The sequence below is a fragment of the Gallinula chloropus genome (genome assembly GCF_964237585.1).
Source record: "Gallinula chloropus genome assembly, chromosome: Z".
Taxonomy (NCBI): Eukaryota; Metazoa; Chordata; class Aves; order Gruiformes; family Rallidae; genus Gallinula; species Gallinula chloropus.
Window position 1 is genome coordinate 60,885,282 of NC_140089.1, and position 144,179 is coordinate 61,029,460.

The 144,179-nt window shown below is 41.6% G+C and overlaps 2 protein-coding genes across 2 annotated transcripts; one reads left to right on the forward strand and one right to left on the reverse strand.

Annotated features, from left to right (window-relative positions):
- Positions 1-9,591: 9,591 nt before the first annotated feature.
- Positions 9,592-91,727, forward strand: PGM5 (phosphoglucomutase 5; the record flags this gene model as incomplete). The annotated part of the gene is made up of 11 exons (XM_084278059.1): positions 9,592-9,852; positions 17,614-17,776; positions 21,242-21,388; positions 26,721-26,846; positions 30,581-30,771; positions 31,636-31,790; positions 58,736-58,851; positions 67,117-67,252; positions 68,215-68,398; positions 74,118-74,252; positions 90,191-91,727. The coding sequence occupies 11 exons, from the start codon at positions 9,592-9,594 to the stop codon at positions 90,278-90,280; spliced, it is 1,704 nt and encodes a 567-aa protein (XP_084134185.1). The 3' UTR covers positions 90,281-91,727.
- A 7,044-nt stretch (positions 91,728-98,771) lies between these two features.
- Positions 98,772-100,566, reverse strand: TMEM252 (transmembrane protein 252; the record flags this gene model as incomplete). The annotated part of the gene is made up of 2 exons (XM_084278491.1): positions 100,222-100,566; positions 98,772-99,141 (listed from the first exon to the last, which is right to left on the reverse strand). The coding sequence occupies exons 1-2, from the start codon at positions 100,497-100,499 to the stop codon at positions 98,772-98,774; spliced, it is 648 nt and encodes a 215-aa protein (XP_084134617.1). The 5' UTR covers positions 100,500-100,566.
- Positions 100,567-144,179: the final 43,613 nt, after the last annotated feature.

Genomic DNA, 144,179 nt, shown 5'->3' on the forward strand with positions numbered 1-144,179 from the left:
GAACAATATGTCTTATAAAGGAGAAAGTTTATTTGTCATGTTTTCAAGTATCCTTCCAGCCCTTTCCACTTGAATGTGATCTTAGGAAGGCTGAAAGACAAGCTTGTGAAGTTTGAACCAAGATCACCCAGAAGAATTATTTTGCTTTAACGTTGGGATAGTGTCAAGACTGGAGAAAAACTAAAAATAAAGGTCCAGAAACCCCAGGAAACAAGCACTTTGGCTGGTTATTCATGTGGCCATGGGAGAAGCTGGAAGGGAAGTGGCATCATTGGCATAATCTGATTCAAAGTACAACCTGGCAGGCAAAGACCAGCAAGGCCAACTCAAAGCCACAGTGTTGGTAAAAGTGCTAGGAATAGATATCTCTTCACTTCCACTCAAGGGAAGCCTCCTGGGAAAAAGAACTTTTAATTCCAGAGTAAAGAAATAAAGTAATATGTTACTTCTCCCAAATAATTGCATTCTAAATTTGAAGCCAGTTCCTTAACAGATTGATTTCTTCAGCTGTAGGCTCCAAAGACCTCAATCCAGATGTAGGCTGCAGGTATAAATATATAACATTAACTCAGCATCTCTGGCAATTTTCAGGGGATACCCTACTTAACACCTGCAATCAACACTTTATCTAACTTGCTACTGCAACGACCAAGTACAGTTACACTAATTTTCATAGAATTTAAATAAGAAAATTTGAAGATACCCTGGACTTACCTGAAGCCAGATGAAAGCTCAGGAGAGACCAGGAGCAGAAGACACACCAAAACTGAAAGGCTAGTTTATCTGAGTACAAGTGCCCAAAGACACACATCCAAATGGATGTCCCTAATTACAGAGTCAGAATCACAGAATGACTAAGTTGGAGTCCAACCATACCTGTCCTCTACTAAACCATATCTCTAAGTACCTTATCTATGCATCTTTTAGGTCAGGACTCAATTACCTCCCTGGGCAGCCTGTTCCACATTCCAACAACTCTTTCAGTGAAGATTTTTTTCCTAACATGTAATCTGAACCTGCCCTGGCACAGCTTAATGCCATTTCCCCGTGTCCTGTCATTTGGCTGAAGAGACCTTTTCTCACCTCTCTACAACCTCATTTCAGATAATTACAGCCTTCTCTTCTCCAGACTAAACAAACCCAGCTCCCTCAGCCACTCCTTATAAGGTTTGCCCTCCAGCCCCTTCACAAGCCTGGTTGCCCTTCTCTAAACATGCTCCAGGACTTCGATGTCCTTGCAGTGAGGGGCTCAGAACTGGAACTATGCACTCTTCCCGGCCTGCAGGTTGTGAGAACCGAGAGTGAGCTTCTCCAGGGTATAGTAGGTTACAGAGGGGAAAAAGTAAATCAGACTTTCCATGTGGACAACCTTCGAAAAGCAGACTCTGACAGACCAGACGTGCCTACAGAAGGAGGCGCTGCTCCACCACTTTCCACATTGCTGTTGGTACCTGCAGTTGGGCAGGGTTCTCAGTCGCAGACCAGGACTTGGATGCAGCTGTCTTGAAATACAACAACAAAATCCTGAAATTATACCTTTGACTCATTTTGTCTGGCCTTCTTCTGGATTATTTGTATCAATTTTTCAGCTAGAATTTAGAGTATATATGCTGAAAGTCTAGTTGACCCTTGACACGAGAGAAAGCAGTACTTTTAAAATTAGAAAAATTCCAAGTGCTTTGTCCAACAATGTGGCAGGGCTAGAAACAGCAGGCAAGGAAGAGTGAAGTTAACTGTGTTTTTCAGTGGTGACAAAACCTAAGAAAATCTCTAAACATCTATGCAAAGTGATCAAAACCATGAAATTAACACTAAGGTATCACCGGGATTCTATCTGGGACCTTTATTAAACCCAGGGCTTTTTAATCCCTAGATCTCAAAGAGCTTTTGAAAAAGCCAGTGAACTTGGTTGGTGAACTGAGGGACTTCCCCAAAAACTCAGAAAGAAAAGGTAGGTTTTATTTGTTTGTTGTTGAGTTGGGTTTTGTTGTTGTTGTTGTTGTTATTTTGTCCCTCCACATTCCATGGATTTGTTTTCCATGCTGCTTTCTTGTTTCATTTTTGTTGCATTCCAGAACAGTTCTGGTTTTGAGTCCTTGTCAGAAGCCCTGTAACTCAGAGCAGGGGTGATGATGGTTTGCTTTTCCTACCTTGATATATTGTTGTAGAAGCCAGTATATGTAACACAGGGAATCCTTGTGGCAAACAAACTTTAGGTCAAGATATGTTTCTTACTAGAGAGGGTGTTGGGGCAACATTTCCTGCTCTGTATTTTAAACTTTGTATATGCTCTGACCTAATGTTAAAAATCCCAGGCTTTTAAAATGGACGGATAGTAGATCTGTACTGTAAATTAAGTCTCTGCTTTGTGTACCAGTCTGTTAGTACAACAAGAAAATCAGCATTTTCTTTGTTACCTTTACTACCTAAGATCCCTGGGGCTGGTAGACAGATAGCCAGGATATATTTGAGAATATACGTTTCACTTCTGTATTATTACTGCCCAGCTCCCAGTATCGAACTGTTGTGCCTCAGCTGAGATTTGCATTTTACTCAGTAATTCCACCACTCACAAGGATAAACGTTGATAGAGAACGTGATAGCTTCTAAGGAATGGACTTCAGACCATCAAGCAGTTTGTCTGCCAGGATTCTATGGGAGTGCACAAGTGCGAAATCATGTGGAAGAGGCCACTCAGTCAGCAATATCTGTGAAGGCATATTTTGTCATGGTTATAGAACATGATGTCATCTGAGCACTGCAGCCTGGAGGGCATGGTCTTATGTCACTATCACTGGGTGCAGTGGTAGCACCTATTTCTCACACCTCTGAAAATCAGATGTGGAATCTGCAGGTCTGTGGCAGCGGGACTGGTTTGTGGATGTTGTTTTGTTCTTTGTATATCATAGGCCAGAATGCCAATCACACAGATAAAGTTTCTACTCTTAACTCATGACATAATTAGTAAACAGCCATTAATGGAAGTGTCAGGCTTCCACAGAGTGTATGGAGAAAGCTCCTGCTAAATCAGGGCTTGACAACACACTGCTTACTTGGCAATACAAACAACTTCTTAAAGAGGATATAGCTACCTCCATCAAATAGTCTAGCAAGACTGTGGTGACTGCGCACTTCATTGTACATACATTAAGATTGGCTTACTTATTTGCAGTTAGAAAAAGCATAGGAATCTCTTGATGGTAGGCAAAACTGTGTGAAGCATCCCTCAGTATTCAGCACTTCTACACAGAGCTTGTGCTGGAGAATCTGTCACTTCCTGAGCAGGAATTTAGTTAGTTAGTTACAAAATGTCAGTATTTGGGAATGTTAGTATTTTAGAAAGCTGAAATGCATTTCCAGATCTTGTGAAGAACTCACTTTGGATCCTTGTCAGACATCGTTGGTTGTTTTTGGATTGCATCTCTGCTACTTTCACTCTGGGCACTAACTGCATTGAAACACAGGCTAGCAGGAGGGAATTGTACTGCGGAATATCCCCTCCAACTGGCTTTCCTCCCATGAGAGAGGAGACTGTGGAGCTCTTTCCTGTCCCTAGCCATTCCCTTCTATAACCCCATTATAGTTTTTTCCACCCCTGAGTCATGTTTCTTCCCAGTTTGTACTTAATTAAATGACAGCACCATATATTGCATGTGTTCAAGGTTCATCATTCTATGCTGAACTTTCTGATATTAATTTTTAGTTCCCACACAGAACACCCCCCCCCCCCCAAACCTCACATCTGTGTTTAAATCCCAAAATGAACTCAAGTGAAAAATACAGACTTTCTTCTGAGAAGATGTTCTTTGCAGATGTCCCAACTCCTAATACTAGGGGCTAGGATGTGCCCAAAGAATTTTACAAGTTTTACAGCTTACTTGAATGACTGAATCTAGCAGCTGTTAGACAAGGGTCACAGAACAATACTGGGAAAAACTTGAATCATATATTACTTACAGCCTTTTTATCAAATCAGCATTTATTCCAACCTATGTTCCCCCCGTGCCAAATCCAGGCAGGCTGCCTAATAAGAAGCTGCAGTTTGTGCAGAAGCATATGCACTATATCCTGTTTTTCGGACATCCAGCAAAAGCTGTTGCACAGTGGTGCCTGCGTTGGTCTGCACAGCAAACCCAGTGTGTGGAGCAAGACTTTAGCACGTACGTTTTTATTTCCCTCAGTCTACAAGGAGTGGGTAACAGGTGACAGACCTAAGCAAGCTGTGTAAATAAGTAGAATGGTGCTCTCACTAGTAAGACGACACACTTGGAGGAGAAGCATTGCGTATCCCCTTGTAGGATCAGAAAAAGGCCTTACTTCGACTCTCAGGAATTACATGTTGTTTCCTGTCCCGTGCTGGTGAGTCACATTCCAAGCTGCTGTTAAGGCGATAGGAGAATTACAGTGTCAACTGCTTCGCTGGCTTGTTCCAGTCCTGGCAGCAGAGGCTAGAACAGCAATGGAGCTCCTGAACTAACTATGGCAGCACTAGAGTAGGAACACAGACAGTTGCTCGGGTCCATGTTCAGATTCCACTTCTCCCCTACAACTGGCAAGAATCATCAAGTAGCGGATCTGTTGCTTGTAGCCTTGTTTGTGCAGCATCTCCTGGCCTAGCAGTCAACGCGCTGGCCTGGGTATTTTTATGGAATTACTTACTGATGAGACTGGCCACTCAGTAACACTGGGAAACAAAACATTTCTAGTGACACTAGGATACGCAAAGCACTAGTTTGGGTGGGCATATCATTAGGGTCTTGAAATAGTTATTTGTCTTGATTTTCTCTGCTATGCACAAAACTACCTGAAAAAATTTTCTGCAGCTGAGTCTTTGGGCATTTTGGGGGATTCTCTTTTTCCAAAGTTACTTTTCCTGTTAGGTAATGATTGGCGATCTTTCCTCCCTTCCTGAGTCCCTTCCTTGTTTGTTTGTTTCTCCTAATTTGATGGATAACAACAGGCAATTTTGTCAGACCTGACTGACACAACACCACGAGTTGCTGACATAGGAGTAAATCAGTTGTCGATTGAGAGAATTGTTTTCTGGGAATTTTTCCTGTTTGGGCTTTCTAAATCAATTTGTGTGTAAGCTTGCATGAAAATGTTCCTTAGAACAATCACCCTGTTTTGCAGTAATTAGAAACTTGCAGCTGTAGTGAAATACAGCCTTTTCTGGTGATTAAGTATAATTTCCAGAAAACAACCTCACTCAGTTGTGGTATCTACCAGATCATAAATACTACTTCTCCTCTGTAAGGGTCTGCTACAAGGGAACTAATTTTCCTGTAAGGATATAAAGTACACTTTCTCTGCCTTTTCTAAACACTATAGCAAAGCTTACATAGAGAAGCTTTCGTTTCTGAACAGATGACAGACAAAGTCAGTCGAAATATCTAAACGTTTTTCCATTTTCTTTTTTTGGTTTTTACATATTTTTAACTTCTAATTAATTTACATTTTGAAACACCGTCATTGAAAGTGAAAAAAAGCAAACAAGTAGGGAACACTTCAGTTGGAAGCGCTGGGTTTTAAAACTATTTTTGCTTTTATTAGCAAAACAATATACTCGTTGAAATGAACAATTTTCTTTGAGTGGTTTTGGTAAGACAATATTTTCCTTTTTTTTGGAACTATTCTGCAAAATGCTTTCTTCAAGAGCTCAGGTTAACAATCTTCATCTTAGAAGAAATGACTACTGTATGTCATTCTTCGAATGATAACAGCACTATAAGAGTAATTGGAAAATCCAGTTGAGGGGCACAATGAGAATTTGAACTGCAAAATATGGCTGAATTAATTTAGAGTATCCACATTTCTATCACAAAAGCATGCTGTATTAAACAACTGTAAAGATACATTTCCATCTAAAACTTGGGTATTGTAGTAGCACTGAACTGTCAGTGCAACAACAGAAGGAGAAAAAACTTGCTTAGTTGCTGGTAAGAGTCCAGTTCTGCCACAACGTTTGCAAGTTGATACAAAAGAATTTTTCTTAAGAGAATGCAAGCTTCAGGTTCACAGCAATTTCTTGAATATTAGCATCAAATCAGATCTGGGCTGGGCTTCCGTCTTGCAGAGGGAACACTTCTGGTCACTGGGTCAGGTGAATTAGAAGTAACTGTGACTATACAGGGCTTCTCTTGCTGTGGGACACATTTCTTTCCTTTGAGACCACAAAGGCAACAACCCAATGCCCAGCTCAGTGCATGAAAAAAATGGACAAATGGACTCAAAGGGACAAAGGCACCATTACAATGCTTGTGAAAAAAAAAAAGACCTGAAGAAACACAAAAATCATTGTTATTAGAGTAATTAACATTGACCCAGTCAATTGCACAAGACCAATGAGTTGTGATAAACATCAGGAATTAAAAAGCTTTAAGACTTAAAGTAAGGGTTGAAAATGTTCCTGAACTAGACAGCATATGTGAAACTAAGCTTGCAAAATTGGCAGTCAGAAAGCTAATTGTTTTACTTGGAAATGGATCAAATCTAGCATGTAACCTATCACTCCACTAAGTTGTTAACAACCTTTTAAAAACTAACTCACAACATAGCATGGTAATGTTAAGAATATATTTAGCTGCTGTTTACCAAGATGGCATTCCAGACTTTTAATATTATCCCATATTGATCACTTAATGGACTGCAATACTGGCCGTTTAAAGTGGCCTCCACTTTTCAGTGAAATCTTCTGAGAGCAGAACTGATTGTGGGACTTGTGTTACTGTAAAAAAAAATAAAATTAAAAATTAAGCCCATCCCCATGTATAATTGCAACAACACAATGGTCATCCTGGTACTTGAAAATTGAAGCATTTATTTAAAAAGTAAAAAAAAATTTCCTTTTCTTCACCTTCTGTACTAAAACATTCAAGTTTTGACAGTGTTTATTCATGTTCTGCACTGCTACAGTGAAGGTGGGTAAATATTTTTTTAAAAGAAAACCGTCTCATAAAATAGTATGACTTTGGGAACCTAAGTTTCGCAAATTATTATAGGAATCACAGTAGAAGAAGGGTCACATAAACTATTGCTTGGACTTAGCTCAAGCAGGGCCCGAGTTTGAACTAAGAAATTCACGGAGCTCTATATAACCCTTTATAGCCACTGTCAAGGTGATGCTTGAAAAGACTGCAAAACACACTTTGTCTTTATTCTTCATCATTGTTTATGTAATGATATGGGTAAAGACAAACACTTCAGAGAAACGGCCCCTCTCAAATGTACACCTTGGGAATGCCCATGTTTGCGGAGTTTTTAAAATGGATTCAAACCGATAAATTTTCTTCCAAATGCTGAACACATTTTCCCCATACATATGAAAAATGCAGTCAGTTGTCTATTTCAAAGACTATTAGTTTGAATCTTACTTTTGTCCTGTGTTTTCCTTTGGCACTTAGGCCTTATTATCTGTTGTCCCTAATGCTTTCAACATTTGCTGCTGTTTCCTTGTTGGATACTGGCTGTGGTAGACACTAGTTATCTGATTCCATGTCAGCTTTCACTAATGCACACTGTACTTCGTGGCTTCATTACTGGTAGTGCCCAAAATTATTTAAGGTGTAAGAACCTAATCTGTAGCTGTGCCTTGTTTATACTAGGATTGTAATAGCCAGCATTTCCATGCTGCAGAATTTTTCCTTTTGCTTTTTAATTCTAAAGTACAGGAAACTAGAAATGTGACTACAGAGTAGGCAATCTAACAGAGGAGAAAGAGATTACTGCTTCTGTCTATCTGCTGTGGACCTCTGCTGGACTATATGGCTCAGTATATGTGTTCTTTTGGCAGAGCTAGAATTCCTGCAAGTGCTTAAGAGGATTAGTTTATTTTAAAAACTAAACTGTTGGGCCTTACCTTCTGCAGCATGTATAGTGTTCTACTGTGGAGGTAGTTGGTTACTGCCAAAGGGATGGATAAGTAGCAGGCAATTGTATCTTAAACTGTCATACTCTGTGTGGTATGAAGCATTAGAGCCTGCAGAGATAGGGCTCAAAACCACCAAGTTACCATTCACCAGGTGACTCTCACTGAGTCTTAATGAGCCCTTAGTCACTTAACAGAACAAAGCATTTTAACTCACTCCTGTCATCCAGGTAACCAGCATGCTCTTGTTGAGCAGCATCTTGCCACCATGTTTCCAAGAAGTTTATGAGCAGAATCCCTTGTAGAGACCTAAAGGTTACCTTGCAAAATTATTTTTGTCTGCTAGGGTGCAGATCTACACCAGAGATTTCTTAAGCACAAGGATGACATCTATGTTACATGACTAATTTTTCCAACTCTCCAGCCAACAGAGTTGTCCTGGCAAAATACCATTGTGTGGGCCCAGCACGAAAGATGCATTTGGATGGAAAATTTCAGCTGGTTTGACAGTCATAGGCATCTGTAAACACAGCCTTTACACTGGGAAATGTCAGGCATGTTCACAATTGCCAGTGCCACCACCTCTGCAGAGTGAACTTGAGCACAATGAACATTCTTGCAATTAACTCATTGGCATCGCCACATCTGTATGAAATACCTTACAATACCTCGAAGGGAAAGACACCTTCAGAGCACTGCTCAGCCTCCCAGGGACTAAGCCGGGGCAGAAACCAGCATGGTCAGCTACCCTACAATCAGATCAGACTCGTCCTGTAGAACTCAGCTCCTCCTGTGAAAAAAGAAACCAAAACCCAAACCCCTTCTGTAAGCTTGCTTACTACACTAAAAAACCTGGCTTTTGAGCAATACACTAAAAAAATATATAAATCCTCACACTAAAAATACCCCAGCACAAATAAAACCAACCCCACAATCCAAAACCAACATCGATTCCCCTCGTATGGAGTTTAATAGTGAAAGAACTTGTTGGTTCTTTAATTGCTGGTCCTCCTGGTTTCTGCTTGCAACACGACAGAGCGAGTACCCCCGGCTGGTCTCACTCCGGCCCGGGGCTGACTCTCGGCTATGGGTGGGCGCTGCTCCTACCTCCAGGCGGGAGGTGCTGCGGCCGGGTAAAGACCGCCGGCTTGTTTCTCATGCCGCCCAGAGAGCGACGCGACTCCCGAGGCGCGGCGGTCGCTTTTCTGCGGGCCGGGAGGCAGCCGCCCGGGGTCGGAGGGGACGGCTGCAGCGCTGACAGAGCGTGATCCCCCCGAGCAAGTGTGTTGTGCTGGCTCTCCCTCTCCCCCCTGCCTCCAGTGACATCTCTGGCAGGAGACCGCGATTCTGGGCTCCGCTTTCCAGGGTTATTTTTGGCCGAGGCCGCCGCATGCTGATGGCAGAGGACTGGCAAGCCCCGGGCGTCCTTGTGGGCGGCAGGCACCAGCGGGGCCCCCGACGGGCGGGGAAGGGGCGGCGCACCCCTCGCCCGCCCCGGCTCCCCCGCGGCGCCGGGCTCCCGCCGGCGGGCCGCCGAAGTCTGAGCGAGCCCGCCTCCGGCTCCGCGGGGGCCGGCCGTGAGGGAGCTCGACCCCGCGCCAGCTGGCTGTAGGGAAACGCCTCTCTGCTCCCCGCCGGCGGTGAGGCAGGCTTCGCGAGGGGCTGCCGCTCCCCAGCGGAGCCATAGTCGGGCGGGAGGCAGCGGGTCGCCCCGAGCCGCCGCCATGGAGCGGACCCCCATCCCGGTGCTGACGGTGCAGACGACGCCGTACGAGGACCAGCGGCCGACGGGCGGTGGAGGGCTGCGGCGGCCCACTGGGCTCTTCGAGAGCCAGCGCAATTACCTGCCTAACTTCGTGCAGAGCCTCCTCTCCTCCGTCGACCTCCGCGACCGCCAGGGCTGCACCATGGTGGTCGGCAGCGACGGCAGGTACTTCAGCAAGACGGCCATCGAGATCGTCGTCCAGATGGCTGCGGCCAACGGGGTAAGCGGGCTTCCCTCACCCTCCCCTCCGCCCTCACGCCGTCCCCTCGGGGCGGCGTTCCCGCCAACGGCCGCTAGTCGGGTCCCCTCGGCCGTCTCAGGCGGGCGTCCCGCTTCACCTCCGCGCCCTGCCCGCACCCGCTCTCCCGCCGGTGAGGAAGCGCGGAGCAGTGCCCTAGGAACGGGGGGAGGACTTTTTAATGTCAGAACCGGCATCAATAAAAACGACGGCGAACTTCGCGCCGGCCGCCCCGGTCAGGGCGGTGACGGCTCGCACGTCCTTCAGGCTGCACCGCCGGGCGTTGCCGTGGCTGGTTGTGTCTCTGTGTAGGGGAGGTGATCGCGATAACCTCAGGAGACCGCTGGCCGTGCCGTTGTGTTTCACACCTTATTTTAGATTGAGGCAGGGATGGGGGCTGGAAAAAACGCGGTTGACTCTGCAGGAGAGAATAAAAATATTCAAGGAAAATTATATTACTAAAGCAGGAGTAATCCAGCAGCTTGTGTACATCCTAAGGAAATGATCCTTCTCTGCCGTTGACTTGCAAACGAATTTCAAAATGCATGAAGAAAACGGGAGGGAGTGAATGCCTCTAATCATAGGGGTTACGGCTTTTCTGAAGTTGGGAAGAAAACTGATGTTTTCTGATAGTATATACACATTCATGTGTTGGTGCATATGTACAGAAAGCTGGAAATACTAGCACATGTAAGCTTGAGGGTCCTGCTTCAAAGCAGAGTTGAAGCTTCTGTCTCTCATTATGATGGCTAAATTGATTATCCCGATCTGGCAAAAGAGGTGACATAATTTTGTAGAGGATTTTATTATAACACGGGCACCTTGAAACTTTGAAACCGATCTCTGTATGTGCCTGAATTTTCCCTGCTGATTTATCATCACAGACAAGCTATATGGATTAGCCAGTCTGATAATAATAAATATTATAAATTTATATCTAAAACTCATGCTGTCATAGTGATACCTGCGATTACAGAGACACTGGCTAGCTTTTGCAGACTTGCTGTTCATGCAGGGACTTGGACGTCAGGTTTAAGTGGCCCATTGTGTGAGGTGGGCTATTGGGGGAACACTGGCAAGTGTGTCCCAGTGGCTTCAGGGAGTGAGCGCAGAGCAGCAGGGCAGGATTGGGCTGGTGCATGTGGTGTTGTGAGGAAGGTAGGATGAGATCTGAGGGAATGCTACTCCCAAGCCTGCTCTGCCATGTAGCTTGGTGGTGAAAGCCTTGCTGCTGGAGTCGTACTTACTGACCAGGCGGGATGAAGCACAGCAGCAGCTAAAGCAAGAGCCCAGCGGCAAGAGCTGCCCTGTGGAGGCTGGGTCCCTGGATTGCCCATGTACACTGGTAGGAGATACAGAGTAAGTTACAGCCATAAGGTGACCATGAGGTCTGGGGTACTGAGGAAGACAAGAAGTTTAGGGGTTAGAAGAGGAGGAAGTTGCCAGCCAGGTTATACTGTATTCAGGACTCCTTCCAGACTATTTTTTGCTGGCAGCTAGCCTTCTCCCTGCTGCTTCTGTCACGTTCCCCACTTTGCTGTATTTCCCCTGGGGATCATTTCTTTTTGACCTCAGAAGATGTCCAGATTGATGAGTTTCTGGTGTCTTGCTGTAGTAGTCCTTCCTCTTTAAGTTACTGCAAGTTTCTTGGATACAGTTTCTCCCTTGTGTTTTGTGCAGCCAAAAACCAAGCTTTTCTGCTCACAGTTCCCACAAATAACCTGAATTCAAGCCTGATACTCTTACTAATGATACAGTCCTCACAAATTCAGCAGGCCAGTTGGTGGGGTGCTACTGATACTGAAAAGGCTTCCCATTTCCATGTGTTAATGCTCCATCACCTCTTTACCATTCTCACCCTGCTCACCCTTACCCCTGTTTCTCTCAAGTACACTGTAAATACATAAGCCTTCCATCCCCTGGTGAACACAGTCTGGATGTTTTATTCTTTGGCTGTTAAAATACATCAGCTGGAAAAATGTCTACGTTTCCCTGAAGGCATTGATTAGTGCTGTTCTATGTAAGTATGGGGAGAGGAACACTCCTGAGGGCGAAGATCTCTCCCTTTGGATGAGGTTAATGCCATCAGAAGGCATGTAGTTAGTGTCACAAGGAAAGAAGTGAGCTGGTTTAGTAAAGATCAGATAAAACGCATGGAAGCCTTGAAGCTGCCTTCAAAACTTTTAGCCACCCCAGAGTGCCAGGAGAGGGATAGCCACCTAGTGCTGATGAACTGAGTTCGAATATCCTTCCTGGAAGACACATACCAAGTCTTACGGTTAATTGTGTCTGCTGAATACAAAAATAAAAGGGCTTTTCTTTTATCAACTGTAAATGTATTGCCCTTTAGAGTGGCTAGGTTCCCCTTGTTCTAATGTGGTGACTCATCCCGCATTCCCCCTGCCTTAACAGCCTAGCACAGTTGGCAGAGGCCCCAGCAATGAGAAGAGGCCCCTGCCCAGTCAGCTGCCAGTGCTTGCCCTGCCACCTTCTCATCTTCAGCCCTTCTGGCTCATGCCCTCCAGCTTGGGATGGCAGGTACACACTCCACAGCTATAGCCTGTGTAGGCTTCCACTGGTGGCAACAGTGGCAGGCTGGTCCATGTTGTGCACCTCTAATCAGCATTTGCTCCACCAGATCCTTCTGTTCAGAGCTGAAGGTAGCTAGCCAAGGTCACCCTTTGATGGGTAAAGCAGCTGGGGCTGTGTGTAAGGGACAGCATATCATGGAACTGCGGAGAAGTGTGAGGAAAGCCAGACAGAGGTCCTGTATCATTCTAGGTTGCAAAAAGCAGTTTTGCCAAGTGGGGAGGTAGGAGAGGCTCTATTTCTTTCACTTGTGTCCTGTCAGTAGTTCTGTCCTTCCACCTTAATATCTGGAAGAACTGAAGTAAAAGGCTCCATTGTTCATAATACAGTTCCACTGCAAATTAAATGCAGCTATTCCATTAGACCCATCAACTGTATGTTGTGTCTCATTTTTGATGCAAAGAGGATACATTTAAATGAGAAGCTGCTGTATGTGGGTCTCAGTGGCAGATCAGAAGCTGACGATCATATTCTGAGTATGGAAAGTCCCAGCAACATCCTAGAGATCATAGATTATTGCTAGTAATGCTGTGGAAGTTTGAGATAGCAATAAGTTTTCCAGTTGTTTGGGTTTTTTTTTTTTTTTAAATAATATGATGTTACTTTTATTTTCCATGGTCTTCCAGGAAAATCTTGCCCTCCCTCCCTCAAGCTGTATGATTGATCTATTTGCTTTTGTATTGAACGCTCATTAGGACACTATAGTAAAAGACAGGCAGACACAGCCCCATGCTGCCCAGGATGTAATCTGCTTGCTTCATATTCTTTCCAGTTTAATTGACTGAGGCATGTGAGACATTACTGGGAAAAATAATGAAACAAAGCATTAACTGACTCCATGGTAATTAACTGAATTGTCTGAGAAAGCACAGCTGCGAGTGGCAATATTGCATAAAACTGTCCTTGCAGAGGACTTGCTCTGGTGAGGAGTCTGTGAGCTGTGAGGTTTTGCTGGGGATCACGGTCTTTGTTTCTGCCGTTGTTACTAAAAGCAGAGTGACAAGATAGAATGTGGCGTAGGGGCACAGTATTAGAAGAGACATTACATGCCTGTGATCTCGTAGCCATGCAAGGTTTTGAATTCCAAATATAATCTTTCCGTGCCATGAAACTGTCCAAGATTTTCAGAATGATATTACTGGAACTTTAATTGTGAGTCAATATGTAGACATTATTTGGTTACTGCTTTAGCCCAGTGTGCCACAAGTCTGTAAACCTAAGGGTTCTTTAGTGGAAATTAAAATGTCGGTTTAGTATTTGGTTCAGAGATAAAACAAATAGCTTCTGGGCCACGAGAAGATAAGGTTATGCGATCTTGCCACCAAAATGAAGAGAGCAGAGGAAGGTGGGTAGCATGTATACACTTCTAAGGTCTGCACTGGCCTTCAGCGCTTTCACTGAAGACCTTCACGTAGGGTGAAGCTCTTTACAGTAGTCACAACAAATAAAATATTGGTGTGTCATTCATGTAATTTCACTTTCAATATATTTAATTTAGAATATTAAACGTTGTAGTATAGAAATTAGTATAATAAGTAATATTTTTAAGTAGTATAGAAATGGTAGCCTTGTGACAAATGTTGAGGGCAAATTGCTCCTGTTTGTATTAATATTCAGCATGCATAAAAATGAGAAAACTGGATTGTGCAACATCTATTAAACAGGAAAAAAATGAAGATATGGTGAAGTGATAGTGCCAGGTAATTTGTGCGTTCTGAGTTATTTACGTGTTCTACTTACTTTAAAAAAACCCCCAGTTTTGCTGTGCATGCAGGCAGAAATGTAAACCTCACGAGTTCAGATTTCAAAGTGCAGAGAACATGTGCTCACGATAACCCTGTCTGCAAGAATAAATGTATTTATACTTGAGTACTACAAGATAGATTTGGTGTTATGTTGTTTTCAAGCATTTTGCAACAATGTAATTCCTGTCATCTTCCTTGTGCTTCCCATACACAATTCTGTTTTAAGAGCTGGCATCCATTTCTGACAGCTGTATTTGGAAGATTGAGTCATTGCCCTAGCTTTCTACATGCTTCATAGTTTAAAAAAGGGAGAGACAATATTCAAAACAAATGTTTTCAGTATTTATTTTTATCATGCTTTTTGTGCCATAATAAAGGTACATGGGCAGACTGCTGTAGAAGGAAGTTTGTTGAAGTCTGTTTCCCAGTGTGCTGTGGGGTTTTTTAATGTTTTAGTACAACTGGTAATAGTGATTAAATGACAAAATTAATACAAGAGTCTTGCAAGATGTGATATTTTGTCAAAAAGCTGCTTCATGGACTGAAAATAAGCTGTAATAGGCCATGCATTCAGAACAATTTGAAAGAAAACCTCTATTTCTCTTTCAAATTACTTACATGGCTAATGAAAAGCTTTCTTGAACTTGACTCTGAAAGTGTGTCAAGGCATGTGCTAGAACTCCTTGTGATTTCAGCGCCTCTCCCGATGGATTGAGTTTTACTTTGCCTGTTCTCTAAGGTAAAAGTGAATCTGTCAGTTGTCAGCCCACAACAACTCTAAATGCTTCTGCTTAAAAAAAAAATCTTCCTTATTCCACAATGTAGGAATTGCATATCTGTGATTAACAAGTGGGGTATCAAAAGTATTTTTGAAGTAGTTTAGTATTAAAAACAGCTGAATAAGTTAAATGAAACATTTGGAGATTTAAGAGTTTTAAAAGGTTGTAAGAACATGACATAAATGTGAGGAAGTCTGATCAGTAATAGTGATACCAACTTTCTTCTGTAATCAGTGAAATAACATGTAATCAGCTTCTTCACTTGGCTCGGATCTAGGAGTGGAGGAAATACACTTTCTTGTCTGTAAATTATTAGGAACATAGATATTTACAAACACACATGCTGTAACACTGCTGCTTGGTATCACCTGTAGGGAGAAGCAAGAGTGGGAAGGCAGGAGAGGCATGGGGCCAGAAAGTGAGACAGTCTCTCAAGTAAGGGCAGGCACAGTGTGCAGACATAACGTTTAGTTTGTTATTTGTGGAAAACTGTATTCACTGGTATGTTTTGTTCCACAAATAAATAAATGATGTATTTATGTTATAGTCACCTTCAGGTTTTATAATAAGGAAGATGGTATTGCTCTAAATTGTTAAATCATAAATTAATGAAGCTGTATTGTTAGGCTTAAATAGGAAATAAAATTGTTCAGTACCATTGGATGGAGCAGAAATGAGCTTCAGCTGTGTGCTGTGGCTGTGTGTGTTAGCTGTATATATACTCCACACTCATCAACTGACTTTATCAGTAGAACCACTCCTTTAAAGGAATCTGAAGTAGAAAATGTTGTGCTGGTTTGCAATTTTTTATCCTGGAAAGGACACTTGATTTCTCTGGGAAAAAAAAAAAGGAATTATAGTAGATAAATAAGAACCCAAAATTTCTTATTTCTTAACTTACTCTTTTTTCATTTCCTTCAGAATTGTTTCAACCTGTGAGAAAAAATAGAGTGAAAGAAAACATTTTCACAGCAGTAGCAAGAGCAAGTCAAATGAACCTTGAAGATATTCCGTATACTGTACTTATAATTTTGATAGCTTCCCTGTTTTCTAGCAGCAACCCATAGGCTTCCAAATTATCTGCAAAAACTATGAAAAGAGAACCAGGTGGACAAAAAATCATTCTGTCATCAGATATTGAGGTAGAAATCTCAGTTAATAAAAACAAACGTGTTCTTCTATACTTTTTTAAAACCTGAAAGCAGATCTTGTAATTTTCAGTGCAAGAGAATTGCCTACCCATAGTTACTGCTTTGTGAGGGTTGGCAAAAAAGTAGTTCGTGCTTAGTATCAATGTAGAAATGTGGGCTTTTAAAAATTTTGATGATAGTATTCACAAAAACAGGCTACATAAATAATGTATGAATCCTTTCTTTTTCTGAAATTATTTGGAACCCCAATTCTAAATAACCATAAAGGGCCTCACACAAGTGCTAAAGCCAGAAGGTCATCCGTTTCTGAGGGAGTGACAGCTATGCTCTTTATAGAAAGGAGGCAGGTAGTGACACCTCCTGGGCTGTTGCTTTGCACCCTCAAATTGGAGAAGGAAACCTGAAGTTGAACTCACAGTCTACTTTTAGCTGAGGAATGGGAAGGATTCACCTGGCCTATGTCTCCTCTCTCTGTCCCTCTCCTTCCAAAACTACTACTCAGTAGTGGTGGTGGAGTTTGTTTTTAGGTGAGAGTATTAAAAAAGAATAATCAACTTTGGCAATATCCTTTTAAACTCTGTATGCAGCTGTCTCAGCTCTCCTGTGTGACACTAACCTCCCTTTCTCCCCTCCTTCTTTTGTATCTGCCTGTTACCCAGGAACTGGAACTCTTTTATTTCTTTGTAAATACATTTCTAGTTGGCTCCTAGATTATTTATGTTGAGCTGAAACTGTAGTATCTGTGTAGGGGATGAAGGCAAGGTTTTGAAATTGGAACCTTGCAGTGGAACTGCACATAATACCAAACACATTGAGTCACTGTTTAATAACACCACCTGAAAGCTTTTTATACTTTTAAGAATGGTGGGAACTTCCCCTGCTCAGCTGTGCCCTGGGAGACATACCCTCTTCATCTGGAATAGCCAAGGAGTCACTGATGGGTGGAGGAGAAGTGTTACTTTCTATAGAGCAGGGTATCTTGGTAATAGAGATATGGCTCAAGAGACTACAGTGCGTAGTGATGTTTGTGCTTGCACTAAAAGGCTGCTCTATGAAAAGCAATTTGCTTGTGGTTCTCTCTCACCAAGCTAAAGCCCCAACCCTGCAAACTGCATCTACACAGTCATCCCTAAACTGTACTGATCTTTGAGGGGATTTGCTGGTTTTTTTTGGATACTTGGAACTGTTTGTTAGCAGGATCATAGCCCAGTGCTATGCTTGGGAACTTTGCAAATCGCAGCCATGTCTGTACGCTTGCTTTACTGTCAGTACACACACCTCTGGGGTTAAACCTGCCAGGACGCAATTCTTTTGTGTTAGCATGCAGCCAACTCGTACACGTGTATTTCTCTGCAAACAAATAGGTTCCATACTAGGACTTTACAGTTTCTATCCTATACATGCATACCTATATGTGTGTTTATTAATTTCCAGAAGTTTAGTACCATTCAGAGTACTTTGGCTTCCTTTTCCACCTAGATCGGCAGATTGGTTATTGGACAGAATGGTATCTTATCCACACCTGCTGTTTCATGTATCATCCGAAAGATCAAAGCAGCTGGTGGCATTATTCTAACAGCTAGCCACAGTCCCGGGGGACCTGGAGGAGAGTTTGGAGTCAAGTTTGAGGTTGCCAATGGAGGTAGGTGTTTTTAATGACACATTATGACATTGCATCTCAGTATGATGAAAATATGCTGACGGGGATGACTACCTGACTTGGTGTGTTTTATTCTCTTAAAATTATGAGAACATATGTATTTTTTTCCCCAGTAATAGGTGTGTATTTGTTTACATGTGTCTGCAAAGTAAGAATTAAATGTTCACTGAAGTCCTTATGGTAGCTATAAGATCTCTATAAACAACAGGTTTGCCTTCCCGTTTTATGTAATCTGCCAGTTCACTGTAACAGTTCTGATTTTTATAAAGATCCCTTTGAGGGAGTCCTGTCTTGCTCATATTTCTGTGTTGCTTGTCTTGGCATTTACTTTAAAGCATGTAATTTCAGAAGTGCTGTAAGCAGTGTAACTCATTGTCTTGTACAGAAGAAAGCATGTCTCATGTTTACCCAGGAAATAACTGCCCTTATCCAGGGAGAGGGTTGTACCATTTTAACTATTGCAAATCCACCGTTTAATAAAGGAATTTGTGTATAGAGCATTTGTCTTGTTTTCCAAAATCAGCAAGCTAACACATGTAGGTATGTTACACATTATGTGTGGTTTCTACAGATCTGTGTTCACTTATAAAACAGTATGGTGGCAATTGCTGACACTCTGTATACCTCACACATGTAGAATGCTTTCCATCAGGAAAGAACTGAAAGTACTTGTAAAACGATGTTTCCTTCCTCATTTTGAAGGTGGGAGAACTTGAGGAGGGGATGCTTGGTTGAACAATGTGCATGGTTAAACCTGCGTGATTTTATAAACAGCATAGGCTTGAATCCCAGAGAGATTAAAGGAACAGTGTAAGGTCAGAGAGTGAGAAAACCAAGGTCACAACACAAACATACCAAAGCCAAACCATTAGATGCATTAGCACTCTATAAACTTTAAACCAGCACATAGATTTAAAATCTGTTTGATGAATGGGTAACGGTTGGTGGGGCATTCTTTTTTAGTGTGCTTTGCCTTTTAAAATAAAATTCAAACAGGCTGTTAAACTTTAAATATGAAGCATTCCTCAGGCAGAGGTCACAAAGTTCAATTATTTATGATAATCAGGAGGACATAATGAAAAGTAATTGCTTTAACTTGCTGCTGAGAATATGTGGGTTAAGGCAACACTTTTGAACTATGAGAATGGATAGGCACTGGGACAAGGTCCTAGGGAAGACTGTTGTTGCACTGCATTCTGGCTCTGTCTATTTTGCAGCTCCAGATCCAGCAGAAGCAGTTTGTTTCTATAGTAGTAGGACAGAATGCAGAGTGACACCATGGGATCTCCTTAGCTGAAAGTATCTTCCATCAAGGATGATCTGCAGCTAATGAAACCTGTCCTTACCTCTTGGATGGGTTTGGATTAGAAATTAGAAGTCATTTTCTAAGACAAATGAAGGGTTCAGTGACTGTTACTAATGGTGTTACCTTGAACCATCTGATACACTGCATCTGAGTTGGAACACACTAATATGCATGGCAAAGTTGCACTAAATATATCAGCAATACTAGAGGAGTAGGAAATTAGCACTGAAAAGACAGAGGCTTTGAATTAGGAGAGAGGGCATTTAGAATAAAGGAAGTAATTTTTCAGAGTGGAAATGTGGCTTTAATATAAGCAGCGAAGAGGCAGATAAGCAGGAAGGAATTTTGTTGTCCCTCAGACTTAACTCTTGCAGCATATATGGCATAGCTCATTTGGTAATTTTGCATCAAGCCTGCAATTTTTACCTGATTGACAGTAAATCTTTAAAAATTAAGCCAATCTTCAGGATTTGGCAATGAAAGTAATGTACGAATAATGTAAGATTTCTGTTTCTCAGTGATATAACTATCTGTGGTATATTGACCCTGGTTGGAGGCTAGGTGCCCACCAAAGCCACTCTGTCACTGCCCTCCTCAGCGGGGCATGGGAGAGAAATTATAATGAAAGGCTTGTGGGTTGAGAGAGATCATTCAGCAATTGTTGTCATGGGCAAAACAGACTCAATTTAGAAAAAATATATATTTCATTTATTACCCAATCAAAACACAATATGATAATGAAATGCCCCAGCTTCTTCCTGGGCTGAACTTTATTCTTGAATTCTCTACTTCCTCCCCGAGTGGCACAGGAGGACGGAGAGTGGTGGTTGTGGTCAGTACATCACACATCTCTGCCTCTCCTTCCTCCTCAGAGCGGAGACTTTTCCCACTCCTCCCCTGCTCCAACAAGGGGTTTCTGTCATTTGAGACATGAACTTCTCCAAATCGAGTCTTTCCCACAGGTTGCCCTCTCTCCTAATTCGAAGCTTCTGTCTTTTCAGTGCTAATTTCCCACTCCTCTAGTATTATTGATATATTTAGTGCACAAATATTGGGTCCCTTCCATGGGGTGCAGGCCTTCAGACCTGGACTGCTCCAGTGTGGGTCCCCTACAGGGTCACAAGTCTTGCCAGGAAACCTGATCCAGCATGGGCCCCTCTCTCCACACATCCACAGGTCCTGCCAGGAACCTACTCTAGTGTGGGGCTCCCATGCAGTCACAGCCTCCTTTGGGCATCCAGCGTGGGGTCCTCCATGGGCTGCAGGTGGGATCTCTACTCTCCATCCACTTCCATGGGCTGCAGGGGGACAACCTGCTTCACCGTGGTCTTCTCCAAAGGCTACAGGGGAATCTCTGCTCTAGTGCCTGGAGTGCCACCTCCTCCTCCCCCCTCTTCTTCACTGACCTGAAAAAATTCTGCAAAATTTCTCACATCTTCTCACTCCCTTCTCTAGTGGCAAAAAGCATCTAATTGCATTTTTTTTGCCTTAAATGTTATCCCAGAGGTGCCACTACTGTTGCTAATGGACTCAGCGTTGGCCAGTGATATGTTTATCTTGGAGCCAGCTGGAATTGGTGCTGTCAGACCTAGGGGAAGCTTCTAGCAGCTTCTTGGAGAAGTTATCCCTGTAGCCTCCCTGCTACTAAAACCTTGCCATGCAAACCCAAAACATTGTTCCAGGTCTTAATTTTTTGTTAAGCAATTAAGGTATTTTGAATTCTAGCAAAGATACAATTCATTAAGCCACTGGAGAAAAAGTACAAGACAACACCACTTCCAGACTGGTAAGACTTAAAAATTTTATCTAATGAAATATTGTCAAGCACAAAGCCACCTTGCTTTCACAAGTGTGCATTTGCAGAAAGCTCTATGAAAGCAGAAACTGCTGCTGAAGGATTTAATATATATGTTGAGATTCCATCTGTTCCGCTTACCCTGGATAACAATTGATTTAAATACTCTATATGAATCAAAATGTTACAAGTACCACTGAATTTCCATGTTATATTTTTCCAATAATGTTTTAAACACGTGTTACAGTGAAAGAAAAGACCTTATTTACTGTAATTCTTTGTTTGGGTTTATTCCTTAACAACTTCAATACATTCAGAAAACCACACTCTTTTTTTTTTCTTATAGGACCTGCTCCAGATATAGTTTCAGAGAAAATCTATCAAATCAGCAAAACCTTGGAGGAATATACCATTTGTCCCGATCTCAGAGTTGATTTATCACGCATAGGAAGACAAGAATTCGATCTGGAGAACAAATTCAAACCTTTCCGAGGTTTGCTTCTATGCACTCTACATCCTTCTATGCATGCTAAATGCATAAATATTACAGTATCTGCACAATGAGAATGGTAGTTATTTAAAGAGAATGTTAATTCTTCAAAATACCTTACTATAAGTTTGCATGTCCAAAGAAGAGCCACGAAACTGGTGCAAGGTCTAGTGCATAAATCTTGCTAGTGGCTGAGGGAATTGGGGTTGTTTAGCCTGGAGAAAAGGAAGCTAAGGAGACATGTTATTGCTCTCTACAGCTAACTGAAAGGAGGTCGTAAATGAAGTAGGTATCAGTCTTTTCTCTGCCTGGAGCTGAGCACTGCGGGCCGGGCACCGCGGCGGCCGCTTCGGGACGTGGTGGGTTTTTTTGGTTTGTTTTTTTTTTTTAAAAAACGAAGCTTTGGAAGAAGGGGCAGGTGTCTTGGGCCGACTATAGGAATTTAGTAAGATCATGTAGGGAGAAAGTCAGAAGGGCTAAAGCTGAACTGGAACTCAGACTGGCCGGTTCTGTAAAAGATAATAAAAAGTCCTTCTATAGGTACATTAACAGTAAGAGGAGGATCAAGGAGAATCTCCAGCCCTTATTGGATACTGAGAGAACATTAGAGACAAGGGATAAGGACAAGGCTGAGGTCCTTAATTCCTTCTTTACCTCAGTCTGTAATAGTAAAGATGGATATTCCCTGAGCACTCATCCTCAGGAACTGTCTGACAGAGAGGGGAAGAATAGCAAAATTCCCATGGTTCAGGAGGAAATGATTAGTGACCTACTTGGCCAGTTAGATACTAACAAGTCAATGGGGCCAGATGGGATTCACCCAAGGGTGCTGAGAGAGCCGGCAGATGTGCTTGCCAAACCCCTTTCCATCATCTACCAGAAATCCTGGCAGACTGTGGAAGTTCCACTCGACTGGAGGCTGGCAGATGTGACACCCATATATAAGAATGGCCGGAAGGAGGATCCGGGGAACTACAGGCCTGTCAGTCTGACCTCAGTCCCGGGGAAGATCAGGGAGAGGGTCATCTTGGGAGCTGTCATGCAGCACATGCGTGATGGCCAGGGAATCAGGTCTAGTCAACAGGGGTTTGCAAAAGGTAGATCCTGTCAAACTAACCTGATCACCTTCTATGACAAGGTGACCTGATTAACGGACCAGGGCAAGGCTGTGGATGTTGTCTACCTGGACTTCAGTAAAGCCTTTGACACGGTTTCTCACAGCATTCTGACTGAGAAACTGGCTGCCACTGGCCTTGACAGGTGGACCCTCTGCTGGGTTAAAAACTGGCTGGATGGATGGGCCCAAAGGGTGGTGGTGAATGGAACCAAATCCAGTTGGAGGCTGGTCACGAGTGGCGTCCCCCAGGGCTCAGTCCTGGGTCCAGTCTTGTTCAACATCTTTATCAATGACCTCGATGAAGGGATTGAATGCTCCCTCAATAAGTTTGCAGGTGACACTAAACTATGAGGAAGTGTTGATCTGCCTGAGGGTAGGGAGGCTCTTCAGAGGGATCTGAACAGACTGGACCAATGGTCTGAGACCAAAGGGGTGAAGTTTAACATGGCCAAGTGTAGAGTGCTGCACATGGGACATAACAACCCCATGCAGTGCTACAGGCTTGGGAGAGACTGGCTGGAGAGCTGTCAGGAGGAGAAGGACCTGCGGGTGTTGGTTGACTGCAGGCTGAATATGAGCCAGCACTGTGCCTGGGCGGCCAAGAAGGCCAATGGCATCTTGGCTTGTATCAAAAACAGTGTGGCCAGTAGGTCTAGGGAGGTAATTGTGCCCCTGTACTTGACATTGGTGAGGCCACACCTTGAGTACTGTGTGCAGTTCTGGGCTTCCCACCATAAGAAAGACATTGAGGTCCTTGAGCGAGTGCAAAGAAGGGCAACCAGGCTGGTGAAGAGGCTGGAGGACAAATCCTATGAGGAATGGCTGAGAGAGCTGGGGCTGTTTAGCTTGGAGAAGAGGAGGCTGAAGAGAGACCTTATCACCACCTACAATAACCTGAAGAGAGGTTGTAGAGAGGTGGGTGATGGTCTCTTCAGCCAGGTGACAGGAGATAATAGAGCAAGGGAAAATGGCTTGAAGCTGTGCCAGGGCAGGTTTAGATTGGATATTAGAAAAAAATTTTTCTCTGAAAGAGTTGTCAGGGCCTGGAACAGGCTGCCCAGGGAGGTGGTTGAGTCACCTTCCCTGGATGTGTTCAAAAAAAGGGTTGATAAGTTACTTAGGGATATGGTTCAGCATAGGAGGGGAATGGTTGGACTTGATGATCTGCAAAGGTCTTTTCCAACCTTGTGATTCTGTGATTCTCCTGAGTAACAAGCAATAGGACAAGAGGAAATGACCTCAGGCTGTATGGAGGAAGAGGATCTGGGGGTGTTGGTTGACACTCACCTGAACATGAGCCAGCTGTGTGCCCAGCTGGTCAGGAAGGCCCATGGCATCCTGGCTTGTATCAGGACCAGGGAGGTGATCATCCCCCTGTACTCAGCTGTGGTGAGGCTTCACCTCGAATACTGTGTTCAGTTTTGGGCCCCTCACTACAAGAAAAATATTGCGGCCCTGGAGTGTGTCCAGAGAAGAGCAATGAAGATGGTGAAGGGTTTGGAACAAGTCTTACAAGGAGTGTCTGAGAGAGCTGGGAATGTTTAACCTGGTGAAGAGGATGCTCGGGGAGACCTTAGCACTGCAACTACCTGAAAGGAGGTTGTGGTGAGCTGGGGGTCAGCTTCTTCTTGCAGATGAGTAGTGACATGACAAGAGGGAATGGCTACAAGTTATGTCAGGGGAGGTTCAGGTTAGAAATTAAGAGAAATTTCTTCTTAGAAAGAGTGGTTGGGCATTGGAATGGGTTTCCCAGGGAGATGGTGAAGTCACCATCCCTTGGGGTCTTAAAGGAGAGATTAGATGAGGTACTTAGGGATGTGGTTTAGTTAGTAATATAGGTGGTTGGGAGATAGTTGGACTAGATGATCTTGAAGGTCTTTTCCAACCTTACTGATTCTGTGATTCTGTGATTTACACGTGTCTAAAGGCAGAATGAAAGTGCAGAAAGAATGAAAATAATTTGAAAAGTATTTATTTAAGATACTAGCTGATGTATTTAAAACTTCTGCTTTTTCAGTTGTATGAACTAATTGCTGTGAAACAAGGTTACAGTAGTGTTGAAGCAACTGAGAGAAAACCAGTTGGGTTTGTGAGGATCTAAAATAGCTTTCAGACTTTAATTCTATAGGCTACATTTAATCTTAACATGTGTGAGCAGCTTCAATGAAGTTGAGGCACTTTTCCATAGAGGTAAATTGTAGACCCTACTGGAACATTGTTAGAAGCAGGGCATAGAAGATATGCAGTAATGCAATTTTAGTGAATCATTGGAAGTTTCAACATATACAGTAGAATTAACTTAGTTTCAAATAGGCTATACATGTTTTTCATCCCTGTGAACTTTTCTTTCTTTTCTTTCTTTCTCCATTCAAGAGTATTTTCACAATACATTCAAAGAGGTTTTTTCAGGCTCAAAAAATGTCTGACATTTTCATGTTACCCTAAAGAACAGCAGTAGAATTAGATTGTGTTAGGTTGGAAGGGACCTTTAAAGGTCATCTAGTCCAACCCTCCTCCAGTAAGCAGGGACATCTTCACTAGATCAGGTTCCTCAGAGCCTCATCAAGCCTGACCTTAAATATCTCCAGGGATGGGGCCTCAGTAGGGTGAGGTCAGTGTTTCTCAGGAAAAGTGACTAATATTCTTAGTAACTTAATTTAACTTGTAACTAAAATATTTCAGTAGTCATTTAACCAGATACAAAGACCATTGTACAACATAAGAATTTTAATACAATCAGGAAAAGTAATATGTTCCATGATGCCTGTGAAACATGGCTTTTGACAGTTGATGGGTAACTGCTTTCATTATGACAGTTTTACTTTTGAGAATTCATTTTAGTTTAATGTTTTACATACAAAATAATTAGAAAAATTATAGCACTCTGATTTTACAAATTTAGAATTCAAATTATCAAGACCTTAGTATAACAGAGATGATGTATTTAAGCCTATCTTTCCTAAATCAGTGAGATATAAAATGCAAAAGTATAGTGGTGGAATAACAACAAATTTGAGATGAGTTTCTGGGTGCCATAACTGAGAATAGTCTGTATGTCTCTCCTGATGGAATGATGCAGGCAGTTACTGCTGTCAGACAGAGGCATAGAACATGTGGCTTCAATTTGGCCTGGACATCTTTCATCCTCAGAGATTAAAGCTGTATAGCTTAACCAAGCCCAACTACAGAATAGGTGGAGAATGGATTCAGAGCAGCTCTGTGGAGACGACTTGGGGATGTTGGTGGTTGAGAAGCTCAACATGAGCTGGCAATGTGAGCTTGCAGCCCAGGAAGCCCAGGAAGCCAACTGTATCCTGGACTACATTGCAAGAAGTGTGACCAGCAGCTTGAGGGAGGTGATCCTCTATTCTGCTCTTGTGAGACCCCACTTGTCCATCTCTGAGGTCCCCAGCAGAGGAAAGACATGGACCTGTTGGACTGAGTCCAGAGGAGGGCCACAGGGGGCTGATCCTGGCAGAAACATGTCTCCAGGGAAGGCAGACTGAGAGAGACAGGCTTGTTCAGCCTGGAGAAGAGGAGGCTCTGGGGAGACCTTATAGCAGCCTTCCAGTACCTTAAGAGAATCTACAGGAAAGCTGGAGAGGGACTGCTTATCAGGAAGTCCAGTGATAGGACAAGGGGTAATGGGTTTAAACTAAAAGAGAGTAGATTTAGATTAAATAGAAGGAATTCTTGACTGTGAGGGTGGTAAGGCACTGGACCAGGTTGCTTAGAGAAGCTGTGGCTGTCGCCTCCTTGGCAGTGTTCAAGGCCAGGTTGGATGGGGCTTTGGGCAACCTGGTCTAGTGGAGGGTTGTACCTGCCCGTGGCAGGGGTATTGGAACTACATGTTCTTTGAGGTCTTTTCCAAATGAGTCTGTGATTCTATGAAAAGTTGTTCAGTAATTTAATGAGGGATAGTTTACTTTGATATAATGTACACTCATTAACGTTTTCAGTGAAATAGGAACTGTCAATTTATATTATCTCTGTAGCCCTTTAGCAGGCAAAACTGATGATCTTTGCAAGGCTTAAAGCTTGATGGGAGCAGCATTGAAATCAGTGGAAGTCTTTGACTTTGCTGGAGCAAATCCATACCATGTAGAGGTAGTGTGCTCTGATTTTAGTTGAGGTACATAGTTGCTGGATGTGTGCTGAAAATGTATTTTCCATTGTGTTAATTGCAGCGGGTTTTTTTTCCTATGTCATTGTTTCTAGTGGAAATTGTGGATTCTGTGGATATCTACCTCAATCTCCTTCGAAGTATCTTTGACTTCAATGCGATCAGAAATCTGCTGACAGGACCCAACCAGATTAAAATAAGGATTGATGCCATGAATGGAGGTATGAACTGAAGTTGCTATCAGGAGAGAATTGTAGGTACAATGCAATAGTTTCCCAAAAAAGACACAGCATATAAATGTCAGAATGTTTGGTAAAGTTAAGAGTAATAAGAAAGGATTTGAACATTCTACTAGTTACAAAGGCAGTCTTATCAACAGGTTAGGTGCCCTTGTTAGGCAATGAGGTTTATCTTCCCTGATAAAGAAGTGAAGGCATATGTATCAAATAAATGTTCTCTTTCTGCATTTGGAACCAAGCAGGATGAGGTAATCTTGCTATGAGGAGATGGTGAAGTATGTTGCAGTATGCAGTATCAAAGGAGATTACAAGACAATCTCTACAAAGAGTAAATTCTGAATGGTATAACATTAGTTAAGTCTGAAGAAATTGCACCCAGGAGTCCTTAAAGAGTTGGCCGAGTCCTTGATCTCACTAATGTTAACTGTTAAAAAATTTCAGTGTGCTGGGAGCAAGATGAAATAAAGTGTCACAGAAGATAACAAGGGGACCAATTTTGTGCCAGTATTAAAATATACACCATGACACTTGGGAAAACATATCATTATGAGATCTTTCTTAGGCTACATTGCGAAAAAATAAAGATTTCTACAGCTAATGACTTGAATGATAGGAATGTAAGTACTGCTGTTCAACATTATCTTATGGAAAACAAATTCCATCAGACAAACCAGATTTTATTTTTTAATGGGATTACAGAAATAGATTGATAAAGGGAGATGGATAGATTTACAAATCTTCTGTAATGCATTTTACTTTTACAAAGGGACAGTCACTGTTCAAAGGTTCATAGTGGGCATGCAGTCATTGTGAACACCCAGTTTTGCCAGGCGGTGGCAAAAGGGCACATGATATCCTTGAATGATGTAGGGGGAGCAAGGGGGAAGGCACTGCTTCCTGTTATGTATGGGACTGGAGAAGATGATACTCAAATAGTGTGTAAAGCTCTGATGCCCACTGAATGTTGAAAAATTTTACACAAGGTCAAAAAGATGCATAGTTTGGCTCAGGGCTGGAAAACCTGATGCACCGCAAAAATTTGAAACGACCAAGTTTGTTTATTTTACTTAAGAAGTGATAGAGAATTGGCTTTGTGATTTTGTATCTGGGTCAAGAAATATCCATACTGTAACACATAGTATGCATTTGGTAAGTGTATACAAGGATAATTTTTTTACAGCAGAAAAGTTGCTTTGTTTTTTTGTTTGGGTTTTGGGTTGGTTTTTTTTGTTTTGGTACCCCCTCCTCCTCCATGCTTCCACCCTCCCACCCCTGAAAAAGTATTTCTTCAGTCTTCAGTTCCCAAAAATACCAGAAAGAACCTACAGTGATAAGTTGAGCCAGACAGCTGTGGGTTACAGTGAATAACCAAAGTTAGATGATGTTTATACATCCATGTCTTTATTGGACGCAAACATTGGTGGCATCATATCGAAAGACTTTCTGGATGAGATGCATTAGCCAAAGTGAGTCACCAGCCCCAATATAGTGAAGGTTAGAGAGAGCCATATGTGTACATGGACAAACTGTCTTCCAAAGTTGCTTTTAGCTCTGCAACTCTGGAGTATGCTGTTATGCTTGTAGACATTGATAGCATAGTAGTGGCATAGAAAAGAGTAATTTGTTAGGAGTCCAGTTTGGTAAAAACCCGAATCATTGTTTACTGTGTATTTTACAAAATAAGCATCTAAATGTTCTTGAACACGAGTTTCTCACATAGTTTTACCTCTGGTTACAGTTGCTCCGGTTAGCAAAATTTGGGAGTAAGTTAGGGGGAAGAGAAAGCACAACTGAGTGAGCAATTACTCACAAAATTTTTACCTCTGAGCGAGCTATTCACAAGTGCCTCAGGGATGCAGAAAGTTCAGTCAGTTGTTAGTGTTAAGCTGCCGAATGCAGAAGTGTAGATTTCATACAATATGTATATTACAGTTTCTCTGTAGAAACAAAAGATTTGATTGTGGGGTTGAATGATGTTCCGTGCAGTTTCATAATGACTGCATTTCAAGGTCCGTATGCATTCAGGATCCTGTTATTTCTAATCTGAAAGGATAGGAAAAGGCTGTAAGTACTTAGAAAGTATACCTTATGATTGTTTGAAATGAAAATTCATTGGTTAAAGGATAGAACATTATATGCTTTTTCAGTGGTTAAAATAAGGATGGAAAATTCCTATCAGGACAGAAAGAAAAGGCCTAAGATGGTAATCTGTAATGTAGATAAAATAAAATACTGCTCCAGAATTAGCCAGGGTGATGTTTTGGGGTACCCCACAGCATTGCATATAATAATTGTGATATATAATAGCAATACAGAGTAGTTTTGGAGTTAGTTTTGAGAAAGTTTTTGTTTATTATCTATGGGTAGTGACTAAAATATGGTAAAATTCTTTGTTGGACAACCCAGTCCTGTTTAATATCTTCATTGATGACCTTGATGAGGAAATAGCAACCACCCTCAGCAAGTATGCCGATGATACAAAGCTAGGAGGAGTGGCTGACACGCAGGAACACTGCGCTGCCATCCAGAGAGACCTGGACAGGCTGGAGAGCTGGGCAGGGAGAAACAGATGAGGTTCAAGAAAAGCAAGTGTAGAGTCTTGCACCTGGGAAGGAATGACCTGCTGGAGAAGAGCTCAGTGGAGAAGGACCTGGGGGTCCTGGTTGATGACAGGTTGGCCATGAGCCAGCAGTGTGCCCTGGTGGCTAAAAGGGCCAATGGGATCCTGGGGTGCATCAGGAGGAGTGTAGTCAGCAGGTCAAAGGAGGTGACCCTCCCCCTCTACTCTGCCCTGGTCAGGCCCCACCTGGAGTTGTCCAGTTCTGGGCTCCCTGGTATTAAAAGGACCGAGAGTCCAAAGAAGGGCTAAGATGATGATTAAGGGCCTGCAGCATCTCTCCTATGAGGAAAGGCTGAGTAAGTTGGGACTGTTCAGTCTTGAGAAGAGAAGACTAAGGGGGGATCTAATTAATGTCTATAAGTATCTTAAGCATGGAATGCACGGGGAATTAGCCAGCCCCTTTTCAGTGGTCTGTTGAGACAGGACAAGGGGCAATGGCTGCAAGTTGGAGCATAGGAAGTTCCGCACCAACGTGCGGAAAAACTTTTTCCCAGTGAGGGTGACAGAGCCCTGGGACAGGCTGCCCAGGGAGGTGGTGGAGTCTCCTTCTCTGGAGATATTCAAGACCTGTCTGGATGCCTATCTGAGTGATATGAGCTAGGGAGCTGCTTTGGCAGGGGGTTGAACCCGATGATCTCTCGAGGTCCCTTCCAACCCCTACAATTCTGTGATTCGGTGATTTTTAATATGAATTGGAGTGCTAAGGTAAGTTTATTTGTTTACTTTCCTTGCTGTTATGTGTTAAACAGTTGTTTGCATTCCAGGACACGTACAATGAAATCTTATTTTTAAGAAATAAAAACCCCTTTACATGTATGATCAATGAGTAAATAAAACTTGCATTTTTCACCATTCAGTGATTACTTCTTTGCTTCCATTAATGAGGAACTATGTTTTTAATGCTGAATGGATTGTTTACTGTGGAGCCAATCATATACTCCTCTGTGAAATAATAGTTTTGGTGGGCTTTTTTTGCTAGGACAGATGCATAGAATTGCTGAATCTATGTTTTGTATCAAGTCTCCATGGTGCTGTGAAAAATTTGAATGTCAAGGGTATGCATTTGTGATTATATGGCAGATTTCTGGTTTTGCAGTTATGGGACCTTACGTGAGAAGAATCCTGTGTGATGAACTGGGAGCTCCTGCAAATTCTGCCATAAACTGTATTCCTCTGGAGGATTTTGGTGGACAACCTCCTGATCCAAATTTAACATATGCAACTGCCTTGCTGGAGGCTATGAGAGGTGGAGAGTATGGATTTGGAGCTGCTTTTGATGCTGATGGAGTAAGTATTTTGATCTGTCTAGAGGTTTCACCATCGTTGTTTTGTCTGGGGTCAGATACAGGACATGTGAGTATAATTTAGTTCCTTCTCAGTAAGCCCTCGAAGCTGAAAGTGATATTACTTTCAGGTACAAATGACAGCATTTTCAACCCATAAATCAGACACGTGTTGTAATTTGTCTCTGCAGATGACTGCAAATTGAGCAAGATTTGAATCCAGAATGAGAAATCTTCAAATTTTAGGCTATTTTTATCTTGTACTGGTGTAACGCCTTTGTTCCCTGGTTAGGCAGAGACACATATATATAGATGAAATGGACATGTAATAACTAATTTAAGTACTTTTTGCTTAACATCATGAGTTGAGGATTTTTAAAGCACTGCATCATAATCTTTCTTTGTTTCAGCTCCTTCAGTGTCAGATTAGCAGCAGTATAAGCAGTGAAGGAGTACAGAAACAGCTCTCTGTCCTGTCAGGGTGAGAAAAGATGAAAAGATTCTGAAGAACAGAGGCTGTTTTCTGTTGTCAGTAAACGCAAAACACCCTCTTACTCACTGCATAATATGTGCCACTAGCAGAAGCATTCTTCTACACAAGCATTCACTGGCAGAAGCAGACCTGGTAAAGAAGCATGTAGGAGGCTGAAGCTACTACAGACTGATCTGGAGCTTTGATTTGCAAGGCTAGAGGGAGTGGAGTGATGGTGTGACAGCAAGATTACAAACTTGGCAGGGTGATGCCAATAAATTATTCTCCCTGAAGAGTAAAACCAAAGCCTGTTCTTTTTTTCCCCCTATCCACAGTATATCTAATGAAATAAACATATGATTTAAGATCCTATTTTGAATTTCTTGTCTTTTCCAGGACCGCTACATGATCCTTGGCCAAAATGGTTTCTTTGTTAATGCATCAGATTCATTGGCTATAATTGCTGCCAATCTGTCTTGCATTCCATACTTCTGTCAGATGGGTGTCCGAGGATTTGGTAGAAGCATGCCTACTAGCACAGCCCTGGACAAGTAAGATGAAAAACTTATTTCTGTCACCTTGCTTATTACATTAGTTATCTCCCTGGTTTCTACTCCTTAGCAGTTCTAAAATTGTGAGGTCGTTTGGTAAGAGCTTCTAACCTTTGCAATCGTTATGTGCTTCATTGCTTTAACTAGTTTCAGTGATATTTTGATCTTAATTAGAATAATTTTATGAGCTTTTATTTGGATAAAAATATTTTTAAATCAATGTGGAAAAGAAATAAATAGGTTAAATCTTTTTAAGAATACAAGCACTTGAATATTAATTCCTTTTCAAAATACCTCCCTCTTTTTCTTAGCAAATAATAAAGGTTTACAGCCTATTCTGGCAGCCCTTACGTAAGTCATGGAAGTTTAAAGCAGATAAACTACAAACTCAGTACTAAACTAGCACTGAATTTTTTAAAAAAACCCAAAACCAACCTCCCCCTGCACCCCCCTGCCCTGCCCCATTATTTTAAGCAGTTGAAATATATCATGTGTTATGATAAAAATGTCCCAACAGGGATTGTCATGAAATTAATTCCCCATTCCAAGGCAGGTTAAAAGCATACCTAAGCTATTTCTGACAAGTCAAATCTGCTCTTAAAAAATTTGCTGAATGTGTTAGTACCTGAATTTTCACAAAGTCTCAGCTAGGCCTAAATGTTCTGTAAATATCAGCATACAGGATTAACCAAAATGTTATTTCCTTATATATTTTGTGTGGTAAGAGCATTCAGTGAGACAACTGTCTCTCAGTGTTGGTCTGGTTGTCCCTATTCAATGTGCTTAATTATGAAACAAATTTTCAAGTGAAACATAGCTTGTATGAAAATATTGATTACGCTTTGAAAAGCAAGGCTATTAGGGTGCTTCTCTCTTCAGGAAACTTCTAAAAGTTACTAAATTCAGAGCTGGCAGCTTCCTCTAATGATTGACAGAGTCTTCAGGGAAATACTCCATACTTGTAGGTGGATGGAGTACTGTTAGGCCAGGGTGTACTATATTTTGTTTATTCTGTTCAGAGATCCAAAAGTCTCATTGTTTAAGTGAAAGCTGTTAGTATATTGAAATACAGTATTAAATAAATAGAGGCTCATTTTGTATATACAACATGGGATATTTGCATTTCTCTAAGACTTGAAGAAACAGTGACATTTAAATATATTTGTCGTCTTTCTTGAAGTTCAGTAAATATGTCAGAAAGTATGAATGTACTCAAGCCTCCTTCAATAACACTGTGACTATTTGAACTATGTTTACTTGACCTTCTGGAGCACAGATCATCTCATGGTGATTACTGCCTTATTTAGTTCTGTGGGGCTAGGTCTGATTATTAAATAAAACTGAGCAATTGATAATGGTGGAAGGATGTAAGTATTTTCCCAGATACTCTTACAAATATTTATTAATATGAAGCTTGCTGTCTGTGTCCAGGGCACTTGATTTTTTTCCCCTTTCATAGTGCTCAGTTTTGTTTTGTGATTCATTCACATGCATGACAATTCAAAATGCCTGAATTCTAATTTTCTTTAAAAATGCAGTAATCTTGCCCAGATATTCACATGCTTTGGTGGCCGAAGTTCTATAACCAGCTTAACTCAAGAGTTCCAGTGCTGACCTCACTTACTGAAAAACCTAGTTTACATGTGAAATTGCATTCAGTCATCTTATGCAAGTCACTTTTCCTATGTATTGGCTAGCTACACGGATTGAAACACAGTAGGGAGTATAATAAATACCTTTCTCGGGGGTTCACTGCATGAATTATTGTGTCATTGTGTCTTCCATGATTTCTACTGAAGCCCATATGAGGAACTCCTAAAATTCCAAGAATGGTGGTTGTCTGCAAAAGGCATTTTTCAGTAAAATCATAGAATGTCCTTGAATGAAACCCAGTATATTGCTTGAAGGAATGGGTAAGAGAGGTTTATTCTCAGAAGAGGTTTCATGTTGAACTGAATTCCAATTTCATGTATCTATAAACATAAGAGACAGTTCCACTAGTGTTACTGACATCTTACAGTGGGTGTAAAAGGATATGTATTCTATTCCCATGGACTAGCAAGCCAACCTACAAGGAGAAAAAAAAAGCCTTTTGAAATGAGAGCATTATTCCCAGTACAATGAGACGAAAAGAAAAAGCAAGATTAAGGTATTCTGTCTTCAATTAACATATCAGTATTAGTTTAGAGTCATAGAATATCCTGGGTTGGAAGAGGCACTTAAGGATTATCAAGTCCAGCTCCTGGCTCCACACCGGGTCAGCCAAGTCAGAGCATGGGACTGAGTGCATCATCCAGATGCTTCTTGAACTCAGCCAAGCTGGGTGCTGTGACCTTTACCTGGGGAGCCTGTTTCAGTGCCTGGCCATCCTCTCAGTAAAGAGCCTCTTCCTAATATCCAACCTAAACTTCCCCTGTTGCAGCTTCCCTTGGTTTCTATCACTGAAACATCAGTGTACTTCCGTAATAGGGAAGTCTATCCTCTTCCAAAACGTGCTGTCTGATATCAGGCAACATGTTGTTTAGTGTGAGAGACAGCATACCCTTTGTGTTTGCTGCTGCATGTCTCACCTCCAGTGTAATAGAATCAGTAAGGAAAATATTTTGTGGTCTGAGTAGAAAGTTCAGTAAACAATGGATAATGCTGCTTGTTTAAGACCTGCAAGAGGTTTCAGGTTACTGCTCAGTAGTGAATGATTTAAATCCATTGTCCTTTGGGGCTTTTGATAATTTTTATTACTTTCTGATGAACTGGTCTTCTGTGTTCCTGTGACAACTGTCACAGAACCCCTTTGTGTACCTACCTATAAAGCTCATGCTTCCACATCACATACTGGAAAGAAAATGTTAAAAATTAATTTTAAAAATGTACTGAGAATATTAATTCTGGCAGAAAAGAAGGAATTAATTATTAGGGGTCTAGTGGAGGCTGGAAAGGATGCCTGGACATAGTCTACTCCCACACACTGTTACAAAGCAAGTTCAATTAGAGTGGGTTGGTAAGAGCCATGTCCATTTGGGTTTTGAGTATCTCCAAGGATGGAGACTCCAGAGTCTCCCTGGGCAACTTGTTCTAATTTTTTCCTATGAGCAGAGAAGTTTTATCATAAGTAGAAACACTTAAGTGTCCTGTCCTGTCACTTGGCACTGTCAGAAGAGTCTGGATCTGTCTTCATCCCTCCCCTCATTCCTCCATTGGGCATTTATGCACGTTGAAAAGATTTCCTCCCGAACCTTCTCTCCTTGAGGTTTGGCAATTCAGTCTCTCCTAGTATGACAGATGTCCAATCCCCTAGTCATCTTTGTTTGCCAGAACTGTTCCCATAGGTTGATATCTTCCTGGGAAGGCCCAGAACTGGACTAAGGACCCCAGATTTTCTCACCAGTGATGACTGACCTCCAGATGAGCTTTGGAATTCATCCAGTTTTCAGTCTACCTCACTGTCAACTTACCTGTTGTACATTATGTCATTTTATCCACAAGGATGTTACAGAGGAGAAAGTTGAAATCCTTGCTAACGTCAAGATAGAGAATATCCACTGCTCTCCCCTCATTCATTGAGCCAGTCACTGCACTGTAGAAGGCAATCAGGTCAGGCATGATCGTAGATTTGATAATGAGAAACTGAAACGCCACAAATTATACTAACACCTTTCCCCCAGCCATTTTTTTTTCTCAGGCTCAACTTTATTCCTTCGTTCTTATTGTACGTCCCTCATCCTTCTGTACTTCCTTCACCCTAAACAGTGCAGGAGATGGGGAATGGAGTTGAGGTCAGTCCATTATAGTTCCTCTCTGCTGCCCTTTGTCCCTCACATTGTTTCCCTGCTCCAACATAGGCTTTCTTCATTGGCTGCAGTTTTTCAGGAAAAAAAAAGTTTTGTGCAGGCTCTCCACCAGCTGCATCTCCTGCCAGGAAATATCCACCCACTCTACTGTGGGTACTCTCCATGAGCTGCAAGGTAATCTCTGCTCCAGCACCTGGACCAGCTGTTTCTCCCCTTCCTTCTTCTCTGACCTTGATGTTCTTTCTCAGTCCTCACTGCTGGCCAGAGTTTTGACCTTTTTAAATATGTTTATCCAGAGGGCCCACCAGTTTCGCTGCTGGGCTTAGTTGTGCCCTGTGGTGGGTCTGTTGGAGCTGACTGGAATTGGCTGTGTGCAACCCTGTTATCTCCTCACAGAGGCCACACTGATGGCTCTTCTGGCAACCCTGCCGTGTACACTCAGTGCAACATCTAAACCAAATGCCTTAAGCATCTAAATATTTCTCTTCTATCTAGACTGTCATTCATTCAAATCAGCATTTATTCCATCTGAGACAGTAGATATATAGCAGACCTTCTTATTTACAAAGATTAAGTAATAAATTTTGTCCTTGTTGACACTAATCTACATCCATGGGTTTCTTGGACATGTCCATTTTACCTTGCTAGATTTGATCTTGAAGTATGATAGCTTGAGTTAGTCATAGTTTGGCCTTTAATGCATGTGAAGTACCATTCAACTCCATGGGAACGGTTGTTTAAAAATACTTTGAGAAATCTTTTTTGTTAGTGAGCTAGAAGAAATAAATAAAGGAAAAGGACATTCAGGGCCAAATGTTATCTACATCATATAATAGTATGGGCAAGAATAAGAACAAGACTTGATTAACAAGAGAGGGAGAGCACACTTAAACTTAAAAATATCAGTGCTGTGCTGTTGAGTGATGATACTCCTTCTTTACTATATTTTGCTGTTCTAACTCTAGAAATTGAAAAACTGTGTTAAAATAAAGATGATTGAAAGTGAAATTACAACATTTGCAATAGTAGGTGTAGCAGAAACAGTGCCTAGGAAAAGAAAGAAAACTTGTGTTACACTTGATAGGACTCAATCTTCCTAAGAAGTTACAAAATGCTACCTTCAGGTACATCTAAGTGGGATTTAATAGTACTACCACTATTCCATAATAAAATTTTAAAAGCTTGGAAGTCTTTTCCCAGTGATGATTACCAAAGTAGGTAAACAGAGATAATCTTTGTCAAATGGATCTTGTGTGTGAACGTTGTTTTTTTTTTTCCCCTTCTGGTGAGAGAAAGATAGATTGATCTAGGCATCTTCGTTGTGTTTGATGATGTCATCAATATAGCTCTGGAACAGCACTACTTTGGTCCTCAAAACCCACTATTGTCTGAAAGATGTAATTTGGTTTTAATTTTCTTATTGCAATGTACCCAACTGTATCTTTTGGCCTACTTCTGGACCTTGCTAATAAGAATACTGTCATGTAAAGGATTTGGGTCAATTCCTGTCCACTTGGCTGCTGTCATCTGAGGCTATGGGCCTCTCTCCTATGGTGGAGAGCAGAGGAAAACCACGATTCTTATGGTGTGGCCAGAATGTGGCCTAAATCATTGTACCAGAGCTTATCCTTAGCTATAAAGAAGTAATCGTATATACTACTTGAAAGAAAGAATTTAGAAAATCTGATGCTTTGTTCACTTTTATGCATGGTGATGTGTAGTTTAATCATTTTTTCACAGTGCATTATTAAACTTAAACCGAAGGAAGCAATAATTCAGAGGATTTAGGTGTTACGTAGGGATACAACATTAACAAATGGAGTGGTGAATTACAAGAGAATTGACAGAATTGACTCTAGATGTTTAACATTTACATGCATTTGCTTGAAGTGACTCCTGGAATATGCTGGTATGTACTGTAGGAAGAGTCTAACACTTGACAGGAAACATCTGCTTTAATGTGCTCCAACATCAACAGGATTGTGGCAGTATGTCCCCAGACTTCAGTTCTCTGGCAATGCGTACCCTTAGGTTGGTGTTCTTTCTCTTGTGGGGATTGTAAGGGATTGTGTACCCTGTTCAACAAACTATTATTTTTCATATCCTTGTATTCTGATTTATCTGATGCTTGCATAACAGGAAAGGAAGTTAAATTCTGAGATGTTAGTTAATGGTCTACAAAATGGAAATCACAAGGGTGAGTAAAAATTGTTTCTGTAGGAATTATGAAGCTGGGTGCGTGTGGAAAATAGCAGTCAAGTTGGTACAGGAAAAGAGGCTTGTTTATAGAATTCTACTGTGGTTAGTATTATCTAATACCTTGTTTCTACAGCCAGGTCATTGCAGCACTATGTAGGTGCAATGATTGTACTTACCCTGAGCAAAAGCTTTACCACGGGGGATACTGTCACTTTATATTTGATAGCCCAGCTGTCTGCAGCTTTGACACAATGGTGCTGTGACTGCTGATTGCCCATTCGCTATCTGGTCAGCTAGAGGCAGGTTTTAGCGGGGTTTGCAGTGGCAGTGACTGTTCTGCCTAAAAAAAATGTCTCTATACAGTCAAGGGCAAAGCTGTGATGAGCTATAAACAAGCTCTGTTCCATGAGGAAGGCTGAACCTCCTTCATGAATTTAAGCAAGCATCTTAAATTCACAGTGCTAATTTAGGTTGGTGTTCATTTTGCCTGAAGTAAAGCAGGAAGCTTTGCTTATTTCTTTAGGGCAGGAGCCCCAAACATTGTGAGCAGCAATGAATGACACAAAAATGGGATGAAAAATAATAAATCAGCTTTCTTCCTACAATTGTTTCACCCTGCTCTACCTAGCAAAGTTTGCCCAGTTATGGGAAAGGCTGGATTTCTGCTTATTTATTATTAGCAGGTGATAATACTTAGTGCTTAGGGCAACAACACTGCTCCAGGAGTTTCTACATCATTGTGAGAATTCGGTAACTAAGAAAGGATTGGCTGGTGGTAGGAATTACCCAAGAAAATATTCTCTTTTCATTCTCAGCTTAGGTCAATTTGCTTTTGCTTCTCCAACCTGGAAGCACTAGCAAAATAATGAACATCATTTAATTATTTATTAGTAGTTATCTATTATTAATAGAATTAGTGATTTATTATTACAGCTAATAATGAACATTTATCTTTGGTATTTAAAATACAGTTATAATGGAAGGAAATCACAAGGACATAACAAAGCTTCAATTACGGGCTAGTGTGTGCTGTGCTAGGTCAAAGTACACAGAAAAATTCATATAGAGTGAGGGAAAGGTGAGGAAAGAAGGACTGACTGATCCTCTGCAGGTGATGCCATACCCAGGGCCTACTACCAGCAAAGACAGTGCTGCTGGGGACCAGTGGCCTAAACTCAGGTCTCAACCAGGGAATAAAAACCCCAAGGAAACCTTCTTTACTCTTGAAGCCCTGGACCCTTCCTTTATGTTTGAGTGGTGTGTTGTCCAATGAGAGTGTTTCTCCTGGCTCTTCTTGTAAAGTTTAGTCTTCTGTCTGTGAACACTGGAAAAAGTATTTGGATTAATTAATGGACAGGGCCTTTTATAGCTGTTTAACAAGAAATAGTAATTAAAGAAACATTTAACTCTGGCCATGGAGAACAGCAAACCACACTACCTTTCTGTCTTTGTGATTATTTCCATGAATTCTTCATTTACAAATACTTCATGAATTTATTTTTTTTACTGTGTTTTCTTGTGAATTTGCAGCGTATTGTTTCTTTTCAAACATCTGCTTTTCTTCTCTTATTGCTGATCATCAGTTTTAATGAATAGGTTGGCCAGAAGCAGGATAGGCACTGTATATCTCTTTCTCTACATGAATGTCCTTAACTGTTGAGTTGTAGGGGATTCTTCCAATATAGACTTCTCCAAGTTATAAATACATCTTTTTACAAGATTTATACTGCATTTGCTCTGACCGATTTGTACAAGTTGTGCCAGTTGTGAACTCACTTTTTTTCCTTCAGTAGGATAAGCCAGTAATGCTTCCTCTTATCTAGAATAGGCTTGCTGTGAATTTTTTAAATTACGTCTGTCAAACTGCTTACATGTCATGTATAAGAAGTTTTTTAATGAGATGGAGTTTTGTTCTGGGATGCTGCCTAAGGATAGCTCCACCAAACCATCATGAATATACTTTAATATGCTTGAAGCATAATACAAAGTCATTGAGCACTAAGATGTGAAATTTTTTTTCAGAATTTGTAACTTTTAAAATAACATCGCCATATTAGAAATAGCCAGGCAAGTCCTCTGTATACTTGGTATATCTAGTAAAGAATGGTACTTTTTCAGCACCAGCTTTCAAATATGTTATGCAGCTAAATGTTTTATTTACACAGATATGACATGCTTGAAAAGCTTTGTGAAGGAAAAAAAAACCCACCTGTCATTGAAAGGCATTGATGTCCTTTCATTAGCTGTGCCTCTTATTTCTACAATGTGCTTGTTATGGTATGTATAGCTGTTATGTTTTTGTCCCTGAATGTTCTTTTAAGCAGAGGAGGTGATTCATCATTGCAACTATTTTGAAGGATACCTTTAAGGAGATGTTGTCTTCTTCGTGTTCTTCTTCATGCTGGCTTTGGTGTGCTTTAGTGTAGGGTGGTATAGCTAGCCCTCTGTATTATTTGCTATCTGGTGTTTCGTTTTATCCTAGTCTGCACTGGTGAAAAGATGCTTATCACTGTAGTCATGGCAGGCCACATTTTGGATACGTGTGGGGAAGTGTTTATTCTTAACAATTCTTGGGACAGCAGCAGTCAGACCCTCAGATACTTTCTCAGCCAAAGATGGGAATAAACATTTCTTAATGTACTGCATACTTCTGAACTTTATGGGTGAGAATGAATTGGTACTACATCTTGTGTTCTTTAGTTGCTGCATTTCACTGCTAGGGAAGAAAATGACAGAAAACTTGTTGGTGTCCTGTGAAATATCAGTAGGAATTTATTTCAGTCATTTATGGCTGAATGGCAAGAGAAGCTACACAGTCCTGTGACTCTTTTACTTGGCATACAACTTAGATTTTGAGTCTGAGATAGATTAATTTGCCAGAAGGCAACTGATCCCTATTAAGAATGGCAGGCTGCAGAACAGCCTTACACTGCACACAACTCTTATTCTCATTCATAGTTGTGTTCTGGCCTGTGCCTGGAGTGGACAGCTATAGCTGCTTAGCCTAAAATGAGCAGGTTCATTATTTGTGCAATGTGCAGCTTTTAGGACTGAGTGCAGAAAGGGATATTGAAAGCTGCCTTCATTTGAAAGGAAAAGATGAGTTGGAAACTCTGCAATGCTCTGTTTCCATCTTAGGCTTTGGCTGTACCTGAGGTCAGTTCGTCCAACCAGAGTCAGAGCAAGCAAGATTTGGTGCTTCGTGGGACATAAACACATTCTGTAGATGTGATTGACTCTCAGTAGAAGTATGGCTATTTGCAGTTCTCACAAACAGGCTTTTGTCTGGACTTAATATGTCACAGGTGAAAAACTACATGAAAAAAATACACTTTTTGCAAAGTGTTCAGAGCAGGCCTTGGACTGTACAATAGACAGATGTTGAGTAGTAGAAGGTCCACAGACTTTTTAGTGCCGCATCTGTCTTATATCTGAAAAACTACAGAGCCATGAATAAACAACAGGAATTCTTACAAATGTCCTGATAAGAAAGTCCAAGGGCATTTTAATCAAAACAATCTGAGGAAGTTTAAAACAGTCGGAGCAAGCCAGTTGCAGCAGACTTTGTGACTACTAAATGACAGTTTAGAATAAAGGTCCCTTTACTTTCAAGGGCTTATGCAGTCTTATTTTGGGCTTTGACCTAGACGGGCTCCCACATGGATTAGCATGTCTGAACACGCTTTGTCTGTGCTGATCAGCACAGCTGGTGCCAGCCCAGGAGAAACCTCTCCTATCAAAGGATTTTTTGTAAGTGGATGACCCTCATGGAGAAGTCTTTCTGCTGATTTTAAAGAAAACCTTTCTGTCACGGAGTTTCAAAACGGTGTGTTTAAAATTCTACTTCTTATGTGTACTAAAGTACCTCAGCCATTCTGTGATTCTGTAGTAACAATCTATTTCTAAGCGTTTTATAAGTTTCTTCTTCCTTTTTATTTTTCTCTATTTCTGTTGTGTAGCTGCTTTCTTCCTTCCCAGTGAAGTATCACAACCACACAAGTATTCACCCATTCTTACTCTCCAAAGTGCACAGAACAGTTCACAAGAGAGAAAAAGCAGAACTAGTGTAAGGAAGGAAATATGGGTCTAAACTGCATCACTAGGATCTACTAGAATAAACTGTGCCTAACCAATGTGATTTTCTCTGTGATTAAACAGTTGATTCTGTTGATGAGGTTAGTGCAGCAGATTTTAACAAGTCTTTTGATACTGTGTGCCTCAATGTTCTTGCATCCATCTCAGGACTTTGATTTGGATGGGTTGACAACTAGAGTCTTAAGAGTCATTTGGTGATCATGGCCCAAGGGCACTGGTTAATAAACAGATAAAAGTGGTATTCTTCAAGAGCCTGTTTTGTGACCTGGTGTTCTTAACATCTTTATCAGTGGTCTGGAGAAGGGGATGAAGGGCACTCTAAACAAACTTGGAGATGACACTAAATTGCAGGGGTACCTCTTGGTATGCTGTAGGGCAGAGCTACCAGTCATGGGAATATGGACAGCTGGGTCAAAGAGGTGAACAAGGGACTGATGAAATTCAGCAAGGAAATACCATGCCTCCTGCCCCTAAAAAGGCAGAGCCCTGTGGTGATGCAGACTGTGGGCAGAGGAGCTGAGGTGGAGCTCTGCAGAGGCAGCTTGGGGTCTGGTGAGCAGTGAGCTTGGCAAGGGCCAGATCTGTGTCCTGGAATCAGAGAAGACCAGCAACTCCTTGGGCTGTATGAATAAGAGCATGGCCAAGAGGCTGAGGGAGGTAATTATTCTCTGCTCAGCACTTGTGAAACAACCTCCGGATACTCTGTCAGGTTTGGGGATCCCCAGTACGGGAAAAAGATCAATAAACTGAAGTGAATTCAACGTAGGATCACCAGCACAGATGGGGACTGGTGCACAGGCCCTACAAGGAGAGGCTAGGGAACTGGTTTTGTTTGGTCTGGAGAAGGGTGACTTTGGTGCAACCAAAGAGCAGTCACCTGTACCTACAGACAGACTGTCAAGAAGATGAAGCTAGATGCTTCACAGCTATGCATAGGGGGAGGACATGAAGCAGCAATAATAATTTGAAACAAGGAAGCTGTTCATTATCTCCAACTGGATAAAGCTGTGACTTAGGAATGTGAAGAAGAGGCTGTGGAACAAAACAGTAACTTCTGATATGTATCTAAAGCTATTGTTTCTCTATTATTCAGACAGTTCAGAGTACTGAAACCCCAATTTGAATTTCTGTCAGTACAGAGTTTTGTGCCACCTGTTGTGGTTATTATGTTCACCTCTACTGTACCTTCGTTAATGAATATAGGCACAATGTCTTTTGAACCAGCTGACACCATTGTAAGGGGTTTAAAAAGGCTAATGACAATGTGCCACGTGGACTCCTGAATTAAAGGAGGGTCTTTTCCCTGTTCACAGGATTATTGCTTTTCCTGTAAAAGTTCACAGGTCTTACTAGTCATAAGTGATGACGTTACTGAGGCTTACCTCAGCAAGTATCTGCAGAAGGGTGTAAGAACACGTCTCCCTTTTCTCCGTTACATCTCTTTTCTGGAGTAATAAAATCTCCCTGAAAGTTTCTACAGAATAAGAGAATTCACAAAACATTTCTCCTGTAGGTTCATAGACCATTTTTATTGCTGGAAAACTCAAGGTTTTGAATGCAGCAGTGACCATGCAGGACTCAAGGCGAGAACAGAAATTGCCTCTGTTCGAGAGTGAGGAGATGGGAAAGCTCTGAGTATTGCTTGTTTCTTTCTCAAGCTTTGTAGTTTTTCCCCATAGAATGCAGGCTTTACGCACCCTTCTGACGTTTCCTCATTGCACTAAACATGAAGGTTTTGCCAAATCCTTAATGGGATCAAGTCTGCTACTGAAATTAATTTGTGTCATTTTGTGTTCAGGTGTGTCTCATGTTTGTAGGCAGATTTCTTTTTGAGGGACAGTCTTGCTTAAACAATCTGAGTCCTTTCAATACGTTAACATTGTTCTTTTACCTGCCTTACTCAGGAAGCCAGTAGCAAGGCAGGCTCTTAACACAGCGTACCCCAGCGTAGCAGTGACAGCTGTTTTTCTGGGTGTATATACAAAAAGCCTGCCTCTGTTCATGAAGCTTAACTAGCCATAGGCTGTGTGCTCTTAGGAATGGGACAGACACACACTGTCTAATAACAGTGAGCTCCAGTAAAAAAAAGTGGACAGTACCTTTCCTAGAACAAGGCAAAAATCTCTCTGCTGCTGAGCTATGGGAAAGTTCAGAGGCTAAGATAAGCTTGGAATCTTTAAAGCAATTACATTTGTTATGGAAAAGTTTGTTGAAAATGCTGGAAGTCATCAGAGCAGATTGCCATCCATTCCCTTTGTCTTTTAATTTACTGGCAAGGAGGAATTAACTTACTCTATAGGTATATGAATGCTGAAATAATATGAAAAGTTATTCTTGCGTCTCAGCCAGGAAGGGCATGAGTAGCCTTAGGGATTACTGCAGCACATCTGGAGAGCAAGGCCATATGCTTGCCAGATGCTTGGACTTTTATTCATTAGTACTATGAACTGTGCAATCAAACCTTAGATTCTGTGTGGAACTACAGTACATATGTGTGCAGTTTGTCCCTGGAAGAGGCTCCCCAGGGCAGTGGTTGTGGCTTTAAGCCTGTCAGAGTTCAAGGAGAATCTGGATGACTCTCATATGGTTTAGTTTTAGGTAGTCCTGCTGGGAGTGGGGAGTTGGAATCAGTGATCCTTGTGTCCCAACTCGAGAAACGCTGTGATTCTAATTTTCACCTCACAGGGGTGCTGAGGACTGTGCCAGCTGGTTTTATTATGTGAAAGACAAAATTCTGTTGGGGTATGTTGCTGCCAAAGCACATTGCTCCCCCATGGTATATGCAGAAAAACGCTTATGTTTGCTAGTTGTCTTTAGCAAAGCATCTTTTGTCTCTTGTTTTATCCTTACTTTTAGTACAGCCATATCTAGATACTGCATATGTCAACAGCTGTTTTTAGTCATTGTGTTAGAGCTTGTATGAAGGGGACAACGAATTTTTCACAAAGCAGGGAGACACAGGGATTCTGTCCTGAAGGTTACACTTCCTTTGGGACTTGACTCTTGAAACATTTACAAAAGAGGGTGCGAAGTTATGCATTTTGGATTTGAATCTCGAGCCGATGACTAAAGCAACATGAGAACAGCATTTGGTGTGAAACATCATGATGAGTACACCTGTCAGCATCCCACACACTGTAGAAAACAAACCCATAATAAAAGAGTTACACAGACCACATCTTGTGCAAAGCTTTCCAATACATTTGTAACTAAGAGAAACAGTGGAAAACAAGATTAGTTAGTGTAATACTTTTTGTTAGAAGCTTTCTAATGGCTAAGTTTGGGTTCCTGGAAATGCACAGCTCAAAGGTGGTGATGGCCTTTTCATAAACTTTCTTATTATATATGGATGTGTGAGTTATGTTACAGAGAAGACGACTACTTTCTCATATATGTTGCTGTGACTAATGTATAAATAGGTTTTTACCCAAGCTGGTTTGCCTGGGAGACCAGTGAGAGTTTTCATGTTATTATCACTTATATTAGTTACATCACTCATTTGAGTTTCCGATAAGAAGTATGGGCTTTGTTGTTGATGAAACTCATTAGAGTGTGGCTGTTCAAGTAGCATTTATTACTGCTAAAACAACATCATGTCAAAATGTTACAGCCACAGCCTGTAAATTTCTGTTTATCTTTTTTCTTCATTTCATTGGCAAGTATGGATCTCAGATATGGTATGTGTAGGACTACAACACCATTGGAACCTGTGCTGTCTCTGTGTGTGCTCTAGAAGGCATTTATTTCCATCTCTCAACTACCAAAATTCAGCAGTATCATCCCAGCGCTCCAATACATCCTTTTGTTGAAATATAATCATTACAGGTAGTCTAGGTAGAGAGACATCCATAATCCCTGTAATTAATATTGTTTAAGGGATTTTCAGTGCCCTGACTGTTGTCTGCTCCTTGTTTCCATTTTCTTCAAGTTTTTCATGTTTCCTTTTAAATTTTACTGTGCTCTTTCTGTATTGAAAGAGTGAGAGAAACTCCACACTGCTTATTTTTCACCACCAAACACCAGAAAACTGTGACAAAATTTCTTTGGGGAATCTTTCAGTGATTCCAGAGAGGAATAATATAGCAAATATCTTCATATACTTGCTTCTGGGGTGTGTTAGAAGATCAGCGTAGTTGTACAGCTATTTGCAAATTGGAGAATTAAGTTCTTTAACAGCTGCTCCTGACTGGCTGATCACTCATTACTGGAGTAGTCTGCTGGATTCTTTCACTTCTGCAGTCATCCAGTGTCATATTTTCTCAGTATCTTTATTCCCGTGTGGACAGTGATTTCTTAGGGAAGACTGGGCATGATGTTATCATAAGGATGCCTCCTTTGTGGGACGGACAGCGTTGGTTGTCAGCCCTCATACACTGGCCCACACCAGCTCTTGCTACTTGAGTCTTCCAGAATCAAGAGCTAATTCTACACCCCTCCTGGATACCTGAATCCTGCTTTGATCGTTCTTCAGAAGTGTGATAAAGTGTTGTCTAAAGTCAGGAGTCCATATGTTCTCAGGAGGCCCACTGTGAGCTGATCTGTAAGGTTACTTCCTCCTTGCTTTGTTTTTCTCCCATCATTTAAAAATGCTTAAGAGACCTGATTCATGCTTTCTTTTGACAATTCTAGGATCTTACTATTACCAGTCTGTGAGTTGTTCAGTTTAAATCTGACTTCGCTCCTTTGCAAAAATTGTTTTTGTGGAAGTATCACTCTGCCAACATGTTTGGATAGTGAATTTAGCTGCTCAGGAATTCTTGCAACTCACTGGCATAAAGTACTGATCGAATGCCTACTGATTTTACTGTAATACTGTTACTGTTTAACTGCAGCTTAAACTAGCCCATTGGACCCTTCCTTTTCTATCTTTACAGCCCCCATTAGCCCCCATCAAAAGCAGGAGGAATCAAGCTTCATGTGTCTATGTTTTCAGAGCACTTTGTTCTTTGTACCAGATAAGTCAGTTCTTTGTTTCCCTGGAAAGAGTTGTGGGAAGCCTGGCAATATCTTTCTGGAAATTCTTCGAACGGATTGTTCAGCACATTAGAAGTTTGTTACTAATGAATGGATGAAAGTCTTGGCAACTCTTCAGCATGCCTAAGAGTATTCCCATACCTGGGATAAAATGGTCAAGGAATCTAGTGAGTTCCTCCTGTGCCTTCTGCTTGTGCCCTGGTTTAAGGAGAGCTATTTTACATGCTCCTTATTTAACCATATACCTTTTGGAACTTTTAGACACCACACTGTGACTTGGGAGACTCCAGGAAAACTAGTATGAATTAAACCTGTATGGGCAGAGGCTCAGAAAGAAAAATAACTTAACATTCAGTTACTGTTCTTGAAGATTTTCTTCCCCCATGTGGATCCGACAAACTGGTCTTTCTCCCATGAGCTTTGGAGACTCTCGGGCTACAATTCATTTACTGGCGATGACTGATACCCAGTCAACCTAATCTACTTGATGGGCCATGAGTACAAGGTTAAATAAAGTCATGTAAGGGACAGAATTTTCCTATTGGTACTTCTGGCTAAAGAAAAAGGAGGGGTCTGCATGGGCTAAGCAGAAGGAACACATACCATTTATAGTCTCAGCACAGACAAACATGTCCACTAGCTTTAGTTACATTAAAGAATTGTTCAGCTTCTTTACAGGGTGTGTCCCCAGCATCCTGTTTTTGTATATAGATGTGTGCAGTGAGGAGAAATCAGAAGCAGTGGGATGAACACATCCATTTTTGCACACTGAAATGATTTCTTCCCTCCCTTTAAAACAATAAACCTTCTAACTTATCTTTATTTTCACAGAACTCTCTACCTTGGCTTTTTTTTTTCCCTTCATAAGGAACAGTGTTTCTTTCTGCAAGGTACTGAAAATGTTAGCAGACTTCTTGGAAACAGGTCTTACAGTACACTATTAGTCTTGACTTGTAATGGGTGCTTATTACTCAATATAGCAAAATAGTTGACTTTTGTCTTGTCTCTTGGCACCAGTTCAGCACAATATTTAAACATTCTTAACTTCAGAACTTATTAGAACCCCGCAAGATTTGAATGGCAGTGAAAACCTTTGTAGTGGTTTATTTTAAAAAAAAAGACAATGTAAAGGATAGAAAAAAGAAAGTTTGTGCAAACATATCTAGTTATTCAATGACTTCAATGCTTTAGATTTCCGCTCCTGCCTGATTTTATTATATGCTATCCTCATTATTTTTTTGGCACTCAGCCCTTGTATAAAATACTTGTTGTCCTGTAAAGGAGAAATTGAAGTTATGCTCTGACTGACTCAGCATCTGCTAGCACAAACGTCTTAGGTTGCTTCTCCTCATAAATCTCAGCGTGGGTGGCATTCTGGAACAAGGCTGAAAGGCCAGAGAAAGACATGGAAATTGAAGGGTTTGGAGGAGCACAACTCAGAAGATTGGTTTGCATGCTAATGGACAGTACTGTATTTTGAAGTTGTATAAAGCTTGTGAACATCCTGGATGCTGATTCAGCTAAGGGAAATGTAATTCAGGAACACCTGGACCATGTCTAATTCACACAGTGTGCATGGTTTTCATGGAAGCTTGGATAAGCCCATATGTCTACATGGTACGATACAGAGCAGTGCAGAGATGCTATCTAGAGTCTCACTGTCTGTCTGTTTGTTCTGGCAAAGCACCAAACCAGGCCTGTGAAGGAGACCATCCAATGGGCACATAGTGCCACAATGATGGTATCAGAACGCTTCCTACTTAACAGATAGCTTTTTCACTCTGAGCTTATAGATCCCCGAATGATACGGTGTGTGATTTACTGTCTTTTCCATCTTCAGAACTGCTTAAGGGTGGTGAGTGTCCAGCAGGACTTAAATTACCTTAGTCTTCTCTTCCCACAAAAATGCGGGCTATGAATTTTATGGATCTGCATCTCATAAATGCTGCAGACTTACTCCTGGTCTCCTTCTCGGTTTCTTCTCATACTGCTATGTCTGTGTTTTCCCTCACACAAAGCAGAAAAGGACACTAGTATAAATCATAGAATCACAGAATGATTTGGGTTGGAAGGGACCTCAAAGACCATCTAGTTCACACCACCTGCTATGGGCAGAGACACCCTCCACTAGACTAGGTTGCTCAAAGCCCCATCCAACCTGGCATGAGCACTGCCCAGGAGGGGGCAACCACAAAAACAAATCCTGTGCTTAGAATAAGCTCTTGGTCTTAGGAAACAGTCCAGATGCAGGCCTTCAGGTTGACAGTCTGGGTTAGTTTTAGATGCAGTGAATTATTCATTCTGACTTGTATCATTCAATGGGAGAGAAAGAAAAGAGATGTGTTGGCTGTGTAAGGAGTTCAGATGGGTAAAAGTATTTATAGTTTGGAAACAGAATTTTCCACTCAACTATTTCCTAGTAAAAAGTAACTGAAAATAATTTCTAGAGGTTCGATGTGTGTTCACTGAAGGCCTTGTTCCACTGCATTGTATAAGAGCACAAATACTTCTGGAATTAAAGGTTTCTCATTATGATTTAAGTTGGGTTTTTTTTAAGAGGTAGGAAGATTTTTTTTTTCCTCTTGACCTACTATTGTGTTTATTATAGGAGAATTCCAATGGTAAAAGCAGTTTTAAGATTCTTAGTAGCTCTACTCACAGCAAGCACTGCAGAGTCAGTATTTATTCAATTGAATTTTAATTGTATTATTGTGCAAAAGTCAAACATCTAGCAGTTGTGTCCATTCTTTTCTGAACATCTTCTCCATGCTAAAATCTAAGTGCTGAGATTTTTTTAAAAGCTGACAGAGAGTATTTTGATTTTTTTTTGCCTTTTCCTGGTGACTGCAAATAATTGTGTGTTTTGTATTGTGAGCTCCAGTGCTTTCATGCTGACAGCACTTTTCATGCTATGATAGTCTGACTGAGCAGAAACAGATGTCATAGGCCCATTGGCCAGTTTCCTGTCTGAAGGAGAGGTTTCTGATAAAGTCAAGTATTGCATGGTGGGATTTCTTTAACACTTTATTTCCTTGAAAAGAAAGAAAGTTCTTTGTTTTCATATGTATAATCTTCTATTAAATTGAATTAAGCACTTAGATCTTCAGAGAATGTTTTATTGTCATGGAATCTCATTGCTATGGCTCTATGTTATCCAGACCTCAGAGGGGAGTTTATAAGCCGAAGGTCGTGTATAAGGTCTCCCCCCAGCACAACTACTTAAGAGTGGTTGAACTTCTCAAAAAAAGATTCTTTAGTGCCCCACAGTGCCCAGAAATTCAGGATGGTAACAATCTCACTGTGATAATATGTATGTAACTTGCATGCTATTGACAGTAATTTTGTGTGCTGATCACTACAACAAGAAGCTACTTGCAGCACTTGCAATATATGGGATGAAATATTCCTGTTTTGCATTGCCATCTGATTTGTGTATTTGTTTGAAGTGCATTTACTGTGCCAATTCACTGGTGAATTCTGCATTCTGCATCAGTGGCAGTTCTCTCCACAGAAGGTTAGGTAAACTAGGCTGAAGTACAGTGTCCATAAAAAGTATAGTTAGACCTCCTGCCCATAGCGGACAGGATTATCACGTTAGTTTTAAAGGCAGAAGCAAGCTCAGTAAGAAGCCGTGCTGGCTATTTTTACTTTGACCACTCACTCCCTGAAGAGTAGGGAAGAAGCAGAGGCGTTCTGCAGCCCTTTCTCGGAGACTTAAGCAGAGCTGCACTGCAGCTGTTGGCCTGCTTACAAATGCATTTTAGTTCTGCAGTGCTCCCCTGACTTTGTAGCTGGCTTTGAAGTTAGGCACAGGGATTTGCTTTTACCCTCCAGGATTGAATCGGAAAGTTGCCTGTTGGGATTGGGACACAAACTAGTTTACCATTATTTTTTAAAGTGTCTCAAGTACTTTAAGAAGTGCTGTTTTTTAGGTATGTTTGTAACATCTGGCTGAGATCTTATGGAGTCTGTGTGCAGGAGGACCCAATGGTTTGGAACGAGGAGCTGTGTGCTTGCACCATGGCCTGTAGGTGACATGAAGGAGTGTGAATAACTGCAGGGCCCCACTGTGTGTGTGTTTGGGAGCTCGAGTTCCCCGCTGAATGTTTTAACGGTCCTTGGGATGGTGCAAGGCTTTTCCAGTCCGATCCTACAGGAGACCGAAAAACTCCAACAAACTTGAGGGGCCCAAAGGGAGATAGTAAGTTTTTAATTTGTTCACTTTAGGAATTTAAAGCCAAGGGGCTGACCTTCCAGACAATAGTTCGCGTCCTTGGAGTGTAGTGGTGATTGTACTGAACAGGAATGTGTTCTGTGTAGCTGAAGTAAGATTCTAGTATGTATGGTTGCTCTGTGTTACAAGGCATGAGCAAGGTAGGTTTTATTTATAGGACATCACCTTTCTCCTGGAATAATTTTTAGCTCTTGCTGTTGAAAGATTTCAAACAGGGAAAGGCAGATGTGAGGCTGAGAGGCAGGAGTGAGTATTGGATCAGTTAGCTGGCACTGCAGTTATTTTACATGAGTGCCAGGAGGATTGATAGAAAGGGAATTAAAATTGTCCTGAATAGACTTTATCAAGGAGGTGATTTCTGCAATTATTAGCAAGCTATAGCCATCCGCAGAACTATGGTCAACCAGAAAAATCCACGTGAAGTTACCAGTTTTCAAGAGAGAAACTACCTGTGAATGCCAGACCTTCAGCACACCTTTAGTCCACCTGCAGAGGCATTTTAGAGTTAAAACTTTGCAGAGGTGGAGAGGAAGCAAAACCAAAACCCAAAATGTTTTTAGAACGTTTGTAGCTGTAGTGTCTTCGGATGCTTTTTGTTTATTCATTTCTGTTACTATGGTCTTTCTCTCTGCGATGTAGCATACTAGAAAGCAGAAAGAAAAGGAACTTGCTGTCTGCTATTTTTTTTTTTCTGCCTTGTGCTCCTGACAGCCTCTCTGCCAGCACTGGTAGTTTACATCTTATCTTGGTGAAATGTCCTGGTTATCTGTGTTGTGTGCAAGGGCTTAGCATTCCACTGGTTTTTGCTTAATAAATTAAAGGCAGGGAAGGAGTAACACTGTAATACTTGACCATATAAGGAGGGGGTGACTGTTGTTTTAGTTCTGCTCCTCACACAATATGCAGTTGAAGCCTTTTAAGGGAAGGTGGTGCAGGCAGAGTGAAAACACCCAGAAGCAGAACATCCATTTCACATTATAGCGGGTGCCAGTGCCGGCGCTGTCATTGCTACTGCTGTGAATTTCTCACCAGCTGTTGCAGTTGCCTAGTTAAAAATGACAGACTTACGGAACAGACAGCAGGAATAAATTAAAACCGTTTAGTTCGTGAGTCTTTCATCTTGAGAAATTATAAGAATGAAGAAGGGAAGTGACCAAAGGTGAATTAAACTTCCAAAGCTGAGGAATGAAGTAGCAAATTGCTCTTGAGCACTAATGAAAAGAGAAAACAGAAAGAAACAAGTGGAAGCATCATGCAGTGGGAATGGGACAGGGGCTTGGTGGCTAAAAAGGCAAGGAATACTGTGTCTAACTTTTCAATAAAGTTTTAAAAACATTTTCTTTGTGAAAGAAATTTCAGCTTTGGAGAGGGAATGAGATAACTAATGCAAATGATTGGATGGAAAAGAAACGGTGGCAGCATGATAGGAGTTTAGTCCTGGATATCTAAGCAGTCCAATAGGATGAACCTGTGAAATTTTTGTTCTGGCTGCAAATGCACTTAAGTAAGTCCATTGAGGCAGCAACCATACTATGTATGATTAGAAAATAAAAAAAGCACGATGTCTAATAAAGGGACTGAAACATTGATGTAGGCAGTCATTCTGAGATTTTATCTCAGAAATGTCCAAAGTGTTACAAAAAACTTATAATCATCTCAATAGTAAAATAGAAAACAAAGCACATTTGCATGCCAAGGTTAGGCTGTCAGGAGACCATTCTTTTCAGTTTATTGTGACTGAACACCTGCCAGCGGCTGAGCACCACAGAGCCTCTCGCTCGCTCTCCCTTCCCCTGGTGGGATGGGGAAGACAATCGCAAGAGTGGAAGTGAGAAAATATTTATTTTCTTGATAAATCAGATGCAGGTCCTTACTTGAAATGTTTTCTCATTCTTTGTATGAAGAAAGACTCCAGAACTGGGAAGAAAATATTATTTTCTTAGATTCAATCAAACCAGCCTTGTATTAAATAAAATATGTTTCAGGCCTTAAACAAGGCTTTTATCAGCTGGAGATTAGATAACACAGCCTACTTCAGTAGCTAAATAGAGATTTAGAAGATCCAGTATGAAACCTTTTTCTTCTGTAGTCAGTAATGCTGAAATAAACCACCACAGAGGTTTGATCTCCTGCAAAATGCTGCTACCGCACACTGTACCTCAGTCAGTCCCATGAACTCATCAGTTCCTCCTTGCTAGGGCCCCCAGGCTTCTGCAGAATCAGACTCATTGCTCTTTAAATTACAGCACCTTGTCTAACACAGCACTGGCTGCACAGAGACTGGGAGAAAAAAAAAAGTGTCCGTGAAATGTCAGCGTGCATTTTGAACCCTGCTCACCCAAGTGTCTGTGAGCGTCTTTCACATGTGCAGCTGATACCTATAGGTGTTGGAAGACAAGAGAGACAAGGGCATGCAATAGTGGTTGCTTTAATAGCTCTTTGATTAATATCTCTTTCTTCACCCAAATTAAGACTCCAGAATGTATGTGATGCTGCAGATTACCCCAGCCAGAATGTCACCTGCAGTGCAAAACTCCAGCCAGTCCTTTACGACTGTCCATGAGACCTGTCAAGGAAAGCCCTTCCTGCAGCACTGTGACCTTTATCTTTGTGGTGAACAGGTATCACAACTTTGCAGTATAGTTTTGATTGACTGATCTGTTCTCAGGAGTTAGAGAAGTTTCACTAGGCAGAAGAAAGCTTGCTGCAGGCCGTTTGTCGTGTCTGAATGTTGTGTATTGATCAGGACCTTTTCAGCATGGTAGTGAATAGGTTGAAGCAAACTTCTCTCTGACTTTTGTTAATGTTACAGCAGGGTAATTCTGCTGAAGTTAGTGGTGTTTTGCTAGTACAAAACCACAGTGACTGGGATATACCCTCAAGGACCACTTACTTTGCCCATCTGTGAAAAACATTCACTTTTCTTCACTGAGCAGGAAACTGAAAGACAGGTCTCACAAGGATATTCCTTTAACTTTTTGAAATAAAAGAACTTGTTTTTTTTCCATTGGAAATGTAGCTTTTTACACAATTTAAGTAGAAGACTTTTTCTTTAATTCCAAGGAAAATAATTTGGGCTTTCCAGAGTCCTGTACCCTCTCTTTTCCTAGTTAAGTGACATGCATAAGGCTATGAAGTGTAAGGAAGATACGGGATATTCAGTTGTGCAGCTGTACAATAAATAGTCCAGTTGCCTTGTGCAGAAAAGATGAGTTTTCTGCATTAGTCTGTTAAGGCTTTAAGGAACAATTTTAGAATTAGCTGGTTTGGGGGTTTTTTGGAGGTTGAGTTTTGTGGGGTTTTTCCCTGGAAGGAAATTTTCAAAAATTTTGACTTTCATTATGAAGATTATTGCTATGTTCATTATTACCTTTATAATGAACTGGCTTATTCTTTGGTGATACTTATTGTAGAGTTCAAGAAGTGTCTTATCAGTTCTGTGTTGGTACTAAACTCTCCAGTAAATGTTTTCTAGTGATAAAATAACTCAAACTGCTTCTCGTGGTTGTACGTGTACTTATGTTATAATAAAAAGTGAGTAGTCAGCATAGGTAGTGTGGGACTAACTCTTCAGAATAAAAGTGAGACTAAAGTTGTAGAGTAGGAGGATAAATTTAATAATATATGCTTAGAAGAATGTATATTCTTATTTTAACTCACTTTATTATCTCCCCACTAAAAAACCCCAAACATCTGCTTCTGCTTTTTTAAATTCACAAAATATAGTTTTGAATAATGTGTGTCATTGTAAAAATGACAGTCTATTCTTACTTGATTTTTCCCCTCTTAAATTAGTATTTCAGCATACTGGGAACATAAATACCCTTAGCTCTAATATAGGCAGAATAACTAAGGTGATTGCCTTTCATTTAAGGCCCAAGTGTAAATAGCTGTTTCCCAGTCTAGCAAGAACTAACAGCTGCTACACACAGACAGAAGAAACTTTATTGTGTAATCTCATTGATGTAGCGAGCACTTACGCTGAAAGAAGGCGAGCAAGAATACTGTTTGAAGTCAGTCCCATTAAATGTCTGAGGTGACAAGAACCAGAATGTCCATGGTTTGTTGTATTCTTTCTACATAGCTCATAGTCATGGAACATATAAACACAGGTATATCAACTGTGTGGTTAGACATAAATAGAATGCCTTTACTTCAAATAGACTAGGAAAATCAACCTATTCATATGGTGTATTTTTATTTTGAGTTGTTCTAGAGGTATATTCCATCCATTGTCAGACATTTTGACAGCTAACACCTTCACCTAGTGAACAGGAGACTGAAGTATTGCCCTTACAGTAGCACTACTGCATCAGTTTCTTGCTGTTGATGGACATAGAAAATTTACAGTGGTGACTGGGACCTCTGCAATGTATAAACTCTTTGCAGCACCAGTTCCAAAACTCCCTTTCTGAGAGTATTATCCTGTCTGACCACAAGATCTCTTATAGACAACAAAACCACTTGACTTTCCATTTCTAACTCCCCAAATTTAAGGACTCAGCGTAAAGGTACAGAAAGAAGGGAAACTTAAAAAGGTGTGTGTCTACATACATATATTTATATATACATATATATATACTTGTCTGAACGGTCCTGTGAATGTACATTGCTAAAAACATCATAGGGTCTAATTAATGGATCTGTTATTTGTTATAAACAAAAAACTTTACTATGACTCACCAGCAATTGTTTTTGCAGAATTAAAAGTTCCAGAAACCCTCAATGTACACATTTATTTGCCTACCAGAATAAAATACTTCCTTAGTATCTTTCAAGCTTGTCATGAAGTTGTATGGCAGTGCTGGAAATCTAAGTGATACATAGAAATTAATTTCACATTTTGGTCCACAGGAGATGCTACCCTTTTATCTCAGCTGCCACCTTTTTCTAAAAAAGGTATTGTTCTGTCATTATGAAAGCAGCTTGGTTAGTGTAAAGTTTAAAAAAAAAAAGGTTTAGTAAATGAAGATTTTTTTTTCTCTTTACTGAAGTCAAACCAGTCATATTTCCAGAAAGATGTAGATGTAAGGAGAATTAAAAATGCCTCTCCCTTTCCACATTTAATCTCTGTTTTCCCAGTGAGATGGGGGAGAATGAGCAGTTGTGGGATGCTTTGTTGCTGGTTGGGACTAAACTGGCTTTGGGGATGTAGTAATTTCTCAGTTACAGAATATTAGTTTCCTTCCTCTGAGGGTGTTTTCCTGTAGTTTGTGTTGTTATTTGTTTGATCTGATGCAGCACACTATTTCACTGAGACTGCAGCTTTGAGAATTCTTTGCATCTTCCTTTCTTCACCCTCATATTTCCTGGGGTGATCATTTGCCTTGGCTGTCTATAAGTTGCATAAAGGCACATTCTGCACTTATTGAGACTTCCAGTGATGACTATTTCATAAAAAAAAGCTTTGCTTAACTTTCAGTGTGCTTCAGGTTATGTACACCATTAATGTCTTAAGAGTCAGGAGAAAAAAAAAATATTGCAAGGAACAGTATATTTCACTACAAACTTTGTATATGTTTATATTTCATTGTTTGAAAGGCTTGGTTTAAAGTAAGCCCACTGCCAACAGAATCTGCACCTGTATTTTCAGGGCTAGCCTAGTGCATAGAAAAGTTTGAAAACCATTACAGCCCCTGCAAGCCTTTGGTGCTGGTCAAGATGGGTCCATCTGAGGCTGTTTGTGCCAATGCTAGAGGAGTACAGAAAAGTGAAAGAGGAAGGATTTCCCTCTCCAAAACCAGTACCAGGATATGGGAACTCTTCTGCAAGCAGATATATTCCTGCTTGATTTGTTAGGCTACCTCAGTAGAATTGGTTTTGCTCTTCAAGCATGTTAGGCATTGTTTTCTCATTGATGGTTTTCTACTTTTTGGCATAGTGGTCCTTTTCCCTGTATGCAATTACTGTCACACAGAGACTAAATCCTTTTATGTTCTTGATTTTTAGCAGAGCCAGACAGCACTGTATAATCTCCCTTATGCAGCAGCATTTCTATATGCCAATAATATAACTACTTTTCTATAAACACAGGGAGATACAGACTTGCTCTAAATTAGAGACATGAAAACTGAATTTGGGATTACACATTTTGATAGTATTTTTTATCCACTTACTTCTTTAGCTCTTTTCAAATAAGTATCAGCAATCCTTACTCTATCTTATTTGAAAAAAAACCCACTCTTTTTAGATGTAATGTGCAAATACAAACATGAACACCTGAGCTGATGAAGAGGAGACTTAGATTGCAATGGGTATTTATTACATATAAACAAAAAATAATTCAATTTTGACACTTAATACCAGTGCTGATTAACAACTTAGAGGTTTCACAGAGAGAATACTGAAGTGCTGCACTGTCATTTTGGTACACTTACATATCAGTTTTTGAAAGGTCAGGATTTCTGTATTTGGACAGTTCATCCCATCAATCTCATATGCCTACTTTAAGACAGGGTGATGGGCAGTCCGAAAACAGGTGCCTCTGTTGTTCAGAAAAGTGACTCCTTTCACCTTGACATGAAACTTCCAGGTGGATTGTGTTAGCTGTATTGAATCACACTTTAATTGATCTGTTTTACCGGGTCTTTATGACCATTGAAATTATGTCTCACATCAAGTATTTTTCTGTGGGGGCGTGGAATTTAGGAAATGTTAGTTAAGTGTGATTTTTACAGCAGTTCTAAGGAGATTGTAAGGTCCTTTTGGGTCAGTCAGATTGCTTGACTGTCTCTCAAGTCTTACTTTTCATATTATAAAAGTTCTCTCTGAAAATCCTAGTCACACAATGAAAACAAGCAAATATATTTAGAAACAAGAAGAGTGGTAATATTATATCTGCATAAATCCCAGCTTGATACTGGGTTCCTTGGAGGTTTTAGTTTTTTTCCTTCTGTTTTTTTATTCCAAGAAAGGATTTTTTCATTATAGTTCATGACAGGAATAATTACCAGTTAACAACTAGGGGAAGGAAAAGCACATCCAGCTTATATGGTGGTTTATTTTCGTACTTGAAAATACTGGTAGGTCAGCCAGCTAGTGGGAGTATTTTGTCTCGGTCTGTTAAAGGAGAAAGGGAAGATAAGTTCAGGCTCAGGTTGAGACTGGGAAAACTTTTTTAGAGGAGGTACTCCATCATGGAAACTTTCCTCTGGTGTCTGAGCTTTGAACACATGAACACAAGTAAAAGTGTCTTTCAAGCATATCAATGTTGGCAACTTCTATTTTGTCAAAGAAAGTACTTCAGCATGATGCTTTGATTTTTGTTAAAACATTAGTATAACAAAACTGTGTGTCTCTAGATATAACTGTTTCTTACTCAGTAACAAGAGAAAGATACTGAGATGAGGCCCTATGTTTTCCAAAATCCTACACAGGATTGTTTTCCAGTGTGCAGTTCTGTTTTGTTGTTTGTTTTTTTGGTGGATTTTGGTTTTGTTTTGTGGGGTGTTTATTGTTTTCCAGTGTGCAGTTCTGTTTTGTTGTTTGGTTTTTTGGTGGACTTTGGTTTTGTTTTGTGGGGTGTTTTTCTATTTTCTACTTACAGCTCAGCATTCAGGAGATGTATCAAGACCTAGAATATTCCTCAATTGATCTCAGGCTGTATGTGAAAAATGAAGTATCTTAATCATGTGATATTTTACTATGTCTTCCAGAGTGGCAAAAGTAATGAAGATTCCTTTGTATGAGACACCAACAGGATGGAGATATTTTTCCAATCTCATGGACTCTGGACGTTGCTCACTTTGTGGAGAGGAAAGCTTTGGCACTGGTAAGTAATACGTAATCAAAAATTTCCAAGGGCTTTTAGTGAGAACTTCTGATTTTCCTGGGTGCCATGACTCAAAGCCAAAAGAATCAGCAAACGAGCTCTGTCTTGTGCTAGAACAGAGAACTGTCAGTTGTTCGCATCCTGAGGAGCTTCTTGGAACTCTGGTGTCCCGTACCTTGAGGTATGAAAAATGTGAATGATGGACATTCAGAACCCAGAGATAAACTTGTCAATGGCCAGACAGCTTTCAGAGGTGCCTCTGACTTAAACATAATACAGTAAGGTTTCATTGGTTCCACTGCAATAGTCTCTTCACGCACTGCTATAGCATTTGGAGGGATTTTTCAAAACCACAGTTTTTTTCCCTAATGTGATTCAATGTGCATTGTATCAGGGTTGGTATGTCTAATGGTATGTCTAATCTAAGCTGTTGCAGGTATCTTTTTTGAAAATCACAATTAGCCAAAAGTCAGACAAAATCATCATTAGAATGTTACGTTCACCATCTGTGCTCTCTTTGAGTATTTCTCTCTTATCTGTCCCAAGAACCAGTCAAACAATATGTGAGTGCAGAATTAAAGACAAATTTGAATCGTCATGAATTTGGTACTGATGGGAAGGATTACAGCAGACAATTAAAATATGTAATCCATAAATCTGCACAAATGTGTTATGGTATATTTGTTTTTCTCTCCATGGAGCTTTTATTTTGGCGTATAATTAATTTGCTACAGGTTTTCATAGAAAATAATTTGTCATACAGTGAAACTTGGTTACAAATTTAATTTTGATTTCATTAAGTCTAGTACAAAGTTTGCAGTTTGAGCTCAATTAAAGCAGATTGCTGCTTTCTAAACAATGAGGATACCTTTAATCCATAGAGATGCCGCTTTATGTCTTAGCTTGTCATTAATCTTTCTGTAAGTATCTGAATGGACAATGAGGGAAGAACCAAAAATGCATTAGCTTTCTCTGGGTGTCTATCTGTAAAAAGTAAGGGAATTTAAATTAATAATGACCATTTATTTTCTTTCTGTTGTGAATGGAAACCAGTATCCCATAATTAGCAACCTGGATGCCTTGGCTTAATTGATGTGACTGGGACAAATTTGTATTGCCTTGAATGTATCTTTTGAACAGGTATTTTCAAAGGGTGTTCTGACAGGAAGATGTACTGCTTCAGAATGTACAGCTGTTTGTTGTGGTGTGTTGGACTATGTCTCCATTTGCCCAGCAGAGTTCTGAACTGAAGGTTTTTCAACTCTCACTGCTTTTTGATGCTTTTTCACCAAGCCACTTCTGTGCCCCTTTCCTCTCAAAGTAACTACTTCCGTGGAAGTGATTGCCCCCTGTACTCTGTGTCGGTAAAGCCCTACCTTGAGTGCAGTGTGCATTTTTGGATCCCTCACTACAGAAAAGGCATTGAGGTGTTGGAGTGTGTCCAGAGAAGGGCGATGGGGCTGGTGAGGGGAATGGAGAATAAATGCTACAAGGAGTGGCTGAGGGAACTGGGGTTGTTTAGCCTGGAGAAAAGGATATTGAGGGGAGGCCTAATTGGTCTCTACAACTATCTGAAAGGAGGTTGTGGAGAGGCAGGGCTGACCTTTTCTCCCTAGTGACAAGTGATAGGACAAGAGGAAATGGCATCAAGTTATGCCATTGGGGGAGTTAGATTGGATATTAGGAGAAATTTCTTCACAGAGGGGGTTGTTAGGCATTGGAATGGGCTGCCTAGGGAAGTGGTGGAATCATCATCCCTGGAGGTATTTAAAACATGGTTAGATGTGGTGCTGAAGGACATGGTTTAGTGGTGGCTGGCAGGTTAGGGTGATGGTCGGACTTGAGGATCTAAAGAATCCCTTCCAACCAAGACAATTCTAAGATACTGTAATTCTAAACATTGAAGTTCCTCCTGCTCATCCCAAACCAGATATTTCCATGAAACTTGTGTAGGTCTTGAGACATCCGTCTGACCTCATTATCACCCAAATTATTCAGAAAAAAACTTTTACCTTCATCATCATGCTGAAGAAAAGGAAGTGTAGCCTTTGATGGCAAGTAGCTTGTGGGATTTTGATGGTGAAGTCCTGTAGGCTGAAGTACATCTGTGTAACTTAGCGCACAGAGCGCAGCATCTCCTACTGCATGCAATTTTATCTGTAGAGGTATGTAAAGCAAGCAGGATGGCCTCTATGTGCTGTATTCCGTGACAAACCATAGCCTCAAGCCTGTTTCTCCTTGGAAGGTAAGGCTCCTACACCATCTTCATCAGGAGATGTTGAGTACAACTCTTGCAGATGTCTTTCTGCCTCAGGGAGAAGGGAAGAATCTTTGGTTGCTTAGTAGAAGCCTTGTCTCCTTTGAGGAAACTCATCATTGAAGTTTTATGGGGGAGTTACAAGAAAAACCCAATCATGAAGTTTCCCTGTTGCAATGAAAAGGTGTGTTCAGGTCCTTAGCCCTTACAGATCATCTATATAGGAAATAAAATAAATTATTTCAGGGCTTGATCTACTGAAAAACTGAGAGCATTGTGATCTAAATTGGCCTAACTTTATTACCCTGAGTAAGATGGTTGTTGAAGCTGAGCAAGTGGGACAGGTGTCTGAAAGAGGTTGAGGAAGAACCTCTGCTCTAGGTAGGCAAGATAATTCTTCTAGCTTCTCTCTGTTCTTACACTTAACTCCTCACTTGTATCCTTCTGTAAAGCCCTAAAACAATTGCATTTTGTTCTGTAGATTCTCTCTGTATTTTGCAGCTCCTGTGCCCTGAGCTCAGACCAGTCTCTGCATTCCTAGCACTGCGTTCCTGTCTTAATCTGGTTCTCCTATCATTTATTCTTCATAAATTCTGTATCTTGTGAATTCTATTGAACAAGATATTGCTGGCCAGCATGAAGAGCTGCTCTACAGCAATATGTAAGTTGTGCTTCCCAGTATGTTCTGGTCAGATGAGCTTTGTTGTACCCGCAGCACTTCAGTGCAGAAAGCCTCCTGACCTCCTATTTAAGCCAATGCCATGTAAAGGCTAATCTGAGCCCTCAAGATTCAATCCCATGGGCATCCAGACAACTTGAGTTGAGCACTGGGTTTAAATTCCTTGGTGCAAGTGTAGCTGCTGTGTAAATGAATTGTGAAGTTATGCAATGACTGTGATACCTAACGTTAGTTTTTCTCCCTGCCTCAGTTTCCTTATCATCTTTCAGTTCAATGCAGCTGTCTGAAAATAATCTCATATGTCAGGAGGTTTATTTGTAAAACAGAGTCTGGTCTGTAGATGACCAATACTTTAGCGATGTGAGCTGTTTTTAGCAATAAATATTTACCTAATTGCAAATCTTTTAGTAATGTCCTAAGCTGCATGACCCTCAGAAGTTTCTGCCAGTACTGGGCATTTGAATCAATTTTATAGCTTTCCTATTTTATATTTCCCTATCTATTTAGGGAACTGAAACTCGGCACTTCCTTTGCTTTCAGCATGGAGTATTTAAAGAAATGTACCATATAGCTGATCAGAGTGGGAAACTTGCTGTTTTGTGCAAGAGAGAGGGTTTTTGCAGATTCACGTTCTATCATCAAACTAACCGAACAGCACTGGAGACCATTGCTTGGTACCCAGGTAATCCAGCCCAGCTGGTATTTCCAAATAATAGAGAGCCCTGGTTTTATAACATAAGGGACTTTGCTCTGGCAAGTAAATAAAAGCAAATTTTCTGCTATAAAAGGACAAAAGATTTTGAAAGCATCACATAGGGCTGTGTTTCCCAGACTTGTTTTCTGGCAGCTGATCTTGGACCTCAACCAATGCTTTAAAAACTTCTTCCATTTTTGTAGCAGTGTGGGGAGCTTGTCAGATGAGGTTACTAGCTTTCTGGTTCTATGACTAATGCCCAGGACACAGTTCAGAAAAGGGTGTCAGCAGCAGCAATTAGTTTCCAAATTTCATCAGCAAACTATTAATCAGGATTAGGAGAGCTGTGTGTCTGATTTATCTTTTTGCTGTTTAAAACACTTCAGTAATTGCTACATCTTTCATAAATTTACATGCTTCATCTCTGAAATTCCAGATGCCATTGATACCACCTGCTTTCTCTTGCAAGATTATGTGGAAGAAGAACTAGTGCAGAATATAAAGATGTGTTGCTGCTGAAATGAGTGAAAGCCTTAAAGGAGCTGTTTGGTGGTATCTGTTACAGTAACACAAATCTGAAAGAACCCTATTAACTTGAATAAAGTAACAGATGTGACTGTCCCATAATCTCTATTTACCTAAAATATAGTCAAATTTCACATTACTGGGTGGTGAATTTGTAAGACTCAAAGTGTGAGCAATCAAAATGTTTTACCATGAGTTTTGTATATTCAAGGCACTCAGATTTTTCTTTTAAAATCATGATTACAGAACACAATACATTAGACAGGTTGACTAATTCAGAGAATAGCAATTACATTTTCTTCATGCTTATGACCCTCAGGGCTTACTATTTTGGAACTGGAAATCTTCTCAGACACAAAATAAATTAGATATGTTGAAGACAGCCTGCGTGTCCAGCAGATTTAGAGTATCAGAAAAAATTTCACATGAACATTTTTGCGTGATTTTACTTTGTTTCTCAGGCTACTAGCTCTCAGGACTTCTGTTTAAGCCTGTTTAAGCTGAGTGCTTCTTTATGAATGGGAACATGCTCTGAATGTTTTTCCCAGATCATTTCCCCTGAGTGAGGCCATAGGAATTGATTGTTACAGTAATAAAAAATAACCACTACATGGCGAAAAATGCAACAGATTAACTTAAATGCTGTCAAAACAGTTGCCATTATTATTTCTCTTACTGATAGCACATTAAATGTAGCAGGGTGATCAGAAAAATATTTGTTGACTCTAATGTTATTTTGCCTCTTCAGCTCCTTAAACTGAGGTCAGAATGAATTAATGCCTTTGACATTTCAATTAAAAGTATTGCTGGGAATTATCCTGAAATTGCTAAGTACTCTCAGCAAGGCAGCAGATACTATTGCAATCTCAACAACTGAGAGTTTCAAGGCACCTTTACTGGATCCCTTTACAAAGGGCAGCCCTGCCACAGGAGCAGGTACTGCCATCTACAAAGGAAAGACAAACGCTGTTTGCTGAGCAGAAGCAGCAGAAACTCTTTAGAGTTTCTACCATGCGAGCTGAGCAGTAAAAGTAAGAGTGTGTAAAGCCATGAGTAAAGGTACAGTTGGTGAAAACCAGAGTTGACTAACAGAGTTGTGGTAATGGATTTTAATTTGCTAAAAAGAAGGAAAGGAAATAAATATATCAACCTATGTGTGTATAGTAACCCCATTGATGCATATGCTGGTAAAATAAAAGAGGGAATAAAGAAGTTCTGAGAAATCACATTTGTCAGTTTTCCTCCTATTAAGAACAAAAAACTCAGACACTTCTTGGAAATGCAGGATTATTGTCCCTCTACTTGCATTACGCTAGAGATTTTAGTGATTTTTGATTCTGGAAGGGTTGGGTTTTTTCCAGCTTTTCCAGCGAGTCTTTTTTCCTGTAGATTACTTTCTTCCCATGCTTTCTCTTTAAAAAGAAGTAGCAATCTGTATATCCTCCTAAAGGACACACAAAGGCAGAGCACATGCCAAAGCTGTTAAATGGATCAGAAGAATGATACGTGTATACCCTCATCCCTCTTCACAGAGATTTATGAGCTTAAATCATGCCAGAACACAGCTCAGAGCACAATGGAGACCTTTCAAAAACTTCTGTCCATGTTTCACCGGACCATTTTGGTTCAACAAAACATACTCAAAGCATTTGTTAAATCAAAATGCATCTCTTTGGTGTTCAGCTCAGACCATTGCACAGCTGTCATGATGTATAGACCATTTTGCTGAATAAATGTTGTGCCTTTCTTGGTACAGTTTGATGGCTTGCAGCCTGCAGAGCAGTACACAACAGGAGAATGAATGATCATTTACATTGGAACAAATTTGTTAAGATGTTTAGTACAATACCTTGTCTCTACTTTTTTGACAGTGTCTGACGAGATATTTAAGCATTTTATATTGGTGGTAATACCAGCAACAGAGCTGAATTTTTAGGTGAAATTGAATTTTTCAGTGCTAAGGGTAAACAGCTGAAAGGAGAGGCAGGTTAAGACGGAAGGGAACAGCCATGATGGAGTGAGCTTGCTGTTACCCAGGGCCCTGCTTATGCTCTGGGCCTCCCCCACCCTTCCCAGGGCCCAGGACCCCATGTCATCTGCCCAGGGCCATCAGCCCATGCTGCTGCTGTGGGCCTGTGGTGGTTTGATCCTCACTGGAGGCCAGACACCTCTTTCGCTCCCCTTTTCAGCTGGACTATCGCTCCCCTCTTCAGCTGGATAGGAGAGAAAATACATATTGAGTGGCTTAGGAGTTGAGATAAGGACAGGGAGAGATCATTCTGCAGTTCGTGTCATGGGCAAAACAGACTCAACACAGAACACAGGAAAGAAAACAATCTTGTTTCTTACACTACACCACACACCCAGTGACACCAGAGTCAGGTAATAAGAAGTGTGATCAGATCTTAAAGCACCTCCTCCCACCCCTCCCTTCTTAGCAGGCTTCTCTTTAGTCTTTTTTTGCTCCCTTCTCCCACCCAGGATGGCACTTGGGAAAGGGGGGAATGGGGGTTTCAGTCAGTTCCTCATGAGTTGTTTTTCTTCCCCATGGGCTGCAGGGGGACAACCCACAGGTGCACATATGTTGTGCCCATTCCCAAGGAGACGCCTGATGCACTGGGCTGGGACTGCCTGTTGCTCCCCCATCTTTTGGAGCCTGGCCTTGACTGCCAGGACCTGGCTGGATGGGCAGGAGGGAGCCCCCACTGCTCCTGGTATGCAGGGAGTCCCAGCCCCCGGTGACCTGACAACTTTTGCTGCTGCTACCAGAGGGATGCGGGATGGTGGTGGGAAGTGACAGCTCTGTTCTAGGTGTCTCATTTGGTGGCAGTGGCAGAAACCTGCACTAGCACTGTTATCTGGGAACAGACTGTTAGCTGCCATAACAGTGGTTGTGACCGTGCCATCTGCTTTGCCTATGAGGAAAGCTGACTTTAGTATTCATGGGCCTATTCCTGATGTTTCTGTGAAAGGCATCCTTCAGCTGATCCAGCATAACAGGGGAGCAGAAAAGGTGAAGTCCTGATTGTCTGAAGGGCTGACTTTCTGTGAAGGGACATTTTTTTTCCTTTCTTATCTGAAGCTATTTACAAAGCTGCAAGAGCTCATAAATAACCCTGCCCTTATTTTCTGATTAGTTGGCACTCTCTGCTTTGACAACACCCGGGACTCTGGTGTTGCTCTTTCTGTATCAGCTCCTTGAGGACCTGAGCACTGAGCATTGTAGTAGGAGACTGCTGTTGCTGCAGAGAGCTCGCAGACCTCAGATCAAGGCTGATAAAAGGTGTCAGAAAGGAGGTATTTGTGCTATCATGACAGTTACTTTGCAAATACAAAAGAACACTACTGTCTGCCTCAGCATTTAAATCTATCTACAGTGCTGAAATAGTAATTCTCATTTACTTAACTCTGTGGTAGCTAGCTTGCTTAATGTTATGTGCAGGGTGTTGTAGGTCTACACTCCCAGGGTTGAATGCAACACAAGAAGTGTTAAGTGGCAGGCAGAGCTGTGGCCCAGGACCACAGGCTCTTAGCAAATGCGTGTGAGTGGCAACTGCTACTGTGACTGTTGCTCTCTCCTGGGAAGAGTGACTGCAGTCCAAGGCAGCAGCAATGACTGGAAGATGGGCATCAAGACTGAACTCTAGGAATCAGAGTGGCTCTCTGTGTGTCTTGTTGTTTTCCTTATATGTCTTTAACTTTCCGTTGACAGTTTTTCACAGGATTAACAGCTTCAGTGCATCAATTTTTATTATGGGAAAGATGTCCTCTGCCAGTAGCATAGCCATTTTGACAGATGACTGTGTAGGCCTTGCAGGATGTTCTGTAAAACCACAGCACTGCGAGGCAGTCTTACTGCTACAGGAGTTTTGTGTTTGAGGAAGGAGGATATTCCATAAAATACATTTTCAGCCTTTCAGCCCAAGATGTTTTAGATTCCCCTCTGAAGGATTTTGTTAAGTATCTTCTAAGGGCACAGATAGTTTGACTGGTTGCCTCCCTGATAAGTAGGTAATTCACAGAGGAAACAAACCCGGTGAATTACAGCACTAACATTGTACTCTGATTTGCACTGATAAAAATTACTGTGCTTTATGGATGTCTCTTTAGGGTCTGATCACCTTCGAGAGAAAGATGGACTATGGGCTGTGCTAGTTTGGCTTTCAATCCTAGCAGCTCGAAAGCAGAGCGTGGAGGAGATTGTCAGAGACCACTGGACAAAATTTGGCCGACACTACTACTGCAGGTGAGAAAAATGAGGAAAAGTCTCAGGAACATATACAGTTGATAGAAAAATTCTGCTACAACCATGGCTTGTTTACCTGTGCTCAGCTGGTTTGGACAAGCATTTTCTGTGTCCACAGTTAAAATATGCCACAGATTGCCACTGTTCTATAGGCAGGTTTCTTCTGATGAGTGTGTGGCCACCGAAGTTAGTTGTTGACTGAAAGAGCTGCATCCATATATATTTTTTCTAGTATTTAATTTTCTGATATTGAATGGCAGAAAGATTTGCATTATTTACCTGTGGAATCTGTAGGCACAGATTGTTACATGGTGTTGAAAAAACCATTCAAAATCTCAGCAAATTTTATTCCTGCGTTTGTTTCTGTACGTGCTTCTGTGTGACAGTGTTTTAATGAGAACTGGAACTATGCCTACTTTTAGTTCAGGAAAACTCTACCAAAGACCTGAACATTTACTTATTTTATTAAGGTCTCAAAAGGGAGAATTCTAACTGCTATTTACATCTTAGCTTCTGCCTCTGTCTCAGAGTAGACTTCATGCAGAGGAGTTTATGTATCTATAGGGTCTTCTGCATACAGCTCTTCCACAAAACTTGTAGCAGAGTTCTCTGTTTCATTTGGCTGTTGAGCTCTTCACTGATTGTGTCCTTTATTTCAGAAAGCTAGCTGTCCTCTGACAACATTTTCTATGGTACTTTAGAATCATGTTTATTTTCTAAATGATTCCTGTTGACTCAGTCAGGCAGCCAGTCTAGAGCTGTGGTACACACACATAATGGTCAGATTTTATAGGACTTGCATGCCTGTGCTGGTTTAATTTGTAATTGGTTCTTCAGTGGTACACCTGATATTTGATGTAAGCAGTAAACTGTGAATGTACCGAGTCCTGTGAAAGCAGAACTGAGTGGCGAGGGGCTCACTTATTGATTCCACTTTTTTTTTTTTTTTATATATGGTCAAGATTTGATTATGAAGCACTGGAACCTAGAACAGCATATTTCATAATGAGAGACCTGGAAGCTTTGATCACTGACAAATCATTCAGCCATCAGCAGTTTGCTGTGGGTAACAGTATCTACAGCGTGGAAAGAACAGACAGCTTTGAGTATATAGATCCTGTGGATGGCACTGTGACCAAAAGACAGGTATGGCTGTAGTGATGGAGTAGTGAAGTTTTGCAGCTGTCATATTGTCTCTAACATTGTTGCTTCTAACATTCAGCTGGCAAGCCTCTCCATTTACTTATAGGATGGTGTTTTCTTTGCTCTGATAGATAACGCATTTCCTACTTGTGATCAGTTCGGCCTGAATAAGAAAATCCACCTCTGGTTTAGCTTGCACTTGCTGTGCATAGCTGGAGGTGGTAGCATCACAGAGGATATAGGAGAGGGTGGAGTTCTTGTTGACAGCAATGTTCATATAGGGAGGGTTCTCCTTCCTGAATAGTGCAGTGTATTGTGTACAGAGACCATTTCCTTTTTTGCTATTTCCTGCCTGAGATATTCCTTTGCTATACATTCAAAAAAAAATTAAATTTTTCATGATTTTGTTGACCTACAGGGTTTGTACAATTAAGGACATTATCTGTTGTAGGCAACAGCACACAGATAGGTTTAGTGGACTGTACCATATGTGGGCATGTTTGACTTCTCTAGCCTAAATGACCCGTTCTGTGTTCCTTCTGGGCTATGTCCATAATGAGTTTCATTAGCTATCAAAAGCTGCAGTTCAAACTAAGTCTTTAGTGTTTTGAAATTCATGATATGCTAAAACCTAACTGTGTGTTTTTGTCAGATGTATATGCAAACATCTTTAATGTGAGGTGGGCTGTGACTCATATTGAAATGTGTTTTGATTTTATGCTGTTTATTTTTATTGTACTAGTTTCTTTGTTTTGGAAATTACGTGACCTAAATAGACCCTAGCAAATGATATTACAAGCCATTAAAACTACTGTCATGCCATTCTGCTCAGAGTCTTTATATTTCCCATTTATCTTTGCATCCAGATAATGCAAGCAGCCCACCTACTAATGAATAATCTTTTTGTGCATATTACAGGTGAAACACAACAAAATGATATTGTCATATCCAAACCCACTGGAAAACTGCAGACAAGGCAAACTTGTGGCCCTTGTACTTTTAAAAAGCAGCTTGTGAATTTTCAGTGCCCTTTATTTTTTTCCATCCAAAACCCTTGTCCTAAATTGGAATATAATTGCTAGTCATATCACTATGTAACACAAACAGAAAAACATGACTTGGCCTGTTTTCAGATGCAGTCTGAAAGCGAGCCCATAAAACTAGAAAGCTTGTCTTTTTATCAGGAAAAGCACATTTTTATTGAAAGTGGAGTTCAACCAGTTTTCGTGTTTTGGCAAGGATGCATTCCTAGCTCCATGTATGTGGAGCCTTGCTAGGATTCTCCAAGCACAATGAAACAAAAGACAACATTAATCCATGCATAGGAAACAGTTCTCTGCAGCCATCTTCCTCAGGTAGCTTGCTCTTTATGTAAATGCAACATCTCTTTCTAACTGTCATGAGCTTCATGCAGGTTTTTTCATCTATGTTTTTGGGAAAATGTTCAAAGTTTTGTTCTCCAGTACATAGGGGAAAGTAATCTATATTCATTGTAACTGCACTATGTCTCATGAATGAGAAGCTGGCTACATGATAATAAGTGTTAATAAACAGCAGGTTCAGAAAACAGAAATAAAAACAAACCAAAAAAATGGCAGCAAACAATATGCCCAGACTATAGCTTCTAATTAATTCTGATTGTTGAAATCAATTAATATTGTTTATCACAATGCAATAGTAATGCATTAAATTAAATGAAACATTTCACTGTTCTTGAAGACTGTTTGCATTTTTGAAGTCCCACTGTGCTAGTCATTGTGCACTTGACAGGGCTGCTCCTGAGTATCGTCCAAGCCAGAACCAGGACCAGTTGCATTTTTGTGTAAAATCTGAATTAGAAGAATGACAAGTTTCCCATTATAATGGTTAACCTTCAGCTCTTTAATGAAGGGTTCTTACATTCTGACATTCACAGAATAAAACTCTAAAGCTTTGTTATTAAAAGTTCATGGGGTTTTTCTCTCTGCTTTGATAGATGTGGGATGCAGAAGGCTCTGCATGTAGTCTTGGTATCTTTGCATTTTGGTGTGAGCAAGAGGCAGAAAACAGGCACTGGAAAAGCTGGAAAAGAGGAAATTCAGATAACTTCAGAGATAAGGCAAAAATTACTGTCTGTTTACAATGATATTTAATCATGTATCAGCAATAAGGTATTTCCTGCTAGGGTAGGGGACACTCAAAGGTCCGTACAGTATTTTGAAGTAAAAGTATATCCATTTTACATGCTCCTAGTTTATGTATATGTCCCTCTGTCTAATATATTGCTGCAAGGCTATTTTCTACTGGCAATACTGGTTTTATACTTTAATATTGTTTTTTTTAAATCCCAAGATATTTAAGTTTGTTGCTTAGTCTTGTTTGTGTCCACTTATTAGGCTAATTTCTTGTTTATTTAATGATGAAATAGGTAGCTGAAAATAAAAACCAAACTACTGGAAACCAAATCACAGAGTACAATATGTAGTAGGTTTAGTTTTCTGAGTGTTTCATAGATGCAAACACACCAGTAGGCTGCTTAATTGGATTGTAATGTAAAAAAAGGAAATTCCCGTGAAGCTCCATGTCCATCACATCAGCTTCAAGACTAGTGGGTTAACCATGGAGCATAATTTTATTCCAGAGTTTCCACACATCTCATTAATACAAATTGGCAGGTCAAATTTGCCTAAAATAATTATCTGCAGATGTTCAGTGTGGGAGCTGTACCAAACCTTCTCATATGCTTCCTCTCAAAAAAAATCTGTGCTGATGATCCAAAGCTGGGAGGAGTGGCTGACATACAGGAACACAGCACTGCCATCCAGAGAGACAAATGTTTGTAACTCACAGCTTTTAGATAGAATTTCCAGAAAACAGTAAGTAGTATGAAAGTTTAATAGCTGTCATTAATTTCCATGGTCTTCCTGAATGAAAAGCTTTGCTAGTGCTGAAGTAATTGTTTCCAATGGAAAACCAAAAGTCATAATTTTTTGCTGTTGAGTTAAAATAAATTTCCAGGTGCAAATATTGTGACTTTAAAGTTGGACTTCGACAGTACAGCTCTAAATGCCATTGTTTCCCTGGCATATGATTTCTCCCTGTCTCTTAGGATTATTGTTTTTAGAGCACAATCACTATGTCTCTATAACTCCCTCTTAGAGAGTACTTTCAGCTGTATGGCAAGAATCCTGCTCTTACAAATACTAGCTGTCATCACATATGTATAAAAATCAGTACAGTCAGTGCTGTTTTGCTCAAAAATGCAAAATGAAGAAAATAATAAGATCTGTCTGTATGCTGGTGGTGTGTCTATCTATATGCATTGCATAAACATCCCAAGTGCCACTAACTGTAACATCAAGCTGGCTGCTGTTGCTGGAGTTTGGTGGAGCATTTTTCATGTCGTAAATTTATAGGAAGAGTTATAGGGAAGGTGTATAAATCCTTTTTCTACCAATGCCCAGAATTTAATGAGTGGTGAGACTTCAGATTACTAAACCAAATAACAATGTGTTTTTACTGCCAGATAAACATGGAGTACATGGAAGAGTATTCATGTGATTCTTGCTAGTCATGTCATTGTGGGAGTTGTTAGGCCTTGCATCAGCATGTAAAATACCCGTTTAGTCATTGGAGAGGGCAACATATGGCTCTAATGTTCTTGCTTTCATTTTGCGTGTATGTTAGACTCACTCCCTTCTCTCTTAAAGCTGATTGACATTAATGTTCTGTATTTAAGCTGCTGGTTGTGGGTTTGACAAGTATTCGAAACAAAACACACCCTGTGTAACTCTTCCACTTATCTTCTTTCCTCTGTCATAAAGTTGTCTAATGAGCAATGAGCCTGAGACAACCCTTCACTCACAGGATCAGCTTCTAACAAACTGACTGTGTAGTTCTAGGCATCCAAGATGAAATCTCAATTCCATTGAAATCACTGGCAAAACTCCCATGAGCATCAGTTGAACCACCTCATTACAAAGTTGGCTTAATAACAAATATTACAAAATCAGGCTCTAAAGCTCAATCATCCAAATGTAAACTATTTCTCTTTGTCACTTAGTAGAAATTGAGACTCCTAGATAAATTTGTGTTGCCAATACATGTTAAAGTTAATATATAGTACTATACTAGCAGCTAATAAAGGTTTCATGGTATCAACAAAGTTAGAGATGGAAAATATCTCTTAGGCCATCTAATCCAGCCCCTTATCCCTGTGGGATATTTTCCTGTTGTGTATTTTCTAGTGTTGATGTATGTTATAGAGGAAAGGTATGGACCTGTTGGAGCAAGTCCAGAGAGAGCCACCAAAATTATCAGAGGGCTGGAGCATCTCTCCTGTGAGGAAAGGCTAAGAGAGTTGGGGTTATTTAGCCCAGAGCAAAAGCTCCAGAGTGACCTTATTGTGGCCTTTGAATACATTAAGGGGCTTATAAAAAAGATGGGAAAGGCTCTTTAGTAGGGCTTGTGGTAATAGGACAAAGGGAAAGGGTTTTAATTAAAAGATGGTAGACTCAGACAAGATATAAGGAAGAAATTCTTTATGGTGAGTGTGGTGAAACACTGGAACAGGTTGCCCAGAAAGGGTGTAGATGCCCCATCCATGGGAACATTCGTGATCAGGTTGGATGGGGCTCTGAGTGACCTCATCTAGTCAAAGTTCTTGCTTGTTACAGGGGGTTGGACTAGATCTTTAATGGTCCAAACCAAACCATTCTATGCTTCCGTGCTTATCAACCAAACAGTGCTTTACATGATGCTGAAGATGTTTTGGCGCACACCTGGGGAAACAAAGGTTTCTACTTACACGCTGGCATATTGCAGCACCGTGTTGCTAACATCAGTGTCATATCAAGCTGCTGATAAAACTGCAAGAATGAAGTTCTTCTCTCTCAATTATCTTCTCTCATTCTTTAATGTTTTACTGCCTGTTAAACAAAAGTAGCAAGGATTCCAGTTTGCCAACAACAGGCCTTGAAGGGGAAGTAAAGTTCAGTGGCATAGCAGAGGTGAAGTACGTAGGGGTGCCACTTGCCAAAAAGGAACTAGGCTGTGTGTCGGTGCAGAACTGGTAGGGTATTGGAACACTGCATTTATTTAACTATGCAATTTAGGTATTTGCCCTTAATGGCCTTTCTGTACAGAAAGACTGTTGGCTGTGGATCTGAGTAAGTGGCCTGTAGTCTGTGCAAATTCACAGATATTAAATACTTTTTATTCTGCACACAGTTAATGTGCATTAATTAATGTACTAGAAATTAATTAACGCTTAAAGTTAAATTTCTCAAATTGTACTACAGCCTTTTGCCCAAATCCTTGTAATCAGATACTTATACATGATCTGTGAGTGGTAGTAACTGTCTTCTGTATTCACTACTGACAACTGTTTTTTGATCCAGGGATCCCATATCTATTTCTTAGGCCACTGGTCCTTGCTGATTTTATAACATTTCTCAGGCCATTGATTTTGTGCTCACAGAACAAGAACAAGTAAGCTACAGAAAATAAAAACAGCAGTAAAAGAGTCCTTGTTATAAGGAGTGTGTGTGTGGGAGTACACAAAGGCTTTTCTAGTCTTTGAGGTGGGAGGTCCAAGAAGAATTATGAATGAGTTGTCCAAAGTTACAAGGAAAGAGGAATTTCATCTAAATGACTCTAACTTTTTATTTTAAAGCAGTGAACTGTGATTTGTAAAGGTACTGACTGCCATCTTACATATATGCTGCTCCTTTTTCTCCCATAGGGGCTGCGGATTGTTTTTTCAGATGCTTCCAGGCTCATCTTCAGAATGAGTGCTTCTAGCCATGTCAGAGCTACTCTACGGATCTATGCAGAGAGCTATGAAAAGGATCCTAGCCAACACAATAAGGAACCACAGGTAATGCAATAGCATTTCAATAAATAGATTGCAATTCCTCTGTAATAGCAGTGGCTACAGGTCTTCCATCTTTAATCAGAAGGAACATGCAGCATTTTGACCCCTTTTTACTGTGTTTGTGGATGATTTCTCTAATCATAGTGACTGTACACTTTTTGAGTCAGGACGACCATTTTTAATACATGTTTGTGTAAAGTCTAATTCAACAAGAATATCAAGAGCTGGCATGCCTGCTGATAAATGCTGGGCAATGACTTCTAGTCTGTTAAGAGAAGCCATGCTAGTTTATTTTTCACTCATTTTGTTGGTAAGTATTGTAATCTGAGTAACCAGACAATATTAAAATAAAGATAATTATTCTCATAATGAGACATCCCTGGGATACTATAATAAGAGATCCCCAGAAAATCTGCTTGAAAAATAGAGTTATGAAACATAGATGCAGAGTCTGAACAATGTAGGATTCCTTGTAAGGGAAAGACTTGCAGCTGTCTGAGAATTATCTCATATCATAACCAGACTCTTTCCTAAGAAGTGAACATTGAGAGCAAGTTGCAGTATAGTCCAGCAGATGCCTAAAACAGTGCATAATATAAATCACATTTTACACTCAGATTTTTCCCAGTAAACACCTTCATGCTGCGATATACAAGAGAGGACTAAGGATGTTTCATGGAAGAGGGAATAAGCATTTGGCTTGTAGTAAATCAAAACCCTGTAGTTTGAGGTCCCATGTAGTTGTGTACTCATGACTGGAATGCAAATGCAAATGTCCCAAAGCATAAACACTGTTAAATGCATTTGAACCCTATGTAAATGTCTGACATGTTTTTTTCACCAGATTGTTTTTTAGTGAGTTTCTTCTTATGCTGGTAAACAATTGTCTGTTAGTCATGAAAAGTGCTAGTTTTTCAAGAAATGTTGCTGACTCCATACTTGCAAATACGATCTATAAGTTTTGTTTGCGTTTTCTTAAAGTAACAGTTTGCTTTCACAGTATCTCACTGGATAAAATACCTGTAATTTAAGGCCTCTAACAGAGCAAAGGACCATCTTCTATCACTTTTATTGTTTCCTTGTGCATTCAGGTTTAGAGAGCTAGCAGGGTCATATTTTGACCAAGGAAGAATACTACTACCACCACCCTGTTCACATTTGCTACTGTTTTGGGTTTACGTGGCAAGGTTTTGGTAGTAGGAGGGTGTCTTCTTTTAGAACACCCCAGAAGCTGCCTGTATGTCAAACAGCTCCAGTTCCACCTGGCTCCTAGAAGGACCCACTACAGGCCAAAGCTGAGCCAATTTGCGATTTTGTAAGCCCTTCTGAGATAACATATTTAAGAAGGGTAAAAAAACCCACAAAACACCAAGGAGGGAGGAGTAAGAATATGTGGGAGAAACAGCTATGCACATGCCAAGGTCAGTAAAGAATGGAGGGGGAGTTTCAGAGCGGTTTGGTGAGCACCTGGTGGCCAGCCAAGGGCAACGGCATCACAGCCATGTCGATTTTTGTTACAGCACAAATTACCAGTTGCATTTACGCTATTTTAAATATGGTTCTTTGTGCTGCATAGGCAAGGCATATATGAAATGAAACTAAGTCGTTTTCATTAATTACTTCAAATCATTAATGATAAGAAATAGACTAAGACTTTATTTTGGAGGTGGACTTCGTAGAATCATTGAATCATAGAATGGCATGGGTTGGAAGGCACCTCAAGGATCATAGAGCTCCAACCCCTCTGCCACAGGCAGGGCCACAAAACTCCAGGCCTGGATCTACACAAGGTTGCCCAGAGCCCCATCCAACCTGGCCTTGAACACTTCCAGGGATGGGGCATCCACCATGTCTCTGGGCAGCCAGTTCCAGCACCTCACCATTCTCTCTGTAAAAAACTTCCCCCTAATATCTGATCTAAATCTTCCTTCCTTTAGTTGTAATCCATTCCCCCTTGTCCTGCCATTTTCTACCCTTTTAAAAAGTTGATTCCCCTCCTGTTTGTATGTTCCCTTCAGGTACTGGAAGGCTGCAATGAGGTCCCCCCGTAGCCTTCTCTTCTCCAGGCTGAACAAGCCCAGCTCACCCAGCCTGTCTTCATAGGGGAGGTGCTCCAGCCCTCTGATCATCTTTCTGGCCCTCCTCTGAACCCTCTCCAACAGTTCTACATCTTTCTTGTATTGGGGGCCCCAGACCTGGACACAGGACTCCAGATGGGACCTTACAAGGGCAGAGTAGAGAGGGACAATCACCTCCCTGTCCCTGCTGGCCACCCCTCTTCTGATGGAGCCCAGGATACCATTGGTCTTGCGAGCTGCAAGAGCACACTGCTGGCTCATGTTAAGTTTCTCATCTACCAGAATCCCCAAGTCCTTCTCAGCAGGGCTACTCTCAAGAAGCTCTTCTCCCAGTCTGTATCTGTGTCTGGGATTCCTCTGGCCCAAGTGCAAGACCTTACACTTGGCAGTGTTGAACCTCATTAGGTTCACCTGGGCCCACCTTTCCAGCCTCTCAAGATCCCTCTGGATGGCTTCCTTTCCTTCTGTTGTGTCAGCCACACCACTCAGCTTGGTGTCATCCGCTAACTTGCTTAGGGTGCACTCAAAGCCATCATTGATGTCATTGATAAAGATGTTAAAGAGCACCGGTCCCAAGACAGACCCCTGTGGGACCCCGCTTGTCTCCGGCCTCCACCTAGACATAGACCCACTGACCGCCACCCTTTGTCTACATTCTGTCAACCAGTTTCTTATCCACTGGATGGTCCACCCATCAAATCCACATCCCTCCTATTTAGAGATAAGGATGTGGTGGGGGACTGTGTCCAGGTAGATGACATCGGTTGCCTTCCCTTTACCTACTGATGCTGTCACTCCATCATAGAAGGTCACCAGATTGGTGAAGCACGACCTTCCCTTGGTGAAGCCGTGCTGGTTGTCCCGGATCACATGCTCATCCCTAATGTGCTTCAACATGTCATCCAGGAGGATCTGTTCCGTGATCTTCCCAGGCCCAGAGGTGAGACTCACCAGCCTGTAATTCCCTGTCTCTTCCTTGCTCCCTTTCTTATAAATGGGAGTGACATGACCTTTTTTCCAGTCCCCAGGGACCTCCTCGCCCAACAGCCATGACTTTTCAAATATGATGGAGAGTGGCTCGGCAACCACATCAGCCCTGGGATGCATCTCATCCGGCCCCATAGACTTGTAGACATTCAGTCTCATGAGGTGGTCTCAGACTTGCTCTGCCCTTACAGTGGGGGGGATTTACTCCCCCAGTTCTCACCTAGAGGTCCAGGGATGCAAGGTTCTGGGACTTGAGTATTATGAGAATCCTGGCTGCCAAATAAGACCGAAGCAAACAACTCATTCAGTACCTCAGCCTTCTCCTCATCAGTTGCAGCCATTTCTCCATTCTCATTTACCAAGGGGGTACGTTCTCTTTGGCCTGTCTCTTCTGGCCAATGTACCTGTAAAATCCCTTCTTATTGTTTTTAACATCCCTTGCCAAGTTCAGTTCCATCTGCACCTTGGCTTTCCTGATCCTGTCTCTGCAAGTCCGAACAGCATCCCTGTATTCTTTCCAGGCTACACACCCTTGTTTACAGAGCTTGTACTTGCCTTTCTTTTCCCTCAGTTTGGCCAGCAGGTCCTTGCCTAGCCATGCTGGTGTCCTGGCCCTCCTGCCCACTTTCTTATTCAGAGGGAGAGAGAGCTCTTGAGCTCTCAGAAAGGCATCCTTAAAGAGTAGCCAACTTTCCTCAACATTTCTGTCTCTAAGGACCACCTCCCAGGAGATCTTGTCCAACAAGTCCTTAAACAGCCTAATGTTTGCTCTCCTGAAGTTCAGGGTCCTGATCCCACTCTTTGCCAGGCCCATATTCCTTGAGATTGCAAACATCAACTAGGGCATGGTCACTGCAGCCCAGGCTGTCTCCAACCTTAACATTTTTAATCATCTCCCCCACATTGGTGAGCACCAGGTCCAGCAATGCATCACTTCTGGTCGGTCTGTCCAAAATCTGAACCAGAAAGTTGTCATCTATAGACTCCAGGAGTCTCCTGGACCTCTTGCAGCTCACCGTGTGGTTTTCCCAGCAGATGTCTGGGTGGTTAAAGTCCCCCATCAGGATGAGTGCCTGTGACCGTGATGCCTCCTGCAGCTGAAGGAGGAAAGCCTCATCAGTAGTCTCTCTTTGATCAGGTGGCCTGTAGTAGACCCCTATCACCAGCTGTTCTTTATTAGTCCCATCCCTAATTCTGACCCACAGGCTCTCAACCTGCTCCTGACCGCTTCTCAGAGAGCTCCTCACAGTCTATCCACTTTTTAACATAGAGGGCAACTCCACCAGCCTTCCTACCTAGCCTATCCCTTCTAAAAAGGCAAGACCCTTCTACAGGGGTATTCCAGTTGTGGGAAACATCTCACCATGTTTCTGTGATTGCAACATAATTTTCCAGTGACATCACGGTTTCCAATTCCTCCTGCTTATTACCCATGCTGCATCTGTTCGTGTAAAGACACTTCAGCTGGGCCTTCTGACTCACTACTTGTTTTGAGGAGCCCTTCCTCAAACCTCTGGGAGGAATCTGAAGTTTTCCCCCACTGCCTTCTAGATGGACATTAGAAGGTTCTGGAAAGGGGGTCAGCTATACTACCTCCTCTGAGGAGTCCCCAGAAGTTCCCATGGGACACTTTAGAGCTATTTCCCTACAATCTTGTAGAATTTCAGCATCCCCAAGCCCTTCTCTATCTCGTTGAATTTCACCCTCTTCATCCTTTGAATCCAGTATAAAGATAGAGGCTATTTGCTGTACCCTAGCAAGCCTCACTATATCCCCTCCCCCTTCCTAACTAGTTTAAAGCCCTGTCAATGAGGACTGCCAGCTCTTGAGCAAGGATTCTTTTCCCTCTTGGAGACAGGTGGCACCTGTCTGCTGCTATCAGGCCAGGCACTGAGTAAACCGCCCAGTGATTGAAAACCCCAAAGTTCATAAGGTGGCATCAGCCCCCTCAGCCACCTATTCAGCACATCTACTTTCTTAGCCCACTTCATGTTCTTTGCTGCCCCAAACGGGATAGAAGAACACACCATTTGTACTTCCACTGCCTCAATCAACCTCCCTAAACCCCTGAAGTCTCTTTTGATACTTCTCAGACTTCACAGATTTCATCACTGCCTGCCTGAACAATGAGTAACGGGTAGGAATCAGAGGAGTGAACCAGATCCGTGAGTTTTCTAGTTATGTCCTTTATCTGCGCCCCAGGGAGACAGCACACTTCCCTACGGGTAGGGTCTGGTCTGCATTTGGGGCCTTCTGTTCCCATGAGAAGGGAATCCCCAACCAAAATCACCTTTCTGTCTTTTCTGGTGGAGGCAGTCTTGAGGCATGGAGTTGCCTTCCTCACTCTTAGCCTCCTATTAGGGGGATTGTCCTGCATGTTCCCATTTGCCTCCTCTTCAACTCCCAGCACCTCAAACCTATTGCTTAGGGGGACCTGGGGAACCAAGGTCGGCAGGGAGGAGGTTTTCCCATGGCACCAGGCCGGGATTATCTTCCAACCCTCTCCATCTTTCCGGTCACCCACTTCTCCCCGTTCTGCCTGATAGGGCTGGGGATCCAATTATTTTTTTTTTTAAATTTGCCTGGTGACTTTCCTTCTGGCATGCCAGAGAGTTGCTCCACCAGTCTCCCTCTCACACTCCCTAATGCTTCCTAGTCTCTCCACCTCTTCTTTGAGCTCTGCCCCCATGCTAAGCAGATCTTCCACCTGCTCACACCTCACACAGGTGGAATTGCCACCACCATCCACCAGCAGGAGCAGGCTCAGGCACTCCCTGCAGCCAGAGACTTGCACAGCCTCACTCCTGGGCAGGCCCTTGGTCTGGGTCTCCATGCTTTTAGTGGGGTGAGCCCTCTGAATGCTGGAGACCACATGCCTGGGCAGGCCCTTGGTCTGGGTTGCTACACTCTTTATGGAGTGAGGCCTCTGTCTTGTGGAGACCACACTCCTGGACAGGTCCTCGGTCTGGGTCCCCACGCTCTTAATGGGGTGAGCCCTCTGCCTGGTGGAGGCCATGTTAATCTGTGGTCTCAGAGACTGTCAGTACGTGAGGCAGTTCCCCAGGTGTTGAGAGGCAGAACTTACCTGCCTGTCTACAAGAGCTTACAGGGTCAGCACTGCGCAGGCACTGACCTCCCCTCTCTGCATCAGGTGTCGCTGCCCTCTCTGAGGCTGTTTCAAGGTGATGGGTGGTGCTGGGGCCGCTGTTGCCCTGGCAACGCCCCTTTCTCGCGAGAGAGCTCCCGCTTACTGCTGGGGGTCTCGGCTTCACAGGGGCTTTTCCTGGCAGGACAATCACTCCAAACGGTCTTGCAGTTCATGATCTGTTGCTACAGCTCTGGCTGTGCCGGTTCCGAGCAGTCGACCTCGTGGGACTTTGTCATATGTGACACAAAAATATGATCTGAACATGTTTCTTGTCTAACAAATACACTTGTGAAGATTTTAGATTGAAGGAAGGAGTTTATCCTCAGAAAATGAGGTGTGTGCTGCCCTACTGTTATATTTCATCTTTGTTGTGCATGTGTATGTTTGAGAGAGGTGCGTGAAGTCCACTGCAAGGTCTAGTGACCTATCCAGTAACAAATGCAAACTGTTTTCAGAGAGCAGCAAGTATAGAACTGGTGCTTAAGGTGATAGAAGTCAGATGCTCAGGGTCGCTACACAACAGGCAGTGCCCTCACTGTGCATCGGACAGACCCACAGCAGGCAAGTGAAGCGGGCAGAGCAAGGCTTTGGTAGTAAGATCCCATTGATGATCCCAGACAATGTGAGTGATGAGACAGGTTCAGAGTCTGTCTGGAGATGCAGGAAATGGCCCCAGAGACCAGGCTGGAGATAAGACAACTTTGTTGGTCCATCCTGGAGACAGGATCAAAGTTAGAATTGGAAATAGCTACAATGTACATCCAAGGGGTCCTTCAGGGATTGCGGGTGGGACTTGGAGATCTCTTGAGGTACTTTCCAACCCCTACAATTCTGTGATTCTGTGATAGAAGCTACCTATAGCAGACATCTGAGGTGCGTGTAGGCAGCAGAGTCAGAAATGATTCTGAAGACAAGTGCTGCTATGGCATAGCTCAGCCAGGGACTAAGACCCTTAAGTGGGCTGAAATGGACTGAGCCCATGCGCAAGGTGCAGGGGGAAGTCCTCAGAGTGACTGGGTATGGCCAGTAGTCTTCAGGCCCATGCCCTCAGGGTTTTTAAAGTCTTGTCTTTTATTCTAGACACCAAAAAGGTCTGCTATCCCTACAGACAGAAAAAAGGTTGAAAAGCTTTTTTCTCTACATGTCCTGGAGTTTGTCCAATTGTTACACTTTTGGCTTTTTATCCAGGATATTGTTTAGTGAACAGATATTCCCAAGTGTAGAAAAGTCATATTCTTCAAACTTGTTGCAGGGACTTTCCTGCATTCAAGCAGTGCAGTCAGACCTTTTAACATCCAGACTGCCTCAGGAATTACCTAGTACTGTGAACTAGATGAGGATTCTCATCTCTTACCATGTGCACAAAAATTGGGCAAATAGCCATTTCATCTCAACGCATTAAATTTTTTCTTGGGTTTCTCACTGTATAGTATTGCACAGTTCCCACTGATCCTCTTTCCTTGCCCTGGCTGTATTCATTGCCAACAACGTGAGGGCATTAGGAACTGCAAGGTCATAGATTATATCCTGCAAACAGATGGTGGGTTTCTAGTGAGTATGTAAATGTGGTTTCAGGAGACCCTCATGTTAGTACAAAAGTAACAAAAAATTTATCAGGCGAGGATTTAATAATGTTCTGTGGAATATATGGAAAAAAAGTGAATAGCAAACTCTTTTTTCAGAAACCAGCCTTGCTGGAGAGAGCCAGAATAATTTTCTTGATATTGTAGCTCCTTTATTATTTAGTTTGCTTTGAGATTCATACCAACACATGTACTTCCAGAATAGCTGTGACAAAGCTTCCTGTTTACTTTCATTGATAAGCCACAGTCAACATATTCATAAGTGAGCTGTTCTTCAAAAAGCAGTGATGTACAGAAGTAAGTGAAGTATATACCTTATATTTAGTATTTAAGGAATTGCTACCCTTGGAATAAATGCTTATTTAAGTGCAGTTTGGGTATTTTGGGTAAATGACTATATGAGGCTTCTGTATGGTTGCACTCTGCCTGAACAGCTGATCTGGAAAACCACTCTTCCATACTTATTATATCATATACCCAGTCATAAAATTGCTTCATGATTGGCTGCTTAAGTAAATACATCTGCTTTGTTAGACCACTTCCTTACAGTACGTTCTTTTCAATTGTTTTTGTAGACAAGTGGAAGATGAATGCTTTGCACTGCTCCTTGTTCTTCCATGATGACAATTCTGGTCAATACTTGAAAGGAAAAAGTACCTGGAGACATCTCTCTGTCTCTTTTTCACCAGAAATAAATCTCTCTGTTGTGGCAGACAACTCATTTATATTTTAAGTTACAGTGCCAGTTTGAGAAACCATTACTGTAACTAGCTTGAATTTATCTCATATCAGTATCCTTCCCTCCCCTTTTCCTTTCAAATAAAAACTTTTCCAACATTAGTCAGTCAGCTTTTAATCAATTTGAAATTTTTGTAGTTTGCTTTTCTTCTCTTTGACAGTGCAACTGCTGACGATGAATCTTCCACAGATAAGCAGAAATTTAAACCACATCTTCCAAGACTCATGCTGACACACACATACTGACCTGAAACACCAGACTGACATTATGGCACTTTCTGAGTTAGTTGTTAACTGAGATGTCTTGTAAAGACAATATATACAAGCACATTTCTTTTAACAACAACTCTTTATTTGAGGTGAACAGACTTAATCATCCGCATTAGAGGTGCTGTACAGCTGTGGATGACCATAAATCCTTTCCCACAAAGGTTGGACCAGATGGTATTTTGATGTTGCTTCCAACCTGGGCTGCTCTATGATGAACCCTTGCACAGAATAGAATTTGGGTATAGTTCTGTAACAGTGCTTAAGTATCACCCAGGTTCAACTATCGTGAGAGTGCTAGCTCTAGGTCCTACTTTCAATACCCAAAAGAAAGCCTGAGAAACTTTGAAGCACTACTGGGGCTGGTCAGAGCTGTGCCTTTTAATTGAGGCCCCAGCAAGCCATTCAAGCTCTCTCCTCATACTTTGTTGCACTTCAGTACTGTGTAACTCTGCATGATTCTTACCGGTAGAGCTGATTTTTAGGCCTTATTGCCTTGAAGTATATATTTTCCTTCAAAACAGTAGAGCTTCTATAAGAACAATCCTGTAACCAGACAGAAACAAGGCTTGTAAGGGTCTTTTGTTCCACTTTACATGTAGACCAAACAGTAGCTAATAACAAATGCAAGGAGCACCCAAATCTTATTTTAATAACTCCTCTTGCACAATTAATTGGTAATTCTTTCCACCGAGAACAATTTAAGCATAGACAACTGCCTGATCAACAAATGTAAGAAGTTCAAGGAAAAGTAGTAAAATATGCCAATAGTTAGTTGTCCGAGGTCATAGGTAAATGTGAATATTGGTGGCTTCTGGCTCATGAATGATCCATTGAAGAAAATTGGCAGAAACAGTTTCATGATGACCTGGGAGAGAAGGCGTGGCTATTTTTTTTCTGTTAGTAGTTCAGTTCTTTCTATAAGCCAGTAGCAACAGGAGTGAAAATACTGAGCAAAAAAGAAAAATACCCATCATGCTCTGTGCAAAGAACATTAAAAATAATTTAATGTAAGCGTTTTAAAATTATATCATTTATAGTGGTGATGGAATCTAGTTCTAAGGAGGCTAAAACAAAGTCTTGAAAGCAATGCTTTTCTAAGACAGGAATGTTCCCCTTAGAATAGAAAACCACTCTGTTGATGCTTCTTGTCACAGCTGATATCCCTTATCACTGTCCAGTCCTGCAAAACTTGCTTTCCAGCCAACTTGGAAGTTATCCTTTAAAAGTTTATTTCTTTGGTTTTGTACTAGTTAAATTAGCATCCAAATAGCAATGTCAGGAAGTTCAGTTATTGTAACAAATGACAGACTTCTATCTGAAGTCTTGGACCTTTATGCATTGTTATGTGTCTTTTCCTAAAGTTAATAGAGCTAATAGCTGTGCTAAATTGAATGTAGCTGGAAAATGTGGAGATACTTCAGTGGGCGTTAAATACTAAAATCAGAGTTTATTTGCCTTTAGGCTCATTTGCAGACTCATTTTGTAGATTGACTCATTATTCTTTATTTGCAGATCCTGACATATGGTTAGTATCTTCTTGTCCTTTGTCTAGCCACATGGATATTATTGAACTTACATAAGATTCAAACAGGAAGTTTTGTATATGAAGACCAAGAAATAAATTACTCATTATGCAGGGTTGTTCTGAATTGATTTATTTGTAGTAATCAGTGTGTTCTACGACAACATGGTTGTGCTGCTGTTGCAACGTAAGTGCCCTTGTAATACTTTAATGAACAATGTGAACTGTTCTGTGTATGGACTAACTAGCTCTGCTTACAGCATCTTATTAGTCATTACATGAACTGCACAGCAATAAATAGGTGTTGCCATTGACCTGTGCAGTCCCTATCAGGTACTCTTTAGATGAGATGCAGTGAAGCACAAATGCCGCAATTAATTTTGCAACAGGCTAATGAACTACTTGCTAGTTAGCTACAAAATCATTAGATTATCAGCAGCCAAGCAAAGATCTTGGGGCAGGACTGTTTTTTTTGTGGTTTTTGGTCCAGAAAAGGCATGCCAATTAAAAAAAAAAAAAGAGATAAAAAGCATCTTGAACATTGAAGGCTGAATTTCTGAAGCAGTGTTAGAATGGGAAGAAGATTTAAAAATAAACTGATTTTCTAGTGGGCCTTGGTCTGCATATGAAAGGAATATGATTATGTATGATTGTGTATATATATATAGTGATTATACAAAGTGAGTGTTTATGTTGTGAGTTTGTCCAAGAGCAGGGAACTGAAATCAATACCCAAGTGTCCAAGGCTTCTGTATCGTTCTGTCAAGACACTGCTATAACCTTAAGGACAAGTGCAATTTGCTGGAGAAGTACTGCCTCTTCATATTTTTTAATACATTTTTAATTTACTTGATTTAATTTATTTTTAATTTATTTCATTTATTTTTCAAGCATTGTGTCTTTAAGTATGGCTCTAGCTGTCTATTAAAAAATGCAGTATTTTACCTTTACTATTAAAATATGTAAGATTTTCTCTGTGGGATGTGAAGGTTTCCATCTGTTTGATCACACTCATAGATGACACAGCATGTGTGTGCTATTCAGGCGATTCAGGTTCTGATGCTGACCAAAGCCTTGCAGCGAACAAACTGAATCAGCTGGAACTGGAATGGAAAATCTGTTTTCCCATTACATCGGAAAAATGTGTCTTGTGACAGTAATTGTAAAATATTTCAGGAATCAAGAAAATGAGTTCATTAATCTTCACTCAAAGCCCTTTGGATATACTAGAAAAGAGCAAATCTGTTGCAAATGTAAATGTTTCCATGCACCACTCCACTGGGTTTACATTTTCCTCCTGTCTTTTTTCACGCCTCATGCCTGCACTCCTCTGTTGCTCGGGGCAGAACAGCTGGCCTCCTGACCTTTATTGTCATTTTATTTCAGTTAGCAGGCAGACCAGTGGAGAGGTCAAGTGTGCTGCCTCATAGTAATAAAATGAACACCACCAGTGCCGCGGATGTCCAGTTTGTTCCATGATGAACCAGATTATCCACATTGTTTAGGTCTCACAAATCTTTAGGTGGATAACTGTGGCATAAGCCTTTCCAAAGACTTCTGGTTTTTGGAATGCAAGACCCAAGCAGGCGTGCTGAGCATTGAGCCCTTGCTGAAGAAGCCCAGCAGGAGATACAGCTATGATGTCAGGCTGTGTGATGTTGGTGCTGAGCCCATTTCGTAGTTCTTTTAGTCCACTGGTTGTGTCTCTTTGTCAATTCAGCATTTTTTTTTAAGTGTATTGGTTTGAATTTTAAAGTTCATTATAGACAAAGAAAAACCTGTAACAGGGAAGATCATCAAAACAGGTTTTGTGGGTTTTGCCCCTCACTTTTGCTTTTTTCTTTCCCTTAATTTGTGCGGTATTGGTGCTGTTGCTTGGGTTACAAAGGGCTAACAGCAGCTTTAAACAGTCACGTGCAGCAAGGGAAAATATGGTGGGAACAGGAAGCGATAAGAAAGAACGGAGGTACTTCTCAGTTCCTCTGTGTTCTTGTTCTGGGACTTGGTGCTGTCTCAGTTATCCTGATCTCCCTACATCAAAGAGAAGGACTGAGAATGAACTTAATTGTTTTCTCAAGGCTGCCTTTACAAACTAAAAAAACTGTTATAATTGATACTAAACCTGATGGACAAGCAGTGGAAGAAGTATAATCTGGGTTTTGACTGCATGTTATAGAGAGGGAGATGACAGAGGTGGAAAGCCCTTGGCACATCTTCTGCCTTTACAGAGCTCCAAATGTTAAATTATAGCCCTTCTTTGGTGACTTCATGCTGTACTAACCCATGTGTTTATCTTTAGTTTCGAGGCATTAACAACTGTTCTGGGGAAGTGAATTTTCCTGGAAGATGTAGTACTATGCCAGCTCTGCTTAGAAAACTGTAGCAAGGTTTGGGTGTTTGGACTGCTGTCCAAAATGTCATTTTCATTATTAGTAATCCTGGTGCCTAAACACGTGTGTAACAGTCACACAAGGTTTGGCCAATTAATGCTGGATCTTTGTCCCCACTAGGACATTAATGACTGCCTAATTTGAATGGCCATCCATTACCTGTCCCCGTGATCCCAGAATACAGGGAGCAAATGGTTTAGTGTTTAATGTTTTACAGACACTGACATCTATGCAAATAACTGAACCTGTGTTTCTAGTGTTCCGGCATGTGTATCCACTTGGATTATACGTAAAGCTGGGAGAGCTGAAAATAACACTGGTGGACATGATGCAGAATGTAAAATGCAGATTCTTACAGTAAGAGAAGAGAGAGAAAAAGTTTGAGAACTGAGAAAGAGAGCCATGGTTACCTAACGTTTACTAAAATGTATGGATGCTATTTCAGGGTAATGCCATTTTCTGAGCTTTTTTTTTTGCTTTATGAGATTGATGGGGCAACTTGGTTTTGAGACTTACCATGGACTGGGGAAAATGAATTTGAGACCTATGAGAAATATCCATGCCTAGACTGTGTAAAACTCACTTCCATTTAGTTTTCCTAACAAGATAGAAATTGTGCTATCTGGGGGAGAGACTGAAGAGGAAAGATTCACAAGCTTTCCAGGCAAAGTCTGGACAGATGATTTTGCATCAGAACTGTGTGAATGCTGAATGAAAGCTGGCAACTTTTAGCATAACTGCTACACATAGTAGGTTTTCACAAGGTGTTTCTTGACATACAGATAGCATTTGTCCATCTATTCTGGGAAAAATACTTTCTAAAGCCAAATTCCAGACACGTGGTGAGCGTTTAGCCTGCAAGCAGGTACATTTTGGCCCTGCCTTAGCGTCTGATAAGTTGGATGTATCATGGGGCAAATCTTACTGGAGAGCTTTACTAGAAGAAAGGGAGATGTATGGAATTTTCTTGCAAGGTCACAGCGAGTGAAACAAAAAAAACCCTGCATGTGCCAAGCAGGAATGATACACCTCTGTCAGCTCTGTTACAAGTTATTCCTAAGTCAAGGGCTTTTGATCTTTATTTGCCTTGTGTTAGATACCTGCTTGTTTGATATTTCCTGGAATGAATAATCATGCTTATTTTTTGAGAGGTATAACATCTGTTATTAGTAAAGTAAAACTCTTATTGAGGACAGTTCTGATAGTCTTCAGTTCTTAAATTTTATCCAAAGGATAACATGCCATATCTCCCAGTTTCCAAGAGATAGATATGTTGTTAATATACAGAGTGATTGCAGTTGCCATTTTGAGTTGACATGTCACTAGTAAAGTTCTACAGTTTCTTAAGCAGACAGAACCATTTGAAAAAAATATATTAAAATCAAGATCTCTTTAAGATATAGACATCTTTCTAGAGTCATATTAACTATAAATGGTTGCTGGATAGGGTTTATCTATTGGAGAGATAAAGGAGTTTGTAAAATGCACGTATGGCTCTAGTTTCTGTGTTTTTCTGTTCTACTGTTGCATTCCAAAGAAAATGCTCTTTCCGTTTTTCTACATCTGCGGGATGAAGAATGTATACTTAAATTGAATGTGAGAGGGCAGAACTGAAAGAGGACTTTCTCTGCTGAGCAGCGTGATCGTAACAAGCAGAATATTTAGTAGTAATTGGAAAGACTTGGCAGAAGAGCCTCAGCAGCTAAATTGTTTATGTAAATGGGTGTCACAAAAACCCATTTGATTTTGTGTTTTGTTCAAAACATTGTGTTGGGCTTTGTTTGCTTTTGGTTCTTTCCATCAGAGTGCATTTGTTGCTTAAGAAAACAGGGTCAAGTAAGGCTGGTCAGTAGGGTTGCTTGTTAATTTTTCCTGTGCTTTTTAGATAAAGTAGGGAAGACGTTTCTTAGGGGAGTGTCATGGAGGGATGTCAGATGCTTTGGTTTTCTTTCAAGTTTCCTTCATCTGTATTGCTGGAGGGAAGGAATGATACAGTCCAGACCTTATAAACAGACACATTTTCCTATTTACTTTTGCAGTGCTTACCCACAGATGCAAGTTTGTGCTGTGGTTATTAATCTCCTCTAAGTATGTTTCACTTTAATGAACTTGTATTCTGTTTCAGTGATTTTTCAGAAGATAGCTATCTACAAATATGGAGATTTTAACAATAACATGTCAGACATGTTTGCTCATAAACTCACTTGATATCTACTCTGTAAGTCTGCTTGCACCGTTAGTTTGTGTCCTCACTCTTGATTTAACTGTCTGACCATTTGTATAAATAAAGCAAGCACCTCGTACTGTCAGAAATGGTTAGGTGGCTGAAAACAGGTGCAAAGTATTGATTGTAGTAAGATTATAAAAAAGATATCTGTAAATGTAAGCTCTCCAGAATTACTGCTTTTGATTTAATTTGATTTTTAAATCTGAGAGGTTTAAAGTCAGAATTTATTTGAAAGAGGTGGCAGGGGGAAATAAGTTTGAGGGTCAGACAATTACCTTACTAGTTTGGCAATCAAATATATGACTCTTTGAAAAGTTTTTCACAAAAATCTCATTTCTGCCACTGTGTCCTTACATGTTATTCAAATAACTGAGAGAAGATTGAGCTGCCATTTTACTGGTTTTCATACGACACTACTATAGTAGTTATCTGCACTAGCCTCTTTGAGCAGTTTCATGCATACGGCCTTTTAATAAGATCTGTAGCCTGAAACTGCTTCTGTCGGAATTTATCCTCTTTAACACAGCTACAGCGATTATTACAGAAAGCACTATTTTCATTTCCATTAAGGTAATTGTTGCGGTACCTTCTGATCCTATGCTTCACAGATTAATTGTGCATGGGAAGAAACAGTCATCTACATGGCTTCCACTCATCAGAATAGAAATTATTTTACTTTTGTGATTTCTGTGTTGTTAGGTACAGAAGATTTCACAGGAGCTCTGCAATTCCACGTAATCTCTACTGTGTATTTACTGGTTCCTTTTTTATGCACAGTTTAGTGGTGCTCAGTGTAACACTTCACAAAGCATATGCTCAGTATGACGGTTGATTATATCCACTATGACTGTATAGAAGCTGTAACTGTGTCAGTGTTTATTAGTAGTAGCTTATTTACTATATATATAATAACACAGTTAAAAAAGGGGGGGATTTATAATATAAATATTCATTGATATTTTTGTCTTGTGTAATTCTGTGTCTTTTCTCCTTTTTAGGCTGTGCTGAGTCCTCTAATAGCAATCGCACTGAAAATATCTCAGATTCATGAGAGGACAGGTCGAAAGGGACCCACTGTCATCACCTGAAGCCATGGAAATTTGTTAAAACCAGGGCCAAAAGAGGAGCAGCAAGGAAGAGACAGGACCTTGCTGAAACATGTTAGCCATTTGTGCCTTGTATGATTTTAAAAGTTTTCTTGGGGATAGAGGTAGAGTGGGGAGAAAAATTCAGTATAATATTGAGCATATTCATTTGCATTGATCTCCAGATACAATAGCGTATTGACTTTTTTGTTTTACTCGCAGTATCTTATTTTCTTGTAACAGTATAACCAAAGAAAGAGGCCTTAACTTTCAAATGTTGTCAGCGATGTGACAGAAAAGGAAAACTGCTTGGTTCTGAATGCTCTGATAAAGGCTGGGGAAATTTCAGTAAGGGAGAGAGGGGGAGGAGTTGCAAAGCAAGGTGTGTTTGGTGAATATTGTTTGGGATCCTGAATGTTGTTTGGGATTCCCAACAATATTTGGGAATATTGTTGGCTTATGAGAACATCACAGACCATGTCTGCAGCGTAGAGGCTGGGTACTAGTAGCTTTGCAAAGGGTGTGTTACCTCAACTGACAGCACTCCTCCTCTCCAGTCTTTCCTGTTGCTCACAGATGCATGCTGGCAGCAGTGTTGTATATGCACTTGCACATGCTCCCAAAGATGGGGTTATCCCGTAGTTTGGGTTTTTTTGCCCCTGCTTTTGCAGCATATCAATGTGACTTGTGCCTTTACATTTTCCTGATTTTTTGACACTGTGGGTTTTTTCCTCCAAAGTGCTGTAGAAGCTGATTGTGTCCTTCCAGGAATGTCGGGTGTGGAATCTGGCTGTCTTTTGCAATATTCCTCATATTGGCAGGTGGTGATGCTTACTGTGTTTGAAAGGTAATTACTGCAAGTTCAGCAGTTTTTCACAAAGGAGGTATTACAGAAATTTTTTAAACCTTTGGAATATTCATTCTCAACTTACCACAAAGTGGTAAGTGAAGTGTGTACTGAAGAGGAGATGAAAACAAAGGCAGATTAATTAAATAGAAATACTTGTCTGATTCACCAGCTAGATGCAGCTTAGATTCTGTGTAACAGTAGATCCTGGAATAAAAATATATGGAGGAACAGAGGGAGAAGACATGTCCTGACATAGATCTGAGAAGGATATTGGGGATATGGACATCAGCATTTTTCTGCTTGTGAAATCATACTGCAGTTCTAGCTACAATGCTGTGCTCTGAACTCGAACACAGACACTTTATGCATGTGAGTTGGTTGAAAGCTTTGCTTCCTTGGGAACAGTGTTGTCACTTGTATCACATCAAGGTGGCTTTGTGCAACTTGCCTCTTTGCAGTGTTTCATTCAGTTCATTGTCGTTGTCAGTTTTTAGTGCAATTTATATAATATTGCAGCAAAGGAAATAGTTTTGATTTCTTTCAACACTTCTGTCAAAAAATTGCTATGGCACTGAGTACACAATAAAGAGTAATGCTGTATTTCTGTCTTAATACTTAATTGTTGACAAGACACGCGGCACTTTCAAGCATTCTAATAAAACTGCCTTTAATACAATTACATTATCTACTTAATTGACTCTAAAACCATGAGATAGTAATATTCTCACACAGTATTCAACCTTACCATTAAGTGTTCCCACAAACAAAAGTATTTTAAGAGTTTAGTTCTTTTTATAATTTTTTTTTTTTTTTTTTACTTTTTGAGGTAACTGTGGCACTCTCAGACAGTTTGAGCATCGACTTTTGAATGTAAGAATATTCATCTTTACAGAAACTGTATTTATCTAATCTTTCATTTCTCTTCTAGATCAAACTCATCCAGGTGCAGGATAGTAAGCTTCTAACCAGTGGGTCACACACGGTCTGGAATAGACATACTTTGGCACATGACACTTAGTTCAGATTACTGGGCTGCATGACAGAGATCTCTTCCAAAATCTCTTACACATTCTCTAACAATTAAATATTTTTTGATCACGTGGTGAACTGAACAGTTGTAGTACCAGTGTCCCATTCACCAGGGTTCGGGGACTGGGACTTGCACTTTGAAAAGCAGGATGTGCTGAAGCCAGGTGTCTTTCAAGATTTGGTAGGAAGAGTCACTGAGGAGCAAACTAGGGCTGTGAAGAGGCACACACGTGTTCTTATCAGAAAGTCACTAGAGTACTAGCTGCAGTAGGTGGCAGTCTGCTTGCATGAAGGCAGTCTTTGTGAATAAAAGAAATGCTTTAAGTTCTCAGTACTGACTTTGTTCTAGGCTTCAGAAACAACAGTTGTGCCTCTGTTACTGAAATGGAGGAAAGGTCTTTTTTGGGTGGTTTTGAGAATCTGTCAAACAGCAGACTTCCAGAACAAGCTTAACTCCAAATCCACTCACCATCCCTTTTTTATGATTACTGATGATATTGAAAAATATATAACTGGTGTTTTCTACCAGTTAATTGCTTTTCTCTTCTCGAAGATTAATAACACTTTGTAAGGCTGAAGTACAGCTGCTATCTTTATATCTGATGTGTTTAGGGAACGACTGTAGCCATAACCTCATAAAGTGTGCTGCATTTTCTGAGGTATTTTACTGATTAACATGGAAGATGAATGCTTGGAAAAGAGCTACATACATAAATTAACACAAAGACGTAAGGCTTCTAGAAACAGACCATACATCTAGCCTTCTGTGGCTATTGTGGGATTAACAGTTTTATCAAGTTCAGCTCTGATTGCACAAACATACTTCAACAGTAATTGTGTCTCCCAGAGCCTCAGATTTTTCTGTACTCAGCAATGGAAAGTTATACTCCTGTCACAGGAATTCAAAGAGACAAGCGAGAGAGAGAACAATTTCAAGGTACGTTAGCAGAGGCTAACCAAGACAGAGCTTGGATGGGTCTCAAGAACAAAGAAAGAGTCAGCAGGTGACAGGATTAAGAAAGGATAAATTATTGGATTCAGCTGAAAAGAGAGAGATGTGGTAAAAGAACACTAATAGCACAACAGTGGATTTGAGAGAAGAGAAAGAGAAAAAGGAATTAAAGGTGGGAAAGGGGCGTAGTCTAAGGATGGTTTAATACTGTTCAGTGTTCAAGAAAACTCCCCATAATCTCGTCTGTTTGATGGCTGTGTAGTACCAACTGCTGTCAGGATCTAAGATAAATAATAGTTTACACTAGGGGTAAGTTTGGAGCAATACAAACTGGTGGCTCTGACATAACTTAAACAGTTTATAAAAACACAATAGCCAAGACTGAATTACTGATAATGGTGGAAGAGTAACACCAATGTGACTGGAAGAAACAAAATGTTTGGTGTGGTCCCACTGGGGAGCCTGGTTGTGACTTTTTGCCACACGTGCTTCAAACGTCTGCTCTTCAGCATCAAGCAGTTTGAGCTGAGTCAGTGTGGTAGGTTGACCCTGGCTGGAGGCCATGTGGCCATCAAAGCCACTCTGTCACTGCCCTCCTCAGCAGGGCAGAGGAGAGAAATTATAATGAAAGGCTTGTGGGTTGAGATAAAGACAGAGAAAGATCATTCAGCAGTTACCATCATGGGCAAACCAGACTCCACTTGGGAAAATTAGTTTAATTTATTACCAATTAAAATCAGAGCAGGATAATGAGAAAATAAACCCAAAATCTTAAAACACCTCTCCCCCCACAAGCCCTCCCTTCTCCCTCGGTTCAACTGCACTTCTGATTTGTCTCCCTCCTTCCTCGAGCAGCACAGGAGGGATGGGGAATAAGGGTTGTGGTCAGTTATCGCATGCCTCTGTCACTCCTTCCCCCTCATTGAGAGGACTCTTCACATTATCTCTGAGGGTGCAGACTCCAAAACCTCTCTGGGCAAACTGTTCAAGTATTTGACTGCTCCCATAAAGAAATGAAAAAACTTTCTTGAATGTTCAGATGGAATTTCTTATGTTTCAGTTCGTGCCAAGTGCCTGTTGTCCTGTCATGGGGCACCACTGAGAAGAGCCTGGCTCCGTCCTCTTCTTTCTCTCCCATCAGGTATTTATTGAACCCAGTAAGATCCCACTCGAGCCTTCTCTTCGCCAGGCTGAACACTCCCAGGTCTTTCAGCCTGTTATATGACAAATTCTTCAGTCCCTTGATCTTCGAGGCCCTTTGCTGGAGGCACTCCAGTATGTCCATGTCCAGACCTGGACCCAGCACTCTAGATACATCTCAGCAGTGCTGAGCAAAGGGAAGGACCACCTCCCTCCACCTGCTGATGATGCTTTTCCAAACACAGCCCAGGATGCCATTGCCATCTTTGCTCTGCTGGCAAGTTGCTGGCGAGCAGTCAGCTTATCCAGCATGTGACCTCCAGGTCCCTCTCTGTGTAGCTACTGGCCCCAGTATGTATTGATGCCTGGGTTCATTCCCCCCCAAGGGCAGGACTTGCATGTCCTTTTGCTGGACTTCATGAAGTTTCTGTTGACCCATTTCTCCAGCCCATCCAAGTCCCTGTGAATGGCAGGAAAACACTCTGGTGTGTCAGCTTTCCTTCCAGTGCTTTATGATCTGCAAAACTGCTGAGGGTGCACTCTGCCCCATCATCCAGATTGTTAAAGATGTTAAGCAGTACTGGCTCCAGTATTGACCCCTGGCGCACACTTGCTGGTGGCTGGCCTCCAGCTGGACTTTGTGGCTGTAGTCAGAACCTTCTGGGTCTGGCTGTTTCAATCCTCCTCACTGTCAACTAAACCTTATTTTGTCACCTTTTCTATGTAGCTTTTAAGGGAGGTAGTATCCAAAGCCTTACAAAAGTCAAAGCAAACAACATGCTCTCACCTTGTTCACTGAGCAGTCATTTCGTTGTAGAATGTCATCAGTTGGTTAAGCATCATTTCCCCTTTATAAATCCGTGCTGACTACTAGTCATCTTCTTGTCCTTCATGGTTTTGGCATTAGTTGCTTCATCAGGATTACTTGCTTCATCACCTCCAGAGGGCCTAAGATGAGGCTAACCAGCCTGTGACTTCCCAGATCTTCCTTCTTCTCTTAAAGACAAGAATGATTTTTGTCCTCAGGAAACTCTCCCAATCACCACAGCCTTTCAAAGATAATGAAGGGTGGCCTTGCAATGTCATGGCCCAGCTTCTTCTGGCCTGTGCATACATCCTCAGTCATCTCATGGACTTGTCCGGTTTGTTTAAGGGCTCCCTAGACTGATCCTGTGCCACCCAGGGTAGGTCTTCCTTTCTCCATACTTCTACTCTGGTCTTGAGGGCCTGGAGGATGGTTTTACCAACAAAAATGAAGGCAAAGCACTGGGCACCTCAGCCTTTTCCAGGGCAACTAAACTACCTGTAGAAATTTCTCTTGTTGCCTTCAATGTTCATCACCAGAGTCAACCCCAGGTGGGCTATGGCTTTGGTACTCTCATTCTGGCATGACTGGATAGGGTCTCTATGTTCCTTCTGGGTCACCTGTCTCTTCTACCACTTATTGTATGCTTTCTGATCATACATTTCATTTAGTGAACTTCCTTGCCATCCATACAGGCCTCCTGTTGCATTTGATTTCTACATGTCAAGAAGAACCATTGCTGAACCTGAAGGAGGTGATCATTGAAAATCAGACGTCTGTCCTGGACTCATCTTATCTCCAGGGTCATAACCCATGAAATTCTTCTAAGCAGATCTCTGAAAAGATTCAAGTCTGCTCTACTAACTTTGGTCCCACTTTTTGCCCTTCTCCATCTTCTCAAGATCCTGAACTCCACCACTCACTGCAGCTAAAGCCTCAACATGCCCACTCGTTTCTTCTGGCATTGTAAATATCAGGACAGCCATGCACCTTCTTGTTGCATCCTCAGTGACCTTCATCGGGAAGTTATCAATCCACTGAAAGAACCTATTTTGAAGCCTTAGTTCAACCTGTTCATAACCTCCAGCCCAGAGAAAATGCCTTTTAACCTAAAACTTCCAGCCACTATTCTTGGTAAAGGTGACTTCATGCTAGCAAGCTTGATCAAAAGCAAAGCGTTTAAAAACTTTTACTGCTTTAAGATCGTTGAAATTTTTAAGCTATTTTCCCACACCATTTTCCGTTAATGTCATAGCCAAGTCATAGAATCATAGAATCACAGAATGGCATGGGTTGGAAGGGCAACCAAGGATCATAGAGCTCCAACTCCCCTGACACAGGCAGGACAACCTCCAAGCCTGGAGCTACACAAGGTGGCCCAGAGCCCCATCCAACCTGGCCTTGAACACTTCCAGGGATGGGGCATCCGACACCTCCCTGGGCAGCCAGTTCCAGCACCTCACCACTCTTTCTGTAAAGCACTTCCCTCTAATACCTAATCTAAACCTTCCCTCCTTTAGCTTCAATCCATTCCCTCTTGTCTTACCATTGTCTACCCTTTTAAAAAGTTGATTCCCCTCCTGTTTGTATGTTCCCTTCAGGTACTGGAAGGCTGCAATGAGGACCCCCCACAGCCTTCTCTTCTCCAGGCTGAACAAGCCCAGCTCACCCAGCCTGTCTTCATAGGGGAGGTGCTCCAGCCCTCTAATCATCTTTGTGGCCCTCCTCTGAACCCTCTCCAACAGTTCTACATCTTTCTTGTATTATGGGCCCCAGACCTGGACACAGGACTCCAGATGGGGCCTCAGGAGGGCAGAGTAGAGAGGGACAATCACCTCCCTGTCCCTGCTGGCCACCCCTCTTCTGATGGAGCCCAGGATACCATTGGCCTTGCGAGCTGCAAGAGCACACTGCTGGCTCATGTTAAGTTTCTCATCCACCATAATCCCCAAGTCCTTCATAGCAGGGCTACTCTCAAGGAGCTCTTCTCCCAGTCTGTATCTATGTCTGGGATTCTTCCAGCCCAAGTGCAACACCTTACACTTGGCAGTGTTAATAATAATTCATTAGCTGTAAAGACAAACTGTAAAACAGATTGTGTCAAATAAACTATTAGGTATTAGCTTTAATTTTCTCCTTATCTCAATGACCTTTATGTCTCAAATGCTTTTTTCCATATTGAGGCTGAAGATGCCATTATCTTCTCATGTCTGGATTCATTTAGCCCTCACAACATCTGCAGAAGGCTGGGGCTGAAAAGGGGCACTGCAGGCCTTGCCTGGGGCTGCAGGGAAAAGAGGATTTTCCTTTCCCTGTAGTTTTTCCACACGATTTTATCCTTGCATTATCAGGATTTTAGATCTTTCACATAAAGGATTAAACTCTTTGGAAGAAAAAATTGCCATCACAGAATTACAAGGTTGGAAAAGACCTTTGAGATTATTTAATCCAACCATGCCTGTCCTCTACTAAACCATATCCCTGAGCACCTCATCTACCTGTCTTCTAAATACATCCAGGGTTGGTGTCTCAACCTTCTCACTGGGCATCCTGTTCCCGTGCCTGATAACCCTTTCAATGAAGATCTTTTTCCTAGTGTGTTAAAAGAAAAAGTGCTGAAAAAACAGCCATAATGCTAAAGTTGCTTTCTTAGGGTGTGTGGGCCTGAGGAAAGCACAGTAACTTTTCTGTTTCACTGGTTATTCAGCAAAAAGCAAAGCTCCATCTATAGCCAGCATAGCAGGTACAAAACTGGGTGACCCGGCATGACATTGTTCTTGTCAGCTGGAATTACAGAGGTGAGTGGCCTGGGTGCAAATCTGCCTCGGTGATTTTACGGAAGGAAGGAAACATGTAACAGCGGAAGGATGAGTCTAAGCCTGTCCTCTTTGAAACTGCAAGGACACTTATGTTAGAAGCAGGATGCATGGCCACTTTTTTTTTTAAGTATCCACAGTCTGAAGCTGCAATGGAAGCAACTGCTTTTAGAGACAGATCAGAGGAGTGAATCGCAGAAGGTTTTTTCCTCCTGCAATCACTAGTTCCCTTTGAGGAGCTGAGGGCATAAACCATCTGTTTAGCAGGTAGGAAATGTATTATGCATGTTGTATTCCATGCTTATCCTGAATTGTGGGCACACTCTATCGTCTAAGCAATTATGTGGCATTTGTTTTAAATACAAAATTTATTCATTAATTCAATAGTAAAAGACCAGCTATTAGTATGTCAAAATAAGAGAAATTAACTTGAAAGTTATATGGTACAAAAATAATCACTTACAGGAAATAAATTAGAAATTCCAAATAAAACCTGAGTTAACAGGTTTCCTGCGTCGGCTAATGATACAAAACTACAAATGAGGACTTTTAGCCCTACCTCCTTATGAGGCACAAGACATTTAAGATTAATAACTGCATAATGCTTAATTTATCTTGCAGCATAAGAAACTCCCATTGCTGATGATGTTGACATTTATAAGATAAACCTGATTCTATCTGTACAGATTTTTATCTCTACAGAGATTTCTCTCTCTACAGAGATTTATTTTGTTTTGAAATACTGTGTACCTTTATATGTATATATATCCCCTTCACCTCTACTCAAACACACAAATGGTCAATCCTTTGTCTTGGCAGCTTCTCCCCTAAGGGATCCCTTAGAATCTGTCAAGATCTCCCCATAGGGGTCGCTTGACACAGGTCTTCCAGTTTTTCCCTCTTCAGGGACACAGGAATCCCCCCCTGCCTGTCTCAGGTATTCTGGCAGACATTGCTCTTCCTGAGGTCCCCTGGCCGCCTGTATCCTGGTGGCAACTGTTTTTTCTCATGGATGGGTGACAATTTGCCTGCCTTCCAAGGGCCGAGTCTTGGTGAGCTGCTTGCTGCTGCTGTAGCTGCCACACAGGTAATTCATAAGGTGGTGGCTGTTCCTGCTCATTAATTTCATTGATGAATTCAGTGCTGCTTTCACTGTACGGAGGTGGAGCAATATTAATGACTTGCTGTTGTAACGTGGAGGCAACTGGCAGTGGGGAGGTCTGTTTTTCAGGATCTGTTCTGTCTTCATAGGAGGGGGGATAGAAGTCAGGCCTGAAAAATGGAAACCAAAAAAGACCACATAATGGTGAAATGTGATTTATCTCAGAGAGCTTGTTTAGATGCTTTGCCTGTAATGTTTCCAAAGTTTAGATGAGGCTTGACCTGTGAATGGAGACCTAAGTAGGTTTTGACCAGTTCATTATATTGACGTAAAACATCTGGCGTATCTGAGATCATTACTGATGTCTTTCTGCTAAATGTTTTATTAAAACATGACATGTTAAAAAGACGAACTGTCCCTGTGAGAGTTTCCTCCCGTGGCATGCATACACTCATGAGCACATCAGTAAGTGCCTAAGAAGAGTTTGATTTGGAAGAAGAAAAAGACTGCTGTCCAAAGTAAGGTTAAGGTAGTGAGTTAGTTATTGTTACAATAGTAATTGTTTTCCCCTGATTTTAAAATACATTTTGCATGTTTCTGCTTATCTACCCTAATTTGCTGAAAGTTGTTTTCATAGTACTTTCTAGGTACCCCTTCTCCGTGTTTCTGGTGGTGTTTCCACAACCGTCTGGCAAAAGTGACTTGTATCCAGAGACCCTGTAAAGACTTGTGGGCCAATTAGTTCAGGAATCTCACTCTCTCAAAGTATCAGACTTTGCTCAGAAATAGTGAGGATAATTACACAAGAAAACTTTAGCAGGGGCCATATAGGTAGCTGAAGCTCCCTGCATACCTCATTGGTAGTAAGTAGTATAAGCAAGTAATTCTCAGCATCTGGAATTGTCTGTAAAGATGGAACTAATGATGCTCTTGCAGGAGCTCCAGGAAGTCAGTGTAGCTGCACCTGCTCCCTCCATGCACAGCCTGGACCACTCTGTGCCACCTGCCCTGTTTCCTGAGGTATACCTTACCTCACGCACCGTTTGCTCAAACTGCTGTTTGCTGTTTGGTCTAGCAAACCAAATTTCAGCGTCATTTCTCTCCACAGGAATCTAATAAAATGCTTACTTTTTTTAAAAAAAAAAAGAATTATTTTGTAAAAGCCTTGCATTGCTTCTTTCTTCTCACAGCATGTTTGCAAAACAGCATTCCTCCCTCCCAGCTCATCAGCAGCAGCTTGTAACACATACCTGTCTATGGTGCTGACACGTAGCTCTCTACGGTGGGTATTTTGAATTAAGATCTTGCAGTGGCCCCTGTATTTCAAGACTTCATCTAAAGTGCTCCAGAAAATGCCAGTCACAAATAAGAAGAGCCCCAGAGCCAACAGGCAGTAAACCACCAGTTCATTATTTCCACATCCGCACGTGGAGGAATTTGTGAAAACACAAAGGACTCCCAGGCAAAAACTGGAGAAACCGAGCAAGAGCACAAAAAGACGAATGAAGGTAAAAGCACCTTTGGGCATCTTTCCCAGCAGACACAGCACTCGGCTACCGTCTGCTGGGGTTTTTTTTGCTGGCTGTCTCAGCTGTGCTTCTCACCTTCATGTGCAGGCATTTTATACACTTCAAGATCAACTGGCCTTTGGACAACCAAGAGAATCAGGCAGTTTTAAGATACTAATTAACTCTTCGAGATACTCCTAATCTCTTTTGAGATTAATTTGTAATCCTAAACCCTCTTTAAGGAAGGAAACAGAAACTTCCTGCACTGTTCCTTTGACATGGTGCTCTCCAGAGCACACATTGACTGTTGTGTTTGCCGCGTCTCACATTTGCAAGGGAGTACACAATTTGTCAGTTTACAAACAAGACCTGTATTTGCTGGTCTTAAAGAAACCAAGACAATAAAAAACACTGCTCGTATCTCACTGTTCAAAGTTTGAAGGGAAAAATACACCTCTTTGTTAACAATGTGTTTTCATCTTTCATTGGATTTTGGTCATCTTCTGTCTAACACATAATGAAACTTTATTATTGATATTTTTAATAGCCCTTTGATTGAATGGGGCTTTTTGAGCAGCCTGGCCTAGTGGAGGGCATCCCTGCCCATGGCAGGTGGATGGGAACCAGGTGATCTTTGAAGTGCCTTTCAACCCAAATCATTCTGTGATTCTGTTTTTCTATGAATTTCAGATACAAAATTACAGAAATCAAAATTGCATAATGTCAAAAAAGGTCATAGGCATACAAGAAATCTCCTTTGTCTCTGGGTTCAAGTGTACTCTGATACCTTTACTGTTATTCTCTTCTCTTTTCCAGTCATTTTTATTGTCTGATTTTCAAAAGAGTCAGTGAACAAAGCTATGCAGGAACAGCTATATTTCATTCTCCAAATATACTTAGATGTCTGAAGTTCAGTGACGCTTGTTGCCAACAGATTTTAGGCCTAAATCTTGCTACCTCCAATGCAAAAAAATAGCCTATAGATTTTTTCTTGCAAAATATACCCACTAGTTTTTGACAGAGTGTAGCAAACTCCATAATGAGAACTTGACTGTTGATGTTACCTTATTTGGAACATTACTGATTATGTTTCTTAAAATTTTCAGTGATGGAATAATCAACTAGACCTCGCTTACTTATGTTATAAAATCTCCATTGCACAAAGTATGCAAATCAGAACAGGGAACCATTCATAAAACAGGGTCAGGTTCAAGTCTTTATTGCAATAATGAGTTTATTGTGGGTATTCTTGGGTGATATTCAACAAGGTGGGTTACATAAGGGTAACAACAAAAGATTATGAGGATTTTTTGCCATGGCTGTGAAAGGTTTCTTTCTACCTATATTTCACTACCGTAGTCCGGAAGAGCTGTAGGACTTTTGTGGTCAATACAGTAGATTTCTAATATCCTGCTTGGGTCTAGATGCTCTAGGTCACTTATGCAAATCCTGATACAGGGAGTCATGTTTGATGGTATGAGGAAGGCTCCAGGTCTACCTACTCTAGACCAACCCTGCAGCTCTGATAGGCGGAAGCTCTTCATAGGCACTTTCAATATAATGCTTGAGCCTCATATCTTCCACTTAGAGTTTTGATTTCTGACTGGTCTGAAGTCCTGAAAGTGCTGTGTCTCTGTGTCACCCTGTCCTGTGGGCTCTACCTATGTGAGCTGCACAATGACAGAAAATCTTACTTTATAGAAAGTTCAGAAACTTCATAATGTCTGTTGTGATATTTCATGTCTGCTCAATCAGCAGGTTTTTTTTCCCTGTTTTTATCCAAATCTGGTGGATGTTCATTTACAACAAATCAAAGTATTTATAAGGAAACAGCAGATGGTAAAAAGCTGCCACACATTTTGATCAAGTACAGTTGTGTCAAGGTCCCACCACCATTACTGCTTCTTTAGTTCTCTGAGGATCTGCAACGCCATTCTTGCTTTTGTTTTCAAGATCTACCATAACATTATTGAGAACAAATATCATAAAACAATATAATCACTAGACAGAATATTTCTAAGGTGGAGCAATCATGTCCTAGCAGAAGTGAAAATAAAACAAGACCATCTGTTACCCTTCCTAAGCAAGACATTCAGACAAGGAGTGATTTGATGTAGTTTTCACTTCAGAGCAAAACCCAACCAAAGTTAAAGTAGTCTTGTTCTCTGCTCCCTCAGCTACAGCCATCTACACAGCCCCAAGAAGCGTGGCACCACTCCATGCGCAGGTAAGAGCATGAGTGAGTGCCAGCTAATCTATGACTGTTAAGATAAACCAGGTGACATTAAGTCTGGTGCTTCCCACTCCACCATGCCTTCTTGCAGTTCCTTCAGGTTATATTTACTGTAAATCACGTTACCAAAAGTCACCTGTTTATTTGTTCTGATCGGAGTATTTGAAACTTGCATTCATGTGTAGTTTCTTGTACTGTATTTACTCTGTTCAGTTATGACAAGAAGGAAATCATCTTACCAGTAGTCTGTCAACATTCTTGTGATTCTCTGGCATGAGGACACCACAGACTCCCGATATCTCAGGATCATTACACAGAGCACCAATTCACAGACATAAATAAGTATGTATTATTAAGTATATGTTAAGTACACCAGATCTCCAGGTGGCTTGTATGCACACAAATACATGTTCACCTTAGGTGTCTTGAACCCCTGATCAACGCCTGTACAATGGCAAATATCTCTTCCTTATATGTTATTACAAGGTTTCTGGGGAAGCAGGAAATAATTATCTGCTTATCTCCATGGAAAATCCGTTAATGATTTTGGGAAATGCATTGTCTTTCCTGCTCATGGATGAATAGAAATGAAAATTGCTAAGCAAGGCCTCTACTTGGGACCCCATGTCTTGTTGAGCACCACTGCTACAGTTTTACAGTTCAGATGGGGAGGTGGCTAGTAAATTTTGGATAGCACTAGTGACCTGATTCTCAATGCTGCATCTCCTTCACCTGTGTGACCTGGAAAGGTCAAAGTGAGCTCCCATTTCCTCTCCAGGAACGTGTTTTTTCTCATCCAGCTTTTGCAGCTTCAGGACTGTGTAACCATGCCAGTGAGGACCTCTGCTCCTGTTTCAAAAGCGCTGGCCTGCTTGACAGGGGCTTCATCTGCCCTTAAAAACCTTCATCAGCTGTGCAAAGTATGGTGCTGACGTCCCACCACGTGGAGCTACAGATAAACAAAAAAGCTTGTCTTGAGACATGCATCTTTTCCTGTTGCCAAAACAGTAGTTTGATTGATGTCTACACTGAAAATGCACTTCCAGGCTGGATCTGTCACCACATGGAAGACAGGCTGCAGCACTCACCCCAGGCTGCTGTCAAGTAAGTTTAACACACTTCCGGGCTACACCTTTTTTTCCCAGGAAAGGGCAAATTGATTATCCTTCACCTCACTGTGAGGCAGTTTGAAGAGGAGCTCAGACCCCTGATGCAGAGTGCAGCTGGCCTTCTGGGCTGCAGATGCACATTAGTGGCCCATATATCTGGCAGTTACACAGAATCACAGAATGTCAGGAATTGGGAGGGACTGTGAAAGATCATCTAGTCCAACCCCCCAGCCAGAGCAGGATCACCTAGATTAAATCACATAGGAACACATCTAGGTGGGTTTTGAATGTCTCCAGATGAGACTCCACAACCTCTCTGGGCAGTCTGTGCCAGTGCTCCATCACCTTCACAGTGATAAAGTTTTTCCTTACACTCACATTGAACTTCCTATGCTCCAGCTTGCACCTGTCGCCCCTTTTCCTATCACTGGCCAACACTGAGAAGAGCCTGGCTCTGTCCTCCTGACTCTCACCCTTTACATATTTATAGACATTAATAAGGTCACCCTTCAGTCTCCTCTTCTCCAAGCTACAGAGGCCCAGCTCCCTCAGCCTTTCCTCATAAATAAGGTGTTCCACTCCCTTGATCATCTCGGTGGCCATGTGCTGGACTCTTTCAAGTAGTTCCCCAACCTTCTTGAACTGAGGGGCCCAGAACTGGAAACAATATTCCAGGTGCAGTCTCACCAGGGCAGTGTAGAGGGTAAGAAGAACCTCTCTTGACCTACTAACCACATCCTTTCTAATACATCTCAGGATGCCATTGGCCTTCTTAGCTGCCAGGAGGGCGCATTGCTGGCTCATGGTCATCCTGGTGCCCACCAGGACCCCCAGGTCCCTCTCACCTATGATGCTTTCCAACAGGCACGTCCCCAAGCTGGGGTTGTTCTTCCCCAGATGCAAGACCCTACACTTGCTCTTGTTAAATCTCATTAGACTTCTCCTGGCTCAACTCTCCAGCCTGTTAAAGTCTTGCTGAATTGCAGCACAGCACTCTGGTGGGTCATCCACCCCTTCCAGTTTTGTGTCAACAGCAAACTTGCTGACTGTGCACTCTATTCCCTCATCCAGGTCATCAGTGCATATATTTAATAGCACTGGTCCTAGTACTGACCCCTGAGGGACTCCACTAGATACAGGCCTCCAGCCAGACTCTGTCACGTTGATCAAATCTGGCTGGCTTCTTCCCTTCAACCAGCTCCAAATCCTCCTTACTACTCAGCCTTCCACAACACACTTCCTCAGTTTAGCACGAGGATGCTGTGGGAGACAGTGTCAAATGCTTTACTGAGGTCAAGTAGACCACATCTACTGCTCTACCATCATCTATCCACCTGGTTATATCCTCATAAAAGGCTATTAGATTAGTCAAACATGACTTCCTCTTGGTAAAATCATTGTGACTGCTCCTAACAACCCTCTTATCCTTGATGTACCTAGAGATAGCACCAAGGATAAGTTGTTCCATCATTTTTCCAGGGATGGAGGTTAGGCTGACTGGTCTGTAGTTACCTGGGTCCTACTTCTTGCCTTTTTTGAAGAGTAGAGTAACATTTGCTTTCCTCCAGTCCTCAGGCACCTCTCCCATTTTCCAGAGCTTAGCAAAGATGATGAATAGTGGCCTTGAAATTACTTTCATCAGCTCCCTCAGCACCCTTGGGTGCATCTGGTCAGGACCCATAGATCCATGGATGTCCAGATGGCTTAATTGATTCCTGACACAATCCTCATCAACTGAGGTAGACTTCTCATTAATCTTGATTTCCTCCTGGGCTTCAGCCATCTGGGGCCCTTGCAACAGTCTCCAGCAGTACAGACAGAGGCAACCTTCTTACTATCCTCAGTCTCCAGGGCACCCACTTCATTCAGCAGAGGGCCCACATTTCCTCTAGCATTATTTTTGTCTGCAGTGTATTTAAAGAAGCCCTTTCTGTTGTCCTTGACCTCCCCTGCAAGGTTTAATTCCAAAGAGGCCTTAGCTTTCCCAGCTTCACCTTTGCAGATCTTCCTATTTTCGCAAGCAGCAAGGGTTCAGTGCTTTCTGCAAGAGGTCAGTCTATGACAGCAAACTGCATGCATCTTATCCTTGAACACAGCACTTAATGTCAAATTACTGCATCTCTCACAATAGTTACATAAGGAAAAAGGAAGAGAAGGTGAGAAGCTGAAATCGCCCCATAATGCAGCTCAGTTTTCAGAGTTGCATTATTTTTTTTGTATTTTTTACCCCTTTAGATTTTCTGCAATGTTGCTCTTGGTCTGTTTCAACTTCCCCAATGTTTTGCAGCTATACTGTTTTATCGGCATCGAGTGTCTTGGACTACATCAGGCTGGATATGCAGATTTCCTATTTCTCTTACAAAACAGGAAGAAAGTTGTTTCTAATGAGGATCAGGCAGGAAAAGAGAATAGCCAACATGGTGTAAAGGTTGCCAAGTAGAACTGGCTACAGACCAGGGTCAAAAGGTAGCAGTCCAGATGCGCAAAAAACACCTCTTAGGAAGTCAGATTAAAGATGAACTTACTGGATGTTCCACTGGATGGTTTGATGACTGCAACTGTTTTGCAATTTGCATTTCACTTGAAAAGGTCATTGCTTATCCTGTATCCTGTTGAAACCTGTAAGGCAGTTTTCTCACAAGCTAGCTGCTGGAATTATGCTACTCAAAAAGAGATTTGTAGCATTGTACAGAGTCATATGAAAGCTGTGAAACACAAACTTATTTTTAAAAATACTAAGAAAATTTTAAAACTTTAAAATCAGAAAGTAAAAAGGACATTTCAATGGAAACATGTGGGAAGTAACAGTACCAACTGCGTGCCGTATGACAGTGTATGATACAAGGTAATATCATATTACAAGTCATGTGTTGCTGCTACTAAAAAGTGACATTTTTCCAGGGATTTCAAGATTATCTGTTTTGCTTACATTAAAATTGCATTAATTTTAATGAAATGAAAACTCAGAAAACACAAAAACAGTTTTGTTTTTTGTCCTCCCCTCCCCTCCCCTCCCCTCCCCTCCCCTCCCCTCCCCTCCCCTCCCCTCCCCTCCCCTCCCCTCCCCTCCCCTCCCCTCCCCTCCCCTCCCCTCCCCTCCCCTCCCCTCCCCTCCCCTCCCCTCCCCTCCCCTCCCCTCCCCTCCCCTCCCCTCCCCTCCCCTCCCCTCCCCTCCCCTCCCCTCCCCTCTCCTCTCCTCTCCTCTCCTCTCCTCTCCTCTCCTCTCCTCTCCTCTCCTCTCCTCTCCTCTCCTCTCCTCTCCTCTCCTCTCCTCTCCTCTCCTCTCCTCTCCTCTCCTCTCCTCTCCATGTTTATTTACACGTAGGAATTAGAGCCATAGGTAAAACAGGACAACTGTCTGAGTGGTATGAAGTACAGGGTCATTTCCATCTTGCTATTTACCAACCCTTTGCTATGCAGTGGTGCCTCAAGGATGGTTGTACCTCCATGTCTTCTGAGTAGGAAACAATTTTAGAGCACTGCTGAGCAAACGTTGATAACTTTGACCCCTCTGAATAAAGATCATCTGTACAGGAGACATTTCCACCTTGTTCATGCGTGGAAGGCATAGATGGTGTGCCAACTACACCTATAGGATTTTGGCAGACTTTGAATCTTAAATAAGCATATGATTGCCAGTTAGTTGGAAAGAAGTGTAGTGTAATTAGCTGGCTATATTGTTTAATAACAGTATAAAATGTATGGGGAAAAGATACTTAGGCAGAAAGTGTAAAAGCACTATTTTTTCATTCAACATTTATATGTCATTTTTTAAAAAACCCACACTTTTGCTTTTCTCTTTCACTCCCCTTACGAACTGAAGACAGTAGTCATAAGATTAAGCTTCTTGGCTTTTTTTATTTGCAATTTAAGGGTAAAATGAATTTTTGTTCCAGGAATCAAAGCAATACATATACTTTCCACAGATACTTCTGAAGAGGGTTGAGACAAGCATGCAAACATACAAATATATGGCATGGCCAATGTGAACTGTGCTGCCCTCCTCCAGGAGAGATGAAGTCTAACCTGGGTGCTTGTTTAATATATCTTTAGTTTTACAATGAGGAAGGCACTGAAGCAGAGTCCTGTTGGCACCAGTGCCTATCTGCTGTTGGCAGTGGTAGCAAAGTCGTGTCTTCAGGCTTGGCTGTAAGCCTTTGTCAGTTTTGTCAAAAGCAGATTAAGAGTGAACTTTGAAGGGACTGCTGATAGCTTGTGCTCTAGCAAAGCACAAAATGGTTACAGCTAGCTGTTTGGCCCTTCAGGAAGGTTTAATATTAAAACATGAGTTCCTATTTGCTTTCAAATGCAGTTAAACATTATAACGTAATTAGATTGAACCTCCTGAAACCTCTCATATTTGACGTCATTCTGGCAGGTTATCTAAGCTCTATAATAAAATATCGGATATTAACAGGGGGCTAGAATTTAATTGTTATAGGTGTAACTTTTCAGAATTTTAAGAGGGAAAGATGCAAAAGCCCTGCTGTGGTTTAGAGGAAATATCCTGTGACAGATTTTCACACAAAACTGATGAATGATCCCAGGTAGTAAAGTCTTCAAATAATTTTTCGGTGATTGTTTTCAAGAGTGAATCTGGTGTCAGAAATTACAAAGGTCTGTATTTGTTTCTGTGACTGCAGTGCATACTTTGGTACATGCTTTTGTGTGCAATGGTTTAGCTGTCTCTGATTTGAACCAAATGTTTTACTTAGAACTCAAGGGAATCCTCAGAAGACCATCACCAGGTTTATAGAGAAGCAGGTTTCCAGTACTTGCCGCATACCTGATCTGCAAAAGCAACATTTTCATAAGGAAATAATAATATAAATATTAATTATATGTATATATATTTTGTATATGTGTATGCATGTGTGTGTCTGTGTGTTTATAAACGCGCAGTGGTGTAAGCAACAGTCAGCACAACTCTGCCTCCTTTGTAGATCACCAGCCTCACACTTAAGACTAATGGTCACTTCCCACTTCAAAAGAAGCATTTGTTAGGAAGGTCACCAATGGTCTGCAGGAATCACAGAATCACAGAATGGTTTGGGATAGGAAGGGACCTTAAAGATCATCAAGTTCCAACCCCCCTGTCATGGGCAGGGACACCTCTCTAGAGAGAGAAGTGGGCTTCTCTGGAAGTCACTGGCTGAGCTCATCCATCAGGTGCAGAGAAGCAGAATAAATACTAATTCTGGTCAAGGAGATGATACCGATTGGTCTATAGATAAATAAGATACAACCTAGTCTGCAACATGATGGATAGCATCAACTCCAGTTGCTATCAGTCTGGACATGATGGCTTCATAGAGGAGGTAGCATCTGTGCTGATGGTTCATCACCCCACTGCTTACCCCTTGCTAGGATCTGTAGGCACAGTGGAAAAGCATAGCAAAGGCCATCTTTTTCTTTGGGGTATAACATTTTTGGAGATTTTAAACAGTACAGTTGATGGGGCTGATACCAGAAACCCAGATGCTAGAGGGAGAGGCAGTGCTAGTGAGACCATAGGGTGCAACACAGATGATATTTGATATTTGATGCTGACTTGGTGGATTATATGATGATGCTCAAAAAGAAGCTAAGAAAGCTATTGCTTTTGATTGAAAGCACAAAGAGGGGAAGACACAGGGGAAAACTGTAGCAAATTAACAGAAAATTGGGGAAAACAGTGGGAAATAAGGGAAGAGGAGTTTTATCTTTGGAAAATAGCTCAATTAAAAGCAAAGGCTGGATGACTCAAACAACAACTCCACCTTGAATTTATGACTTAAGTGCAACTGAAGAGTAAATGTGAACAGTATCAAATACGTTCTTCATATGGAGTAGAAGAGGCAGGGAATGTATTTTGTATTGGATTCACTCAAGTTCCTGGGACTGTGCAGAGAAAGATAAACTCTTTGCAGAGAACATTTATGGCTTCAAGAGGGGAAAGAACAGACGTGCAGTAATGCTGATGGCAATCACGGCTCAGTGATGCAACCGTAATGCAGACGGGTAAGACTGTGCCTGGCAGCAGAGAAGATCTCTTCTGCAGGGATGGAGAAGCTTCAATATCTCTAGTCAAAGGCAATGATGTCATGCACAACTTACATTATAATAATCAAAGATCCTTTAAGCCTGTAGCAAATTCACAGAAGGATTGTTAAGGAAATAGTTGATCAACAGTTGTGCAGGAAGCAAGTGAAAGTGCTGGACATGCTGTACTTGGCAAAATAAAAGACAAGAGACAATATGGTTATTGTCTGCAGATGCATAAACAAGTGAATGCCAGTGGGGGCACCGCACCCCCCCCCTACCCCCCACTCCCCCCTATTAAAATTATTAGGATGGTAGCATAAGAGAAGAAAAGGTATTCAAAACAGCCAGGAGTAAACTTAGCCTGGAAATGAGCAGGCTTAGGAGAGGGAAATTCTCGACTCATTTCACAATCAGGAGGGAAAAACGTAATGGCTATTAAAATAGATTAATAGAAAGAGACTAAATGCCAGTGAATACACATCCACAGTGACTTGTTCTCCTCTCCTGTATTCTTCAGACATTTTGCATAAACAGGCTTCCATCAGAGTAGGATATAAACTCGGTAAGGATTATGATGTTCACTTATTGACATTTACAGATGAACCTGAACCACAGTTTACTTTCTTTTGAATTCATGCAACATACTACTGAAAAAAGGGTGTCATCTTTGAGAAAAATAATGCCCGTTTTCCTCTTTCCTTCCCAGCATGTTGTGTCCAAAGCATTAAGGCATAAAAGACTTTTCAGAGGTATTTTACCTGCAAAGTCTAAGGTGAGCCCAGTCGCCAGTTCACTGTGTCAGCAATTCAGTTCACTTCTGTTGTTGATCACTTTTTCCCTGGAGAAAGAAAAATATGAGCCTGTAGCCAGACACTTGGAGGACACTGCACTAGCTTGAGGGCTAACACTGCCTCTTCCCAGCTATCCTGATGGGAGCTGCCTCCCCATCCCCCTCTTCCCAAAGGACAATCTCAGCTTGCACCCACCACTGATGTCATGATCCACATTCAGATAGACTAATTTTAACACACACCCTTGTGTTCCAACCAACCTCAGATTTTTCTGGGTGGCTGGGGACAGCTGGGCTTAACTCCTGAGTGAGGTTCAATTAGGTGTTTCATCCTGACCAGGTCTTTGCAGTTCTTGGGAACAGAATTAAGACTTAAAATGAGCCAAGTGTCAAGTCACTTTATTTGGCCTAGAATAAGCATGCAAGAGAAGGGGGGAAGAAAGAGAAAAGGGTGAAAGAGAGGGGGAGAGAGATAGCACAATAGCTACCACCATGGGTCTGTGGTGTCCCATCAGTCTAATGTCTTCAGGTCTGGTGGGGGAACATTCCTCCCTGACTTTGTGGATCATGCCTTTTTACAGTGTTATTTCATTGCGTAGTCAGGAAGTCCTTGGCATAGCCACACCTTCCACCTGGCTGTGGGACGCACGCCCATTAACATCTCCAGAGGGTTCCTGAAGGTTCAAGAGAGTCTGAGCCCCCTCAGGAGGGTCCAAGACCCCTCATGCTTTGTCTTGCAGTTGACTCTGGGTCTGGGCACAGGCACAGAGGACTTAGGATACATGCTTCGAGATAAGTCACTTTAAGATAAACAAGATGCATATCCATCCCTGATGGGTGGAATTCACTTTGTTGTGTGGGTGTCATGGGGTTGAGGTTTTATGCTGATTGAGAAAGAGGAACGAGGGGGTTAGGATTAGAGAGAAGAAAGAGAGGGGGCTATGGTTCTGTCAGCAATTGTTAAGGCTTATCTCTAGTCCCTTACAACTGATTACTGTTTCTATCAGCCTGAACCAGGCTAGGTCTCACAAGTAGTGTTTCCCACCTTCCTGATATCTGTGGCCTTTACTATGATATCCAAATCACTGAATGTATTTGTTTGAAGCACACCACAGCTATAAAAGTACAACTTCAGAGGTTTCTCCTCTAAAAATGCTGCTATTGAGCACTGCCTTAGTATTTTCCTTACTGAATGAAGCCAGAACTGGCTCTTCTGTCCATATTCAGCTTCTGCATTTTCCAGGGCTGTGTATCCTTCAAAGCCTTAAATAATCTGACCTTGAAAGAGAAGCAGAATTAAAATTCTTTGTATTTACATCCCAGCTCCTATTAAAGATTGTGTAGAAGTAATTTACCTTCCAGAATAACGCTATAGCTCTTCAGCCAGTATAAACCACTACCCAAGAGGTATGTGCCTACCTCCCATCTCTCACTCACTACCCTGTGTCTCTCTCAGCCCCTTTTTCCCTCCCTTCCCATTTGACTCAGCACTCACATTCAAATGGCCATGATGTGAATTGGAGAAAGGAACTATTTTTTCCCCTTTTTCCACTACTCCAGCTCACCTTGCTGCTGCTGAGCTCCCAGACATAAGTGAAGTGCTAGACATGAGCAGATAAGGCAGAAAAAGGGGCAGAGCTTCTTCACCTTTTTCAGTCAGTGTACTTGTTCATACCTCCATATTGGAAATGTTTTTTATTTCTCAGACAAAACTGCTGTTCTCCACCTCTCACTCTCATTTTCTTTGTCACCCTGTTCTTTGTCACCACCTCATAGCTTTTGAGGCCTCTTAGCCACCCCCCTTTGCAAAGCCAGCTTCTTTTTTTATGGTTGTTTGGAACCAGCAAAGTTTCAAGTTGAACAGCAATAAAGTGTCCAATTTTAGCTTCCCATTATAAGCCAGATATCAATAAAGTGAAATGAGTCTAGGAAAGGGTAATGCAAATAGCAGTAGCTCAAACATGAGAAGCATGAGAAAAAACTGGGGGGAAGAATGTTTGTTTAGCTGAGTGAGAGCAGGACAAGGGAACTGAAGCAGCCTTCCACCACCTGCAAAGGGGCTTATTAGGAAGAGGGCTCCAAACTTTTATCAGAAGTTAAACAGTAGAAGGAGAAAAAAAAACCCACCCTAAAAAAAAAAAAGACAAATAGGTAAAAGTTGCAGTAAGGAAGCATGGGAATGGGGCAACTCTGGAACAGAGACTGAGTAACCTTCGGCCATTCTGATTTACAAAATTTGGCTACTGGACCGAGCCCAGATTAGGTGACTTCCACAGGTGCCTTCTGATTTAAGTCTTCCCTTTTCTCATCATTGCCTAGAAGGCAGCAACCTACTACCTAGTACTTTGAACATAATGGCTGTTATTTACCATGGCAACCATGAGGTGCAACAAGGTATTTAATTCATATTGCTCTCCTCTAGCAGAGCCATTCTCTAATGGCAGACTATCACTGATTTTAACAAGAGGACTCATGCTCATTGCTGCGGAAATGTAGCTGGCAATATTTTTCCAAATGCTATGCAGCTTGCAGAACACCAGCTTTATCTGTTTGGAATCACATAATGTAAGAGATTTATGGGTCCTGTTCATGCTTACTGAAAGAAGGAATGCTGCTTCCCTTTATCTATGATCCTTGATGTCACATATTGGCAAACGTCAGTATCGCCAAAACTTCTCAACTTACCCTGCAGTACCTCCTTCCTTTGCAATTTTCTTTGCTTCACCTTAGTTTAATCTCACTTTCTGACTTTATTCTGGATCACTTCTCCTGGAAAAGTTGGATCCAGTACAGACAACCTACAACCATAAGCGTAATGAAGAGCATGACTCTCTAGAGAGCATGTTCTCTCAAGGAAGTACACCTGTGACCTTCATATGGCTTGTCTGTTGGAAACTTTGCTCTTTTCTTTGAATTTTCAAGTGCAAAACACCTCAATGCGTGAAGACTCCGTTTATGATACAAACATTTTAACTCTCCCATTGCTCTTCAGACCTGTGATATTCAGCAAATGACAATGTTTTGCAGGAAGCAAACATCAGTAGTTTTAGGATTAAAATGAGAGCTCTTTGAAACTACTTGTTACCCTTAAATGCAGAATGTCTGCACATAAACCAGGAGACTCCTACATAGCTAGTAAACTTGGGAGGGGGTAGAGGGAAGGGCATAAGATTGTGCCAAGTTTTTAGCTTTTTAATATTTCACCTGCCTAAATCATGACATTTGTCGATACTTTTTTTCACAGACAAAGACCAGGTCAGTATCTATTGTTACTGTCTAAGACACATCTCCAGAAGACTTCAGTCATCCTGTAATTGCTTAGGTTCTATGAGCCAATGCTCTTTAAAATCCTGGTTTGACATAAAGACAATTTTGAGAACAAGGATATGCACACGTGCATTAAAGCACTGAGTCCACAGTGGAAGGAAATAAAATCATGACATTTAAATACAGAAATACACATACAAACTAACTCAGACACAAAGTGTGTTAACACAACAAAGTTATTTAGCATTTTTAAAATAGCTAATCCCACCTGAGAAGCTTGCCATCATCACAGCCAACTACTTAGAGCAACTGTTTTATTTACTATGTGAAACAGAAAATCAGAGTGAAAAGATAAAACCTTCAGTACAGTCTCAGTATTAAGTCTCTGCCTAATAAGCCAGATTTTGAATTCACAAGGTGCCAAATTTGGGAATTTTAAGAATTAATTTTCTATTTCTCCCAGTTCTGGAAACATGAAGGGTGTGAAGAAATTCTAGAGTTACATGCTAATAAAATTTTGGCACACTGGGCACAGTGCAAATGCACTAGGTCTTGTAAAAAATTTTCAAAAAGAAAAAAGCTCAAACTTTATATTCTGAGATATTTAAGACTTGTGAGCAAAAGTGGCAATATACTGTTCAACTCTAAGCAAGTAACAGATAGCATTTGCATTCCAAGTAGAGGAAAAATACGGATACTCATTTGGGGGTTGGTAACACTTAGGTGTTTGAGAATTGAATTGCAAGTTATCAAAAAATATCTGCACTTCAGCCAAGATTTGGGAAGATTTTATATGGCAAGGTATGCCTGTGGTTGAAGAGCCATCTTGAGTAGTTGCTGCTTCCTGTGTCTTTGGTTATCCATTGCTGCTTCCACCCCTCATCACCCTCTCCAGCATGCCAGCACACCTATTCATGCAAAGAAAGAAATTAATTAGTGAGCTGAGCCAGCTGAAAAATAACTAGCAAATCATCTCTGCTGTGAGGTGTAATGGGCTGGTGTCACGAAGAGGTTTGCAGTGGTAACATGGGCACAAACTGCCACCACCACAGATCTGTGCTGCCCAGAGCAGTGCCAGCACCAGCAATTGTGCAGCTCTTCCCTGGTGATGGCTGGGGAATGAATTCTACTCAGAATAACCTTTTCCTTGAGTAATTTTTCAGTTTAATGAGTTCCCAGGTCTGGTTTACGCTGACTCTGATGAAGCAGGTGTAAATGAGTGGCTGGAGCACAGGAAGGACAGTCAGGCACTGCTCAAGCTGTGTGATGTGCTGGGTGGTTTTAGGTTTTGAAGAATCTCTTCAGAGGAGTGAGCTGAACCCAGAGAAGAGGGAGTGTTTATGAGACCGCTGTTTACTTCATGCTCAAGGCTTTTTTTTTTTTTTTAATACAGTAGGAATAGATGTCTGTGGAGAGCATCATCATAAGCCCCATCAGATGGTAAGAATACAATCTGGAAGTGGTCCAAACAAACCAGAACACATCTGTGTTAATCTGATTTATTCTACATTCACTATCTTAATGTGTGAAGCCGTAGACTTTAAACAGAGTGGACTCTGGAATCACCTCAACTGTAGGCATGTAAAGAAGGAGGTTCTTGGGGAACACCCTTATATGGAGCAGCACTCTCATGCCTTGTCTGGGCCATTTATGTAGCCTGATGGAGAATATGTCTCAAAATGATTGGCTAGTCTCTGTGAAACACTAGTTTACAAGATGATTATTCCAAAATCATCAGAGTCCACTTGCTGAAAAAGCAGGGATTTGAATATTTTGTTTCATACACAAAGAAGTTGTTTTTTTTTCTATTTTACTCTTTGCAGCATTACGCAGAGTGTTGTGCTGCAAACCTGGGATGATTACCATTGAGTGAGGAACTTTTGAATATCTGCCTAATGGGGGCTGGATTTAGTTCCTCAAAGTCATCTCAGAAAGGTTACCTGCGCATTTGTTTTTTACAAAAAGGAAACCAGACTATCTTTGGCTTGCTGTAGAGATGCCCATGAATGTTACTTACCTTTCCTTAAAAACTTGCCTTGAACTCAGCACAATTCCAAGTGCTGTGCAAGTTTGCACAGAATCACTGAATCTTAGGAGTTGGAAGGGACCTCAAGAGATCATTGGGTCCAACACTCCTGCCAAAGCAGGTTCCTTAGGACAAATTGCATAGGTAGGCATCCAGATGGGTCTTGAATATCTCCAGAGATGGAGAGTCCACAACCCCCTGGCATCCTGTCCCAGGGCTCCGTCACACTCACTGTGAAAAAGTTCTTCTGCATATCGGTGCAGAACTTCCTGTGTTCCAACTTGCAGCCATTGCTCCTTGTCCTGTCTCCACAGACCATAGAAAAGAGGCTGGCCACTTCCCCCAGTGTACCACACTTGAGATATTTATAAACATTAATAAGATCCCCCCTTAGTCTTCTTTTCTCAAGGCTCAACAGCTGCAGTTCACTCAGCCTTTTCTCATAGGGGAGATGCTCCAGGCCCTTAATCATCTTTGTAGCCCTCTGCTGGACTCTCTCTAGGAGAAAGTAGTTGCTGCTTTTTGTAAGGCAACTCCTTGAATCAAAGTAGTGAAAACCAGTTGTGAGTGCAAATCCCAGAAGCCATGGAAGTGAGCAAGTGGCTAAATCGGTGGGACAGGAAGAGACAGAGAAGGCTGCCATTTCACCTCACACGCTGCCAACAGTGCCCTCCTTTATGAGATTTTGTGATTATGGTAATAACTAACTTCTGTAAGTCCATTATCAGCTGTAAGAAAGACAAACCATGCTATCAGCACATTGCCGTGGTTTTGGCAGCATTTCCAGCGAGTAACAGAAGTGCAGAGCTGGCAACATAAACACACCAGGTGTCCTGAGGTAACCCATGGGAATGCATGGCCACAGCCCTCACCAGCATGCATCCAGATGCTCTCTTATGCCTCCAGCTGAAACCACCCTGCGGGCAGGTCAGATACTCCAACTCTTACAGAAAGGAGGGAGCTGGCCTGTGCCTCAGGGAAGGCAGTGAATGTCTTCTGTAAGAAATGTCTTCCTTGCTATGTGTTGGGATTGTTTACTACATATTTTGTGAGATAGGTGCAAGGCTTATGACCTTTAGAAGGAGGTGCCTTTCTCCTTACCTGCTTTGCTGATTCAGGTCCCTTATCCCTGCATTTTCTTTCTCACGTCCCTCCTTCTCCTTCCCGCTCATGTATTGCTTCCTTTGATCTTTTTCCCCTCACTTTTCTTTGTTCTTTTGTTCTTCTCCCACAGCAATGATTGCTTATGGAGACAGCTGTGTTTCTGCCTCCTCCTTTCTGCTGGTTCAAAGGGCTTGAGGGCAGTCAACGTACTAGACCCACCTGATCCTCATGACAAGCTAGCCCAAATGCACCCAAAACCTGTGTTTCTGAGCACAGACCACAGCTGGGGACTGTTGAGATTTTTGTAGCTCTGACAAGCCAATGTCTTCCCTATGTCTCTCACCTCTGCAGTGATAGAAGAGGTTTCTACACTCCCCCAAGCTGATTATGTAGCACAAGTGACAGGGATGTGGCTGTTCTAGTAGAGGAGTACTCAGCATGGGTCCTTCTGTTCAGTGAGTCTTCGTTTTCACACCTCAACTTTAATGCTGCTATAACCTGTCAGTCACATATCACTGAATGAGACACACTCTCTCCAAAGAACATTTGTTACTGTTCAGTGCTTTTTCATGGGGGAGGGTGAGACTAGAGGACAAACAATGAAATTTTGGGTTTGTTACTTTTTGGTAATGCAATTTTAATTATTTCCCTTTGTGTTGTGTCCGTCCTGCCGTCCTGTTCCACCCCCCCCCAAACTGTGCAATTACAAAGGCAGGCTTCAGACCGTGCGACTCGTGATCTCCACTGCAGTAGCTATTTCCTTTGATGTAACTCAAAACATCTTGAACTGCTAGTGACAGCTTTAATGTTAATTCTCTGTTGCACTCTGTTTGCATATTTATCTGATGAAAGTCAGTCCTCTCGCAGTAGTAAAGGCAAACCACCACATCTACTGCAGTCTAATTATGTATCTATATGTAGGATATAGCCTTAAGTCACAGCCCCCACCCCCGCCCAACAGATTTCTCAGTTTAATTAAGATTTCATTTTTAATAAGATGGAAATTAAAATAAATGCTCCAGGTCAAGGCAAGAAAAGGGTGACTGTTTCAGCATGCCTTGAGCCATAACTTTGGAAAAACATGGTCATGGTGGGAGCGTTTTATCTTCTGCAGTAAGTAAATAAATTGAGAAGTAAATTGTTTCATAGTGGTAATGGAAGCATATATCCATTTTAATGGTTTCAGATTATTTTCCTAATTGTCATCACTTAAACAGCAACTGAAAAGATGGTAATATTCTTTAAAAAAGCAAAAATCACTGATAACTGCTGTCATTTTATCTTTCCCACTAACCAGAAATCCTCCTTTCTCAACCCATATTTCTATACAGTGCTGGCACCTTTTCACCCTGTGATGTTTCCGACCTGACAACTGGTGTCATGTAAATAGGGTGAGGCACTGCACAAACATGAGGTTAAAAAAATACCCTTAAGCAGGATAAAAGACTTTAGCAGCATGTAGTGCGTAACTGAGAGCAACATGATCCCAGTCAGAGCGCTGTATTTATAACTAACAGTCCAAAAATACGGGTTATCTAAGTTGGAGTTCTCTTCCACTCTCATGCTCTTTGGGACTGCAGAAAAGCACACACCATGAAGCTGACGCTGTTAGATCCTACTGCCCAGCAGGAACTTTGTTTTATCTGAGACTGAATTGATGATACTGGGCTATTTTTAGTAATAAGATACAGATGTCGCACCAAGAATACACTGTGTCCGTTAGCTGCAAAGAGGAATATGTATTTGAGTCATGCAGAGCAAGTAGGTAGGAAGGAAGATGAAACCAGATGGAGGTGGGCCTTAAATAAAGAAGCTCATAAAACAGGACAGAGAGACAAATTCCATAACGAAAATAAAATTGAAAAGGAAAAAGCTAGGATACAAAAGTCTGAATTTTTATTTTGCTTTAGTTCACGGTAACTAGGCAGATGATGTTTGGGATACAGAAATTGCATGTAGTTGTTTGAGAAATCTCAGTAGATGGCTACAAGATGTGTCCAAGATTTTGGGCTATATGGTAGATTTTTACTTCATTTTTTTCCCCTTTGGATGACTTCCTGTATATTTCAGCTAGTAAAGATCCTGTTTATATTCTGCTTGCCAAGTTTCTTAAAATGAAATAGGACAGATGTTAGTGATATCTTAAAAGCATCTGATTCATATTATCAGGGTTGCTTAGGATGTGCGTGAGTATGCTGGTTTTTTAAATCTCTGAAATGCAAGGAAAGATTCTTGCTAACAAAGCAAGCTTTGGCTTGGGACCTTTATAATAGGCCTCTTAAGAAACTCCCTGTATTATAACCTCAGTTTCTACATAGGATCTAGTCTTCACTGTAGCACATTTCTCCTTGTAGCAGAAATGACAAAAATTAAATTAATTTGCTGGCCAACTTGCTGGCCTTGTGTGCCTACAGAGTCTTGGCTCACATGGACCAATGCTGCAGCTTTGAATCTCATCAGCTTATATCCCACCCACTTCTTAAAGACTGAACCTGAAATGGGATTTTGTGGAAAGCCATAAGTTGGGTTATATGACTTAACCCTGGACCTAACAGTGAAATAGTTCTTTTGAATAAGAAAAACACCCTGAGGTATCCCTGGAAAGAACCACATTAACAAGAATAATCAGCCAACAGGCCCACATCTCAAACTGTATCTCAAACTGTATCTCAAAGTAAACAGCAGATGGAGAGGCGGGGTGGTGATGGAGGAGTTTCCTTTGCCCATCGACTGTAGGGTATGGACTGGGTGGGCAAAAAGATGCTCACCACACTGTCCAGCAGTCACATCAGCAGCCAGGGAAATTTGTTTCTGGGTCAGCTGCTGGACTGTGTGGTTACTGGGTGTGTAAAAAAATGACACTACATTTATGCTAAAATGACACTACAGTTACGCTAAGAACCCTTTCAATGTCATGAAACAAATCCTGTGACCCTGTGAAACCACCGCAGCCCAATTTTGGGAATGGATGCTGTGTGACAGGGTAACATGTAGCTCACTCATATGATCAAATCTTTGTGAAACATCAATCCTTCATAAAAAAAAAAAAAATAAATTAGGAGCTCACATGAAAAGGCAGAGAAAAGAGGTAAACATGCAAATCATCTGGTTGTCTTACAATGGTGGTGTTGGGGAAGTTGGATATCTGTCCTTTTTGTTATTGTGTGTGCTGCAGGCTGGGTAGTCTGAAGCTTCCTGCTTTGGCAGAGGTGAAGTTTTATGCAATCTGAGAAGAGTCTTTTACCCCTTTATGCAAAACCTTGCAAAAACTTGCCTGTAGCTCTCCCGCAGAGCCTTGTTCAGTTCCCAGGAGCACCAGGTGCACACATGAGCATTACTGGGTGCAGGAATCTGGGCAGGATTCAGCACAGAGTAGCATAAGGAAAATATTGCTGGTCTTTGATTCTTAAGGGGGAAAAGAGGCCATGAGGTGGGTAGAGTCTGTACATTGACCACCCCTAAACAGGCTGTTAGGGATTCAAAATTGTCTAAAACAGCCTTAGTGTGCACAAGAGGGTATGTTTTTGTTTTGCTGATGAAGGGATAGAGACTAGTAAAAGGGTAGCAATTTATCTTTTCATTGTGAAAAAATGCTACCTGGAGGGAGGGGTGCTGCAATCTCAGGTTTGAGGCCCATATATATGTGTGGATGTGCAAGCAGAAGGCAGTGTGGTATAGGGAAAGGGATCTCCACCTTTCCATTGCCCTCTTTCTGAGTGTGTGATAGCTGAATGCCATAATCTCATTCCTGTACAATCTGCAGGCCTCCCTCAAAATTTTTACACCAAAATTTTTTCTTTTTCTAAGTCTGTAATCTGCTCTTGGCTAGATGTGTGTCATGCTGAGATTAGCTTTTCTCTTCAAGCATCATGCCATCCAGCCCATAATGTTCTGGTGGTTTGAAGAGGCCCCACGTAACTTTGATTTTGAGTGATGTTGAAAAAGTGGGCCGTCCCTGGTATCCAAAGCTTGGGGAACGCTGGGGTAAAACACTTAAAGAATCATTGGTAGGTGTTATTAGGCTGGTGACTTCTATGCAAACAAGTTCACTACCTTGGTGGATTAATTGCTAATCCATTTTGTCCTTCAGAAGCTGACTAGCAATGAAGTAACCAGCGCACCCTTTGGTGTTACCTGCTAGGTTGGTGTTACCAGGTGTAGCTCTGAAACACTGTGCCCAAAACCAGATGAATCAAGTCTATGAGATGTGTGTCCTTTTTAAACTCCCATTCAGTTCTTTCCCTCTTCACCCATTTTTCTGCATGCCCAAGGGATTCCAGTGATAACTCCATAGGAAAAGAAAACATGTTTGGGGTATGTTTCCTGTTTTCCTGCATACCTCCCAGGTCATTGGTAGTACAGCGCTGCCCTGCCACTGGAATTTTGATCACAGGCACAGAACACTGTTGCTCCTTTATGTTACAGTTCTGTTCAAATTGAAGCCTCCACTGTGAAGGCTCAACATTTGTGATGTTTTCCTACAGAGGCCTTACACTTCTCACAGAAAACCATGAGCATTCTGATAAATCTGTAAGTGTTCCTCAGGCCTGCACAGGATGCTGCAGCTGGCACACCTTCTCCTTGTGACCTGCATGGTTACAAGGCAAGCAAAGCCAGCAATAGTTATCTATAGCCCTGGCTGTGGTTAAACAATGTGTGAGAAAGCTCACAGATGCTTCTCTCCCCAAAAACTTCTTTGTCATCCTTAACAACATAAACATGTTCATCATGCAAAGGGAGGGAAAAAGCCTTAAGATAACCAATACTGTAATTCGGCTTAAAAATCCCCCATCCCTTTTTCACCTTGGGTGGGAAGATGGTATGTTAGGAAAGCACATGGGGTATGATGCTCCCTGGAGCAGTATGAGGGCTTCCTTTCCCAACCTGCTCCTGTCCACACTGTGCAGTGGCTCATGGCTAGTCTGTCAGCCACTCACAGGGCACCATGAAATCTCATGGGGCACAACATGGTCAAAAGACGCAGTCACCCACAATAAAATGGTGGCTGAAGCAGCCAACACAGGACCTGGGGTAGTTTGGGACCTGGACCCAGTTAGTCTTCTGGGTTGGAAAGAGCCCTGGGGCTGAGCTATCCTGTCCTGATCAGTGGCTCTGGAAGTGGCTCCATCCTCGTGCACAGCATCATTCACAGGCAGGATCAGCTGTGCTGTCCATGTCCATGACACAGCTGGATGTCAGAACAGGAAACCCACCCCAAATTATGGTGTGGGGCTGTATTTTCATATTTCCGAATAGCTAAAATAAGCAACATGATTTTACAACATTTCACTACAGCGGTATGTAACATACAAATTCCCAGATAACCACACAGTAACCAGTGACATCTGATGAAAATGTACTGTTACTTGTATATTCAAGGAAAGTGCAATGAACCTTGCAAGTGCTCAGGGGCTTTTCACCAAGAGATGACACTAGAAAGAGCTTTTTCTGAAGAATTTATTTTTCTGAGGAATTTCAGGCAAGATTGGGTTTGCTTGTGGCACGGTACAAGGAATGAGGCCTTCTCACCAGCATTAGCCACAGGATACTTGAAGCAAAAGAGAGATGTGCACATCAATGAATTCCTAGTGTGAACAAACCTCTCCATTGTTAAGCTGACACCAGCTGTTTTATTGTTCCCTTTGCTCTTTTGGTACCATGAGGTATTGGGCTTTCGGTGCACTGAGATGTACTTCCCTTACTTCCAAAAATATCAGAAAGCCTCCACTTGATACATAAAAGCCATAAATTTCCATAAATGGGAAACCTTAGAAGGGTTGCAGAAGGCAGTCTGTATCTGTTTTATTGGCTAGGAACTTGAAGGAGTTGGTGTGGAAAAGCACAAAAGAGGCAGAAGTTTTCCAGCACTGATGAAGAGAGTGAGCTTGGTCCTGTGGGGTTCAGTGGAAGGAGGGGAAAACACACTGGGAATTTAGCTCATAAAAGGGGACATGAAACAGGGAAACTGGAGGTGTCTGATCTGGGCAATAAGGAAAAAAAGTGAGACAGGGTTTCATAGCACAAAGATTAGATCGGTGTGGAAGAGAATATCCCTGCATGTAGGCCCAGATGTTGGGCCTACAGACCTGAAATTCAGCTATGTTAAATTTTTGTGGCTCAATTCAACGCTTGATGTTTTACTACAGAAAACTCAGAAGTGACGGTCTTTTACTGACACCTGTGGATACAAGGCAGAATTGCACACAGGCTGTCACACTGGAAGTCAGGAATTTCAGCGTCTGAACTTGCTGGATGGAAGTATCCTGCCTTTCATAGACTTTTGTCTCGGGAACACTCAGTTCTACACAAGGTTCATGATGCTGCAGTGATGAAGGCAAAGTGGTACATGTTAACCTGTAACATTAACATATGTCGGTCTTTCACTCTTTCCTGGGGTGAATTCTTGGTGCAAAGTGATTTCAGGCTTTTGTTTTTTACTGGTGTGCCCCTACCCATGTGTTTTGCAAGAGCAAAAGAAGGACAAAGCAGTGTGCCTTGTATTTGGAGAAAGCATGAGGGTTTGTTGCCCACAAACAAGCCATCTTTGGCCTACCTGTCTTTGCCTGCTGAGCAGAACAGAGGGATGAGAAGATTCCACTCTACAACTACCTGCAAGGTAGAGGCAGAGATGTTTGGGTTGGTCACTTCTCTCAGGTGACAAGCTATTGGACTAGAGGGAATGGCTTAAAATTGCACCAGGGGAGATTTAAGTTAGATGTCAGGAATAATTTCTTTACTGAAAGGGTTGTCAAGCATCGGAGTGGGCTGCCCAGGGAAGTGTGGGGTCCCCATCCCTGGAGGTATTTAAAAGGCATGTAGATGAAGTGCTTAAGGACATGATCTAGAGGTGGACTAGTCAGGGTTACGTGTCACTGGCAAGATGGAAACCTGACATATACAAGAGGTCCAGTGCACAAGCAAAAAGAACAAATAAAGGTGGTTTATGCCTGTATCCTCATTTTTATACACTTCTACTATACATGTGTCCTTTTCCTATTGGCCTCTCAGATATATGCTAACATACAATGTGGTTGACATTTTTAACTTCTCTAACAAGGTTTATCTTTTTCCCAGGTTCCTTTATCTGCAGTCAGCAAATTACTTGAAATTATTTTACTTCTCCAGATGTTCTACACTTTCTCACAGGTACACTTTTACACCTTCTCCTGGGTACACTTTGATATCTTCAAGACCTAGCTCTATATTCTCAATCAAGTACAGGCCTGCCGTTGTTGCCCACAGTTAGGCTATGGTTGGACTTGATGATCTAAAGGGTCTCTTGCAACCCAGGTGATTCCGTGATTCTGTGTGATTCTATGAAGAGGGCACAGCACCTGATTCTCACTCTGGACTGATAATCCAGTTACAAGCATTGCTGAAACAGCTCTAACACTGCTAACACCCTGCCCTAGACTTCCTTAGGCTAACAAAGGTTCACTCTAACATAGGCTGAGGCACAGACTCTGCGTGCAGCATAAACTTTGAAAACTTTCTTTTTACTGCTACTTAAAGGTGTGGAAAGCCTTTTGCCGACATACAGGATTTCTAAGAAAGTTACGGGCTTGTTGATGGGGAGCTACTCTTTGTATGAAAACTTTGATATGGAACTAGGATAAACTGACTTCAAACTGGGATGATGCCTGGAGCATCTCCCCTATGAGGAAAGGCTAAGTTGGGACTGTTCAGCCTTGAGAAGAGAAGACTAAGGGGGGACCTAATTAAAGTCTATAGTTATCTGAAGCAGGGGATGCAGGGGGAATCAGCCAGCCCCTTTTCAGTGGTCTGTGGGGATAGGACAAGGGGCAATGGCTGCAAGTTGGAGCACAGGAAGTTCCGCACCAACATGCGGAAAAACTTTTTCCCAGTGAGGGTGACAGAGCCCTGGGACAGGCTGCCCAGGGAGGTGGTGGAGTCTCCATCTCTGGAGATATTCAAGACCTGTCTGGATGCCTATCTGTGTGATATGTCCTAGGGAGCTGCTTTGGCAGAGGGGTTGGACCCGATGATCTCTCGAGGTCCCTTCCAACCCCTACAATTCTATGATTCTATGATGATTTCAATGTCAAATATAGTTATTTTGATAAGACCTATCATGTACTGCCATGTGGCTGGAGTAGCTAATAGGACTTAATATATAGGTATCATATCAGGGTTGTTATAAAAGAGTTAAACCAAAATAAAATAACCAGCTGTCACCATCCTGTTTCTCCCACCAACGGGGGCCATCCTTGGCCATGGACTTGCTGAAGTCAAACAAGTGAACACATTCATTAATCACCAATGTGAGGTATCAGCACTTATGTCTTATATGTTTTGCTACACTTGTATATAGCATAAACTTGTTAGGAAAAGCTTCTCATTTCCTTGCCTCTGTCCTCTGCAGTCATCTTGATTTGATAAAACAACAGCTCTTGTAAGATCAGTTTTGTCCCTGATGCAAAGCTTTGTGCTACAATTAGCTCCAGCTAAACCAGAACTTAGAAAGAGGATGTCAGTCATTTGAAAATCATTTTGGGTCAGACTAATTAACTGCAGGAATACCCTTCCCTGTTTCAGTAGTTCCCTGTCCTTCTTGCACAGTGATTTATGTCGTTTGTTGGAGGTTTGGTTTGTAAACTTTTTATTGCAAATTTAGTAGTGCAATGGGTTTAGAATGAGCTGGTGACTATCCTCACAGCACGTGGTGGGGATCCTGCTACATGGCTGGACAAGCTTATCTAAAGTGTTTTCTAAGACCTTTTGTGGTCTTTTGGAAATAAATAATGCCTGTCACACAGCACTACTTGGGATAATGGGAAAGGAAATCTTTTGCATATGGGGGGGGGGGATCTTCTTGGTATCACTAAAGACAGGCAAAGCAGTTTGTTTAATTGTAGGACCATGCTTCTTTCCCAGCAGAGACCCATGCACCCTCTTCTCATGGCTTTCATTAGATGAGGATCTGTGAGCAGATCTCTGGTAAGGTAAACTTGGTATAGGGAAAACCTCTTCGTGGTAGAGTCTCTTTGCTTGCAGTTGTTGCGATAGACCCTAATTACATACTTTGTGGATATTTTTTTTAAACCTTCTTGAAGTTTCCAGAATAGATAGAGACCTTTCTAGCAAGACCTTGTTGTTTTTGGCAGCACTGATGTCTTTTCTGCTTGCTGTTCCAGTGTTATATCAGCAACTCCCACTGAAGGGCAGCAGTAGCCCGCTCATATAATTCTGCCATGCCTACTGAAAATGCCAGGTATTAAATTAAGTGTTCAGCATAAAGCCATTTAAGTGTTGCACTGCTCTGAGCTAATTTCAACACCTCCCCAGGACCTTAAAAATGCATGGTGTGTTTGCGGTTTTGTGGGTACATTAAAATAATCTATAACACAATGTCTGTAATCACTCTGACCACTAAGTATGTGAGAAACAACAACAGAAGGAACAGTTAGAGAGAAAAGTTTCTTCTTACATCTGAGCTCTTACCTGTGGGTTTACAAGCCTATGTTGCCGGTGCCAGAATTAATCTTCTCCAGTACCTCTGGCTAATATATAACATCTTTGTATGTGGGTGGTGTAGTCCTACTACACATTTCATATTTTTCTTGCCAGGCGGTTCTCTTCTGGACTGAGAACAGTAATCTGCAATCAGAGAGGCAGCAAACGCAGTCGCAATGGTCCTCAACTGAGTTTTCAAAAGCATGTCAATAGCTATATGGGTCTATGGTTTCTAACTTAAAAAGAAGGTATTCTGGAGTCCTTTGTGTGATCTGCAGGCACAGCCTGTAAATGGAAACAAAGCTTAAGATGTTCTTGTGGTCAATATGGAAAAATAGCTCAGTTCTTCCAACTTTTGTTTATGGGATTTGACCCACGTAAATCAAGACCCAGAGTTCACCACCTTTGGTTATGCTAAAAATTTTTAAGCAGTACCCCTGATGATCTTTCTGCCCTCTTATGCCATAGGTATTTCTCAGTTATCTTGAATCATTCTGTGTGGTGGGGTAGCTCTCCACCACTACTCAGTTCACAGTATTGAGAGGCACTTTCATGCTCTTCGCGTGACAGAGCCGCCACATTCAGCAGCAGCCTTACTCGGACTCCATTACTGGTTTCAGATAACAAGACAATCTGGAATGAATTCTGTGTCTGACAAATTTTGGCTCTGAAGTGAGACAACCAAAGAAGTCACAGGGAACTGTAAGACTAGTTTGTGTGGAATCACATTGAAATTGCAGCTTATCGCCACTGGAAAAGCACCAAATAAGCAGTGCTGCCATTGTGTAAGTAGCTAGCTTGCGTGTTGGAGGTGGGTGGTGCTGAAGTGATTGCTACCAGCAGCACACAGGTCTATTGAATCTAAGATTTAATTTTAAATATATCTTAATAATCAGTCCCTTTTAGCACTTTAAAATACCTCCTTGATATTATGACTAGCTAAGTATGTTTTCTCAAACTGTAATTGCACACTGAATAACTGCTAGAAGCATATAATGCATGGAAGCATCACTGATACACAATCGATACACTTGAGGGCAAAGTAAAGCTGAAGGTATTTCTGCTGCCACTGAAGTAATGACACACATTTCTGGAGCTACTAAAGCTCTTTTGCAAAATCTGATGTTTTAGGTATCCATTCTTCTTTTCCACTTTTAAATCTCAGCAGCGTTAAGGAATGCAATTTTAATGATGACTGCTCAATAAAGTCTGCACAGAAAACAGCCTGGATATTTAAAGAAAGCTATTTATTTCTTTTATCCAGGAATGATGGTTAGGAAAACTAAGCAAACATCATAATAAGCCTCAATTACTTTAATCCACAAAGAGCTGCCAAGGTGAATTACTATGCTTCTTTCATACAGCTGGAATGCACTTACTGTTTTCTGACCTAAGCATCATTTGAGTGGCTCACTGAAACATCTGTTCTATGAGTTTTAGTTGTCCAAAGGGTACAGGAGATGGTAAGGTGATATTTCTTCCCCTAAAGATCACTGTTGAGATGACATCAGTTCTGTAGGAAGAGTTGGGTCACAAAACTTCAGGTCAAGCACTGTCTGTACTTGTTTTCATAGCAAATTTGTAGAGGAAATATGGCTATGGAAAAATGATGGCAAATAGGAATAACCAGAGATGCTGCCACATGAGTCGAAAAAGTAAAGCTCTTTGAGCTCTGCAGGGTAAAACACAACATGTAGCAGTATCTCAGGAGACGGGGACTGTGTTAGGGTCCTGGAGAAGCGTGGAGGGAGGAGTCATGGAGTAAAGGGTTATTAAGGGAGGGCTTGAAAGAGGAAAAGGCAAAGGTGGTAGGGTGAGAAAGGGGATTTTTGGCAAAACTTTAACAGCTTTAGCAATGGGTATGTAAGATGTTCATCTGATGCTGAACACAAGAGAAAGAAGGAAGAGCGCTGCCAGAGAGCCATGGAAATAGGGGAACTTCCTGGCTCTAGACACATGCTGAACTCTGACCATGATAAGAGCAAGAAGCAAGTTTAACTCCCGGATTGTTACAGCTTGCAGATGGTATTTTTTTTTGCCTTGGAATCTAGCAGCTGTCAAATCCTGTCAGCAGGACATTTTTTTTTTCTTAAAGACAAACCATCCCTCCCAAACTTTAAAAAATAAAAAATAAAAAAAAAAAACCAAACAAACCCTACATGTTGTTTTACTACTGACATGAAAGACTGAGCCCTGCTGTCTCCCAATACTGCTGATGTGCCTTTGCCACAAAGAAGCTGGGCATGTGCTGACAGGATGTTGCACCAAAGCACAAGTGATACTCGTATTAGTGCATGCATGGGGACACTACAGAAGATGGCTTGGGAGTCATAAAACAATGCCCTGGAGCAATGTGAAGAACCAGAAGGAGGTGTTAGAGCCACAGCAGACTTCTGACTGGAGATCACCAGGGGTCTGTGATCAAATCCCTACTCAAGACACTCCATGGATTGTTCCAAACCTCTCCACATATGGACATTTCACAGCCTCTTCATGCAACCTGTCGTGCTGTTTAACCAAACTGCTGTAATAAGTGCCAGCCTGTGGAGAAGCAGGTATTTCAGCTGCTGCTCATCTTAGGTTAGAAACCAATCTCAAGCACAAACTGAGGCCAAACCCCAACGTGACCTAAATCTGTGGGTTCTGGGACAGCATTTTGAATTTAGCCTAATTCTTCCTCAAGATCTCTGCATGACTTAAGAAAAAATCCTGACACACTTGGCATGTCTGCATTTTACTTAACTGGGCACTTGTGCTGCAAAACTTGAGTAGATGGTGACATTGGGAAGTGAATGTCATTTTTGACAGGTTGCCTACCACAGTGTCGTCTGTGCTGCACTTTGGTGTAGTGAGCACCACTAGTGATACTGCTAGGTGCTTTCTTAACTTTTTTTTTTTTTCAAGGAATCATGATGGAGACATCTGAAAAAGGAGGAGGAGTCTGAGTCCTATGGCATTTGCAACACAGGCAGCAGCATCCTCAGCTGATGTTGAGAAGCCTCAACTGTTCTAAGTTTAACATGGGGAAAGGCTCATGTTCATAACCCAGTTTCAAAATTAGCGGGATTTGAGAGAACTGCTGAGCCACGACTATCTCTGTGTGCAAGATGAATACAATGCTGAGGGTTTTTTCATATGTGTCTAGTAATACAACTACCTCTTAATGAATCCTTTGATTAAGATCTGACAACCTGCTTGATACTATATGGAAAATACAAGAAAGGCTGACCTTTCTCCAAAAGGCTTGTAAATTAAGTGCTCAGCTCTTTTCTCAGTGTGTTTTCCCAGGTTTTTTGTTTTCTTTTTTTCCTGTTGAGGCACACAATATCAGGGCTACGTCAGTACTGGTGTAGAAAAAGCATAAGCAGTGCTGAAAAACACCAGAGCATTGAATACTCCTGTTTTTCCAGCCACAACCACATCTTCTTGTCCTGGCAGCCTCGCAGGTGAACCTGTACCCAGTGAAACTCACTGTTTCCCAGGCTTGGCTGAGCTGTAAGCAGCACAAATCATGGTGGGATTCCCTGCTCCTGATGTATGGCTAAATAGGAACTGTGGCTCTAGAGGACAAGAGTTGACATTTCAAATCAAACTTCATGAAATCAGCAATAATTAGAAGCTGCAGTTGGAAATACAGATTTAGGTGGATGTAAACCTTTTTCCTTTCACCTCACCTTCACCTTAGTGAGCCCTCAACAGGGGACCAGGGGAGGGATAAAACATCTGAATTTGCCTCTCCTGGGTAGAGGGACTCAGAGAACTGAGTTCAACTGGGAAGTAAAAGCTGTAGACTGAGATCTAGTTGCTGTTTCCAGGTACCTAATAGAGGGTTACAGAGGTCATGGAGCCAGAATCTTTTGCAAGATACAAACATAAAAGGACACAATTTGCACCAAGAGAAATTCTGAGAAGATATTAGGAGAAAATTCCTCATCATGACAGTCATCACACTGATACAGGCTGTTGAGGGATGCTGTGGGGTCTCTATCCTCGGAGGCAAAAACCTGACTGGGTGAGGCCATGACCCATCTTGTCTCATTTTGGTACTAACTCAGTCTTGATGGAAGGATTGGATTAGAGATCTCCAGGATTTTCTTCCAACCTGTGAAATGTATAAATTTATCTGTGGGGTAAGTGGATAAGTTATGATAAATTATTCCATGAGATCTTTAGAATCCCAGAGATGATTTTACATTTCAGAGGTGAAATCAGCCAGGTATTACAGAATATGGTACAGCCTGATCAAAGTTGACTCAGACAAAGGCTTAAGAGAAGTCTGTTTTATTTCCAGCACACCCTCTTCCTTAATATCCTTCTTATGTTAAACTTTTGGAAATAAAGCAGTATGTGTATTTGTGAGGTGACTACAATGACCGTTGATATATTTAACAGCACACAGCACAACAGGATATATTGTAGCTATCTATCCTAAACAAACATAAGCAAGCTCTGCTGTAACAATTGAAGGTGAATATATTATATATATAATCATACATGCATTTTTATGGAAAGATATAGAATACTGATAAGATGATTAAGAAACCAAGAAATGGCGCATCTAATATTGTCTCCTGTGACTTAACCCTTTGCTACCATGCTCCCGTGTCACTTCTGAAAGCACCTGTGATATTGGAGGTAGTTTGAGAGAAAGTCCCTGCCCAATAGGCCTGCCAGTGGCACTACAGTGTCTTGCTGCAATGGTGTGGTAGTGTGGCCCTGGCTGGAGGTCAGACACCCACCAAAGCCTCTCTATCAGTGGTCAGTTCCTCACAAGTTGGTTTCCTTCTTCGCCGGGGGAGCATTTGTCACACCCTTCCCCTGCTGCACCGTGGGGTCCCACCCATGGGAGACAGTCCTTCAGGAACTTATCCAGTGTGAGTCCTTTCCCACAGGGCTTCAGCTCTTCACCAGCTGCCCCAGTGTGGGTCACTTCTGTGGGGTGCAGCCATAAAATGACAGAATGGCTCTCAATCTCTCAAACCCAGACTGCTTCAGTCTGGTCCTCCGTGGATTCACAAGCTTCCCCCTCTCAGCAAACCTGCTCCGGCATGGGTCTCTCTCTCTCTCTCTCTCTCTCTCTCTCACTCATGTCTGTGTCTGTGTGTCTCTCTCTATCAGCTGCAAGTGCTGGCAGGGGCTTGCTCCTGCGCAGGTCACACCATCTCCTGCATGGGACCTCTCCAGATGCTGCAAGTGGGGTCTCGGTCTTTTCCATGGGCTGTTGGGGGACACCCGCTCCACCATGGGTTTCTCCACAGGCTTCAGGGGCACCTTTCTCTCCAGCACCTGGGGCACCTCCTCCCTACTCTTCACTGGCCTTGGAGCCTGCACAGTTTCTTACATCTTCTCACTCCCTTCTCTGCTGGCAAAAAATGTCTGCTAGCATATTTTTCTCCTAAATGTGATTCACAGAGATGCTGTGACCATTGCTGGTGGGCTTGGCCTCAGTCAGCAATGACTACAGCCTTGAGCCAGCTGGTGTTTACTCTGTTGGGCCTGCAGAAAGCTTCTAGCTGCTTCTTGCAGAAGCCACCTTTGCAGGCCTCCTCCTTTTCCACCAGAACCCAGCCATGCAAAACTACAACAAATAGTAACCTGTTAGGATCCTTTTTTCACTGGGATTTTATTGTATGTGCCAAATGAATCTGTCGTTGCAGCATACACTTCTGCCTGTAATGCAGGGATCGAGCATAAATATGTATGTATTGCAGTCTCTATGGGTGAGGAATCAGAATCCATTTTCTTCTTGGGCTATGGTAAATCTTCAGGAATATGATCTGAGGCTGATGACTCCCTTTATGTTAGTTATGGCTGGTGATTCCTGTCTGAGCAGGATGAGCAGAACTTGTCCCCAGGTTAGGTAGCAGCAGTCCCAGTCACCCCAGACAAGGCGGGTAAGAAGCGACAGAAGTGGAGGTGTTAGGCTCCCCTACTTGTCCCCTTCCAGGGACACCCCATTCAGGCATTATGTGATGATTATTATCTCCCTAAGGAGAATTGGTGAGGCTTGGGAAAGCCGGTGTTGCTGCATGAATGACAACTATGTCACTTGCTAAGCTCAGCTAGCAATGCAAACAAAGGGTCAGACTAAGTGCAATGTCTTAAAATCTTAACTTCAACATTTAATTAACATTTCCAGAGTTTCTTAGATTCTTTTCCCTTTCTGTAGAGCATCAGCCAGTATTATTGTTGGGTGGATGCCAGGGTCCTTGGCTTTGAAGTTTGTCAGTCTGAACCACATTAGCTTTTCCAAAGTTCCATGTCTCTCTCTCTGACAACAAATGTCCTATCCACTTCTGAGATGAAAGTAGCAAGGTATTGCAGAACTCCTCAGATTTTATCCATGCAAGTGTGTGTGCACATGCTATGCAGCCAGTCTGCTTGAAACTCTGTCATGGCATAACCCCAGCTGGCAACCAAGCACCACACAGACTCTTACACACCCTCTTCCCCAGTGAGAAAACTTGTGGGCTGAGATAAAGAGAGTTTAATAGGTAAAGTAAAAGTGGCACACACAAGCAAAGCAAAAGAAGGAATTCTCCTCCACATCCCAGTGGCAGGCAGGTTTTCAGCCATACCCAGGAAAGCAGGGCTCTATTATGCATTGCAGCTACTTGGGAAGACAAAAGCCATCATGCTGAATGCCTCCCCCTGCCACCACCCCAGCTTCTTCATCCCCCAACTGTATATGTTGAGAATGACATCATATGGTATGGATGGAGTCTCAAATGTCCCAGCTGTCTCACCTCCCAGCCCACTTGCTGGGGTGGGGTGAGAAGCAAAAAAGAACCCAAATCTGTGTAAATGCTGCTCAGCAATAACAAAACCATCCCTGTGTTATCAACACTGTTTTCAGCCCAAATCCAAACCACAGCCCTATACTAGCAACTATGAAGGCAATTAACTCTATCCCAGCCAAGACCTGCACAAACTTAAATCCAAGATTTGCACCAAGATTTGCAATCGTGCTTGTAATATTTTTTTAAAAAAATAAAAATAAAATAAATCCTTATCAGATAATACTGAATAGCACATCTATGGATGATTGCTGGGAAGGGTGTCTTACAGCTACAGCAAGTGTGACAAGTGGGATAAAAGAAATGGTGTTGAGAAGGTAAGTAGAATAAAACCATCCAAAAATCCCCCAACCTCAGTAAAGATGACGTTGACACTAAGTAGAGAGACTTCAGAAAGGCTTGGGATGAGTGCCACTAGAATCTTCCTAATGAATACAACACTCGGGACTGAATAGAAAAGGCTACAGGGCAGAAAGCTGAAATGAAGGTTTGGAGAGGCAGAGGTTTACTAGTGCATCTGACATCAGACAAGCCAGCATCTTGCACTACTGGTTAAAGGAGTGTGAAACAACAGGAAGATAAGGATTGCTTAGAGATCCTTTCTTAAAGAACACTAGTGCAGGGAAAAGTCATAGGTATTCTGCATTGACAAGCTGGCATATTGTGTGCACCAGTTTCTTTGCCTTCTCTGATTTCTTTGAGGAGAAAATATTTGTTAGACACATGATTTGCAAATGACAAATGTCTGAATGAACAGTGAGGTTCAGATCTCTGATACTTTGTGAAGCATCCAGATACTTTGTGGAGTATTAATCTCTGGTATAAATTTGATTTGTTTTTCTCCTTCTCATTCCATCCCTATTTTCTAATTCAGACACTGAAACCCTGTAAATGAAGCAACTCAAACACATCACCTGGTCTTGCCCGCTCCTACGTGCTGAAGTCTCTGCTTGCCTTATCTCAGGTGTGTGGACAAGAGAGGGAGGTGTATACGTGACCTTGCTCTTCCCATGCTCATTCCAGTGGGGAAAATAATTAGTAATAACCAGGAAAATTTCTTTCAGCTGAGTGCATTCCTGCTCAGTTCTTGTCAGGAGATGTCTCATATAGGTTTACTTGAAAAGTATCATTAACCCAACACCTTCCTAAAAAAAAAAAAATCCACTAAAAAACCAGCTATACTTCAGCTTGTGGCATTATGTTGCTGAAGCATTTCACCTGCATCAACAGAGGGCACAATTCCCATAAAAATCACCCTGACTCTTTATATAAATCCCAGCTGCTAATGCTCTGAGCCTTCAGGCCTTAAATAGAAAAGCATCTGCTGCTGCTGCTGCTTGCCATCCCAGGTGTCCAGGTGGCTTTGGGCAGGCATTCTGTATTTTGCAAGGGGATTTGTGCACATATTAGCACAAATGGCCATTATCCAGGCTAATTTCCCACTGGTGAGGTACTAGGTCTCTGGCTTTCTAAGCAGGTTGGTGGAAGCTCACACCAAAAAATCTTCTAAATGTAGCCCATTGAAATGATCAAGCCACCTCTTTTCTATCCTGATGGTTGCTTTGCCTGTATTCCTTATGGAAGTGTCAACAAAGCACTGCTTTTATTAACTTCAGTCTTAAGTCAGATTGATCCTCCTGCTTCAGGAGTTATCTGGTAGTCCGGGCTCATGGTTAGCTGTTATAATCCTTGTGATTATCTTCACCCCCAACCAGTAGATCTCACTAGCTGCTTTAGCCCTGCTGCTTGGGGCACTGAAATTCCTTCTCTCTCTCTTTCTAAAAATTGCATCTTTCCCTTCATTTCTCTGGTCAAGGAGGATAAGCTAGCTCAAATACAGAAGCAGAATGGGCCTTGCCATACTTTGTAGCTTCGGCTTGTAGCAGAGCGCCTTCAGCCTTGCTGGCACCGTGAGAGAAAGCCCCCAGACCAGGGTGCTCCATGGTCTCTGGGGAATTCAGCTCTGGGTTTGAGCTCTTTTCTTTAGGTCCGTGTCTCATCATAAAACAACAGTTGTGTCATGGGCACAGCATGAAGCATCTGAATGCCACCTGGCTGTTACTGAGCTTGAGGAAGGTGGAGACCTAGTGTGGAGGTGGGGAGGGGGTCTGGGTTTCTTTTCCCTCTCCTCCTCCTTTTGGTCAGGATGGATGATGAGCAGAGAGAGATGCAGGAACAACTCAGCCCTGCTGCCTGTTTTGGAGAAGCTATAGATAAGCACTTGTCACTAGCTGGCAGATGGAAATAAGCAAGATGCTACAGTAAAGGTATCATTGCCTGCGCCAGCTCCTGGCAAGGAGTATGCTTTATAAGAGGACTGCAGAAGCAGTCTTTTTTCACGCTTCTGAGCATGATCCAAAAGGACACAGTGGTTCTGTGTATGGGCAGTGGCAAAGTGCGAAAGACCATCAAACTCTGAGGAGCTGTTATTGAAAGAGTCTCATCTAGGTAGCAGGGGCTGGAACTCACCTGTGGCATTCAGTGATTGTTGTTGGCTTGGACATCTGACTATGGCCACTGGTAATGTGAAACAGAGGCAGATGGAAGCTATGTGTCACCAAGATGTCACATGTAGGAAGTCTGAGATGAGACTGATTCTGAAAACTTAGGTAAAAAAATAGAGGAACAATCCCATAAATACTTTCCTCATGCTTTTGCTTTCTTTTGCTCTTTATGGTTAGAGTATGTTGTTTCTCTCAGAGTTCATTACAAAAAATAAGCAAAAAATTGTAGCTCAAAGGACAGTGAGCAAAAGCAAGAGTTGCATACCCAGTGTCACAGACTGCTCTGTACCTGGGTGGGAAAAAACTATGCCAGGCAGTGGGCTCCCAGTTCCTGACTTGGATATTGCAGAAACAGAAATATCCTAAAACATAATGTTTAGATATTGAAGCATGCTGTGTTTTCAACCTTGCACTAACTTCTTCATTCATCCCTTACATTACAGCTCTCCTTTGAACAGGCAGCTGTGATGGAGAATGTCACACACAGATCCAATTAATGTCCCCTTGAGAGCCTTTATAAGGCAGATCCGTGGTTGGTATAGGTCAGCATGGTGTGCAGGAGCTGACATTTTGAGATCTGCTCTCCACTGAGACTAATTAGATAGTGCAGGTGAGCGAGTTTGCATGTTTTACTGTGTGGGGTGAGGCTTGTGCTGCCTTCGTCAAGAGGAAGCTAGGGAAGAAGCTGATGGCTGGGAACACTAAGCTGATCTGTCCAGGCACCCTCCCTGTGTGTATGTTTGTCCTGGTTTCAGTCAGGATGGAGTTAAGTTCTTTTGTAGCAGCTGATGGAATGCTGTGTTTGAGAGTTAAAATGAAAGCAGTGCTGATAACACCCTGATGGTTTTAGTTGTGGTCAAGCAGTCAAGGACTTACTCAGCTCTTCGTATTTCCCTATTAATGAGAAAGGAGGGGACAAAGCCAGGACAGGTGACCCAAACTGGCCAAAGAGAGTATTCCATGCCAATTACGTCCTGCTCAGTAGAGTGAGGCAGCTCCGGGACACACGGTTTTTGGGGGACAGTCAGGTTCCAGGACGGCTCTGAGTGGCACGGCCCGAGTTGTGGGTTCGGTGAGAAACTGCATTGTGTATCAACAGTTTCACATACTTTTTGCTCTAAAGTCCTGTTAGCATTGTTGTATTTTATCTTTCTGCTATTTCAGTAAACTATCCTTATCCCAACCCACGGGCCTTTTGGTTTCTTGGTTTTGGGGTTATTTGCCCCTTCCTTTTCCCTTCCCTTCCCTTGCCTCCCCTCCCCCCCCACTTCCCCTGCTCTTTTCCTTTAAAGAGCAGGCAGCTGCGTGGATCTCGACTCTCAGCTGGGGTAAAACCATGACAATGATGAAACACTTTTTGCTTCTCCAGGGTCCTCAGAAATGAAGCTTCCCAAGTATTGCAGTTATGAATGTTTCCGCTCCCTCTCTCTTGCTTTGCTAAGGTGCCCAGAGCAGGAGATGGTTAAGACTCTCTCGCTACCTGGAAGCCATCTGAAAGAGCCACAGTTTGTCAGTAACAAATTTCACAGGGTCGCTGACAGACCAAAGCCAGGCTCAATGAAGCCTGCACATTAAGAAGCTTTTAGAGAGAGGAATCTTGGGCTGGCAGGAAGAATACATTGTAAAAGTCAAGCACAAATACAATTATTATAATACAGTTAAGCTTGTTGTGCATGTAGGAAGAAAGATAAAACAGTAGCATCTGAAATACTGATGTGATTACTGCTGGTTTTATTTTAACTTTTATAACAGTTTGTGGTGGATGATGCTCATTTTAGTGAAGAATATCCTTATGTAGAAAGGTGGTTGTTTTCTTGGACATTTATTGTCCTTTGGGGTTTGAGTTACTTGAGGCTTATTCTTTGTGTTGCATGTTATGTTATTTTCTGGTTTGATTGGCATTTTGCTGAGTCACAGCTTTGTTTTTAATTTCATAGTGACTCAGGAGCTGGCAGCAGTTGTATGGGCATATGCACTGCAGTGTCTGGCAGTAGTATGGCTCAAAGTACAGGGGGCACAGCAGCAACAAAAGAACAGCTTATGCTTGGCTGTAGTGTTTGGATTTGGCTACAGCAAGCTTTTCATTACTGAGTTGTAGGGAATAACAGAGCAGAAAAGTCCCCAGCATCAAAGGCCCTCCTCCCCTTGCTCCAGAAAAATATTTTTTTCTGTAAAAATTCAATTTCCAATTAGGTGTAACAGAAACCTCTGAGGAAAACAAATTGATCTATTGATGCAGTGTGCTTCTGCCAGAGAAGGAACATATTCTCTATAATGCCATTACATCTAAAACAGAAAAGGAAGACCTAAATTTCTGCTTTAACTTTAGAGAAAGCAAGTAAGACAACTGCTATATCAGCTGTAGCCTTTGCCAAGCTGCTTGATGACAAATGAGGGGAGATATTCTTATGTCATGATTAGGTAACTCCCTCAAACATTATACTTGCCATGTATTTTCTTTAAGTGGAGAAATATGTAGGAACATAGTCATTGCAGACTTGCTGACTCAAGTCCTCAATGTTTCAGGGTCAAAAGTGAGTTGCTAAATTAATGTCTGACAAAGCTATTCAAAGACATCCCCTTCAGGGACGTATTATGAACTTTCAGTCTGGGAAAAGGATGAGTGACTGTGGTTGTGATCGCTGTGGCAGTGAACATCACTGCTGGCCCACTGGAAGCAATCTCATGAAGGCGGGGGGAAGCCTGTCATAGTAAGGTTTGCATAGGAAAATGACCCTATGTCTATAAAATTCATGAACAAATGAACTATGTCTACCACTGACAAGCAGTGCTGCTTCAGAAAGCGCAGAGCACTTTATATCCTGCACGGCTGATGTGGAGTGCAACATTCTCCTCTTGCAAGCCTCTGCCTGATTTTGACCATGAGTGCATAGTTTTGCATTTGGTAAGATAACAGTTAAAGCAAAGTTTATGGAAACACTCAGGAGGTGATGTTTGCAGAGTGTAAAATCTTACTGATTCTTCCAACAGGGAGAACAACCAGATTAAAGCCCACAAACCAGACCCACAGTTGTAATTTAGAGTCCATCAAGCTGTCTTTGTAGTAAAAGCAGGGCAATGTTCTAGTTCTCAGGACACAGTCATTGCCCAGTACAGTGTCTTCTTCAACTGTTTTCGCTGTGCAGCTAGTGCAGCATCTTCTGTTTCAAAGCAAAGTATTTATTTCATGCCACCTGAGCATAATTGATGTAGTAAAAATCTGTATAGACCTGGAGATGCTCCAAGACAACAGTTTGCAGCTATCCCAGCAACCTCAGGTCTCCCATCAGGGAGTTAATGGGAGAAGAGAAATGGGAAGCATTCACAGCTGAGGCATCATGCTCTTGCTGGCATCTGTGGGGTTGCAGTCTTCCTTGGGGAAAAAATGCCATGCTCCCCAGTCACAGAAAAAGGGTACCTGGTTCTTCTAGGGGAATGAAAGGGATCATGGCCTGAAGCCTTCACTTAGGACAGGGGATTTCATGCTTCTGCTGTGGTCTGATCAAATTCAGATTCTGAATTCTGTCCCAGGTGCTGAATAAGGCAGGTGATACAGGACCAGAGAAGAGGATGGTCTGTCAGATATCCCTCCTGCATCAGATGTGGTAGGATGAATGCCTGTATTTCATATATCATCAGTTCTAAGATGAATTCTTCATTCTTCCATGCTGTATATTCCAAAGTACATCTTATAAAAGTATACTTTCTCCTGTGCAAAATGAGACTCCAGTCATTGTAATTTTCAGACTACTATTTAAAATGAATCTTCCATGGGTTATAGATGGTACAAAAAATCTTAAAAATTACATGCATAAACACTACTGTGTTTCTTAGCCTAACAATATTATTGATATAAACAAATGCTATCTAGCCTACTGGGAAGCTTGAGACCTTGAATTGCCAGCACAATTTTCTGCAAAATAAGTAATTAAATAAAAAGAAATAATAGAGAAAGATTAGCCTGTTCCAGTTGCTACTTCAGTTTCATAATCTGCACTCAGGCTTGGGATCGAATATGTGATAGAATGAAACAACTTTCCAATTCCCTGCTTGGCTATAAAGTGTTTCCAGACAGATAGTTTCTTGACCATAGAACAAATCGTACAGTTTACTGAAGCAAACTCCAGCTTTTTATACAAGGGTTGTATTGTTTGTATGTTAGTGCACGTAAAATCAGATTTTTCTAGCTGACTTGATATTCAGAACTAAATTGCAAAAGCTGATAAGTATGTTTAGTCATTCAGCAGCAGGATGTAGGCAATAATTGTCTTAAGAGAGGATGCTTTGGTAATTGTGCTTGTTCACATTTCACAAAAAGAATTTTTTATAATTCTGAAACTTTTTTGGCAGATGAAGAGAAGTGATTCAGAATGTTACAGACTTTAGGATCCAGTGATGACTATCTATGGTGTATTTTGACACATAATTTAGTATCTGAACCGAACAATTATCTAGAAACAAATTTCACCCCACTTTGCTACTAATTTGTAAACAGAAAGTGTTTCTTCACACTGTGTTAGAAAATCACCTGCAAAAGATATCATATTGTCAAGAATCAAACTGTTCTGTTTGAATGTAGCACATTTTTTGCAGACACAAAATTTCATAATGCAGTTCTGTCTCCAGAAAACAAGCTTGGCTTATTTATTTTTTAATTCTGTGATAAGAAATAGCTAGGGAAATAAAACTCGGTTACTTCAGGGTTTCAGACAATTGTGCCCACCAAAGCCAAGTCTCCAGCTGAAGGAGGGAGTACTATATCTGAAATTTTTTTACTCTCAAAATGCATCACGCAAATATTGAAAAAAAGACCACTAAGGGAATGCCTAGGAATAGTGTTATAATCCACTCTTTCTGCTTTAGTCACTTTGCCATCTTTTGCATTTTCACATTTCCTGGCAAGAGCCCATACACAAACTTTGCTAGAGGCTAGTCTGGGATGCCTTTTATGATCCGCTGCATTTGCATGGTGCCTTATAGTTCACAAGCTACAGCAAAGCCTTACAGCAGTTGTTATTATCTTCATATATCTGGGCAGAATCACTTCTCTGCTCCTTCCAGGAAATATAATATCTCCTTTAAAGGGGTTGATTTGAACTGCTGTGGCAGATTAGTGACTGTCACACTCAAGATGTACGCGCAGATTAACTTGATCACTTGAAAATATATAAATAGAACTTATATTTAACCTTAGGTCATTCTCACTCTGGCTGCTTTTTACATCCAGCATACCACTGGCTTAATGCAAGCAGTATTTAGTTCAGGATGAAAGTTTGGGATATAACTAGCCTGACATGCCAAAAGGTGGAATTGTATAGGTTAGTCCTCAGGGATTTATTTTAAGCAGGCAAGAACTATTTGGAAAATACTATCAGGTGATGGGGGGTTTTTTGAGGTTGAAATTATTTCCATGCACAGTAGGGCCCCAGTTACTTGTGACCCCAACACCATCCTTGGCTGAACCTCACCAGAGACCTCCACACAAAGTGGAAGCACCATCTCCCACTCCCCTAGTGCCAGCCCAGTTTGTCTTTGTAGCCCAGAAGTTTGACACAGGTGTAGCAAGACAGTGGTGCAATGCAATGAGCCCCTATGGCTCCAACTCTCCTACGCTCTCTGGCTGCTACACATGGGCAAATGTTTGCACAGACCTCTGGAAAGGTCTTTCCCCAAAAGCTAGTGAGCCTGCTGGAGGTGTCTGCTGCAGCAGTGTTCACAATCCTGCCTGTCACCCTGAGTCATTTCAACTGAACGCTTATATCCAGAAGACCCTGAAACTCATGTTGTCACCAGTGACTCATCCCAGAAGCCTTCTCCACGTACATTTTTATTACAAGCATCACAGGTGTGAAAGTAGGGCTACAATGTTTTAAGAGCCAAGATCTTAAATATGAAGTTTTCATTTCAGGTGTGCAATTCAGCTCCACTGTGGGGATCAATTTCTTATTAGGTTTTTCATCCTAAGAAATAAATCAAAGCAATCACTCAAGATAAGGGACGACTCATTTGCCAACTGTAGCTTAGGGCTTGCCACCAGCATTCTTCAAACTGACCCTTTGTCAGTTGATGGAAAATATATCCCTGTTTCCAAACTTAACTGTTGTCAGTTGTGGAAGACAAACTACTGTTTGGGCTCCCCTACATGGACATCACACCAATCAAAATTATAATGAGGGCATGACTTTATGCAAGCTGAGCAAAAGTTTAGACTCTTGACAATCAAGTTGTAAAGACAGTTACAAAAGACATGTTGCAAATAATAAAAAACAGTGGAGATAACTTCCCCAGAGAATTTCCTTTCTCTCCCCTCCTCCAACATGCTATAATGGTTTTGGGGGACTCACCCCAGAAATCTCTGTTTCTGTATTTTCCCCACTATTGCAGCATGACAGAAGTTGGAATGTCTCTGAGACCGATAACAGCCCTTGTGGATCATGGCACCAGGAGGGCCAGCACTGCAGCTTGGTAGTGCTTCATATCACTACTGTACCTGGCTCTTTTTCCAAACCAGTACAACTTCTGCACCACAGCACCAATGGAGAAAAACATGACAGCTATGGAGGAGTAGCTTTGAGGGATCATGGGGAGCTGAATGGTTTGAAATGTGCAAAATAGATATACTGGCTTGAACATGTGTACAACGAGATTGTGCATAATGTGTAAAATCCATGTATAGTTCAAGAATAGAAATGGAAAATGAAAGTTCATTTAAAAAAACCCAAACAACTTATCTATAAATGCTTCAGGCTAAGAAAGATGTGAACTGAGAGTTTTGTGTTTTAAATGTAACATTAATGTCTTCAAACGGATTTTTGCGTTGGTTTACTTTGTGAAATTTAAAACCAGCTATGCTAAGCATGTAGTAAAATAAGTAAGCGATATTTTCTGTGAAAACTATGCCAGTACAGAAATAGCATTCTGCAAAAGTTAAAAGGTCTTCTAAATAGTTGATATATGCAAGTACACTAATTAATGCTTTGGATGATAGAAATAACGCGCTGGGAATTGTTTATGACAGTTTTATTCAGAAGCAGTTATATACGATCAAGTACATTGTTAGAGGCATTCTGTTCTGGATGAACTAACCTGTTTTGAGGAATTCAGTGTTAAATTCTCAAGTACCAAAGAAAGTGAAGTTTTTGTTGTGGCACATTATTCAAATTCCTGGAGAACATAAGACCGAAGCACAGTGAATGCTTTCAGACTTTCCTTGTCATTCACAAGGCCAATGCAAGCACAACTACACTGATAATAACAAGACTTACCATATGATTACCCAGTTAAGCTACTAAAGTAGCTTCAGTTGAAATGGATGTTTCATATCTTGAAAATAACCTCCTTTTTAGGCAACTGCTTGCTGAGATGGGCAAAGTTTCAGGACAAAGGAAGGAGAATTTATTTGGCCTAGTATATAGTTAATAAGGTGAACTGGTTAAATATGTTTTTAAAAAATCATTTTCTTTAAGCAGAAATGTAAATTGGTTTTACATTCCTTTCCAATGTACTTGCTTGGAATAGTAGCTTGGCAATTGCCGTAGTGGACGGGTTGATCCAGTATTCAGTGGTGACTGAAGAAACTTTGATGTGTAGATGAAAAGGTACTGAAATGGGCAATCATAAATTTTCCAGTCCAGAAAAGAAGTTTCTTCATAATCTCACTTGATGGGAAGTTGGCATGTGCCCTGAATAATGAAAGTTTATAATATTGCCAAAACTCACAGCTCTTTAAATTAAATGTTCTACTGTAACTGCAGGTTTTATCTGTGTTCACAATGTGCTTCAGTTATTGTCCTGGATCCTGAAAACCTCTTTAATGGTGGGGGAACATGTAGCTCCTGGATAACGCCTTTCCCCCGTAATTTTCCAAGGAGTTCCAAAGAAAGTCACTGTAATTAAAATATTCCTTTTTAAGCTGAAGCTGCACAATGAGTTTCATGAGCTAAACTGTGCCTAAGGAATGGTTTCTCAGTTTAAAGTATGTCATTCTTCATAAAAGCATATGGGGGTGTGGGCATACCCTACCTCTTTTTTAGCCTTCCTTTAGTTTTTATGACCTACCACTTGTTTCCAGTTATTTTTCCCGAGCTTTTAATCTTCGTCTTATATGAAACATAGAGAATGAAATCACTGCCAACAGCTGTGCATCTGGCGATATCCACCAAGACCCACAAAATGTGAGGACAAATATCACTTACAGAAATTACTTCATGAGTTATTTCTGAACAATACAAATTGTAGATGAGTCCTGGACTTCTAGTTGTCAGCGTTAAAGAACGGTGGTATTTGTCAACCACTTAGCTGTATGGATTTGGTATCTCCAGCCTGAAGTTATTCCCTGATATATTCTTCTTCCTCCTGTTTTCCTGGTACAA